The sequence below is a fragment of the Pinus tabuliformis genome, chromosome 8 (genome assembly GCF_031772625.1).
Source record: "Pinus tabuliformis cultivar Carrire ecotype Pingquan chromosome 8, CPIR1, whole genome shotgun sequence".
In the NCBI taxonomy this organism is placed as follows: Eukaryota; Viridiplantae; Streptophyta; class Pinopsida; order Pinales; family Pinaceae; genus Pinus; species Pinus tabuliformis.
In genome coordinates, this window is record NC_142294.1 from 1,517,648,064 (window position 1) to 1,517,792,242 (window position 144,179).

The 144,179-nt window shown below is 37.4% G+C and overlaps 1 pseudogene; it reads right to left on the reverse strand.

The window, feature by feature from the left end:
* Positions 1-46,456: 46,456 nt before the first annotated feature.
* Positions 46,457-106,232, reverse strand: LOC149241664 (endoglucanase 19 pseudogene; annotated as a pseudogene).
* Positions 106,233-144,179: the final 37,947 nt, after the last annotated feature.

The window sequence follows — 144,179 nt, forward strand, 5'->3', positions numbered from 1 at the left end:
CCACTACAACAACACTATGAAAACCATCGCCAGCAAAACCAACAATAATCCTTTCTAATTCTTCAAAAATAAGGAAATCATTGATAATTAACTACTTTAATATTTGTAATCTTAATGTGGCACATCCATAAAGAAACACAAAAAGATGGGTAATGGACGTGAAAATAAGAGCAATAAAGTGATGGAAATGGGTGTTTAGAATGGTGAAAAATGGGACAATTTGGTGGCCCAATATAAAATACGCACATTAAATGACTCAACTAACAATTAAATTATGTAGATGTTACTCCCCTAACAAAATAATTTATTGTATATTGCAATAAGAAACCAAGAACTATTAATGCAACTAGACTAAGAAACTTAAGCAAAAATACAAATTGACTCTACCATAAGACTTAACTTATGTGTAACTACCCCTCCCACATTTAACCACATTAAGTGGCCTGCCAGGGTAAAAATGAGTTGAGGCTACTATGACATGACTCAGCCTCCTAAGTAGAGTTACGGAAGTGGAATCGATAAACCGAAACTTTACTAACATTCCTCAGGAGCTACAGGACCCCTAAGATCTAAACAACCACTCCGGGTGCCAAAACCTTGAGCTAAATTTCATTTTGGTGATCTGATCTCCAAATTACTTGAATAACAAGGAAATATAGCAGTTGCAACCCTCCATTCACATGGATATCCTTGCCTCCTAGCCTCTGCAGTCCAGATTTCCCAGTTCTGAGCATGCGACCCAAGAATTTGAGCCACCTTTTCAGGGCTAGTATCCAGACCGCTGCCCAAAACTTGATAAGAATTTCCAGGATAATGAATGACACAAGTACAAAACCATTAATATAAAACTTGATCAAGGAGTTGACCTAACCAGGCCTAACAATGAAAGTTCTTTCGTCAAACATATAGTGAGCATGGAATCTATAGGTCATGAATGCATATCTGAGCATAGAGGTATTATACATATATGAGAATCATCAAGAATGTATAATTCATTCTCACAATAGTTTCAATAACATCTATTATGTCATGCATTCAATAACTATTCATTTACCAATCAAAACATGATAAGAGCCACAACTAGAATTTGTTACTAAACCATATTGATAACCAGCATATAACCAAAATAATAACAATGATAAAACAACCATCAAAGCCACATTAACAAGTACATTTACTCACAAAAATACACGGGTAAAATAATTTTTATTAACATATGCAAAATCCAACCAAGTCAGGGACTTCCATGTACCACCCAACCATAGATTGGGCTAAACCAAATCTTTCTTTCAGTGAATCACCCTCGTGCCATATTCCAAGAATGAATGTGGTATCTCATGGGATAATCCAATACATAAAAAATGAAGGGAACTAGAGGTTAAACCACCTCCACCCTCACACACCGTGATCTCACCTAAACTAGTCCCGATATCACAAAACCAAGCAAAGCTTTGATGGCTCAGAATTTCTTCACCATCCCTTGAGGAATTTCGATGTCTCCACCCACCTGTTGAGCGCTTCCTAGAGAAAACCATCTCCACCCCCAACCCTTGGAATTTTCCTAAGACCACCTCAGTTAAATCCAAAACCTTTCTGCAATGCAAAGCTCAACCAAGAATGAATCCCATCATACCATTACTATCCAGAAATGGTAAGGAAACATTGAAACAACTATTAAACTAGGAAAACCCATGCTAATGACAGAAAATGAACCAAATACACAAATGCATGTACCATGCATTCACAACCAAGCTAGGAAATCACATAAGCAACTTGATACTTGCAAGTCCTCTTGCTGAAGCTACTTGATCCAATCCTCCCTTTCCTGTCCTTTTCTTTCCTTATCCTTCCTTTACTTTTCCTTTCTTTCCTTTGCTTGCTTGGTTGCTTCCTCCTCTTGGTGCTCTTCTCCTCTCTAAAGTGGATTCCAAAACTAAACTGAAAAAATTCCCCAAATTTATGCTCTAATTCCTTATTATTATTGATGCCTCTAATTTCTTCATTTTTCCTCTATTTTCCTTCAATTTCCTCCTCATGCAAACTTATAACCTTTCATCTCCCTCTTCTCCTATTTTCCATTATTTTCATAAATAAATGCCAATTAATGCCTCTTTTCCTTTACCAATGTATTTTCCCATTTCCTTAGTCATAATAAATTGAAAGTGACATCCACTAGGATGTTCTATCCAACATTCATCTTGGAATAAGTGTCCCATGACTTTGGTCTTATTTTCATTTAATAATTTTATTACAGGAATGTCTTTTAAACTAGGTTTGTTACCAACTCTCCCCTTAGGGGAACATCGTCATCGTTGTTTAATGACACGTACAACCATCAAGACTGCAAAAACCAAAAGATAATGCTCATGGAGCTTTATAACTTAGCTCATTGTAATTTTTACATTGAACGACCTACTCAGAAGAAAAAACATCATGAAAAACATGAAAACATGACAACCATATCACCTATTGGGGCTTTATAACACAACCCATTATAGTATTTACAAGAACAATGATACATAAATTTGTACATATATAAAAAACGCATTTGTCTCCACCCAAAAATAATGAAGGATACATATCCTACATCTAATTAGCCATCTCTCATGTAGCTTCTTCTATTGCCCTTTAATTGCTCGATTTCTTGGTTACATATCACAAGTTGTTTCTGTTGCAATTTGCACTATTATGGATGGAATTCTCCTTCTAGATCCACTTACAATATAGACTAGCCAATCACATGATCAACATCCTTCACATATATTTTAAGCAATGAAACATGGAAAACATCATGGAAGTTCACTGTCAAAGGAATTACAAGTCTATAAGCCACTGGTCCAATCCTATCAAGGATCTAAAAAGGCCCAAAATACCGAGGTGCCAACTTGGCACACGATCCAATCCTCAAGGAGCTCTTTTTGGGATTAATGCGTAAGTACACATGCTCCCCAACCTGAAACTCCTTAAATTTCCTATGTTGATATGCATAAATCTTATGTTTGTCCTGTGTTGCCTTTAAATTTTTCTTTATAACTTACATTTCCTGTTCCATCTTTGCTAGCATATCTGATCCAATCAGTACCTTTTTCACTGGATCACTCTAGCTTATGGGAGTATTACACTGCTACCCATAGATTGCCTCAAACAGACTCATCCTCAGTGACTCCTGATAACCATTGTTGTAGGAAAACTCCACTAGTGGAAGATACTACTCCCACCTCCAGATACATCCTCATCATATCTTCTAGTATCCTGTTGACCCTCTCTACTTGTACATCTGTTTGTGGATGATAAGTTGTACTCAAGGCCACATTTCTACTCACACCTACAAATATCTCCTTCCAAAACCTCGAATTGAACTTGGAATCTTTATCTGATATGATATTCTTAGGAATACCATGCAATCTCACTATCTTCTTGATAAATATCTGAGCTACCTCGCTGGCTGAATTAATAGTCTCCACTGGAATGAAGTGAGCTACCTTTCTCAACCTATCAACCAAAACAATGATGGAATCATGCTACTTCAATGTCCTTAGCAAACCTATAATGAAAATCCATGGAAATGACCCCCCATTTCCTCTCAAGAATCAGAACAGGATGTATCAAACTAGTTGTGTTCTTACACTCAGCTTTCACCTGTTGATAGTCCATACATCTGGCAACAAATTCTATCACTTCCTTCTTCAAATTCGACCAATAGTAGAAATTCTTCACAACAGTCAATGTCTTCTTTTATCCTGGGTGACTTGATATGGCTTGACATGAAACTCCCTCAAGATAACGTTCTTGAGCTCACTGTCATCCGACACATAGATCCTGCCATCTTCTGTGAGATGATAGTCCACATCCTATTCACATGTACCTTTTTGTAACTTGTTCTTAAACTATTGATACCTTTCATCATGTTTCCTTTCCTGCAAGATCCACTCCTACATATTGTTCTCATAAGAGCTCATAACTACAACATGGTTTACTTGCACTCTCCTACTGAGAGCATATGTGACCCTGTTCTCCTTTCCTTTAATATATCTGATCTCAAAGTCAATCTCGCTAAGGGTATCCAACCATCCAGCTTGCCTAGAATTCAAATTAGGTTGTTCAAATAGATGCCTCAATGCACTATGATCACTCATCAAAATAAATCTCATACCAAGAAGATAATGCCTCCACATCTTCAAGGCATGAATAATAGATTCCAACTCAAGGTCATGCATCACATAATTCTGATCGTGCTCATTTAGTTTCCTTGACTTGTAGCATAACACTTGTCCCTTCTGCATCAGGAATCCACCAAGTCCACTCTTGCAAGCATTTTCACACACCACAAACTCTTTACTTGGATCTGTAATCTTTAGAACTGGATCATTTATAAGCAGCTACTTCAATTGCTCAAAAATGGTTACATATTCCTCTGTCCATTCAAGTTTATTTTCTTTCCTCTATAATGGTGTAATAGGGTAGGTAATCTATGATAATTTCCTGATAAACCTCTTGTAGTAACCTACTAACCCCATGAATGATATAACCTCATCCACATTCCTAGGAGCTGCCCATTCCATGATAGCTCTTATCTTTTCTGGATCCACTGCTATGCCTTCCATGGAAACAACATGTTCCAAGTAATGTACCTTTTTCTGAAATAAACTACATTTCCTAACATTGGCATAGAACTAATGCTCTATTATCAATCTCAATACTACTTCTAAGTTTTCGACATGCTCTTCCTCATTCTTATAATATATCAACACATAATCAATGAATACTATCACAAACTTGTCCAAGTAAGGACACAACACATTGTTCATCAAGAACATGGAAGTATCTGGAGGATTAGCCAAACTAAAATGAAATACAACAAAATCACAATTCCCATACTCGGTTTAGAAAGAATTCTTGTAGATATCCTCTTCTTTGATGCACACTTGATGGTATCCCAATCTCAAATCAATCCTTGAGAACATTGTTTCTCCCTTCAACAGATCAAACAAGTCATTAATCCTTGGCAATGGACACCTATTCTTAGTTGTCACCTTGTTCTACTATCTATACTCAATGCACAATCTAAGCGTACCATCCTTATTCTTCATAAACAATGTCGGTGCACCCCAAGATGGTACACTTGGTCTAATGTATCCCTTCGCAATAATTTCCTTCAACTGCAACTTCAACTCCACTAACTCTGGAGTGCTCATCCTGTAAGGTTCCTTTGATGCTTGTGCTACTCCTGGTACCAACTCAATAGAAAATTCCACTTCCCTATGGGGAGGAAAATCTGAAATCTCTACTCAAAATACATCTTGAAACTACTACAAGATAATGCACCTCTTGAGGACTTCTGCATCCTCAACATCCTTACCCTTGTCACTGGAAATATGAACTAAAAACAATACACACCCTTTCTTGCAACTACGCTAAGCTTGCATAGCTGTAATCATCCTTACTAATGTAGGGTTTTTCTTTCCCTGCAATATTCTCTTTTCCCCATTATCATCCAGTTACTCAATAGCATTTTCATAACAATTTACTTTAGTCATGTGGAGGTACAACCAATCCATACCAAAAAGCATAATGTATGATCCCAATGGAAGCACATTTGGATTTCTAACATAGGCATACCCTTCAGCACAAATCCACAATCACTTACCTAATTATGAACTCTCTTCTTAGTACCTGTAGTGAACTTCACCAACCAAGAATCTGTATGCACTTCTTTTCTCAAACTAAACTTATCCACCAGGTCAGGATTAACATAACTATAATTGGATCTAGGTTTAGTCAAAATTGAAACAACTCGATCATGGAGCTTACCTTCCATCTTAAGATGCCTAGTGATTTTCCCACCTTTTTTCCATAGTTGCATTAATCCGAGGAATGTTATGGCCAAAATCCCCAACTATCTGCCCCTCCTGAGAACTCTATATATGAGACCTACCACCGTAGTACAAAAAGAAATCCTTCTTGCAATAATCTTTGCCACAAATCCAATACTACAACAGTCCCCTACCATCACCTCTATTCTTCTACTCTCCAGGTTGAGGTCCATGGCCCTTCTTAATTGCATTATGCTTCTGGTAAGGAGAAACATTTTATTTCTCACCTGCATCCTGAGGTCTTCCCCACTTTAGTGGTCACTTCCCCTTAGCTTTCTCATTTCCCTTAAAATCATTCTTAGGCTCACCTTTATGCTTTTATTTCTCATAACAATGCTTCAGTATCCTGATGGCTTCCTTCAGCGATCGAGGCTCATCAAACTCAATATGGTCTCTATATGTTGTTGGAAACCCGCCTATGAATCTTTAAACATTTTCTTTCCAATCATTAAGGTAAGGAACATGCCTCAATAGCTCGAGGAACCTTCTAGTACACATCATCTATCATAAAACCATCTGCAACTAGAACTCCTTAGCTCTTTCATCGTAATATCTTTTAGATAGGTACTTATTCCTAAAGAGTCTCTCAAACTCATCCCAAACCAAATCTTCTTCTCGAATTCCTCTGCAATTATTCACATCTTCCCAATAGATATATGCTTTCCCTTTAAGACTGAATGTAGTTATTTTTTCTTTCATGCTCTCTAAATAGTTATGCAATTTGAATAATTTCTACTTCCCAAGGAACCATGCCTTTGCATCTTCTGACTTCTTCATCTCTCCATAAAATGTAAGAGGCTTGAATTTCTTGAAATCCTCTCGCAAGTACGAACTCCTACTATAAGGATGATGGTGGTGATGATGGTATTGTTGTCTCCTTGATGAGGAACTAGAATGAAACCCATACAAACTAGTCCTCCTATTAGGTGTATCCAATGATTTTCGACCTCTAATTGTGTCCCCTCTATCCAACAAATATCATGACTGAGACCTATTACAATATTCCCCATTCTTCTCTTCTTATTCTTAACTAATCCCCAATTTTCCTTGTCTCTAGAAGTCTGAAAAACTTTGAAGGATCACTACATTTACCTTTTCCTGATTTTCTTGAGCCCTTGGAAGTCTTTCCTGAGCATCAGCCAACCAGTGATTTCCCACCTTGCAAATTTTGATCTCTTCCCTCAAACTCCTCAATGTGTCTGCTATATCAAGAGAATACTCACCTCCTTGCTGCTTAATTGATATGTAGGGAGAGTCACATGAGATGTAGTCCACCATTTTGCTTGTCATCTCTGATCCTCTCCTTCTCGCAAACATGCCATGTTATATAAACCAAATATCAACATAATAAACATACATCGGTGAAGTTCAGGGGAGGTTATATAATCTGCAAAATTAGTCCAAATTAGCACGATACATGTATATACATGATCATATCAATATGCCGACATCATGCATGATGATACCAACTGCATACAATGACCTTGCGCATGATAACAAAAACCATGACAATGCATGTGTAATAGCATGCAACTAGCCCATCTGTTCCAATTGTTTGAACCATGATCTCATACCAATCGGTGGTATCATATATCTCCCAAAGAGAATGAAATCCCACTCTGATACCAATATGTAACCACCTATCCCCCAATCACCCACATTAACTAGCCTGTTAGGGTAAACATGATTTGAGAGATACAATGACATGACGCAACCTCCTAATTATAGTTAAGGAAGTGGAATCGACAAACGGAAACTTTACTGACCTTCCTAAGGAGATATAGGACCCCCCAGAGCTAAACAACCACTCCAAGTGCCCAAACACTCAGCTAACTTGCCTTTTTAGTGATTTGGTCTAACAGTCACATTCATAGCAAGGCAAGCCAATGGTTGTAACCCTCTAGTCACATGGATAACCCTACGTCCTAACAACTACAGTCCACATTCCCCAGTTCTAAGCATGTGACCCTATAATCAGAGCCACTTTTTTAGGGCTAGTCTCTAGGCCTCTACCCAAAACTTGATAATACTTTCTAGAATAATGAATGACATAAGGAAAAAACCATTAATGTAAAAATTGATCAACGAATTGAGCTAACCATGAGCAACCATGATAGTCATTCCGTCAAACACATAGTGAACATGGAATCTCCAGGTCATGAATGCATATATGAACATAGATGTTTGATACTTATATGAGAATCATCTAGAAGTTCTAATTCCCTCTCACAATAGTTGCACTAACATCTGTTAGGTCATGCATTCAATAAACATCCATTTACAAATAAAAACATGATAAGATCCATAACTTGAACTTGTCATAAAACCATGCTCATAACCAACATATAACCAAAATAATAACAATGATAGAACAACCATCAAATCCAAATCATAAGAAGTACATTTAATCAAAAAATATGAGGGGAGAATATGTCTTATGAACATATGCAAAATAAAACCAATTCAGGGACTTCCATATATCACCTAACCATAGATTGAGCTGAACCAAATATTTCTTTCATGCAATCACCCCCTGTGCCATATTCCAAGCATTAATATGACATCTCATGGGATAAACCAATACATAAACAACCAAGGGAATGTATAGGTTAAACTACCTCCACCTTCCCACTACCACGATCTCACCTAAATAGGTCCTAAGATCACAAAACCAAACCAAGCTTGGATGCCTCAGAATTCCTTCACCGTCCCTTAAGGAATCTTCATGTCTCCACCCACCTATTGAGGGCTTCCCAGATAAAACCGTATCCACCCCCAACCATTGGGATTTTCTAGAGACCACCTGACCTAAATCCAAAACCTTCAGCAATCCAAAGCTCAACCAAGAATGAATGCCACCACACTACGTCTATCCGAAAATGGCAAGGAGGGTGAAACCATTGCCAATTAGGAAAAACGCATGCCAATGACAACAAATGAACCAAATACACAAATGCATGTACCATGCACTCACTACCAAACTAGGAAATCACACAAGAAACTCAATACTTGCATATCCTCCTATTGAAGTTGCTTAATCCAATCCTCCCTTGCTTTACCTTTGCATTCCTTGTCCTTCCTTTGAGTATCCTTTCTTTCCTTTTCTTGCTCACTTTCTTCCTCCTCTTGGTTCTATTCTCCTCTCTGAAGCTGATTCCGAAACTAAATTGACAAAAGGCCCCAAACTGATGCTTTGAGGCCTTCTATTATTGATCCCTCTAATTTAATCATTTTCCCTTTATTTTCCTTCAATTTCCTTCTCATGAAAACATGTGACCTTTCATCTCCCTTTTCTCCTATTTTCCTTTATTTTCATAAATAAATGCCAATTAATGCCTCTATTCCTTTATCAATTCCTTTTTCAATTTCCTTAACTATAATAAACCAAAAGCGATATCCACTAGGATGTTCTGTCCAACATTCAACTTGGAATAAGTGTCCCATGACCTTCATCTTATTTTTCCTTTATTAACTTCATTCCATGAAATTTTAACTCGGGGTTGTTACATTATGCTCCCGATTAGAGAAACAAAAATAATATACACTTAGCGACCATAATAGGGATTCAAGCGAGCAATATTCACCCAACCAGGCATGACAATCCCATCAAGTTGTGTGATCTTAAAAACAATAGATTCCCTTATTTACGCAACTATGAAAGGTCCCAACCAGTGCATCTATACATTTTGGGGATGTTTTAAATACTTATTGTCATAAAGTAGAACCTAGTCTCCAACTGAAAAACACTTGTTCTTAATATGACAATAATGTCAAGCTTATTTCCTTTACTTCCCCATTCTTTGATGAAAATATAATAAAAACCTTGTTCATCAAGCTCCCATAGTTTCTAAAGTCTCTTTGCAATTGATTCATCATCTACCATCTTATTGGCTTACACAATATATAAATTGGCAAAAAAAATCAACGGGAACCATAAATTCTTTACTGTATACTAGCTGCAAATGTGTATACTTATGTATCCTCTTAGTAGTAGTCTGATAAGCCCATAAAGTAGCAAGAACCCTTTCATCCCAATCATCCTTGTTAGCAGAAAAATCCTTTCTCCAAAATTTTGTTCAATGCTTTTATTATCTTGTTTGCTTGTGGATGATAAGGACTTCTCTTGAAGTGTTGGATCGATAATCCTTGCATTATGGTTACAATGGTGTTGTTGATGAAGCAATATACCTGATTGCTTTTCAAACTCCTTAGACAACCAAATATTGTAATAATATTCTCAAATATAAACCTCGTTGTAGTTCTGGAATTACAATCTTTTATAGTAGCTTCTTCAGCCCATCTGGTGAGGTAGTTTGTTGTGGAAATGATATATTGAGCATATGAGTCTAGTGCAGGAGGATTTATGGGACCAAAAAAATCAAAAACCCATTTCTCAAAGGCTTGAAATTCTCTAATTCGGTGAAGAGGGAGCTCATTTTGATCATTAGACCTCCCAACCCTTTGGAAAACATCACAATTCTTATCAAATTCTTTCACATCCTTAAACAAAGTTGGCCAAAATAAACCTTCATGTAGTACCTTTCAGGTAGCTTCTTTGCCTCCTACATGGCCTCCAAAAACACCGCTATGACATTCTCACAAAACTCCATCCCTTCCACGACTCAAAATACACTTGCACAAGATACTATCAAGCCCCAAATTATATAACTGACTTGTGATCAACTAATAATTTTTTGCTTGTACCACAAGAAACCTCTTCTAAGTGGTAGAATAATCATCTAGACACTTACTAGTAGCTAAGAATAGTGATATATATTCAAGGTAATATGGAACAATTTCAACTCATAACAAGTCAACATCAGGAATTTGATCATCAACTGAACCTCCATACTCTCTTGACTCCAAGCGAGAAATATAATCTGGCCCTACATAGGTTCATCAACATTCTACAATAGCTTCAAGACAAAACTACTGAAACATCAATAACCATCAACACATCCTCCCTTCTAATACAGGCTTGTTGACTAAGTATTTAAGGGTTGAATGACCTGTGAAGAATTTAAAATGACCTCCCAACAAATAATGACAAATCTTTTGAAGTGAATAGACCATTACTAAAGCCTCACAATCATCATGGTGTATTTGTGCTCTGTAGTAGAGATTTTTTTACTAGTAAAGTATATCAAATGGTCTAGATTTCCTTCTCTTGGTTGTGCAAGGATAGCACCGAGAGAAATGCCAGACACGTGAATGTGCACATGGAATTCCTTATTCTAGTCAAGATGGACCAAAATTAAAGCACTTGATAACTTTTCCTTTGAAGTATCGAAAGAAATATCATACTCATAACTCCATATAAAAAGTTCAGACTTCTTCAATAATATCTCCATTGGTGTAGTAGTAAAAGCATAGTTGAGGATGAATCTACAATAATAACCTATATTCCCCAATGTAGATCTCAATTGCTTGATACCCATAGGAGGTGGCATATTGAAAATTACCACAACTTTGGAAGGATTCATTGAAACACCATATTTACATATGATATGTCCCTGCAAAGTCCCAAAAGGTATAATAAAGATACATTTATTCAAATTTAAATAGATCTACAACTGCCTGCATCAGTCAAACATTTCCCTCAAAAGGGTGGAGTGCTTTTTCAAAATATTGTGAAATCTCCAGTCATCCATATAGACCTCAACGAACTTATGTATATACTCGCAGAAGGCTGCAATAACTATTCTAGAAAATAAAAGAGGAGAATTCTTAAGGCCAAAAGGAATAACATGATAAGAATATTATTCCTATTCAGTGGTGAAAGTAGTGGTCTTATTATCTTCTTCCGCAAACCTAACTTTATGATATCCGAAGAACCCATCTAGGAAAGAGTAAGATTCCTATCCCACAACATTATCTAGCACTTCATTGCTGAAGGGAATAGGAAATGGATCATGAACACAAGAATTGTTGAGGCTGAAGTAGTCCACATATACCTCTATATCATTTGAATATTTATTTTCCTGAATAAACATGGGGATGATCCATTCAGGTTAGTCAACAGGAAAAATATGTCCAGCTACTAACATCTTGTCAATTTCCTTCTTAACCTTTTCTTTCACTCTTGGGTTCAAACAATAGGGTTGATTCTTCTATATTGGTATAACATCAGGGTTCAAAACAATCTTCATCTCTCCCATATCTCCTTTAATACCCTTTAGCTTTGAGACTGATGCACGAAACAAATCCTCATACTCCTTTAACAAGTAAAAAGAATCTTTAGTAGTCTATTCATCCCAATACTACTCCCGAATAGATGTTAGTCCTGGTTTATCCAGAGAACCAATATTATTCTTCCACAACTTCATAGGCTTCAAATGAGGGGCATCCTTCATAGGATCATCCTTAATGCCTATTTTCCCTTGAGATTCCTTAAAGTTTAAGTGCCTTAACTCTTCTAAATCATTTTCCTCAAGTTCCTTGTTTACTTTTCTCTAAGCAGCTGTCTCTTGGAATCATGATTCAGGTAGAATTCCACGACTTAAATTGCTAAAATATTCAGCAAGAAACTTCCCATTAGGGAATAATGCCCTCTTACCTTCCTTTACAGCTTCAATAAACTATCTGTCCTCTTTCAAAAAATTTAAATCAAGGTAGAATTGAGACACTAAGGCATCCCAATCTATTGTCTGTGTTTTCATTTCGTCCTTCAATAATCATGCTTGAGGAAGTGTTCCTAAAGTATGGATGAGTTGATGTACCCATAACTCTGTAGGGAGTTCAGCCTTATTCCAAACAACACTATAGGTTTGGATATGCTTCTGAGGACTAGTATGACATTGAAAAATAGGAATTACATTCATGCCCTTCTTAGGTATAGTGAATCAACACTACATAGCAGTTTTAACAAAATCCCAAAATTGGAACTGGTTGTGGTGATCTCACTAACAAGTAGGATTTGATTGTAAGGTAGAATCCATGAGAGGAAGCCTTTGATTTTTTTTCAATATTCAATTCAACTTCTTTGACAAAATCAACAACAAAATTAATACCATTAAAAGTAGGATAATACCTTACCTTATTATCGATCCATCTAGTACAACAAATAGTTACACATATAATATAGTATAACTCATGATATCCCTATTGCCACTCTTCCATCACAACTTCTAAACTAGCTTTAGTATGTTTAACACTTCTCCAACTGAGAGAACCATTTGTTGTAGTATTAATATAATCCTCCCTCTTCGCTATGATTAGTTGATATAGTTGATCTAAGACATTAGTATCCTCAACATCATCAATGGGCTTAGTGAATCTATTACCTTGACATGGATCCAGGGGCTGAATAACCCATATTCCATCTACCTCGAAGGTCATCATTTCCCTCTTTAGGTCAATGGTGGCATCGTTCTTAAAATTTGAATCAATTACTCCCAATAGTGTTAGATATGGGTCTTTATCCCCAATAATGTCAATGACTTCAAAGTTAGCATAACTCTTAACTCCAACAATCATGAATTCTACATATTCTAAATGACTAATATGGAGGATGTAATATTGATTGGTCATGTGTAACTAGATCAGAGAGAAAACCAACTTGGGTCTTCCTAGTGCCTCTGAATTCTTTCTTGGAAAAATGTTTACGTCAAATCCAAAATCTAGTATCTTCCAATCTGAGCATCGATGTGGAACTCACCCCTAGTTCTGTCTTTGTTACGAAAAACTCGTCTATTGTGTCATTCTTGAAATTTTATGGAAATAGAATGCTCTGAAATCTCCTCATATTTTAAAATACTTTTTAAATTTTTTTGCAATTGATCAAACAATTTCTCATCACTCAAAATATGCAAGAACAATTTTAACTACTCCACAATAGGTTGTTATGTCTTTTGAGAGAACTGAGGACTATTTTCTTATCTCTTATCCTACCATGTGGCTTTAGGACTATAATAAGAAATTAACTATTTAAAAATTTAAGCAACATCCTTATAATATTCTTTCTATTGGTGTGGGTCATATAGTATTTGGGGGGATGCAACTTTTGTTATAACAAGTTGTTCAGGTACATCTTTATCAACTCTATTCTGCTTACCTCCTTGGGTACTGATATTAATATGAGGCTGTGGGATTTATTATAGCTCTCGTGGCTTTGCATTGATCAAGTTAACTCCATTTTTCCTATTTCCCTTTTCCATTGAGTGATCAACTCTGAGTAGTCTTGAGTTGCATGAGCATTCACTTGGAAATGTAAACACCAATATCTCCTTGGTAATGGAAAATATCGAGAAATATGGCCTTCTTTTCCATAATTATAACATCAAAATGGACCTCCTCCTCTAGTCCTCCCTCCTCCACATCCTCCACTTCCTCTTCCTTGAGGGGACTCATTTACTCGAAATGCAGTCTGATCTAGTTGATCAACTAGAGCATCCAAGGCTCTGCAATGGTCTGTATGGTGAGTGGGAGACCAAAAAAACTCATTAAAAATATCATTAGGGACATTTAAATATTATTATAACATATGAAGAGTCAATTAGAATGGACATACATTGGAAAAATTTCACAATACTCGTTAGAAGACATACCTTGATGATTTAGAAATGCATGGTATTGAGTATATCCCTGAAAAAAACACTTATTGATACTTGCACAACTCCTCCAAAAGGTCCTAAATGTGGATGAGGCAGCCCTAATACTACATTAGAAGGTCTTGCACCTTGTATCTTTGGTAACTTTATAACATGATTCACCTCAATGTGACAAACTATACATCAGACATGTGGTCGACTAGGTTTGCACTACAACAAAACCCTGTGATTAGCATCCCTTTTTTCTTCCTTTTTTGCATATAGAGCCCAATTTTGTTGCTATTTGCATCCATTTATCAAATGTGGTGCAACACTTGATGCAAATTTTTCATCGAGTTTTTCGCCAAGTCTTACGCCAAGTTTATCACCATGTATTGTAATAGGTTTTGCACCAGGTTTTATGCCAAGTGTTGTGCCATCCTTTACACCAAGTTTTGTTCCAAGTTTTGCATCAAGTTTGGCACCTAATTTTGTTTTACCTACTTTTGCATCCTATATTTCATCCATTTTTTCTTCCTACAATTGCATCATCCTTTGCATCCTCTTTTGCATCCTTTGTTAAATCATTTTTTGCATCCATTTTTGCATCATTTATTGCCTCACCTTTGTACTAAGTTTTGCATTGAGGTTTGTGTGCAATTTTGCATCTACTTTTGCATCTTGTTTTGTATCCATATTTACATCCCCTTTTGCATCTATTATTGTGTCCACTATTTCATTCAATTTTTTTGTGCCACAATTTGTGCCTAGTTTGGCACCTCTCTTTGCACCCATTTTTGCTTCTAATTTTACATCCACATTTGCATCGTCATTTTCATCTGGGATTTCATCGTTTTTTACATCTATTTCTGCATCCCTTTTTGTATCCACTTTTGCATCAATTTTAGTGTCTCGTTTTGAATCTACTTTTGCATCGACTTCTGTTGCATCCACTTTTGCATCCAATTTTGCATCCACGGTTTCGCTGATGATTACGTCCACTTTTGATTTCTTTTTTGCATCCTCATTTGCATCAAAGTATGCTTATTTTTTTGCATATAAAACTACAAACACTTTTACATCCACTTTTGTTGTGCCACAATTTGCACCATGTTTTGCAGTTATTGTTGTACTGATGTTTGCTTCCAATTTTGCATGCATGTCCACATCCTCTTTTGCATCCTATATTTGCATCAAACATTGCATATATTTTTGCACCCACTTTTGTGTCAAGTTTATGGATTGGGTTTTGTGTATCATTTCATATCTACTATTGCATATACTTCCATTGCATCCAATTTTGTTTCACTTGTTGCACCAACAATGTAAACTTTGAAATGAGAATGGATACAATTACCCGTTTTTTTGAGGTAGCAAAAAAGTCATCCGATTTTGAAAAGTGCTGATTTAGAATACACTTTTTTTTTTGGTAGCATATTTTTGACACTTTAAATTTTCTTATGTATCAAGTATAATTTTTTTTTTAAATGTTTGTCATTTTCATGCTGATTTTGAAACATGTCGATGCAACATCAACCCCTTTTTTAGAGGGCTTATTTTTTACACTTTAAATTTTCTAATGTATTAAGTGTGGATAATGTTTTTTAAATGTAGGTGATTTTCATACAGATTTTGAAAAGCGTCAAACATTTTTTTAAGACATTTTTGACACTTTAAAATTTCTTATATCCTAAGTATACACAATTGTTTTTTAAATGTCAATTATTTAACAATTTTTCATGTTGTCTAACTTCTCTTCTTGTTTTTCGTCCTAGGATGTTAGTTCTTAAAGGGTTTTCCAAATATGTGTTTTTTTGTTTTTCTTTGTAATGCTTTTTTATAGTGGAATTTTTAAAAAATTTTACAAAAAAAAATAAAAATTATAAAATAATTATCATTTAAAGGATAACAAATTAAAAAAAAAAAAACAATTTTTTTTAAAAACTATCAAAAAAAAAATATCTAAAAAAAAATTACGAACAAACATTATTAAACAAAAAATTCAAAGATTATCCGAAAAAAATTGAAATAATTTTAAATAATTAAAAAACAAACCAAAAAAATAGAAATAAAAATATGAAAATTAAATTAAAACTATTAAAAAATAACAAAAACATTATAATAAAAAAAAAACATAAAAAAAATTAAATAAAACATTGAAACAAATATATAATAAAATAGAAATTAAATTAAAAAAAAAAGTCGGGGGGCCCTCGAACTTGCTCGACCGATTCCGAGAATCGCTCGGGCAAGGCCAGGGCCCCTAGTCGCTGGGTTGGTCAACCATGGAGTTAGGCACAACTCCATGGCTAGCCAACCCAGCGGCTGAGGGCTTTGGGCCTTGCTCAACCGATTCCAAGAATCGGCCAGACAAAGCCCACGGCCCCCGAGCATTTTTTTATTTTTATTTTTATTATTATTATATAATTTCTTAATGTTTTATTTAATTATGATTTTAATTTTTTTTTAATGTTTTATTTTTAGTTATAATATTTTTGTTACTTCTAAATGTTTTTAATTTAATTTTCATGTTTTTTTATTTATTTTTTGTTTTTTTATAAATTTTCTTTTAATTATTTAAAATTGTTTCATTTTTTAGCTTTTTTTTTGTTAATCTTCCAATTTTTATTTTTATTTTATTTATACTTATGTTTTTTTATATATATATATATATATATATATATATATATATATATTTAAATTTTTGTTTTGTTTTTTTTTTCCTTTTTTTTTTATTTGTTATCTTTTACATGATAATTATGTTTTTTTTACATTTTTTTTTTGTTTTTTTTGTCTTTTTTTTTTTATATATATATATATTTTTATATTAGTTTTTTTTGTATATTTAAATGTTTTTGTTATTCTTTTTGCAAATAAAATAAAAAAATCCATTATAAAAAAAACAATGCAAAGAAAAACAAAAAACGCGTCTGGAAAACCTTTAAAAACTAACATCCGAGAATGAAAAACAAGAAGAGAAATAAGACAACTTGAGAAAATGTTAACTTTGAAACTTTTTTACAATGTGTCAAGTTGTCTTAGCCTAAGATTTTAAATTCGTCATATTTTTAGCATTTAAAAAAGAAATAACTCTTAGTATAATGACTCTTCCATTCATGTGTTCATTTTTAAATCTTTTTTAGTCATAAAATCTTTCCATAATGTCATGGTTGAAAATTTGTCAGAATTTTAAGGTTTTCCAGCATTTCAGTATTCCAACATCAACATTTTTCGTTTTTAGATTGTTTTTTATGTTTTTTTTGGGTTTTTTAGCTAGAGTTCTCGTTTTGAGCTTATAGTTCCCATTTCAAAGTTTACATTATTCATCCATGTTTGCATCCACTATTAAATTCCTTTTTGCATCTTCTTTTGCATCTTTTTTTGTGTCTATCGTTACGTCTAGTTTTATTGCGCCATAATTTTTGTCATATCTTGCACCTACTATTGCAACCCACATTGTCTGCCACTTTTCCATCAACATTTGCGTCATCTTTTGTGTCCAAGTTTGCATTGAATATTGTGTATGTTTTTGTATCCCCTATTGAATCCACTTTTACATCAGGTTTTGCATCTCATTTTGCATTTTCTTTTGCATCTAATTTTGTGTCCATTGTTGCACCCATGTTTGTGTCCACGTTTACATCCATTTTTTGATCTTATTTTACATCTAAGTTTTCCTCATTTTTGCATCCAATTTTGTGTCCTTTTTTGCATTCCTTGTTGCATATGCATTTGTTTTGTAACAATTCGTGCCAAGTTTTACGTCTACTATTGCACCCATGTTTGCTTCCACTTTTGCATCCACGTTTGAATATTGTGTCCAAGTTTGCATTGACTATTACATCTTCTTTTGCATCCACTTTTGTGTCAAGTTTTGCGTCTTGTTTTGCATCTACTTATGTTGCATTCACTTTTCATCCAATTTTATGTCGATTATTTCCATCACTTTTGTGTTAGATTTTTCATCCATTTTCGAATAGTCATCATATTTTATGCATTGATGGTATTTGCTATGACATTGAAAATTATGAACAATTCATGAAAATGTCAATAATCATGATGATGATAATAATGAAGATGATGACGATGACATGAATTGTGATTATGATGATAATGATAATGGTGATAAAGAAGATGGTGGTCGCAATGGCACAAGACTCCCTTCCTAGCACACTTGGAACTCACTAACACTGCCTTTCACACACTTATTCATTCATTTCCATGCATTTTGACCTAGTTCTCCCTTGTGGTTCCCTGGCACTCCCTAATACTCCTTGGAACACATTAGAACACCATGGCACTTGGCACATCTTGGCATGATTCGCTAGCACTATAGCATGTCTTTCACTTACTAACATACATTGTCACTCCCTCCTTAACACACTTGTAACTCGCTCACACTCCCTACCACACACTCTTATTCATTCATTTCCATGCATTTGAAACTAGTCCTCCCTTGTGTTTCCCTGGCACTCCCTAACACTCCCTAGAATGCATTGGCACAACACCTTAGCACCTAGCACATCTTGGCATGCCTTAGCACTTGATATGTCTTGGCATGCCTAACATGCCTTGGAACTGTCTACAATGTGTTAGCAATTCCTATCATTGCTTGACATACCTTGGCACTCCCTAGCTGTCATGCCCTCATTTATAGCCTTACTTTTTTTGTGACTTGGGAACCGTACCAAGTCATTGGAAAAAAAATTTGTGCCCAGCCCAAAGTCTCCCTTTATCAGAAACTACTCTATCTAGCCACCTATTGCAACTATAGGCTTACTTCCTACAAGTCCTATTCTGAACTTGTCCTAACACACTTCATCCCTGGGACACCTAGAATCCACTGAGACTCCCCGCCACACATTCTTATTCATTCATTTCCATTCCCTTTGACCAATCCTCCCTTGTGATTCCATGGCACTCCAAAACACTCCTTGACATGCATTGACACTGTCTGGCATGTGTTAGCATGTCTTTTCATTCCTTGGCATGCCTTGACACTCCTTAGCTATTATGACCTTATAAGTACCCCTTACGTTTTTTGTGACTTAGGAACCCAACCAAACCCCGCCTTGATTACGACAGCTTGACCATGTTACAGTTACTACAACTAGGCTATGCCTTGTTCACCTAAGAACTGCCTATAACTCAACTTAGACTACCCATGTCGAATCTCAACTCATCCCACTTAATAAGTTATGAAGATAAGGCTCATGTCCAACCATGGTCGTAAAATAACTAAACAACATAGTTTACATCTTGACATGCCATAACAATGGGCACAGCTTAGAATCCCTTTCCACTATGTGGCACATATTAGCATCCCCTACATTCCTTGGCATGATTTGGCACTCCCTAGCACACCCTAACACTCTAGCATGCTTTTGAAATTTCCTAGCATATAACCTTGTCACCACCTCCTTAACACCCCTAGAACTCATTGAAACTCCCTATCACACAATCTTATTCATTCATTTCCATGCATTTTGACCTAGTTCTCCCTTATGTTTCCTTGTCATGCATTGGCACACCTTGGCACCTATTATATCTTGGCATGTTTCCTTGGCACTATCAAACATACCTTGTCACTATCAAACATACCTTGTCACTCCCTCCTTAGCACACGTAGAACTCATTGACACTCCTTGTGACACACTCTTATTCATTCATTTCCATGCATTTGAATCTAGTGTTCCCTTGTGTTTCCCTTACACTCCCTAACATGCTTTGGCACACCCTCACACCTAAAACATCTTGGCATTCCTAACATGCAACCTTAGAAATTTTTAGCATGTGCTAACACTTCCTCGCATTCCCTATCGTACCTTGGCACTCCATAATTGTCATGCCCTCATATATAACCTTACCTTTTTTGCAACTTGGGAAGCTAACCAAGTCATTGGAAAAATTGTTTTGCACCTAACATAAAGTCTCACTTTGTCTGAAACTTCTCTATCTAACCCCTTATTGAAATTGTAGCCTTTCCTCTTACAAATCCTATTATTAACTTCTTTTAACACACTTCATTCATTGCACCCTTGGAATTCATTGACACTCCCTAACACACACTCTTATTCATTCATTTCCATGCATTTTGATCTACTTATCCCATGTGATGTCCTTTCACTCCTTAAAACTCCTTGGCATGCATTAACACTATCTGAGATGTGTTAGTGCACCTTTTCATTCCTTGGCATGTCCTAGTACTCCCTAGCTATCATGCCATCAAAACTACCCTTACTTTTTTTGCAACTTGGGAACCAAACCAAGTCCTACCTCGACTAAAACAACTTGACCAAGTTACAATTACTACAACTAGACTATGTCTTATTCGCTTAACAACTTCCTAAAACTCATCTTAAACTACTAATGTCCAATATCAAGTCATCCACATAACAAGTTACCAAGAGAATGCTCACATCCAACTGTGGTTGTAACACAAATAAGAAACATAGTTTACATTTTTCATGCCATAACACTTGGCATGTATTAGAATACCTAAGAATTATGTCGCACATGTTAGCATCCCCTGCATTCCTTGGCATTTTTTGGCACTCTCTAGCACAGTTTAACACTCCCTAACATGCCTTGGCACTCTAGCATGCCTTGCCATTGCCTAGCCTATATAACCTTATCACTCCCTCCTTATCACACCTGGAACTCACTAACACGTCATGTAACACACTCTTATTCATTAATTTCGATGCATTTTGACCCAGTGCTCCCTTTTGTTTCCCTGGCACTCCCTAACACTCCCTTACACACATTGGAACACCCTATAACTTGGCACATCTTGGCATGTTGCCTTGGCACTCTAGTGTTCCTTGGCACTACCTAGCATACCTTGTCACTCCCTCCTTAGCACAACTAGAGTTTGTTGACACTCCCTATCACCAACTCTTATTTTTTCATTTCCGTACATTTTGACCTAATGTTCCCTTGTGTTTCCTTAGCACATGTTGGCACACCCTACCACCTAACACATCTTGGCATGACACCTTGACCTCTAGCATTCCTTATCACTTCCTAATACACCTTGTCACTTCCTCCTTAGCACACTTGGAATTCACTAACACTTCCTGTCACAAACACTTATTCGTTCATTTCCATACATTTTTACCTGGTTCTCCATTGTGTTTCCCTGGCACTCCTGAACACTTCCTAGTACATGCTAAATTTTAAGATAAATTTCACCCCCTTCTTGTTTTCTTCCATCACAATTTTTTTTCCCATTTAATGATTGGGCCTCCTTCGATTAAACATATGTTATCCCACTTTGCTCTCTAAAACGTGAAAGAAATTATCTCAAACAAATTTGCAAGTACTATTAATGGATCACCAAATGCTTTAGAGAGTTTTATAGTAGTTGGTTTGTGTCATTCATCCATTTTATATCTAAGATAAAGTCACTAAAGGCTTATATTGGTTTTGAAACATTTCAAAGAAAATTCGAGAAGTAACTTTAGAGCCACAATTCATAGGTGTTCATCTTGACAATATGATTATAAAAAGGATTCAAATTACATCTAGCACTAACTTTGTCTCATGGTTCTTATTTGGTTCCATTAAAGGATCTTCAAACCTATTTGTTGTGTATATAAAAAAAATTCCACTATTCTCTCTCTTTTTTTAATGATTTGCTTGTTATAGGAAAATTTATTGTTTACCATTGTTAGGTGTAGCAATCTTTTTATGTCATTCATCCATTTTATATCCAAGAGAGTATCACCAAAGTCTTACGTTGGATTGACATTTTTTGTAAAGTACATTTGTGAAGGAGCCTTAGATCAATAATTCCTAATAAGACCTTCGTCTTGACAATGCGACTCTAAAAAAGATACAAAATACATCTAGCCCCCTAGATTTGTCTTTTCATTTGTATTTAACCCCATTAAAGGATCTCCAATTTTATTTTTTGTGTATAAAATTTATTTTCCACTATTTTCTAATTTTTTAAATGATTGGCTTCTTATAGGAAATTTTCCTCTTTACCATTGCTAGGTGCAACAATCATTTTATATTGTTAGCAGTGAACTTATTTGTTTAAAAAATCATACACTACATGGCTATTTTTTATACTAGTTTGTTCTGGGTTGTAATTGGTTTGATAGTAGGTAAATCCAATGTTAATATGGTAGGCTGATGTTATGTCCTACTCATAGTATGGGTGTTTGAGATAAACATGGATGATTAAAAGGATCATATATATATATATATATATATATATAGCAAAATGTTCATTAATTTTATCTAACAAAATAAAAGTTAATTTATTTTAGATATGTCTCCATGATTCATTCATGCTATAATTTTTGAAGATCCAATGTATTTTGGGTGCAACATACATCCATCATCTAAAAGAGAAATACTCCAAAAGAATTATGTAGACATTGTCCACTTGTATAAGCCCCAACTAATGAATCAAATAATATACTTCAAGTTGGAGTTATAATATACACAATATTGAATGATAAAGACAACTTGCAAGGTCACATCCATCAAGTTTTAATTCTCATGGAAGAATGAATGAGTGATTGAAAATGATTGTGTTCTGTGGTTTATTTCTTTGATATTGCTTAACTCAATCCAATGTTAATATGGTAGGCTAATGTTATGTCCTACTCATAGTATGTGTGTTTGAGATAAATGTGGAAGATTAAAAGGATATATATATATATATATATATATATATATATATATATATATATATATATATGCATATATGCATAAATTTTATGTGGTGGTAGCAAAATGTTCATTAATTTTATCTAAAAATAAAAGGTAGTTTATTTTAGATATGTCTCCATGATGCGTTCATGTTTTAGTTTTTGAAGATCCAATGTATTTTGGGTGCAACATAGATCCATCATCTAAAATAGAAATAATCCAAAAGAATTATGTAGACATTGTTCACTTCTAAGCTCTAACTAATGAATCAAATAATATACTTCGAGCTGGAGCTATAATATACACAATATTGAACGATAAAGGCAACTTGTAGGGTCACATCCATCAAGTTTTAAGTCTCGTGGAAGAATGAATGAGTGATTGAAAATGATTGTGTTCAGTGGTTTATTTCTTTGCTATTTCTTAACTCACACATAATATTAACATATTGTTTAAAAAAACCATCAAAAATTTGTTATTTCATTGATCCGAGAGGCTCATTCTACAGCCCAATGTGAATACGATGTGTAAGTATGCGTGTATGTCTTAAAATAAGAATAAAATATTCTCTAAATAGAAAAGTAATGTCATCTATAATAAAAAAGAAAAAATATATATATTTAATTAGTTGTTCATATGACCTAATATAATTTCATGTAAAATATTTAGAAGTAAAAAAAAATGTGAGTAAGGTGTTTAAATCTTATACTTTTCAAAAATATTTTAACACGTGATATCAACTTCATATATATCTATCTATAAAAAAATGTGAAAAGAAAATATTTAATGTTGTATAGAATAAAATATTTAATATGAGGTATAAACAAAATATCTTAATATGAATTAATATTGATGTATATTTAAAAATATATTAATAACAAGAAAACCAATTTAATGTGTGCACATAAAATATCTCAATGCACATGTTATGTAATATTTATAACACTCAAAAATACAATTTAAGCAATAAAAAATTCCACATTGTTTGTTTGCACTTTAAAATAAGTTTTCACTTGAAGAAAATTGATCCCTCTCGACTCATGCTAGATCTGTGGTTAAGATGGATCTATGCTTGTAAATTTAGAATTGCGATTTTAGAGATTTGAACACATCACCTTGCAAATACAACCATGTAAACCATTAAATTTTAAAAAACTTATAGAAACACATTAGTCAATCTTAAAAATGGTGAGAGAAACCTCTAAAAATGTAGCCAATAAAGCCAATAAGAATGAAAAATGTAAGAAAGCATAAACCCATGAAAATCCTAAAAGTAAAATGCCAATAAATCCAATAAGAATGAAAAAATAAGAAGGCATAAAACTATGAAAATTTTAAAAGTAAAATTCCAAAACAAAAGAGAAACATTCCATAAAGAAAGTGACACAAAAGAGACCGACTTCATTACTCATTTTAAATCCTCCAAGGTTGCGAGTTGTTCTTTCTTTCAGTGCTAGTGAGGGTTTTGGTGGCTCTAGCTTGAATAGTGTTTCATTGAAGGAATTTGTGCCATTTTGGCTTCCAATACCCAACTGAAGCTCAACTACCCTTGAACTCTCGTTATTCCTAGCTCATTGACGGAAGCATTTTCGAGTTTGGTGGGTTTTTTCCAATTCATAATTTCCCCTTGAAAAAGAGTTAGCGGCCATAAATCACATCCATGCATGCTCCAGTTCTCTTTTTAAGTATCTTCGAAGTTTTTCTCATACCATCATTTTGTTTGAAAACAGTGATGTTTTTTTTGCCATTAACATTTATTTTGGGTTTTTTTGGTGTTGGTGGTGGTCATATAGGGAACTAATTTTCACAAACACTAGAAAATAGTAAATGCACATCACTTGCAATGCCATCGGTCAAATCATTGCAGACCATTTTTGTTTTTTAATATTAGGGTAAAACATTATTCCCACTTGATTGCAAGGTTAATATGAGCCACAATTGAGTAAGCATGCCTTTCAGATTAATCATATCAGTATTATTTGGTCGACATTTCGAGCCAGCCTCAATTATATATTATTTAGTGAAAACTTGTAAACTATTAGTGCATACTATGATACAATTAAGATTTAAAGGATGCATTTCCTTTACAAATAAGGGGCTTATGGTATCCATTTAGAATAATTTCCTGATCATTATTTGAAACTACCTTTCATAGTCGGTTTGGAAGAAATTGTTGTTTTTATTGCATTTTCAATTTTAGATCAATGTTTTGATATTTTACAAGAGATTACAGGGTCTATTTTTGAGTGGCATCCCATAAAACTAAAAAAAATAACAATTTCCTTTTCAAAAACCTTCTTGGAATCCTTGCAAAGCTCAAGGATCAAACATAGGTTCATGCTTACTAAGGCTCCCACTTTCACAGGCTTGGAAGGTTCACACCTGTGGCTTACTGTGTTGCACGTGCTCACGATTTCACTCATCTTTCGAAATCAAAAACCCATGCCTTGATCATTACATGAGACAAATTTCCATTGAATTCTCTCCATAAGCTCAATGTGCATTGATGTTAATTGATAATACTACTAGATCAACACATTTTCAATGAAACAATGGATCACATATTTCATGCTCCCTTTATCATACATCATATCCTCAAAAAGCGTTTTGGCTCATGGGCACTTAAATTTGCATAAATATCATAATTTATGAAACGTGGTCAACTCTAAATGGATTTTTGGTATTGATCAATACATATTTGCTCTAGTGTAAGCCAAATACAAAAAAAGGTGTGAATGTGAGTGTAATAATCTGGCATTGGCAACAATTTTGAGACAATGGTGGTTTACGAAACACCACTCTCATCAAAATATTTAGCTAATCTAGGAGTTGGCTATGGGGTGCAAGTCCCAATATCGATGTGAGGGCAGTGTCTTATTCTAGTGTTAACATTTCTTAGAGGTGCATGGGTGCTCTGTAGATCCCCTTCCTTATGATGCTCTTATAATTGCAAGCTCACCAAAGATAAAAGTGGCAAATTTCTCAGGGAGGTTTCATTTCACATTAACATGGTTGATTATGACCATCTAGGAATTTTGTGGAATATTTTCTTTCTTGCAGTTTGTATTGTCAATTATGATGAGATCAACTCAAGTTTCCCCTTAAAGCTGGCCACAGTTAACTTTTGAATTAATCTTTCTTGCATGGTTATGAAAGGAAATATTCACTTATTGGATTAAATTTATAAGTAACACATGTTTCATTAAATTTGGAATTAAATAGTGAATCTAGAATTTAAATGTAACTAAAAAACTCATTTCTAGTGATACCGTTGTAATAATTTTTTTCCAATTTTAATGAAATATGTGTTAAGTGCTTCTTCTTACATATAGGAAGTATCCAAGACTACCAAGTTACTAATTTAGCTAAAGTGTATAAGTGGCTACCATTTGGGTCCTTCTCCAACAATGATTTTATAGAGAAAAAATCTTTGATTTTTGTTGGAATTCTTAGGGCTTTGCAGATATGCAACTATTCCCCATATTGGAAAAAGCTTCTAAATCTGTCATGAAAAGTATTGTAGTTGGAATGAGATTCAGGGATTGCGATTACAAAATTTTGAATACCATTGAGAATTGGTTAACATGAGGGTTTGATATGTTGAGAAACCAAGTATAGAATAAATTAGGTTTGATTTATCTTCTTGATAATTACTTGTGAATGTTTGTTGGCTTATTATTAACTTTTATGTTCTCTTCATCAAGCAATTACCAAAACATAAAGATCACAAAGAGACAAAGAACACCATAAATTAGGCTCCAAGCCATGGAAAAACTCCACAAGGGGGAAAACCCAACCAATCCTTCTTTTATAAAATTAGATCAAAATGAGATATCTAAGACCCAAGACCAAGACCAAAAATGTCACAAATATTCCAAGTCAACCCTCCTCCAAGTCTCCTCCAATTAGGTCAAAGTCAACAAAAGTCAATGTTGGTCAAAACACTAAATTTTCAGCCCTTGAAATTTTGGGCCTATAGTACCACAGTGTGAGTTGGATTAGGGCAAAAAACTTTGATCTTATCTCTCCTTTTATTTGCTTCTCTCTCTTATGAATTTGACTCCTTTTCTTCTTAACCAATCATAGAAATAAATAGAAGATGATGTGATGAATGAATGAATCTCCAAGAGGTTGAGTTGACTTGTATATAGGAGGGTTGAATAGATGCCACATAGGCTGACTTGGTATTTGTTTGACTCTTTGACTAAAAATAATAATTATTTTGCATTTATTTCAAATGTCCAATTGGGACATGACTCAAATACAAATTCTTTTGACCCCTTTTGACTCTTTGAGCATGAAGAACGTGCTTAGACCAAAATAAAATAATAATAATAATAATGTTGATAAATCCTTAAGGAAACATAATTAGGGTTTCTCTAATTGATTTCTCTTTTACTTGACAACTTCTTGTGATATTATTATTACTTCTTCTTTTATTTTTAGATCATCAAGACAATTTCCAAAACAATAAAGATCACAAACACAACAAGAGAACACCAGAGATAGGCTCCAAGCTAGGGAAAAACCCCTCCAAAGGGGAAAACCCAGAGAACTATCTTCTTATAGAATCAATTTCAAAGGAGACTTCCAAGACCCAAGACTCAAACAAGGCCTCCCAAGATCAAGCCAACCACCAAAAACAACTTCTTCAATATAAGATAATGTCTCTAGTATCAACGAACCATATTTTTCCAAAGACAATAATTTCGGTCTTCCTTTAAGGTCTGCAAGCTCTCCTACAATTCATTAATATGAGGTAACCCTAAAGGGTATATGCATGTGTTAATTGTTTAAAGGATAAATTCCAAACATCAATAAATTTTCACTTCCTTTCTTCTTTGCTTGCCTTCTAGTCTTCATCCAAGACTTTCACACTTTCTTCTAGCTGCAGATCAAAAGAAGAGATGACATTTGAGTGTATGCTTCCAAGAGTGGTCGAAGTCCTCTTTATATAGTCTTTATTGGGGCTAGAATAGGCCTTTCTAGGCCGACTTCAACAAGGGCTAGTTGACTTGATCTTGGGGGCTTTTAAGATAATTCTAGAGACAAAATAATATTTATTTTTCTTGTTACATGTGCCCAATTGGGTCTTTTACAATATGACAAGGACCATGACTCAAGACATAAACCCTAGAGAACACAATGGGTTCTTTGACCTAGGATCAAAGACTCTAAGCATGAAACCCATGCTATAATAATAATTTTCTTTTACAAATTATTTTTCTTTATTTTTGAAAAATACAAAAGAATGATTACATCATGTTATGAGCCAAATACAATTACGAAGACCAATACTAGTTACAACTTTCAACACTCCCTCTTAACTAGGGAGGTATTCATAATTGACCAATGGTACAAGGACAATACTCACTTTGAAAAGTTCTCATCATAAGAGTATCAACATACATAATGTTAGGGATCTAGATACGATAGCTACCAAGGTATCCTCCCAATACATCAAAGATCTAAGTGTCAAGCCATTATTACAACGATTCAACTCAAGGATCTGTGCCATACACTCATATAATGATCTAAGACACTAACAAGGTCTAAGGTGCCATCTAGGAAACTGCCACTATAGGTACCATAAAGCTACAACCTTGGTATCAATATAGATACCATATAGGCCTCTATGCGTTGACTCAACCCTTACAGGGATCTAGGTATCTCAACAAAGTCAACACAAATGGAGCTCCACAAGACCAATATACCCTCCCTCAAAGGGATCCATATATCATAAATGCCAAACAACTGAGATCTCAATACTAACTAGGCCAATATGTCTTCTCAAGTACCATCATACAAGTAATTCATGGTACTCATCTCTCCCTCTCAACCAAATTAGAGATATCTACCAATCCAAGCATGCTTATCAAATATTCAAACTTCTTATGGAGAGATCCACACATCAACTACCTATTCAACCATTAGAACATCTAGTAGCCTTACAACCCCAACCAATACTAGTACTTCTCATCAATACAGTTGTTAAGGTAATCAAACATTATGATGTTTCTTTAGGTCATTATGATATCCAAACACATCTCAATGGAAGCTTCCTTTTCCAACTTCTTCAGCAGCACCAAACTCAGCTTCAACACTTCTTCAAAACATCCAAGATTTTTTCATGACATATCAATATCATTTACCGGCATGGCTTTAGCAGTTTTCCAAACTCATTCTTTCTTCACATTCTTCACTATAGCTATCACAATATGTCCTCCCTCTTAACTAGGGATACAATTTCCTTTATCCAAGATTCTTCGCAACTAGGGGAAAACTTTATTCTTCCAGCCACACAAGCTCATTTATTTCGCATCATCATCTCCTCAAAGAAACTTTGACCTTTTGAAAACTTCATTCCTTTAGGAACATCATTGTTTATCTTCATCTAGTAACAAGTTCATCTATCAATCATTAATGTAATCTTCAATGCCATTAGGGTTCTTCCCTCTTTCCATCATTCTCAACATCATCATCAAGTATGAGGTAGGTAAGGATACTCAACATCTTGAAGACTATGTACCTACAAATCTTATAATCAAGTATATCCAAGCACAAATATATAAGAGCATGAAGTTAATTTTATCAAATGAGGGTCACAGAGAGCTTATAGGGTTAACAAAACTTCAATTTTCGATATCTCAACATCTAAACTATGTTAGGGTTTCATTCACAATGGAAACATTTACACCTATGGTTTTACTTTCATGCCCTATGATCTTATACCAATCTCTACTAGGATTTCATCATAAACCCTACAAATTATCACCAAACCCTAAACAATTATGGTTTCATCAAAGTGAACCAATAGCAAAAGATAATACTTACAAAGGTTGTTTTAATATAGAAATAAACACACCCTAACAGTATATGAATCCTCATTATTCTACAGTAAAACCATAGACATGAGTGAGTTATTAACATAATGAAATTTCAAAGACAAATGATTGTACCTTCTATGATGACGAATTGTTATAAGTCTTGTGATATTAAACATACCATGAGTTTCTTCTTTCTACAAACCTTGAAAAGTTTCTTTTCCAAGAAGGCTTCTACTCAAGTATTTATTTGGAGGCTCCCTCTCAATCTATCCATGATCCCTTCTTTAGAATATTCTTGCAAACCTTCTTTTCAAGTAAAAAAACACAAAGTAAAGGATTATAATCAATTGACAAGAATAGATCTAGATACATAGAGGACATCATTAACAATTTAATGAAAGGAACAAAGAACAAAACACTTATCTTTTGTAAAAGTAGAGGTTCCCCCTTAACATTTTCATGGTCCGTCTCCATATTAATCTACTTTTATTAGAGTGCCCAAGGATCCAACTTGAATACCAAGTAACCATTCCTTTTATCCAACATGCTCTTTTATGATCATAGAGGTTGTTACAAGGCCTTGTTTTGGATGCCATGATCTTCTTACTGCTTTAAAAAATGACAGCTACATTAACTGCCTACAAAGTTATTGCAACCTTCATCGATGTCATCATTAAGCCTAGATTTTTTTCACAAAGATGACCAATTGTAGCTTCTCCTTAAGACAAAGATTTAAGTTGTTCTTTCACAGAGGTTTACATAGAATTCTATCAATAGGTCTATCACTTATGCTTGGATTCTTGAATCTGGATACACCTATAATTTGTAGTTTGATTCATTGAATTTTTCTTTAGTTTACATGTTTCATCTTCCTCTAGTAGAGATACTTCAAATCTTGCATACTTCAATGAATTAGATAGGTTGGCCTTTTTGATGCAATTCATCTTTCTTTTCTGTATAAGAAGGAAATCTTTGTAGCATTTCTTCTTCATACTTTTGTGCCATAGAGATGAACTTCCAACACCTTCCTATTTCTTCTCACAATCCTTACTAGAACTAGATATTTATGCTTGGAATTGGTAATACAATTCCTTTTTCAGAGGGTAGGATCCTCATGATCAGAGATAGACTTTAATATATCAATTTATTTCCATAGGGTTTACAAAATTTTAGTCCCTCCCACTAGATACCCCAGAGATTTTGTGATTTTCAAAAAAAAATGTCATATGTTTTACATTCACTATAACATGGTCAACTTCAGGGTCAACAAGCTTCTGTCTATAGCATATATTATGGCATAATGTCCCACAGTTATACTCATAGATTTCCACTAAATTTGTTTCCTTGAGATAGAAATTCATTATAAGTATTTCTAAATTTACTACTCAGAAAATTTCGTATGCCATGAATAATTCAGATCTTGGACAGGTGTTTTGTTTCTAGGTGTCATTAAATATGTCTTGAATTTGTCATAGATATACCTTCCATGCTCTGTCATAGTCCTTATCATAGGGAGATAAAACATTGTTTCCATGTTTCACACTTATTTTCATGTCTTTTAAATGAACTTGTTACATACTTCAGGAATTCCATAGGAGTATAGTTCTAGATTTCGCCTTTAGTACCTTTATATTTTAGACCTTTACTTTTTATTTTTCAAATTTTCTATAGCAAGTAACTTTAGGTGCATTTGTTTTGATAAGTTTCAAATATGTATTATTCTCATAAGAAAATATATGCTACTCCTCATGCTTCCAAAGGGATAGAAATTTTCTCATACTCTAGTTTGGATTGTTAAGGATTTTAAAGGCTTGTCTCAAATCAACGCCACAAAGTGTTCAAACTTCATGTCAAGCTCTGCTATGATGTTTCCAGAAGATGATTACCCAATCTGATTATATAAGTTTGTCTCTGTACTTCTGAACTTTGCATCAATATAGGAGACTAGCCCTCAAAATCTTGCATCATCATATACTTCAAACTAGCTTGCATTCTATAGAATGTGTATTTCCTCATTAGCTCACATAGGTTCCATATTATTACCGGAAAGTTTCCACAGGCACTTGCATCTTTTGTTACAAAAATTTGCATTATTTTCTACAGGAACTCGTATATACATGCAGATTTATGTAATTGCAGAGATGATATTAATATAGGGTCCTTCTTATGTATCTCAGAATTATTTTTCACAATGTTTTCTTGAGATTGGACTCCAAACAAACAATAATATTAAGCTAAGAGCAATTCGGATCACAAACAAATATAAGTATTAGAATTCCTAGATCGGATGTTGCAAACTTTGGATCAATCTACTTTAGAACAAAATCACGGGTTTTGAACCATGTTATAGCCTTCATCAAGCGAATTCCACATAATTCATACAAGATGAATTGAACTTGAGAGAGAGAAGTGAAGAGTCCTTACTTGAATAAAATTTTTGTTGCTCCTTGGATATGCTTTCTTCCAGAATTCTGGTACTTGCAATATTTTTAATAGTAGAGATCCTTGTGTGTCTTGAGAGGGAGATAACTATTGTCAGGATGTCTTTAAATATGCCAACAATATGTGATCTTCAAACTTCCTTCCTTTAACCTTAGCTCTAATTCCATGTTAAGAAACCAAGTATAAAATAAATTAGGTTTGACTTCTCTTCCCAATAATTACTTGTGAATGTTTTTTGGATTCTTATTAACTTTTATGTTCTCTTTATCAAGCAATTATCAAAACATAAAGATCACAAGGAGACAAAGAAAAATATAAATTCTTGAATGGAAAAAATACCAAGTAAGAAACATTTCTTGAATGGACATTTATTGCACAAAATGGCTCGAAGAGACTTTTGAGATTCCTAGCAATTCAATATTTCTATTGGAAAATTTACAATCTAGCTGGAGAAGTAGAAACCATACAAAGTTAAATTAGATGAAGAAACAATAAACCAACCAAAAAATTGAATTATTTCCAGATCAATAGGCTTGGATTTCTATCTAGTTCAAGGTGCATATTTACCAAAGTCAAATTCATCCCTATTAAACTACTGTAAAATACAAATAATTACCAAAGTAAAATAATTTCATTACTGCAAGGAAATATTGGGCAGTTTGTAGCAGAACTGATAACTGACACATTATCAATATCAAGCTCCTACAAATATCTTCATGGATCAAGTTCATCATAAAGAGAGAAAGGGATACCTGAGAGAAGCAAAACTTTCCCAAGAAAATGTCCAACATGTGTTAGTCTCAGGTGTACAGGACATGCATTGAACCATTAGAAAATACCTTCTGTGATTTGACTATTTTCCATTGTGAAGGAACCCATAAGAAGTATATAGGGATTTAATTTTAGCTTATGCAAAAATAGATGGAACTTAATAACTAAAAACATTTATAGATTATCTCCATGAAAAATTAATGTATCAAATATTCACATATATGTTCCATTGGACCTTGAACATGTATACATGCATAACATGGTACAAAAGCATGGGCCAGAGCCTTGTTCACTGACATAGATAAGAGATTCTTTGGTATTGAAAGTTGGCAGTTATTCCACCTCCCAATATCATTACATTAGTTCAAAAGTTGGAGGTTCCATATATGGACTTCCTAAACTACTTGACATGGAAATTTGTATTCCATTGTGCCCTTGTCATTGTTGTAGTTGTTGTTGTGACTGTGATTGTTGACTTTTCCATTGAGAACCCATTTTTGGTGACATCCCAACCCTTATTGTTGGATGGGCTCCCAAATTTTGACCATGAACTAGACTAAGTGGACTTACATACTATCGTTGAGATAGTCCTGTGATATCTGTCTCTGGAGACAGTATGCCAAAAGTAGTGGGTGTTGGAACTACAACAGTACCATTTAACAGGGTGTTAAATGTCCCTAATGAACTGGATGGAAATATATCAGTGCCTAAAACACTACTATGATTAGAAAATTTATATGGTACACTTGTTTGTGATATGCTCTACTGATGCAGGAGCATCCGACTAAAAAGGCGATAGCTGGAAATGGTTTTTTACTTTCTGTTGGAAAGGACGAAAAAATTACGAATTTTGTTTTATTTAAATTAAGGCTCATATAGCCATTGTCCTTTAAAAATTAAGCAAGCAAGTAAAATAGGATTAGTTAAGAGTATGTTTAAAGAAACTGTTAGATAATTGTAAGGTAACTGAAGGATAGTTTCTCAATTGTAAGGGACTGCTGGTAAGGCACAAAATCCAAAACAGATTGCCACTGTGAGGCACTGCCATCTACAGAGAAGAAAGAATATAGAAATTGAAATTACAATTTGTTTTCTTGAGTATATGTGAAAGAAAATGAATCTAAAATATTTGCCATAAAGAAATAAAGGCAATTTCTTTTTTCCTATGCATTAGTGCTTCAAATATTGTTTTAAGAAAAATAGTGAAGTATTTCATTAAAGAGGCCAAATGACATTGACAGAAATCTCATGACTAAAGGCATTTCAGACTAGAAACCAGACAAAGGCAAAGCCAGCAAAGATATCACATTCTTTCTCAAATACCCAGGTACATTTACATTCAATATTCAATCACACCTGTGCATTTGTTACATTTCAAAATTTAATAGTTCAATATACATTTATGAAACTAAAACAGTAGAGGGTTTTGAAACCCACAAGTGTCGAAAATAATGTTTTGCAATCTAAGACCAGTCTAACAGTGAGGGTTTGAAACCCATAAAACCATGCATAACATAACTAAGAAAATGAAACCCCAAGGGTTTATGCCTAACTAAGGATAACGTAAGCAAAAACAATAAGACAATCACAGAGGGATCCTGCCCTATTTCCCCAAGCTGTAAAGACTCCAAAGAATGAGGCCATGGAGCAACATTCTCCAGGTATGACCTACACATCACCATGAAAATGAGGTGGGTAGTCAAAAAACAGAAAGGCAAGTAAAATAAGGGGACAGAGAGCAGATAAAAGAAGGGAATAATAAGGGTTTACCTGGAAAAATCCTATCTCCAAGTCAGAGGATGAGAACCAAGTCCTTAGCTAGAGGGTTTCTCCCAACGAGAACGCCATTGGTAAGTTTACCTGCTCACCAAGGGGCCAGAGGGTTGGAATCACAAAAAATGAAATTCAGAAATGAAACCAGAACAAAAATTTACCTGAAATAGCGTTTGTTGAGCCGCCCATAGAAGTAGCAAGGGAAGAACCTGTGGATACACAGAGCCAGGTCAACACCAAAAATAACATCAGAAACCATTAGAAGCATAACAAAATGAAGCATAAGCCAGGAAGCAAAGAATAAGTGAAAACTTGTAGATTGAAATTCGATCTAAAGCCTTCATGGACCAGCAAATAAACCACCACAAGAAACAAGTGAAGGCACAGTGCATACACAGAGCCGAACCAGACCAACAGGGGATGCAAGAATGGAGGCCGACTCTTATTTTTCCCTTGGCAGATGTGAATTAGTTACATTTACGAAACTAATTCCAGTACAAAGGGGCAACCCAAAACAATTAAAAGTACATTAAACCCTCATACCTAAAACATTGATTTTTATTCAGAAGATCTACAAAGTTAAGTAGTTTGTTGACACATTTCCTTTCCTCGGTATTGCCGCCAATTTTTGGTATCAGAGCAGGTTAGTTCCTCTTCTCAGTAAAAATGGAGGTAGGTAGAAGAGGTTGAGGTAGATCCATTAGAAGAGTAGCATATGAAGGGTTATGAGAAGAGATTAGGAACTTAACTACATTTTTGGCAGTAGTGGAAGCAGGAAGGCACAAAGATCTAGAAGGTGGGGATGATAGTGAGAAAGAAAATGCAACCACGATGGATGGGTCAGATGAAGAGAGATCAAATATTAAACTGTTGAGATCAGTTTTGTTGGCTAGTAGCAAGCCAATACCGAAGCTTTCTAATTATGATGGTAGTTTGTCCACAGAAGCATTGTTGGACTGGATAAGTGAACTAGATAAATATCTTAAATATGAAGAAATCAATGAAGACAAGAAGATCAGGTTTGCTGTCACCAAATTGAAAGGACATGCAGCACTGTGGTGGGACAATGTGCAGGTAGAAAGGAGAATATTGAACAAACCATTGATAAAAAAAAATGGGATAGGATGATTGCTAAGATAAAGAGCAAATTTCTACCTAATGATTACCAAATTTCCCTTTATAGACAAGTATAGAACTTGAGACAAAGAATGATGACCGTAAAGGAATATACTAAAGAATTTTATAAAGCAAACCTGAGAGCTGGCTATGTTGAAGATACCCCTGAGAAAATAGTGAGGTTTGTAAATGGTCTACGGATGGAGATCCTAAAAAAAATTAGTATTCTTTCCCCTAGGACCATATAGGAAGCCTATCAGAGTGCTTTGAAGGTAGAGGCAAAGATCGCCAGGAAACAGAATGCTAGAAGGGGACGTGGTTCTAGCAGAGGTAGGGGACAGTCCTTTGGGAGAGGTAGGACTGCCAACAGCAATGAAGAGGGCAACAGTTTGAAAACTTTAGGACAGACTGAAAGGGAAGGTAACACTAGAGGAGGAAGTTCATACCAATGAGGAAGAGGTACTGGCAGAGGTAGAGGAAATGCCTATCAGTGTTACAAGTGTCACAAGTGGGGACACAGGTCCTTTGAATGTCCTAAATATGAATAAACTGGATAGAGGGGAGCATATGTTGCTCAGAACGATGAAGCAGAAGCACCACCATAGGACATGGAAAATATGCCTGAAACAGGGGAAGCCTTGGTGTTGAACAAGGTGCTATTGAAACCAGCTAAGGAAGTAGCTGATTAGACATAGAGGAAAGCATTGTTCCGAACTGTGTGCAAGTCGCATGGGAAATGCTGCAAATTAATCATAGACAGTGGAAGTACTGATAATCTAGTAGCTACTGAAATGGTGGGGAAATTGGGTTTGAAGAAGTTGAAGCACCCAACTCCATATAGGGTGTCTTGGTTGCAAAAGGGCACTGACTGCTGGTCAATGAGCAGTGTGAAGTAGAGTTTCATATTGCCAAGTACAAGGACAAGGTGACTTGGGATATCATGCCGATGGACATGTGCCATATTGTGCTGGGAAGACCATGGCAGTATGATAGGAATGTCATCCATGATGGGGAACAAATTGTTACAAGTTTGTTAAAGATGGGATAAAGCATACGCTAGTGCCCATGAAGGAAGAGGATGCTGTAAAAACTAGTGGAACAAAAGCATTCCTGTTAGGTGGAAAAGAGTTTCTGCGACAGATTAAGGATAATGAGGTAAAATATGTAGTTGTTCGAATGCCAAAAATAGTATTGATACATATTGAGATCACTGACTTGCCTGTAGAGATAGAGGACATGCTGCACGAATTTAGTGATATTGTGGTAGATGATCTACTAGACAAATTGCCACTAAAGCGGAGCATTAGTCACCATATCGATTTCATTCGAGGAGCCAGTTTGCCAAACAAAGCTTCTTACTAGATGATTCTGAAGGACAATGAGGAAATCACGAAGCAGGTGCAGGAGTTGTTGGATAAAGGGTTGATTCAGGAAAGTCTAAGCTCTTGTGCGGTTCCGACTGTTTTAGATCCCAAGAAAGGAGGTGAGTGGTGGATGTGCACTGATTCCTGGGCAATTAACAAGATCACTATCAGGTACATGTTTCCTTTACCTCGGATGGATGATATGATAGATCGTTTGAGTGGAGCAACATATTTTTCAAAGATAGACTTGAAAAGCGGCTACCACCAAATCAAGATTTGAGAAGGTGACGAGTGGAAGACAACTTTCAAGACTAATGAAGTCTTATATGAATGGTTAGTTATGCCATTTGGACTGAGCAATGCCCCCAACATGTTCATGAATTTGATGAACAAGATGCTGAAAGAATTCATTGGTAAATTTGTCATTGTATATCTGGATGATATACTTATATTCAACAAAATGAAGGAAGAGCATTTTCGACATGTCAAGTATGTATTAGAAAAATTGCAGCAAAATAGATTGTTGATAAATTTGAAGAAATATTTTTTTGTTCAAGAAAGAATTAATTTATTTGGGATTTGTGATTTCCAAGAATGAACTAAAAATGGATCTGGAGAAGGTTGCAGCCATAGTTAGCTAGTTGTCTCCCAAGAGTTTTTTTTGAGGTACAGAGTTTTCATGGATTGGCGAGTTTTTATCACAAATTTATTAAAAATTTTAGTGCAATTTGTGCATACATGGTGGACACTAGTAAGAAGGCAAATCAACCTTTTCATTGGACAGAATCGGCTGAGAATAGTTTTCAGCTGCTGAAAATGAAGATCACTGAAAAACCAATTTTAAGATTACTAGACTTTAACAAACTTTTTCAACTTCACTGTGATGCCAGTGGGACAACCATTGGTGTAGTACTCAGCCAAGAAGACAAGCCAGTAGCCTTCTTTAGTGAGAAATTAAATGAAAGTAGGCAGAAGTACACATCTTATGACAAAGAATTTTATGCAGTCGTCCAAGCACTAAAGCATTGGAGACATTATCTACTGGGCAATGAATTTGTCTTATTTTTAGATAATTCTGCATTACAGTATATTATGCAACAGTATAAGCTGAACCATAAACATGCGAAGTGGGTGGAGTACTTGCAAATTTTTACATTTATGTTGAAACACATGAGCGGTCAAGCCAACAAAATGGCAGATGCATTAAGCATGAGGAATTGGATCCTACAGGAAAGTACGATACAAGTATTAGGATTCAAACATCTTAAGGACTTGTATGAAATAGATGCAGATTTTAAGGAAGCCTATGAAGCTTGCCAAAATCCACTGTTGAGGAATAACAGTTCATGGCTAGACTATAATATGCAGGATGGGTTGCTATTCAAAGGAGGGCAGTTGTGTATCCCAGAATGTTCTATGAGAGAGAAATTAATCTTGGAAAAGCATAATGGAGGTTTAGCGGAGCATTTTGGCAAAGACAAGACTTTGCATCAGTTGAGCCACTTTTACTATTGACCAAAGATGCGTAGAGATGTACAGAGGTTTGTGACTATATGAAAAGTGTGTCAGCTTACAAAGGGATACATTCAGAACACGGGGTTGTATACACCCTTACCTATCCCAAACAAACCATGGGACTCAGTCAGTTTAGACTTTGTCTTAGGTCTTCCAAAGACACAGTGGGGATTCGATTCCATCATGGTGGTGGTGGATCGTTTCACCAAAATGGAACATTTCATTCTTTTTAGGAAAACCAGTGATGCCACACATGTAGTACACTTGTTTTTAACAGAGATAGTTAGATTACATGGCTTGCCAAAGTCTACTATTTTGGACTGAGGCGTAAAGTTACAAGTCATTTTTGGCGAACCTTATGGAAAATGTTAGACACCAAACTAAACTTCAGCTCAGCTTATCACCCACAGATTGATGGGAAAACCGAAGTGGTGAACCGAAGTCTGGGAAATCTACTAAGGAGTTTGGTTAGTGAAAATTCTCGACAGTGGGATCATGTACTTGCACAAGCGGAATTTTCTTATAAAGATTCACCCAATAGAAGCATGGGCAGTAGTCTTTTCCAAATCGTATACGGAATGCACCCACGTGGAGTACATGAGTTGCAGGATTTGGGTCAATTGGAGCGCAGGAGTGTTGATGGTGAATATTTCGCAAAGGGAATCAATGATCTTCATGAACAGGTAAAATTAAAATTACAAGACAGCAGCCAAAAATACAAACATAAAGTAGATTTGAAAAGGTGGGAGGTACAATTCAATGTAGGGGACCTGGTACTAGCACACCTACGTAAGGAGAGGTTTCCTAAAGCTGAATACAACAAGTTAAAAATGAAGAAAATTGGGCCTTGCAGGATTCTTCAAAAGAATTCTGTGAATGCTTATGAGTTGCAGTTACCTCCAAGTATAGGAATCTCATCCATTTTTAATGTGGCAAATATTTACCCATACATTGCTGCTAATGAAGAAGACAGTTCGGAAAGACAAACACGAGACACCCAAAATGAGAACAACTCGTGGATTAAATAGATGCCTCCAGCAAAGCCTTTAGAGATCGAACAGATCCTAGACACCCAGGTGGCCAGATGGAATCGAAGAAAATAATATTTGTAGTACTTGGTCAAGTGGAAGGACCATCCTATTGAGGATAGTTCTTGGTTAGATGATGGTCAGATTCAAAGTGTCGGGTACTTATTGAAGAGCTCATGGATAGGAGCCATGAGTTTAATTTACCTTGAGAGCCTGATGCAGGAGCATCCGACTGAAAAGGTGATAGATGGAAATGATTTTTTACTTTCTACTGCAAAGGAAGAAAAAATTACGAATTTTGTTTTATTTAAATTAAGGCTGATACAGCCATTATCCTTTTAAAATTAAGCAAGCAAGTAAAATAGGATTAGTTAAGACTATATTTAAAGAAACTGTTAGATAATTGTAAGGTTACAGAAGGACAATTTCTTAACAATAACAGACTGCTGGTAGGGCATAAAATCCTAACTAGATCCCCACTATGAGGGGCTTCCACCTAGAGAGAAGAAAGAATACAGAAATTGAAATTACAATTTGTTTTCTTGAGTATATGTGAAAGAAAATGAATCTAAAATCTCTATCATAAAGAAAGAAAGACAATTTATTTTTTCCTATGCATTAGTGCTTCAAATATTGTTTTAAGCAAAATAGTGAAGTATTTGATTAAAGAGTTTGAATGACATCGATGGAAATCTCATGACTGAAGACATTTTAGACCAAAAACCAGACAAAGGCAAAGCTAGCAGATATCACATTCCTTCTCAAAAACTCAGGTACATTTACATTCAGTAGTCAAGCACACCTATGCATTTGTTACATTTGAAAATTCCACAGTTCAATATACATTTATGAAACCAAAACAGTAGAGGGTTTACCTAGAAAAACAAGGGTTTACCTGGAAAAAGTCTGCCTCCGAGTCAGAGGATGAGAACCGAGTCCTTAGCTAGAGGGTTTCTCCCAGCAATAATACCATTGGTAGGTTTACCTACTCACCAAGGGGCCAAAGGGTTGGAATCACAAAAAATGAAATACAAAAATGAAACCAGAACAAAAATTTACCTGAAATAGAATTTTCTTAGCCGCCCACAGAAGTAGCAAGGGAAGAACCTGTGGATACATAGATCTAGGTCAACACCAGAACTGACATCAGAAACCACCACAAGCAGAACAAAATGAAGCATAAGCTAGACAACAAAGAATAAGTGAAAACTTGCAAATTGAAAGTCGACCTAAAGCCTCCATGGACTAGCAAACAAACCACCACAAGAAACAAGCGAAGTCACAACGCATACACAAAGCCAATCCAGACCAACAACGGATGCAAGAATGAAGGTTGACTCTTAGTTTTCCCTCAGTGGATGTGAATTAGCTACATTTGCGAAACCAAGGCTAGCACAAAGGGGTAGGCAAAAACAATTAAAAGTTCTTTAAACCCTCATACCTAAAACACTAATTTTTATTCGGAAGATATATGAAGTTAAGCAGTTTGTTGACACGTTTCCTTTCCTCGGTATTGTCACCATCTACCCTAATTTCCACTGTGTGGTATTTATAACAATGGTGTTTGAATTTATAATAGAAGCAAGGGGTACAACAAGACCGGGTGATACTATACTTAATAGGCTATGCACATTAAACCCAACTTAAAATGCTACATGTCATGTTCAGATGGAAGTTGAGAAGCAACATGATCCTATTGTTGCACATAGCCTTTGCTTAGTTGAGGGGATGGTTATATTCTAGCATCAAATCATGTTTAACGAGGCAGGAGCTTTTGGTGAGAAACCTGTTGGGATTGTATTGATTTCATTTGTTGTTGTGATGATGAATCTAATGGAATGATGGAAGAAGATGTTGCTTGTTGTGATATATGCACATGTTGATCTAGCTATACATTAGGTGGAAATGGCATTGATAATTGGTGGTTTTTTGTGGATAAAAAAACTTGAGACAGTTTCTTTACTTACGATTGTTGCAAAAATCCATTTTGATGCCGAAAAAAGGTTGAAGTCTAAGACATGAAACCTATTTCCTTCATAGGACCTTGTTCTTGTTGTCTTATCCTCTCTGACTATATCACTTGTTTCCCTGACTGCAAATAACTTGGACCAGTAAAAATTCTTTCTTTGGGCATTATTTGCACCATTTTCTTTCCTTTTTAAGCATGTTAGCTTCTAGGTATGGGCCCTTGAAACCCATTTCCTTGACCAATCTCTACAGATTGGTTATGCATTATCATGCTCCCCCTTTCCAAACCTTTTGATACTTGACTCTATTGTTTCTGATGACATTGTGGTTGGTGCTTGTGTTGTTGCGGTTTTGTTTGATTGTTTGGTTGTTGTTGCTGCCATTGTTGATGCAACTACTACACTTGGTTTAGTTGCAAGCTTAATTAGCCAGCACCTTGAGAACATATTCCAAGTGTTTGAGGGAGACTTAGGTGTCACTTTTGTGCATTTTGTGACATATATGGAGTAAGGGATGAAATAGCATATTGCTGGGGTGGTTGATGCTGCAAAGTTAGGGGTGACTAGGATTTGGACTACTAGGGACCACTAGCATGTTGGTGCTGAAGCACATGTGGCATTGAATGTTGTTGTGGATGAGAGTTATTAGGGAGAGGTGGCATTGTATGCAGTGTTTGAGAAAGTGGGTGTGGTTGGGACTGTGGCAGTGGGGATCCATTTGGAGGAAATTTTTATTGCTAGAGATACCATTGACCCTATTGTTGTTGTAGTTGTTGGTGAAGCATATAGGCTTATGGATTATGATTGGGAATTTTCAATTGAGAATGGTGCAAATTAATATGCAGCTATGGCATCTAGTGTTGTTGGTTTTGACTAGAAAATTTATGAGATGGAGAAACCATCTAATTAGAAAAAGAAGTATTCATATTATTGAAAGAAGGTGTAGCTTGACCATTGCCTAGTGTAGCATAGAGCTGAAAATATTGCATTAACATCCAATCATGATCAGTAGATTGTCTAGGCTATAAATTGGAATGAAAATAAAAAAGGTTGTAAATAAGATTGGTAATAAACAAATAAAAGAGAATACTTTCATGCTGAAAACCTAGAAGTTGCACTCTCTCAATATTACAAGGTTTACAACATTTTCTTAAAAAATATTGCAGCACTTATGACAAACATTGCCTGACACCACTGGATCAAGCATTCCAAAGAAAGGTAATACAATATATGATTAGTGAACAACTTCCGATTCTCTAGTTCGACTGTAAGAAAGCAACAACAATTTTAACTTCTCTAGAATGTTTTCCAAAGCATATAAATTCCTTCCATGATGGGAGATTACAGAAGATAATTTTGATTTCAATGCATTAGCATAATGGAGATCTTACTAAACTAAAATATACATTTCTAAAATTACATTATAGTATTATTTACATTATGGAATTATATTTACCACCAAAGGAAGTCTAGAATTTATGGACAAGGAGGAACAAACAATGGTGTTACGTTTTCTCCCCAGGCTTAGTCACTGACTTCATAAATGTTTTTTTTTAAATGCTTCTTATATCAACATAAAATATGATATACAAGTAATATACAAATGGGAATGAGACTACCTGAAGGCCAAGAAAACGTTCTTTAGATCAGCCTCTGACTTAACTGAATACTCTGACATTTCATTATAGAAGAATGCTTGGAAAAAATCAAAATATGGAAAGTTTCATGACCCAAAAATTAGTTTTGATTGCATTTGGTAAATTTATTCAATTCAATTCGGTGGATCAAGTTCAAATATATCATTTATAAAATTGAAATAAATTTAAATTTGTTCATAAAATTTAAATAAAAATCACTAGACAAAACGATATTATCATGTATGTCAATTGGGGTTATCTCAAGTGGTTGAGAAAAACAATTATTATTCATGTTACCCAGTTCAAATCCATGAAATTGACATGATTAGATTTGATGATATTATTGTAATGGCTTCGAGCCTGAGAAAATAAATTTTAAGTGAGTATAATTGTGGGTTGGGTTGGTACCAACAACCTCACTCTTGCCTTCAAGCTAAGAGGAAGCCTAATTTATTTCTTTGGAAAAAAAAAATGAATATTATCATGTATGATTTTAAAATTAGAATAATATTTTTTTTTTTTCTAAAACTTCATGAAAATTTTTATGCAGTTTCTTGGAGGAGCATAGTCTTCCTGAATTACTTGTTACCAAATTTCAATGCAAACATGAGCCAAATGACTAGGCTCCAAGATAGACCCTATTCTTCAACACCTAGTATTTCTAATTTTCCAATGGTGATTTCTAACAGCTACCAAAGCCAATTAATAAATATGGATTAAAAATGTCACTAAACTATTCCATAATTGAAAGCATATGACAGACCAACAACATCCACATATAATTTCTGGATCTATGGATCAAGTTTCCTTAGATGATTACAGCTTGAGAATTTATTGTGTTAGAAATAGGCAATCCAACACAACTATAAGGAAGTGTGTTATTCTCTAAGTTTCTTAATCTGATCTTCCTTTATCCTACAGGTTTGTAATAATGTTTGAAATAGGTCATTATACTCAAATCCATGGATTCTTCTTTCTTATTTTAGGTAGATAAACAAATATGTGTCAAATGTGTGATATTCAACATATTCCATTCTTGGTAGTTGCAAATGCATGTTAACGAAATGAATATAAATTCCATTTAAAATTTAGATTTGCATTTTTGTGTGATATAACATATTCTTCTTAGGTATGAAAATTTGGATCTTAATGACAATCTTTACTGAGCACATTGTTGAATTCCCTCTATTTAGAGTTGGATGGTTTGTAGGGGTAGAAATGGATGAAAAATTTCACCATATTTTATTATATATTCTTATCAAAATACCTTCATCGGATTACATATGTTGGCTCAAAACTTTAACCAGAGATACTTGACCTTATGGTAGGACTCCCAAATATATTTACCTATTTAAATCTTAGACAATAATATGATGAGAGATGCTAAACTCAGGAGATAATGTTATCTCAAATTGTATATATATGACAGACAACTAATAATGAAAACTGAACTACTACAATATATCACATCAACATAACTAATAGATAAAAATGGAAAACCAAGGAGTTGAAGGATGAGCACTAACACATTTCTATCTCTTCACTTCATTCTCCTTGCCAACCTTGAGTACACTAACAAAATTTTTATTAATCAACAAGAGTGCTTGCGGATTAGAGTACAATATGCTTGTGCAACACACTATATAGAAATGGGGGTTAGCTTTGTCTTCAAGGTTTGATGGAAATAAATGTACTAAAAAGGAAATTTAGTTGACTGGTTTTGGAAGGGGTATGGACAGGTGAATGGAGTAAAATATGTTTGTGTATCACACTCTACAAACTAGTTTTAATAGGGGTTAGCTATCTCTCTCCAAGGTTTGATGGAAATAAATGCACCCAAAGGAAAATTAGCAGGTTGATGGTGGAAGGGTCTTGATTTGTGTATGGAATGAAGGGACAAAAAAAACACATTTTTAATTAGGGATATTTTTGCTATAGGGTATTACAAAAAACCTCTAATATGTAATATAAATACAATATTTTCCTAACAAGAATTACATATTATATCAATTCATATCATAACTTTGAACAAAGATGATAGCATGAGGAGCTGCATTGAATGTATACAAAATCAAAGATTTGACCAGGAACAAGGGATTTCCATAAATTGTAAGAAGAGCCCCCTATTTTAGACAGGCCCTAAATAGGGCCATATAATATTTGAATTGGGATATTGATGCTCTTCATTGTTTGCTTGGACTCATTTGTTTTCAATGTAGAATATATCTGTAGTAAGTTTCACCCAGAGAACTCTAGGATTATGTCAGTGATTGTGATACAACAATTGGAGTGTAATATTTAGATTCCATTGGAGAAGAGGCCTATAATGGAGCAGGAGATGGTTTGGTCTTGCATGTGCAAGAAAAAAATTGGAAGAATCTTGTTCAAGCTACCGCCAGCTTGAAGCCTGACTAGGATACCAACAACAGGGCCATTATTGCAGGTAGTTGGTTTCGTCTATTCATAGTTGTCTCTCTCATCTGTAAAATTTTCATTTCGATCATGCCCTCCAAAAAGATCACCATGCAAAACATTGGGACCGATTCCCTTGCTTCTAAACCAAGTGGCATAGCCCCCTCTGCAAGGAATGAAGGATGGGTTTAATTTGTAAAATACGATAGATGAAGCTCTATGGTGTAATGGATGAGTTTAGTTTCTACCATAGCCAATTATGTAACTTGTAGCTCTCATATTGTCTCTAGGGATGTAATCTATCTGAGATTGAACAAAGTACAAAGGCTCTAAGTTTTTCATAGCTTCACCCAAGAACTCAAGGTTCTTGTGAGAAAAATTGAGGTAATCAGAGTAAACTATGAGGAGACAAACTAGATGTTGTTCTATTTCTGCCAAAACATTAGCCACCTAGAGTTTTCTGTATTTCCTTTCTATAAGCATGTACACATGAAAAGCTCTCTTTTTTCCTAATAGTTATAGAGAATAAAATTACTCTACCCACCTATGCCTTGCAAGAGGGACTTTGAGGCCAGGACCTGAACTCCAACATACATGAAATCCCAACTAAATTTAGTTATTTTCCATCCCATTCCACCTAAAGAAGTGGCATATGCATATCCGCTCTTGGGGGCATTATACTTTTGTGCAATAATAATGTTGTTGTCATATTTGCCTCTATACTTGTCAGAAAATGTGAAAATCTTATTAACATGATTGAGAAGCTCATTGGAGTATGCAGGATCAGAGTTCCTGAAAACAAGTGAAGCAACCATGATTTCAGCTACTATTTCTCCCACGAGGTCTGAGCTAGGATTATTTGCATCAATTCTATATGCCTAGCAAGATGTGGTCATGTCTTTTGGCATTTTCCAACAATAATTGTCTGAGTCACCATCACCCACCTCTCCATAAAGTACATAAGGATTTCTATGTGCCTTGAGGAAATAATCATTCCCCCATTTAAAATCCTCCATCGAATGACCCAACTCACCACTACTAGCCAATTGCTTGCCATATTCAATAACACTCCATGAGAGCATGGTGACTATGAATGCCATTCAGAGACCAAATTTAACATTGTCACAAACATTGGAGTATCCCATCCTACTAGATCTGTCCCATTGGACCATCCATCACGCAAACCAAAATCATCCCTCTAGGTGACTCTCTGATTGCTAGGAATCTTTCCAGATCTCTGAGCCTCGTAAAACATGACACTCTTGCTCAATGTTGCACCATAGTCATGACTAGTTGTTGCAGCTCCAATTTAGAGTGCCAAACTCAAAACATACAAATATGAATCCCTAGAGAAACTCAAATGAAATAAACTAGATGGACCCACATCAAAGAAGGCCCCTTTGTGAGAACCCTAAAGTGAGTTATTTCTGATAGGATAACATGCAATGGATGAGGAGGCGACAGTCACTGAAATAATAATGTAGCAAGCTAATTGAAAGTTGGGAATCAATCTCAATGTGAATCAAATACAAATATATGAAGACAAAATGTCTCATCTCAAATCAAGCATATGAGAAGCCGTACTCAAAACTAATATCTTAGAGGACTAATGTAGTTCACTACAACAAAAGAAAACCCAAATGACCAGATCTACCTGTAGGAAATATGAGAAATCTAAGCTTAACTTCTATCTATCAGGATTAAGATTAAAACAGTTCATCAGATATATCTATATGTCCCAACACATCATAATTACATTCATCAAAATTCCCCTCAATAGAAACAGATCTCAAGACTACCGCAACAAACACCCACAACAATGCACAATGTAGCTTCAGCAAAATAGGCACAACACCAAAAACCATGCCTACAACTAGAATAAATCAATACACAACTTATGCATTATAAATATTCATAACATTCTATAAAACCAAGTGAGAGCATTTGTTAATTCTCCAGCAACCTACACCAAAACATGAAACATTATCTTCTATCACTACTTAGAGATCACAGAGCCACAATGTCCATTGGCAAAAGCACTTGAGCAAGGTAGACATACACACAATGGCTATGGACTATGGGCTATTCTTCTTCACAAAATGAAGAAACAAGGAAAGAGGGATAGCAACAGCTAAGATTAGGAGTGAAGAAAGGCTAGAGTAGTGAAGACAATATATGCACAAAGTTGGAGGAAATTTCCCAATATCTGATAATTAACAAAATGTTATATTATTTTATGAAACTATAGTAACTATTTTTCTTTAATGTCATTGAAAAAATAGTTCAAAGTTCCCATTAATCTTCCTTCTAACATCTCTTCCCACTCAGTCGAGAAACCATCATGTTGCTTCCCGATAATGTTTTTTCAAGTCTAGAAGATTGAGCAATATCATGTTTAAAATTGAAAATATTTATGTGCCAATTAAACAAGACAAAACATTAATCGAGATAACTTGGCCCCTGCCCACTATATTAATACCAGCGAGAGAAAAAAAGAACCCACATCTTCAAATATAAAGGCGGGCCAGTGTGGCCTTGTGCTAATTATCACAGTCTTCAAGGGAAATGGGTTGTTGGGAACACTCTCTAGCCCTGTGCTTTCAGCATCCCTTGTGTCTTAGTTCCTTAAGGCCCTCTGGTGTCTTGGTTCTTTCTTTATATATCATTGAATTTTGATATTATTTTTGGGGGATTTGGAAGAATTACAATTTAGAGTTATGTATATCCATGGAGCCCATACAAGAACTATACATTGGATTTTGTGTTGGCTCCATCATGTCCAGTATCTTTTTTGAATTTCCTACTCTACATGATTTTGATTTTTAATCATCATAAGAGTGATAATGCCTATTTTTGTCAAATTTTACTATAACTTTATACAATTTTTAAGTTCTTCAATGATTTCTTTCATCTCCAATTGTATTAGAGGAGCCATAAAACATGGGGACATTGGGTTTATACTTTGGTTAGTCTCAAGTTTAAACAATCGTATTTAATGATATTTTTTTAGGTGGTTGAGTGTATCAACCATGTGAAATTTGTTTCCTTGTTCTAAAACACTTATGTTATGCATCTACTGGACAATGCATTGTGCCAAATGAGTCAATGAAATCTACAAGACTTTACAAATTTTTATAATTTAATTAAAGTTTTAGTATTTAGAATTTATAAAGTTTCAAGTTATAATTATTTGAATGGTGCTAGCTCAATGGAACATCACCTTCTTTATAAGCAAGTGGTTGGTGGTTTGATTCCATCGTGCCCTGATATTCATAGGTAATGGATGAAAATTGAGATGCAATGTTGGATGTAAACAGTGGTACAATAAAAAATGAAAAAGTGGATGAAAAACATGTTTCAAAATTGAATGTAACATTAGACACAAAATGGGATGCACAGGTGGACACAACACATGGATTAACATAGGATGCAAATCTAGATGCAAATTTGGATGCTCGAAAGGATGTTAAATTGGATTCAAGAAATGGTGTTAAAAAAGATGAAAAATTGGATGCAACAAATGATGTAAAATATGATGCAAAATTAGATGCAAAAAAGGGATACAAATCAAACGTAAAAGTAGACGTAAAAAATGGTCCAAAAAAAGATGTGAAAATGGGCACAAAAATGGATGCAAAATTTGGTGTTAAATTAAATTCAACATCTGGTGCAAATATAGGCATCCAATTTGTTGCAAAACTAGATTCAATAATAGGTAAAAAACTATAAGAAAAAATTAGTGTAAGACTAGATGCAAAAACCGACACAAAATGGATGCAAAAAAAGGCATTAAATTCGATGCAAAAGACAGTGTAAACTTGATATAAATGATGGTGGAAAAATGGAAGAAAAGAATGAGACAAAATAAGAAGAAAAAATAATGAAAAAAAGATGCAAAAAATGGCACAAATCTAGAAGCAAAACTTGTCATAAAATTAGAAGCAAATATTGGAGCAAAATTTGACATAAAAAGTGATGTATAATCTAGTGTAAAAAAGGATGCAAAATCTAGTGTGAAAAAGGCTACAAAATTAGGCGCAAAATAGGACGCTTTAAAAAATTTATAATAGAGCCAAACTTAGCACCAGGCTGCTCATCCCAATTGTAAAAAACATCCACTAAAATATGGCGCTAAATTCGATGCAAAAAAAGGTGCAAAACTAGAAGAAAAACTTGTCATCAAACTAGATACAAAACCTGATGCAAAATTGGAAGGAAAAATTTTCATAAAACATGGTGCAAAATTAGATGCAAAAAGTGGTGAAAAATTAGATGCAAAACATGGCAAAAAACTAGGTGCAAAATTTGATGCAAAAAGGGATGCAAAATCTAGTGGAAAAAAGGATGCAAAATCTGGCACAACATAAGATGCTTTAAAAATTATACAATAGAGCCAGATTTAGTGCTAGTCTACTCATCCCAACTGTAAAATAAATGCACTAAAATCTGGTGCTAAATATGGCACGAATCACCTATTTTGTTGTAGTGTTGGGAACATTCACGTCTTTAAAGTCTTTCAGTTAAATCAACAATTTGATGTTGTAGGCCAATTATAGTAGGACCACTAGAACTAGAACTTATTATGAAGTCATTAGGGTATCACGCCACTACTTCAATATTCATGGCTTGCTCCAATTCATCATGCATATTATCAATTTTTTGTTACATTAAAGGGATCCTGGTCATTGGTAACAATGCCTTTACGAAGTAGTATTTATGGTGGCGTGGATGAAAATCAAATAAGTTAGCTTCCAAACACCATATGTGAACTATTAAATACACTCACCTGCAGTTTATCCTTCTCACTACTTAATTTCCTACAACTCCTCCAATCCCTACTACTCGAACTGAGGAAATTTAACACCCTTGATGATTTTTTTCTTAACCATATCTAGAGTCAGATTTTGAGTTATCTCCAACCATTTAAAAAACCACTAAAGAGCTCTATGTCTCAATGTAGTTTGGAATTTCTTCAGTTTAGATTCTTCTAGAGTCTGTCTAGATCTCCAGATAGCTTTACACACGTACCAATGTTTTTCTGCATCCTCATCTCCTCGACCTAAAAATTCAGGATATTTAGTAAATGATCTAGCTACATTCCTAACCATTGAAGTATGACTAGGTAGAACTAAGATGAATCGTTTCAAACTAGGTTGTTAATAATTTGATAAATGTGATTTACTACTACTACCATAACTACTAGCTACATACACCTTATAAACACTATGGAATTTCAAAGCCTTGACTAACCTGGAAATGAAGCTTACAAGGTTTTGATAACATATAAGGGGAAGGGAAAGGAGAGATCCAACCATGTGATAAAAAATATTCTCATAACAAATTTCATCTCATCATCAACAAGAGTATTAGGGTCAAACATAATAATCCTATATCATGGTGTTTCTTGCATGCAGGTTCCATTTGGTTCCTAATGGGCTTCACTAATCCTAATATGATCTCCTAACCCATCTCCTCCATCTTTTCCTCTTGTACGAGAGTATTTTCCTTCTCCTACTACTTCATTTTGAAACCTCGGACTGTTCATCTCTCCTCTCCACAACTATGGACTACTAAACACCTCTCCTATCTACTACAACACTCTTTTCCTTCTCCTAGACTCACATAACTTGTGTTCCCTCCACTCATAAAATATGCATGCTCTTCTGATCACTACAAAGTCTTGTACTTTCTACAACCCCTCCCTATCCATCACAACTCTCTCTCAACTTCCACGAATGTTAAACATCTCCCACAAAGACCCTACCCCCAATACAATGGTTTTGAATTTCCATATCAGATTAAGGAAATGGTGGAAATATTTCTTCTACCATAATAACTTTAATGAAAACAGGGATATCCTTCATCAACCATCCTCTTAACCCATTTTTAAATATTACTTTTGGTTTGGAAAATGACTAGAAATTCTATACAACAAACTCAATGATATACCCTTCTAACTTTGCTTGAACCTAAAAATTGATAGCCCTTGTGAGTTCATGATTTAGATGATGTAAAGTAGCTAAATTAGTTGTGGTCCAAGTCTTAAATATTTTCCCAACACTTCCAACACCCAGGGAATCTTGCAACCTGCTTAACCAACGACGCAATTATTTAGGGAATTGACACCAAAAAATCTCATATTGATCACAAGTATACTTGGCAAATAAGATCTCATCAAGGACCCAATCAAAATTCTCTTCCCACCATTCTTGAACACTGATCTTGATGATCATATTCACCATTATCTAAGAACCTAGATTAATCTTTGCATCCCAATAATGAAACCATTTTTTGGCAAAAAAATTGGTTATAGAGACCCAAGTAATTGATGCCAAGGTCCTTCCATGTCTATATATAGCCTTTGGCCCATTTAACTTGTATGTGCTTACTTGATGTAGTCAACCCTAACCACCTTGAAAAGATCTATACCTGATTGGTGTACATTCACCTGATCTCTTCAACTTTAACTATTCGATCCTTCTTTTACAAATTAGACAAGTTCCATCATAATCACTTGGTCCTTTGCTTACCACTTTCTTATTTTATTCTTCTACTTTCCAACCATATTAACCTATGGAAGAGCCCCTCCTAGGGAAAATTCCACGCCCATAGCCTAATTGGCACACGATTTCCCGCCATCATTGCAACAGAAACTCTACCTATTCGTAGCTATATTCAGTAAAAAATTTCACAAAATTGAAGGACCCAACATGATCATTCTATGATAGAAATTATTTTTACTATTGCCTTTTAATAGAATTCAATAGAATGTTTTTAGAAATATGATTTCACAAAATGATGGAAATTACTATAATGTGCCACTAAAGGCATAAAGTTAGAATATTTGCCTCATGTGACTATTAACATACTCTAGATAAAAAATTGTAGGGTTTATATGGAATATATTAAATTTGAATGCTTGTTATCTAAAAGAGTCAATGTTTCTTGGTCAAACAATGGTGGTTTTGGGAACATGATTTTTGTTTCCCATGGTTATTTTCCCATGGATTGCACGTAATGAAGCTTTTAAAAGGATTGTTAATACTTGATTGTAATGTGCTAGGGATATGAAAAATAGAGGATCACTTAGCTGGCTTGGTCAGGTTTTGGCTAAGGGACTAACAGAATATTTTTTTTACCATGATATTATATATAGATTAACCTAGACTCTCCAAAGAGAGTGGTTCTATGTACGTTGTGAGGATAATAATTCGAAAATGGTTGGTGTTGGACAATTCATAAGTAGGAGATGCACCTACATAGTGAGTGCATTGAGGGTCTATGATTGCTAAAGTTATGAAGAGAATAATTTTGTGAATTTGTGTAGTAGTGGATGATAAATATTTTTCAAGAGGCTAGAAAATGAAGGTTCTATCCTTCCTGGTGGATGATGTTATTATAGTGGTGGCAACACCAAAGGAAGCATATTACCAAGTAATTGAGGCCAAGGATGGACACAAAACATTTGAAAAAATGTTTCAATGAGATTATTTATCATAGATACAAATAATGTTGTTTTACATGAGTGAGGAAATCATCAGGTGTGACAAATCAAGAAGATGACAACATAAGTAAATTGGGATAACAACAATAATTCAAAAAAAATTATAATGGGGTCAAAATATTTGTTAATTGCTTGTAAATGGGAATACAATTGTAATACTAACTAAGGCATGCATATTCTTGAGAAATTACCATTAAAGTCTAGAGTTAGACCTAAGTGATAAGGGGTGTGCCAAATTACCAAATACCATAGTTAAAAACATTGATGGGGATAGGGCCTAGTGGTGAGAAGTGATGGCTCACTTGACCAATTTGGCTGAATTTGGTCAAGGGAAACCCCAAATCAAGTTTTAACGATTTTTTTAGGCAAAACTTGATTTGGTGAAAGATTCAAAGTTCGTTGGTTAGAATATGGTGGTTTTGGGCACATTGCTTTAATTTCACATTGTTTTGTTCTTATGGGCTGCATGTAATGGAGCCTTTAAAAGTGTTGGAAATAGTTAATTGTAATGTTCTAGGGATGTACATGGTTATATTGGTCGGGTTTTTCCAAGGGACACCAATAAAATATTTTGTTAGTTGGTTTTTACCCTATATTAGGGTTTTCTAGGATAACAATTATATTTAACTGTGATTTTTGTTGCTAGTAAATTTCTCTCTCTTAGTTAATTTCTCTTAACAATTTTCAACAATACCTTGAATGTAGAGAAATGGGTTCCTATAGATTGAGAACCATAAATGGAAATCTAATTAATCACCAAATTTAATACCTATAGTGGAATTTTTGTTGATATAAGTACACCTTAATAATCAAGAGATTCATAGCCATAGATTTCTACCATTCTTCTAAATGAATCCAATCCACTAGGAACTACCCTAATAGGCATGCATGGGATTTGTATTATTGAAGAGACCAACAACATATCCAATTGAAAGATATAATATAACCAACAAATGGGCATTTCTTACCCATCTTAAAGATAAAAATGTAATCATATTAAAAATTACATTATATAGCTATTTATTGTAATTATGATTTTTTAGATAGGACATAAAGTAAGAACTTGTACATTGTAGTAATAGACTACAATCAGGGAGTAATTATAAGGTTTTCCAAAAAAAAATTGCACATATTATAGAATTTATAATGCATTTTTTTTTATGCTACATAATTCTTTCCAAATTGTAACGTGAATGAAAAAAATCTTGACCAGCTCTTAAATAAGTGGGAGATGGTTTTAGCTCATTCAAAGATTGCTTATCAACTAATTTGATTTATTTATTTTTTTATAAATAAAACTAACTGGATTTATTAACAACAAATTTAGTTTGATCCTAATTTTCCTTTAGAATTTAAGGTAATTTGTGTGTATAACTTCTCAAAAAAATAAAGCATATCATATACAAAATGAGTGGAAAATAGTTTTAGTTATTCACTTTGAAATAATAATACTATACCAATTATGCATTCCATATTATGTTTAATGAACTGATGAGGCCATGAATCCATATTATGTTTAATGAACTGATGAGGCCATGAAGGTCTCCTTTGAATGCAACAAGGAAGGGCCTTGCTCTTTGGATAAAGATGAGAGTTCCATGACATGTTAGAGCAACAGTATAATAAATGGTTTTTAGTTCATTTCTTTTCCATGTTGCAAAACTAAACCATATTTTAATATTTGTTGTGGATAGATGTAAATAACATATGCTATGGATGTTCATAGATGTTCGTAAATTGATAAATTTATGTGAATTTCATTCTTATATTAATAGTGTGAATTTTTGTTCATCCATAGTAATCAATAAAGCGATTTAAATTTAATTCATTTCCCTGAGCAATATTTAATAATAATATGAAATAGTAAAATACTTATCCCATTAAAAAATAGAAAACATAATACGAATATATAGAGTATCAACATGCCAAGTGGGGCACACTTCCACTTAAACAACCAATATTAATTTAAAGAAGAATTTATTCTCCTTAGTTAAGCACACTAAATAATTTCTCTCATCCCAGACAACGGCCCCCTTTACTAAGGTTAAATTATATTTTGTTCCAATAAAAATATAGCGTCACTTTAATGATCCATGAGATGAAACAACAAAAAATAAAGATGGCAAGAGTTTCTCTTTTAACATTGAGTCCCAGGGAAAAGTGTGTGACTCAACACTACTAAAACTTGTAGATATGAAAATATATCACAAAATAATGAGTGTAAGGAATAAGATTATAGTATATAACTTACCAAAAAAAGTGAAAATAGAATAAATGATAACGCAAAATAATTATGTAAAGGAAAATAAAGTGACTGTATTTCAAAATCCTTATCTCTTAGTCTTAATTCTTCATATGATATTAATTTCATTGAATAGATAAATATCATGTCAAATGCAATGGGAAGAAAAATTTCTCCAAAATATCTAAATAGTTGAAAATTTGCAGAAATAAAGTTGATGAAAAGATGAATTCCATGAATCCTTATAACTACTCATCGAGGGAATTCATGTAATTAATGAATTTTATATTCATTGAATATTTCAACATGTTGATGTTGTCAATTTTATAGGAATTGTTTTATATCATTGATTATTTCACCAAGAATATTAGGGAGAAATGATGGTATTATTAAAATGCAGAAAAATACTCTTAAAGTTATTTTCTTGAAATTTTATTAATGATAACCTAATTTAGACTCATTCTTCTCTATGGGTTTTATTCATACCAAGATGTAATTGATTGATGCATATGTCATTCATTTTGTACTTTATATTTGGATGTAAGATTTCTTTAGTCTTTGTTTGCTACATCAAGGTATGGATTTAAAAACAACAAGTCCAAATTTTTCAAGGAATAAAAGGTAAAATGTGGTAGGAATAAGATTCATCATACTTAATAACAACTTATTCTTGCTTACTAATTGACATGAAATATCTTGAATATTTGATAGGAATATACACTTGCATCATGTATGTATTACAATAATTATGAGTGGTTGATTAGTATAGGTTGTATTTGATTTTGTACTTTTAGTGAGAATTAGTAAATCATTAAATATTCTCTAAATTACAAGAACCTCCATCCACTCTTGAGATCATGTCTCACTAACATAAATAGTCATGTAATAGTGACACGTGTTTGAATACACTTCCTAAACACTTGAGGGAACCATCTCTCTATATAGGGTTGGAAGCTTGAACATAGCATTATCCCTTTTCTCTCCCTTTCAAATAATACGTGGGAAGTACAAACAAACATGAAAGAGCACTCTTATTCATTTTAATCATCTCCTAGATTACTTATGTATGGTTTCACTCATTTTTTAGTGAGCCAGAAACTAAAACTCATGTTATAATCTATCACTATTGAAAATGAAAGACAAAAGGTGTAAGAGAAGAGAGGTTGATATTCATTGTAATATAATACCAAACCTTGAACATATGACCATACAAATAAACAGGAAACCTCTCAGGACTATATAATTTAGCTCACATGAATCACAATGGTGTCCCTTGTGAGTATTGAAAAAGAAATAAAGAGTGAAAATTATTATTGGAAAGAAGTGATTATTGGAGATATTTATACTTTAAAAGTGAGGTGTGTCATTACCAAGTAGATATAAATAGGCATCTCCCATTAATTTGGCAAATACCTATGAGATTATTAAGCAATCATATTGGATATTCTTGAATCCTTTCGGCTTTAAGTTACTACTACAAGTGCAATGAAATTCATCATGGTCCTCATCTTGATCCATTTATGCAACTAATTGTTTATGTACTTTAGTAATATTAATAGATAAAATGGTCTCCCACTTGTGCTTTATTACAAGTTATTAGATCCTTAGTCATGAGAAAAAATAACTCTATAGCCATAGAGATAGAATTTGAGTAACATTTTTAGAAATGGTTATGTGTCAAAATGGGTATAAGATTTTATGGATTTGAGGTTGATACTTTAATTCTATAGTACATCTCTACGTGGTTTATTTTAAATAATATTAGAGGACCACATTTAATAGCATGCCTCAAGGGAATTGACTCTAAAGGTACCTCCTACTATCTATTTTCAATATTGGATGAGATCAATTACTATTGATGAACTTGACTCTACCACATGGATCCATGTCAACCAAATTCATTGATTTAGTAAAATTCAAATCTAGAAAAATCATATGCCATACCATATACAAAGTTAAGCCATAGTGCCAACTATGATTCCCAACCCATCCATGCTTGTTTTACTTATATTCCTCATGAATCCTTCACATTAATAGAAAATGCTAATTTTTATTGTGTCCACATGCCCTTTAAAGTCCTCATAGTTCTTTCTAAAGCCTATCAAATATAAACTCTTGACGTAGACCACTTCAAGATTGACCTCATTTTGGGCCTTGAAATTTTTGTAGCTTCATGCTTCATATTGAAGTTTCCATTCAATATAGTTTAAGAACCTAACACATGATTAAAGGTTAGGCTCACCTTGTGAAATTGGTCCTTTTAACTCATGTCCAAACACTACAAGATAACTATCATCAAACTCTAATATAATTCTTTAGAATACCAATAGGATTCAAATTCCAATGAATCATGAGTCCCATTAATTCAATTTCTCTAGAGAGACATGAGATGTATCTATGCATATTAAGCTACTCCTCGTTTATCACTTTTGGTAGTCCCATTTTGTGCATGAAGCCTTTATGTGAGATTGGCAATGCTCAAAAGTTTGAAAGGTGTATAAGATCTAAAAGTGTCCATATGAATACTATGATGTCACTATGACATCATCTGAAGCCTAGAAATTTTAAGAAATTAGAAGATGTGATGCTTATGTTATCCAAACATAAGATTTATGTGATGGGAGATGTTACCTAAGACCTTTAAATATTTCTCTAAGGAAAACTTTCTCTAACGAAAAGGTTGTTGGGTTTTCTATTTGACTTTATTTCTCTCATTAGGTTGTTTTGTAGATCTTGGTGCATGTTTTCAAATGTCATATTTTCCACATTATTGTGGGTGAAGGGTTTCTACTGTTGTGTTATGTTTGTGTCATGTCGGAAACCTATTTGTTCCCTAACACTTTTCAATTCAATTACTACCTTGCAAGCCTTTGATGGCCATACCATTGTGCCTCAAGTTATTCTCCCTTCGTTTTACATCGAGCTAGGTGGGAAAACACAACTATAGATGTTAAATTTGTTGATTCTCCCTTATATTATAATATTCTCCTTGGCTGTAACTGGTTATACACTATGGCCACCCTCATGTCTTCTTTTTTCCATGTGCTTTCATTTCCTCATGAAAGAAATATTTTCATGATTGATGAGTTAGATTATTGTGTTCCTTCAACCAAATATATTACTACAAGAAATCATATCCCATTTATTGGAGATAGCACTATGTATTATGAGAATTTTGATGCAATACTATTTAAGATTTCATCACTTATATATTTATTTCCTTTACCCCTGCTTGATGCACCTTTATCTTCTATTGATCCTATAAACATGATCTCTTTCATCACCAATGGACCTTATCAGTCTCTTAACCTTTGGTTGTACCTTCTCCTTTAGATGTAGACTTGTCATGGTGAGCATATGCTACCTTTAGCAGAAGAGATTGTATCTTTGATCATCCCATCAACACCTCATGATGCTCATTAGAAACTACATCCAGATGTGGAATCTGATCAGGATACATTTCCCACGTGGACCTTCAGTTCACCTATTCCACATGACTTCCTCGATGACGACAATCCTTATATAAAAATCATATTTGATTTCATGGATCCTCTTTCTAATCCTAATTATACTATGCCTTTTTATGCCTTTATTCTTCTAAACAAGAAGAGGTAGTGCTTGTAAAAATAAATCTTGAATCGATTTAGGGGGTATTTTCTAGGACATCATCGAAGTTCCACCCTTGGATTGAGTCGAGTATTTTCATTCTGATATTGAACCTACCAATAAATTTTCTAACCTAAATCCTCCCATATATGAGTGGCTTGTACCCTTTAATATCTTGATAGTCCTTGTCAAGGAATTGTACTAGCTCATGAGACGGCTCACCTTTTAAGTCATTGGGTCATCCCTAATAACGATATGGTTCTAAGATTTCCTCAGCATCATCAACCTTTAGGAATCAATAAATTCAACTCTTTATGTCATGGACCCATCATGGTATGCCATAATGTACCCACAACATCCTGCGATTTCATATATGATAATTTTTTCGTATGCTCGGTATGGGAACAAGTTGACATGACCTGTTAGATTATGTTGTGCCTTGTACATATGTATATTAGTTTTGGTTTAACATGTGATATGAGAATTTTTTTTTACCTCATATATGCCAAAAAATCCAAAATATGTGTTCATGTTTTTACCTAATCCATGTTTTATTTATTTCATTATGTGACTTAACTATGGATCTAGTATTTCTATATGGTTTTTATAAGATAGGGTGGTGTTTTTATTGCGAGATACACTGAATATTAGGTTTATTTATCTTGAACCTAGAATATAGGGTTAGGTCTCTCACTTCCATATTTGTTGCATCATTGACCTTCATTTCCATATTCTTCACCGGAACTCATTAGGTTATGATATTTCCCTATCACTTTTTACACATCAAAACTTGTGGTAAATATTTCTTGTACATGGATACCCTATATTAGCACCTCTATTCTGTGTTGGTGTCCTTTCAGTATTATTTTCCTTTCCCATAATTCCTCCTTTTTGAATTTCCATAACTTATAATATGAGCCTCATGTTGGATAAATGAAAGTTAACACTCATTGTGTGTTTCACGACATGTGCCTAATAACCTCTTGACGATCCATTAACTATAGTGATGAATCCATTTACTAACACCTGCAAGTTTTGTTGTAATGGAAATCATGATTCCAACAAGTGGTATCAAATCCAAAGATCTAAAGTTAAAAATTTACGAGGATCATGCTAGGGGGGAGATTATTGGATGAATGAATGTCAATTCTCCTCATTTGTTTTGTGACATGTTCTTAACATCTCTCGAGGATCCATTAACTTTGGTGATTCATATGTCTACTAACTATAGGTTTTGGTGTAATGGAAATCATGATCCCAACACCTCATTTACTCTTCTTCATCGTCTTCTGGCTTTAACCTAGGAGGATTCCACTCAATTTATACCCTATGATTGTTGTGACATTTTAGCCTTATTTCTTCATATTGATATGCCTTGGTCTCATTTCACCATTATCATCACATTATATTTGGACCATTGCTTTCTTTTACTTGGCGTTCTTACCTTTCCTAGAGGGGCCAATGTGATTAGTGGTCTCACTTGCTAACCTCTCTACTTCATTATGCTTAGGCTAGTTACATATGATTGAAACTAGTTTCTGCCCTTTATACCACTCATTCTTCTAGGAAGAGATTCTTTTGTGTCCTTCTCATGCTCGTTAAAAACTAAAATGAATCAAGTATCCATTTATCTCTCTTCCAGGCTCATGATTTTATCTATTCCTATGATTGGTTACTCTTTTAGTCACTATGGAGCATGCTTCAATGCTTCCTTTGTTGTTGCATGATATCATGCAATTCTCATTAGTCAATGCTATCAAGCCACTTTTGTGTCATGTTGTTATATGTTTAAGTGACATATCAACCTTAGTTAGCCATCTACAGTCCTTATTGAGTCTTCTGCTGGTCATCCCTATGTTATTTGTACTTCATGACTTCATTTCTTTCACATCATCTCTCCATCTATTCCATATCAATTGATGGGGGATACATTAATGGATCTTCTCTTGTTGACTTCAACTCATTATCTAGGATTTTGATCTAGGAACTAGTAGTACCTATGAGCTTGCACACATGAATAACAGGCATCCTCGTGATCGAAAATGGGTTTACCTCATTGAATCCTAATTGGTTGAGTCCAAAAATGTTCAATGTCAGACATTTATTCACACTTCATGGACTCTTCTAGGTATCTTCGGGTCCATTTTCATCATTAGTGGGTCCCCTCATGTTTGTTACCGGTTTACCTCAATGACTAGTAATAAGGTGGTTTCTACCCATTTGATAAATTTTGAGGTCTAAAATGGCCCTCCTAAGTAATATTATAAAATACTAATGGAAATGATAAAATAATATTAGGCTACCTCTTCAAATTTTGGAGGGAAAAAAGAAAAAGCTATTTTTTCAACTCCTATTTTCAACTTATGTCCCTACGTGTTTACTCAAATTTTGAGCAGGAGAAATAGTTGGATGCATAATTTAATTTTGAATCCAAGGAGTACCCATGTTTCATACTTTCGATGGACCCTATTAGACTAAAAATGTGAAATACATGAAAAAATGTTATTGCGATCATGTTTTTCATGTATTTCACATTTTTCATGTAGTAGGATCCATAAAAAGTATGAAACATGGGTACTTCTTCGATGAAAAATTAATTCCACATCCAATGAGTGCCCCCCCTCAAAATTTTAGTAATATAGTAGGGAGACAAGTTGAAAATATGAGTTGAAGAAGTATTTTTTATTATCTTTTTACCTTTTTACTCCAAAAATGGTGAATTATCGCACATGTTTTACATCATCATATTGAATCCTATTAGTTCTTATAAAGTTTATTTTTGTTGTACATTTTGTTTAGAGGCCAATTTTTTACCTCAAAATTTCTGTAATGATGCTCAACATCAGCACATCTATTTGCATGTTGTAGATTTGTACCATTAGGGTTGTGTAGAAGACCTTGGGTTAGGGACACATCATTGTTATATGGAACCATTTCCAAATTGAATTGGAGTTATGTATAATTTTATGTACTTCTAGGACTACTCTAGGGCACCTCTCTTCTATGTGTCCATACTCATATTGATGTATACTGTGACATAGACCCACATTGTATTTGTTTGAGGCTATGATCTTTTGGTTTGTCACATGGATCCACTTTGTATTCCTCATGGCCATGTCTTAACATTTCATGTCATTAATCCACAGTGTATAGTTGGCATCTACCTTCATCATGGTTGGGACTTTAATATTCAAGTTTCTCTAATTCATCTCTTCAATCCCAACTCCTTCCTTCCATTTGAGCTCTATATTTTTGTAATGCATATTTTCCATCAATTACTCTTCTAACCTCATGCATTAGGAGGCATATGTTATAACACTGTTTGGCACTCCACTATAGTGAGAGAGATCCATATTGAACATACATCAAATTTTGGCCATAATGTGTGAATTTTTCTAAATAGAAACCCAATTGCAGTGATTAATATTATTTCTTCTACTTATTAACTAAAAAATAAGTTATTCACAGTGTTTCTACTACAAATATCGAAATAAATTCTATTGCAGCCTTCACAATTAAAATACCACGGAAAGTGAATGTAAATAAAAACACTATCACAAGTATAACCACGATGACATGTATATTTTTGGACAATTGTCCCTGGAAAAACCCAATGTGGGAAAAACGGTGTAGCAGATGAGGGTTTCTTTATTATTATTTAGCAAACATCTCATGTACAAGATACAACTAATAGAGCAGAAGAGGGTTCTCTATGAGAAATGTTATAGACACTTCTCAACGAGTTTCTAATCCAGGAGAGGACTTGATGCCCCCTCTATGTCTCACTTCTTGAGAGCTGCGTTTTCCCAACATCACACTGTCTCTGCATTGTCCCTCCTCTATGTCACATCCTCTGTATTGTCCTCACTCTTCTCTGTGTCTTCTACTCTTGACCTCCAAACTGATGTTGAAACCCTCCCTTTTTCCTTCTCACTTACAACTCTCCCTCTGAATTGATTTTATCTCCCCAAACTTCGACCAGTGAGAAAATTGATCTTACTCAGGTAACTAAGTATCTACCTCTGGTGTATTTTCCAAATTTCCATCGATGTCCTTCTTATAATCTTCCAGTTGAGAACCAATGACCTAGATTAGATTCTAATCAATGGCTCAGATCATTTGGACTTGATATTCATCTTCTTCTAGAAGTTACACCCACAGTTTATATTAGTACGCATTCATTATTTTAATTACCTAAGTTTAGAATTAAGTCCCATTAAAAATAATTAATTATTTTAATAAAACTGTCTCTCGGTGGAATTTCCCAAAAATATTTATGGTTATCTTGGAATACATATGTCTAAGGCTCCTTGCAAAATTTGAGACTTAGAGCACATCTGATGCTACCATAAATCAACACTCCCTCTTAGCAAGGAATGTTCTCTAGTAATGTGACCTACCGAAGCATCACCCTCTTTTGTAACATCTCCATCTGCGTTGTTGATGTCTAACATCACTGCCCACCAACTACTCTGAAAATGCTACATCTGTATTGTTGCTGACATTACCACTGCCAACACTACATTTATACTGTAATTTTCTATCATTCCCTGCCTCTGTAACTGAGAATTTACCTATTTCTACTACTAAAACAGATTCTTTACCATACCCATCTTCTCTCTGAACTAAATAAACTTGGCTCTTCCTAGAGCCTTTGTGAGTACGTCTACTACTTGATCTCCTGTGGGGACATACTAAAGTTGTATTGTCCCACACTGAACATAGTCTGTGATAAAATGACATCTGATATTAATGTTTTTCAACCGATCATGAAATACTAGATTCTCAGAGAGCTTGATACAAATCTGATTATCGCAATAAATCTTGGTCGCTTCCATCCTTTTTTTGAACAAACTCACAATAAATTTTCTAATCCATATAGCTTCACATATAGTTGTGCTCGCTTCCATATATTTAGCTTCTGGTAAGCTTATAGCTACTGAATTTTTCTTCCTACTGCACCAAGAGATCATTCCTGATCCAACACTGAAGCAGTACTCAGAGGTACTTTTCCGGGCTACTGAACTACCTTCCTGATGAGCCCCAAAAATGGATAATTATTTGGGCTCATTCAACCTCCTAATTCGACTTAATCCACCATTATCATTAGTTTATTGCATGTTTTTTATTATATTTATGCTAATAGAGTGAATTGGGTTAGTCATTATGCCAACAAGTCTAATGTGTGCTTTGTGTAGCCTTTTTGGTCAATTTGGAGACAAAATTGAAGGTTTTAATGAGCACTTGGCAGCCAAATTCGTGGGAGAACAAGGGAGAGGATTTGTAGGAAGGTGTCCCCTTCATTTATGGGCCCTTACCTCGAATTCTCCACCATCAGCTCGGAGTTCAAGGGCCACCAAATCAATTAGCACAAGGGCAGCCAAGCAAGTCAAGTAGGACTGCTGTTAACTACAAGTCTTGGGCAGCCGAGTCCCTAAAGTTTAGGAGGACTGTTGGGGTCCTCAATTTGTATAAATAAGAGGGCTTAGAGCCTCATTTCAATTAGTCATTTTGGGGGAGCTAGTAGTTAGCCAATGGTTAGTCATTTTGTAGGCAGAAGTTAGCTAGTTTGTATTTCGATTTTGAGGCAATAGATTAGCTTTTCTTTCAGCTCATTTTCAAGTTCTCCTTGTGGACAGTTTTGATGTAACTCTTCTTTTATTTGTCAATAAAGATGAATCCAGCTTTGCACCAGCTCTAAATCTCTCTTAGGAGGTTGTAGCTCTTGGGGTTGGGCCCATCTCAAGTGCCCAGTACCTCCTTTGTTTATATTTATGTGTTTTTGCTGCATTCTTAGAATAAAATCTGCTATTTAGATTTAAATATTGTGTTGTTATTCAGGTTGCTTTCGATGATTAAAAAGGTTCTTCATGTTCAGATTTGCTTGATAGGTTAATCACATGGAATATATTCAAAAAAAGGCTACCAAGTACTTTGGATCTCACCTCCCCTTCAGTGGAATCATGAGCTGGGACCAATGTAACCTTGCTCCCCACAAAAACACATTCTTTGCTTCACCATGCAATTATTAGTGCTCGAATCTCATTTGCAGAACTTGATATCAGTTTTGGATGCATGTTTAGGTTTATGATTGCTTAGTTGCATAGTTGTTTCACATGGTTTCCTTGCAAATAAACTTTTGTTCATTTCCTTTTGCTGTTAGGTCAGATTAGAGTGAAGTAACTAGGTCATAGGTTTTATAAGTGTTTGTTTGTTTAGTTTGAAAAACCACTTGTAGAATACCTGTTATCCTTCCTTACCTGCCCATACTCCATACCTACCTGCTTCACCCTTCACTTAGAATGCTTACCTTACATTTGCCTCATCCGCTTACTTTGCCATGATTCTCATATTCTTGTGCAACATCATTTCATCCCTCCTTGAACAGATCTCACCATCTACGCCACTCCTCAACTCCACCCTCCAAGTCTTGAACTCCCCTACACCCCTATTTCATCTCCATACTCATTCCTCCACCTTTTTTCCTCCATCCATGCTTCAAAACCCTATTTCTGAACATCCTGTAGAAATCCTAAACATCCTGTAGAACCCCTGCAGACTTCTTATAGAAGCTCACGAATGAGGTTTCTTGATAGCCAAACTCTGTGAAACTCTCTGGAAGGGTGTTGGGGACTCCTTAGACCCTCTCTGAACCTTCCCGACCTCTTCCAAGCATTTCTCCTCCTTGATCCACCTCTGCACAGTCAAAAATAATTAAAAGCACATGCATGATAATTCCAACAACTTAATCAAAAATACAAAAAGACGTTTTCTTCAGATAGAGGTAGTCTAGACACATGTATTTTACCTTGATAGAAGTAATGGCATCTCTTTCAGTAGTTTGCATGCTCTCCTTTGCGTCAGTAGGACTAGCTGGTAGAATTAGGGTTTGCTAGGGTTTGCGTTTTTTTTGGCTTTCAGTTTCTTTCCGCAAGTAGATTAGCTTCCTTTGAGTTAGCTTTCATCCATCAGTTAAAAAGCTTCTTCTAAGAGCTCATAGAAGTTGGCTTAAGCTCCTAGCGGACTTGTGCCAGCTGACCAAGTGACAGCTGCGGCAAGAGCTAGTACTTGTGCATACAGCATCGTCGCTTCCAAGTTTGTTACGAACTACCGGGTTGATAAAATTAAAGAAGGGAGTTCTAGGAGTTGCAGCATTATTGCTGCAATACTAGGGCCCACCATATTTTTGGCGCCGTTGCTGGGGAAGCGTTAGAGTATTGGTGATTGCTGCTTTTCTTCTATTTTCCACTACAATCTTCTGCTAAGTAGTTTATTTCATTTCCATTATGCAATTTTGTTTATGCAAAAGTAGATTAGCATTTCCCGCTTTCATAGATTAGCATTTCAATTCTGCAATTTCATTTCTGCAAGCGTAGATTAGCATTTCAATTCCGCAAGCGTAGACTAACATTTCACTCCTGCAATTTCATTTGAGCAAAATAGATTAGTCCTTTCCTGCTTTCATTTCAATTCCGCATTTTCATTTTACCAAGATAGTTAGTTGCAGTTCAATCTATTTTAGTTTTGCAGGTAGAAGTAGAAAAAAGCAAAAATCAACCAAAAAGATTTCATTTCATGCCTTGTAGGAGTAGAGATAAGTTAGAAAAATGATTGCACAACGCCCCCACTGCTTCACACAGCCAACATTCTCTCTTCTTCGATGGCTGTGATTAAAGAGCCCTTAGGTGGACAGCAAGACACATTTGAAGAACCTCAAGGGAAGAAGAAGAAGAAACCATTCCTCTGGAGCAAATGGCTATAAGCAGAAATGTTGGGAGCAGCACCTTTTCCAAAGACGAATTTGAAGATCAGATGGAAGATTTCAAGAGTGAGATGAGGCAGTTTCTTTCCATGCAATTGGATACCCTATGGATCCAAAAGAAGCAAGAAGAAGCCAAGAGGGCTTTGGCCATTTTTTGCCCTAGGTGCACTAGAAAGCATCCTAGGAACGAATGTCCATTGTACTCCATAGAAGTGTGTTTTGTATGTGAAGAATACCATCCTACGAATCAGTGCCCTTCCTTGCCCGGAATTAAAGCTGCATATCAGAGAACCAAAGGAGCCACTGAATCACTCCGTTATATGAACCAAAGGAGGCCACATGGACCTAGATCTTACCAGCAGGAACTGCAAGGGGCATCTGAGACCTATTATGACCTCTATCAAGCCACTTTCATGCCTTCTTGGGTCCCCCTACTCATCCTTCCTGGTTCACACCTCCTCCTTGTTCCTTCATAGATCCACATTATGCCCAACCAGCTACTCATTCATTTCACTCTTATGCTCAGCCACAACCTCAATGGAATGCACCTCATCAGGGGTGGAGGCCCCAATACAACACTCCTCCTGCTTATTTTCCTCCACCACCTGCTCATCCACAACCATCACCTCCTACTCCACCAAGGCAGCCCCAAATGCCTGCCCAACCACAACCCCATCCACATCCATCTCAAATATACACCCCCACTCAGCTACCCATACCACCATTTCCAAAACCATACAATGGAGCAGCTCAACCCAATTGCAAAGCTGAGGCACAACATATCCAAATGACTCCTCTTGAGCTCAATGATCTTCACCATAGCTCAGGAAGAGTATTGCAAAAAAGAGACTATATTGAAAGCACTGAAGGATCACATCCAGCAAAAGAAGATTCAAGAGAGGAGATCAAAGAACCATGGGTTGCACTTGATGAAGAGAAGAGATCAGAATCAGAGATCGAGAGAGTTCCCTCATGGTTACTATCAAATCCTCCATGTACTCAAGAGAAAGATCAGCAAAAAGAGGAAGATGAGAAGGTCATGATAGAAGGTGACATGAAGAATGATCCAGATCAGCAAAAGGACCAAGGATATCAAAGCTATATTGAGACATGGTTCCAAACAGTCACTAAGTTGTAGCAGTACTCTCTTCCTCAGCTATGTTTGATCCCTTCAAAGTCAGATCATTTGGTCTTTGAAATCTGAATACCTGTCAAAGCATGAATTTCGAGCCTTCACATCATTTTGTCTCTAATCTCGATGTGCACATGGCTCCATTGGAAGTATTCTTATACTTGAGAATGATTTTGTTTTTCAAGTAGGGTAGGGTAGAAAAAAAAAGAAGAAAGAAAAAAGAAAAAAAAATGAAAATAAGAAGAGAATAAAAATCTAAGGTGAAAACCTCCTCGGAGGTGCCTTAGATTGGCTCATTGATTGAAAACCTCCATGAGGCGGTCAATGGGTTGGGAAAAAAGAGAAAAGAGAATAAGATCTCTGGGTGAAAACCTCCCTTGGAGGCGCCCAGGGCAGGAAATTAGGGTGAAAACCTCCATGAGGCGCCCTAGTTGTTTTTCAAAAAAAAAAAGGAGAAAAAGAAAAATAAAAATAAACCTAATTTCCGTTGGCTAATTGCAGGTTTCAAGAAGAACATTTTAGGTTAGGAGGATCACTCAAAACAAAGACAAAGGAGTTTTTGTGCCTTCTAGAGGAAGTTCTATATTTCTACAGGAAACATCCTGTAGAACCTTCAAGCGAGCCAAATTTGATTTTGGAAGGGGATCTAAAGCTTGGAATCCATTGGTTATTCCTGCAAGCATCCATGTTCCCATTCCTCACCCTTTTCCATCATCTTTTCCACCTCATCGTGCTTCTTCATTGTGCTTCTACAGGAAGTTCCTGTAGAAATTGTAGGAAGCTAGAAATGGATTTCAAAAAGGTGGTTTGGAGAAAATGGTAGCTTCCTCAAGGGTTCAGAAGTCCTCCTGCACTTTTCAAACTCCTCCTCCATCATCTCCATGCTTGCATCACAACCCAAGCTCAGTTTTTCATACCATGCAACAAAACTGCAAAATGCCTTGAAGCAAAAATACCTAGAACAGAATTTGTTTCTTCCATAACTTGAAAACCATGCGTCCATTTGAAAAACACTTTTTACGGGGAATTGTATAGGGGTGATGGCAACATGCCTAAGCAGTTTCATCCAATTCCGGTGCACGGTTTCTAAGAAATTAGCCTCCATCACCATCAGCCATTTTTGTATTTTCTCCATATCTGTGCATCCGTTTCAAAACCTGTTTCATGGGGAGATGCACATGGGTGATAGTAGCCTACCCAAGCAGTTTCAGCCAATTCTGATGCACGGTTTCCGAGAAATTGATCTCTAAAATATTCAGCCATTTTCCATTTTTCTCAAAATTTGTGCATCCATTGATCGGAATTTTGCTATGGGAGATGAATAATGATGATAGGAACGTGCTCAGAAAGTTTCAGATCGATCCGGTTTACCGTTTGGGAGCAATGTCGAAAACAAGTTTCTGTCCGGTGAAAATTCAGCAGCAGCAGCTTGAGGGTGCAGATCTGAGCATGGAAATGAACTCCTGCAGCATGCATCTGGCCAGGGGACACCTGCACAAGGAAACCAGCCATGAATCAGCAACCAAGCCATGATGCAACCACTGAATCAAATGCATGCAGCAATGACAGGCCACAGCAGCTCACGGCAGCCATTCGACTTCGAGGTATGTGACTGAAACTCGTTCTTCTATCGCATAAATCTAATTTAAAAACTGCATGAATGAATGGAATGGTGGGATTAAGCCACGAATATAGCAAGGTTTAGCCGATTTCCTTCTCTAGCACTCAACCGGAAGTCACGCAGTACACGTGGACAACTGACTTACGTGAAAATTAAAGCAACCAGGAGAGTTGGCTGTCTAAACTTCAGTTCAATTCACGGCATTGATTACAGGGGGAAAATACACAGTTCAGGAACAACACTTCCAGTTGCATGTGGCCACGTACACTTGGCCACTTCACTCTCTCACGTGAATCATGCTGCAGTTAAACGACGCTCGGTTGAAACTCTCACCACTCTTTATTCAACTGCGGTCAACTGAAGCACATGTCCACCACTTCCATATCAGTTAACCAGTGGTCCTCTACAAGATTTCTACCTAATGTCTTAGATTCTATCGTTTCTTAAAAAATTCCCGCCTGTTGCGCTCTATAGGCATTTCTACAGGAAGTCTTCTACAGGAAACACAGAAAACAACCTTCCAGAGCAGAAAACCTTGGATTTTTCTTCGACAAATTGGAATTCTCAAGGAGAGGTAGGCTCAAACATGCCATCCCCATGCTTAATTTTCGAAAGGTGGTGAATTATCTCGTTTGAAGTGAAAAAGATTGGAACCAATCTGCCTATGGGTCCAGACAGTGTTTTTCTTATATAATACACAGAATTTCTTTTGAATGGTGCTGCGTCATATTCACCTCCATGGTTCCTGCCTGAAAACTCTCCCCATTTTAATGACAAACCACTGTAACGCTCACCTGTGCACATATAAACTACTTTTTTTTTGTGACTGTTATATGGTTAGTGTGAAAAGTAGCTCTACACTTTGTCTGTGAGGCCTTAATTCCTTTTGAAAAGTTTATTTTTGGGCGGCAGCAGTATTATAACCAGAGAATTGGTGAAAGGGGAGATACAAACAACAGAGAAATATTGTCCTGAGAACCAAGGAGGAAAGCCACATCTGAATTTCCATTCTAACCAGAGCTCAAGCCGAAAACAGGGTATTCTCACCATGCCTGGAGGGTTTATCAGAAAGGAACCCTCGGATTCCAAGAAGTTGAGAGAAACTCCTGAGGTGGTAGACCTGTTTACCTGTGCAAAGTGGATGACCTTCTGTGATAAAATTCAAGGTCATGATGATGAAATCACAGAGGAGTTCCTTAAGTTCCTGCAGCCCAAATCAAAAACATTAGCAACTGTGGATTTCAGAGGGTTGACCCTAAAGCTTACCCCACCACTCATTAGAAGAGAAAGCCAGTGGAAAAGAAACACAAGAAAGACCACCACAGAAGGAACAAGAAGAGGAATGAGGAAAAGGACAGGATGCTGAGGCCAAAACAGTGGGTGGTAAAATAACACAAACATCCAGGGAGAAAAGACTGCAGAGCAGGATAGAGAGGACTGAGAAAGCCTAGGCCAGTGAAGGCACCCCTAAGGCAGCATCAGCCAAGCTAAAGGAAAAAGCACCCTCAGCCAAGCAGGCTAAGACAGTGCCAACTGCTTCTACAGGAAGCCAGAAACCAGCCACTACAGGCATTTCTACAGGAAGTCTGAAGAAAGGGCAGCAGAAGGAGAAATTGGCCGGGATTTTAGCTAGGAAGGTAGCAGTTGTGCTGGCCACCCTAAGCACATCCCCCAAGCAAAAGGAGAAGCAAAAGAGGGAGCCCTCACTGTATTTTAAGGCAAGAAGAAGTGTAAGAATTAAAACCGGCAGACCTCAACCACCGTCCAAAGAACCAATCACCATTGTTGACACCCCTACCACACCAAAGGAGGAGTCTCCTTCAAGGATGTCCATCACCTATGAATGAGGAAGCCAAAAACCTTCACTTGGAGAGAGAGAATTCAGATAATGGACTCAAAGACAGTTCTACAGGATGCTGAGACAGTTCTACAGGAAGTTGAGAATTCTCTAGGAAAAGAAGCACATGCAGTGGGAAGGAGCAGAGAGAAAAGCATGGTTTCATGACAGAGAAGAGGACATCACTTCAGAAGCTTGGCATGATAGGGAGGCCGCCAAGGCCATCAAAGATGGGGAGATAAATTGGATGCTCAGAGGATGAGCAACACTTTCAGTAGGGGGGTGATGATGAGCCCCAAAAATGGATAATTATTTGGGCTCATTCAACCTCCTAATTTGACTTAATCCACCATTCTCATTAGTTTATTGCATGTTTTTTATTATATTTATGCTAATAGAGTGAATTGGGTTAGTCATTATGCCAACAAGTCTAATGTGTGCTTTGTGTAGCCTTTTTGGTCAATTTGGAGACAAAATTGAAGGTTTTAATGAGCACTTGGCAGCCAAATTCGTGGGAGAACAGGGGAGAGGATTTGTAGGAAGGTGTCCCCTTCATTTATGGGCCCTTACCTCAAATTCTCCACCATCAGCTTGGAGTTCAAGGGCCACCAAATCAATTAGCACAAGGGCAGCCAAGCAAGTCAAGTAGGACTATTGTTAACTACAAGTCTTGGGCAGCCGAGTCCCTAAATTTTAGGAGGACTGTTGGGGTCCTCAATTTGTATAAATAAGAGGGCTTAGGGCCTCATTTCAGTTAGTCATTTTCGGGGAGCTAGTAGTTAGCCAATGGTTAGTCATTTTGTAGGCAGAAGTTAGCTAGGTTGTATTTCGATTTTGAGGCAATAGATTAGCTTTTCTTTCAGCTCATTTTCAAGTTCTCCTTGTGGACAGTTTTGATGTAACTCTTCTTTTCTTTCTCAATAAAGATGAATCCAGCTTTGCAACAGCTCTAAATCTCTCTTAGGAGGCTGTAGCTCTTGGGGTTGGGCCCATCTCAAGTGCCCAGTACCTCCTTTGTTTATATTTATGTGTTTTTGCTGCATTCTTAGAATAAAATCTGCTATTTAGATTTAAATATTGTGTTGTTATTTAGGTTGCTTTCGATGATTAAAAAGGTTCTTCATGTTCAGATTTACTTGATAGGTTAATCACATGGAATATATTCAGAAAAAGGCTACCAAGTACTTTGGATCTCACCTCCCCTTCAGTGGAATCATGAGCTGGGACTAATGTAACCTTGCTGCCCACAAAAACACATTCTTTGCTTCACCATGCAATTATTAGTGTTCGAATCTCATTTACAGAACTTGATATCATTTTTGGATGCATGTTTAGGTTTATGATTGCTTAGTTTCATAGTTGTTTCACATGGTTTCCTTGCAAATAAACTTCTGTTCATTTCCTTTTGCTGTTAGGTCAGATTAGAGTGAAGTAACTAGGTCATAGGTTTTATAAGTGTTTGTTTGTTTAGTTTGAAAAACCACTTGCAGAGTACCTGTTATCCTTCCTTTCCTGCCCATACTCCATCCAACCTACTTGCTTCACCCTTCACTTAGAACCCTTACCTTACATTTGCCTCATCCACTTACTTTGTCGTGATTCTCATATTCTTGTGCAACATCGTTTCATCCCTCCTTGAACAGATCTCACCATCTACGCCACTCATCAACTCCACCCTCCAAGTCTTGAACTCCCCTACACCCCTATTTCATCTCCATACTCATTCCTCCACCTTTTTTCCTCCATCCATGCTTCAAAACCCTATTTCTGAACATCCTGTAGAAAAATTACAGAACATCCTGTAGAAATCCTAAACATCCTGTAGAACCCCTGCAGACTTCCTGTAGAAGCTCACGAATGAGGTTTCTTGATAGCCAAACTCTGTGAAACTCTCTGGAAGGGTGTTGGGGACTCCTTAGACCCTATCTGAACCTTCCCTACCTCTTCCAAGCATTTCTCCTCCCTTATCCACCTCTGCACAGTCAAAAATAATTAAAAGCACATGCATGATAATTCCAACAACTTAATCAAAAATACAAAAAGATGTTTTCTTCAGATAGAGGTAGTCTAGACACATGTATTTTACCTTCATAGAAGTAATGGCATCTCTTTCAGTAGTTTGCATGCTCTCCTTTGCGTCAGTAGGACTAGCTGGTAGAATTAGGGTTTGCTAGGGTTTGCGTTTTTTTTGGCTTTCAGTTTCTTTCCGCAAGTAGATTAGCTTCCTTTGAGTTAGCTTTCATCCATCAGTTAAAAAGATTCTTCTAAGAGCTCATAGAAGTTGGCTTAAGCTCCTAGCGGACTTGTGCCAGCTGACCAAGTGACCGCTGCGGCAAGAGCTAGTACTTGTGCATACAACACTGTCGCTTCCAAGTTTGTTACGAACTACCGGGTTGATAAAATTAAAGAAGGGAGTTCCAGGAGTTGCAGCATTATTGCTGCAATACTGGGGCCCACCACTTCCCAATCTACATCTGTGAATCCATTCTAACTGACCTCATCCCCTTGGGATTATTTCAACCCATATCTGACTATTCCACACACATACCTCAGAATGTGCCTAGTTGCTACCCAATGCCTCCTTTTTGGTTCCACCAGGAACTGACTAAGGGTGTTGACAGCGAATCAAATTTCTAGCCTAGTGTTGACTAGATACATGAGTGACCTAATGATATATCTGTACAAGGTGGGGTCCACCTCCTTATCTCCTGATGCATCTATTTTCTTCCAATTGGTGATCATGGGAGTAGCCATGGGTCCACAATCTTGCATTTTGAATCTCTTCAGAATTTTTGTAGCATATCTTCCTTGCCCAAGGAATATCTCCCAATTCTTCTGCCAAATTTCAAACCCTAGAAAATAATGCATCAACCCCACATTATTTATGTCGAATTTTGCTTCAATATTCTTCTTGCAGTCCTATATGAGCCTAGATGACCCTGTTAAAAACAAGTCATCCACATACAATACTAGAATAAGTGGCTCATTCTCTACCATTAAATAGTACAGATTTGGATCAACATCACTCTTCACGAATCCCATTTTCTACAAACAACTATCAATCTAACCATACCATGCTCTAGGTGCCTGCTTGAACCCATACAGGGATTTCTTTAATCTACACACATGCGTTCTCTTTTCATGCATTTCAAAGCCTTCGGGATGTTCTATATACAGCTCTTCTTCTATCACCCCATTCAGAAATATTATCTTGACATCCATCTGGTGAATTTCCCATCCCATTTGAGTGGTTAGGGATATAATGGATTTGATAGAGCTATATCGGGCTACAAGGGCAAAGGTCTTTTCTTAGTCTATTCCTTCTTTTTGTGCATACCAATTTTCCACGAACCTAGCCTTGTACTTATCTATACTACCATCTATAGAATACTAGATCTCGTAGATCCACCTTGATCCTACAACTGATCTATCCTTTGGTCTAGGTACTACTTCCCAGACATCATTCATCATGATAGAACTATACTCTTTTACCATGGCATTCACCCAACTTGGTGTTGAATGACTTCCTGGAAGCTAGAGGGTTCTTCAACCTGTGCTACCAAGGCCTAGTATCTGTCAGGATGTCTACATTGCCTCTCCTCTATTCTAGGAGAACCAACAAACTCCTCTGCATCCCTCAACATCTATCTTACTTCCTTGTTGGTTATACCACTGATGGTGGGAGGCTCAATCAACTCCTCCTACTAGTCCTATCGTTCCATCTACTAAGAACTATCTGGATTCCCTTAATCTAAGGAAATGCTGGTACTGGTCACTGTACTCGATCCAGGTGTTTATCCTCCTGCCTGTCTTCCTTGTTGCCCTTACTACTGCTAGAATAATGGAACATCTACTGACTGAACTTATGTTGGAATCTATCGAGATTTCTTGAAAGATCTATCCTCCATGAACTTCACATCCTATCTCACTAAAATCTTCCTGTTGTTAGGAATGTAGATTCTATATGCCTTTGAGGTCTCACTATATCCTAAAACGTACCCCTTTTCTACAGTCTAATCCAATTTACTGCACTTTTCATCTGGAATGTGAAAATATGCCATGCTTCCAAATATCCTGAGATGACTTACTTCCAGCTTGTTCCTTGTGAAGGAACCTTCAGGCTTTCTCTTCCCCACCTCTCTCTGGGGAGTTCTATTCTAGATATATACCATTGTGTTGCAAGCCTCTACCCATAAGAATCTACGAAAGTCCTAATCATACAACATAGCTTTTATTGCCCCAACAATAGTTCTATTTTTATGCACTACTACTCCATTCTGGTCTGGATTATATGGAGTTGTCCATTCTCTTTTGATGCCCTCTTTTGCCTAGAAATTTGTGAAGTATTTGTTCGTATATTCTCCACCACTATCTGAATGCAATACCTTTATATTTTTCCCTGTCATGTTTTCAATGAGAGCCTTAAACTCTCTGAATCAGTCAAATACCTCATCCTTAGTATTTAAGAAATAGATCCAAGTTTTTCTAGAGTGATCATCAAGAAAGGTGATGAAGTATTAACCACCACTATGAGCTCTTGTGGACATTGTACCACAGATATCTAAGTGTATCAATCCCAATACACATTTTTCTCTAGTGTTGCTTATGCAAAAATTTTCTTTAGTGTGCTTCCATAGTACACATCATCTGCATAAATCATCATGCTCAGTACTAAGGACTGGAACTCATATAAGAGTCTCTCTAAGCATCCTTAGTGCTCCATGGTGTAAGTGTCCCATTCGCTTGTGCCATAATTCATTCAGTTCCTTTTCAACATTATGATTGCTACCTATCAGTGCCATTGGAGACTTGAGCTGCAACTTATACAGTCTATTGCTTCGAGGTCCATTTTGTCTCTTCTTCTTTGAGCTTGGATGTTTGACATATAATTTATTCCCAATATAGTATACATCATATCCCTTGTCCTATAACTGGGACACTAAAATTAGATTCATTCCTAACCTGAGCACATGCAAAACATTGGTGTCTCAGATGTTGGTTCCTGATTTTGTCTAAAATGTTATGCTGCCTCTCCCTACTGAATTACACTTCGTTCTCTTTCCCATAGTAATCTAGAAGTCCATTTTTTCTTCTTCATAGCTTGAGAAATATTCTCATACTCCATTCATATGGGCTGAAGCCCCACTATCAATGTACCAAAAATTTGCTATCATTGAACTTAGTAAGCATGTGAATTTTTCTTCTAATCTGGAAGATAATTTGGAGAAGTCTAGAGTTTCCATCTTTGTTCTATTTTTCTAACGATCTCTAACGCTATCCTACCTGAGCAATTGCCATAGGAAAAACTAAACCTTCTCCTGAAGACTTCTTTATGCTGAAGCTTTTGCACTGCTACCTTTATCACTAGCAAACTTCAAATTTTGAAATCTTCCTCTTTGTCGACTCCCTCAGAGAGAAATTTTCTCATGAGAATTTTTCCCTCCTAGGTTAGACTACGCAATTCTTCTCAGATTCTATTTTCTTCCCATGCAGTTGTTTTGAACTCCCTCCATCTCTTTAACGCTGGCTCTTCTAGTCTACACTCTTGCTTAACCTTGATCTGATACCATGTGAAAATTTCTAAATAGAAATCCAACTGTAGTGATTAATATTATTTCTTCTACTTATTAACTCAGAAATAAGTTATTCTTTGTGTTTCTACAACAAATATTGAAATAAATTCTACTATAACCTTCGCAATTAAAATACTGTAGAAATTGAATGCAAAGAAAAATACTAGCACAAGTATAACCATGATGAAACAGATATTTTTGGACAATTGACCCTGGAAAAACTCAGTGTGGGAAATCTAGTGTAGTAGATGAGGGTTTCTTTATTATTCTTCAACAAAAATCTCATGTACAAGATACAACCAGCAGAATAGAAGAGGATTCTCTGTGAGAAATTTTACAGACACTTCTCGATGATTTTCTAATCCAATAGAGGACCTTCTACCCCCTCTGCATCTCACTGCATCAACCTATCCATGAGAACGGTGTTATCCCAATGTCACACTGTCTCTGCACTGTCCCTCCTCTAGATCACAACCTCTACGATGTCTTGCCTTTGCTCTTCATCTTCTACTCCTGACCTCTAGACTGATGTTGATACCCTCTCTTTCTTCTTCTCACCTGCAACTCTCCCTCTAATTCGATTTTCTCTTGTTGAACATCGACCAGAGAGAAATTCGATCCTACTTGGGTAACTAAGTATCTGCCTCTGGTGTATTTTCCAAATGCCCCTCAATGTCCTTCTAATAATCTTCTAGTTGATAACCAACGACCAAGATTAGATTCTAATCAATGGCTTAGACAATTTGGGCTCGATCTTCGTCTTCTTCTAGAAGTTACACCCATTCTTTAGATTAATACCCAATAATTATTTTAATTTCCTATGTTTAGACTTAGGGTCCCATTAAAAATAATTAATTAATTTAATAAAACTGTCTCCAAGAGGAATTTTTGAAAATAATTTCTAGGTATCGTGGAATACATTTGTCTAAGACTCCCTGCAAAATTTGAGACTTAGAGCACATCCGATGCTATTAGAGATCAACATAATGCATCCCCTTTCCTGCTTTCTTTTACTTATATGGGTCTTACAAAGGGGTTATTACATGCTAAATTGGTGAAATTACATAATTGAGTAATTTCTCAAAATAATTTTGTCACAATTTCATAATTATGAAATAATAATTATTTTATAATTTAGAAAAAGCTCATAATTAAGGAAAAAAATTCATAGTTTATCATTCCCAAGGACATCAACTTGACCTACTTGTGTATGAGTTGGTTAGGGGTTCATTATTGTAGAATTTTCCTAACTTCTCATGGTCCTATGCGTCTAAATACATTCTCCTGTAGATTAGAATGAACCTATATGATTCAACCCTATTAAGGGGGAAGGGGATAGATCCATTTAGATTTAGTTATATTCAAATCCAGTTAGATCTAGATCCAATTAGTTGGAATTTGTGAGAGATATCTACCATACTATTTGAGTGCCTAGAGTTTATCTTTGATCTAAAGAGTTACCAAGATTGCAAGTTGAAGAGGAGGACTCTCATGCTATTGGTATATCATGTCTATTTATATTTATTAATGAAAGTTGATTCCTTTATTGACATATTGATCTATTTTGTCTCTTATATGTTATACATTGGACTTGAATCATGGTTATGCTAATGGGTTTTGCAAGGTATGTGGTTTGGTAGATTTGTTGGTTAAATGTGTGTAGGTACTTAACATTTGAAGGGTAGGAGTTAAATTGTTTATAGTGAATTCCTCAAGATGGTTGGACCAAATAATGACCTCTTCAATTAAGAGTTGCACTCCATTCTCTACCCTTTGAAATTTCTATGATTGTATGCATGTGTTAGGGATTGGTTTAATTTCACTTTCATCACACATGGTTTGGTTGGTTTTGGGAAAACCCATAGAGCAATAAATCCTTGTACTAGATTCATTGTGGTTATAAAAGTGGGCCCTATAAATTTACCCTTCTACGTCAATTTACTATCTACTACTATTTATTATGGATTTATTAAATAGGGATAGTCAGTTATAGAAATTTTCTAACTCCTACATAGCTTAAAGTAAGGATATTGGGGTAGGAACCAAGCACAAATATTAAAATAAATATAAAAATTACCCAATCTAGTCAAAGAGTGAATAAATAAGAAGCTTATTAAAATGAGGAATCTAATATTATAGTATATCAAATTCACAAATTAATACATGATAATTCAAATGAGTATCCTTGATGTATTTATAAGAAACAAGGATATATGGAAAGAAATAATGAAATGACATTGAATTAGAGCTATAGCTAGGGGATTAAATTTTTTTTCCATTAGAAATATTGTAGAGTAATCCAAAATCGGATTAGGGATCCTACTTTTGAATAATCTCTTTTAGCTCTCCCGTGCCAGGAGGATTCATCCAACATTTCACAGTTCAATTTTTAAAATGGTTGTCAAATATATTATGATTATTTTAGAACTATAATGTTAATAAATATCAACATCCACTAATGGAAAATTTCTTATTTATTTAATAACCCATATTTCACATTTGGACTTGGGATCATAGTTTGTTCAATAACTTCCTTCTATGGCGCTATTTTATAGATGATCACTCTGCAATAGTAATTATTTTTAGCATTTAATTTTAGTAGAATTCAATGACACTTTTAAAAAAACAATATTTCACAAAATTATGGAAATCACTACAAGGTTCCACTAAAGGAATAAACTTAGTATATATACCTCATGTGACTATTAACATACTTCAGGTAAAGCTTCGTAGGGCTTATATGGCATAAATTGAATGTCAATGCTTGTTAGGTAAAAGAGTCAATGTTTCTTGCTAAACAAATGGTGGTTTTGGACACATGATTTTTGTTTCCCATGGCTTTTTTCCTATGAATTGCATGTAATGAAGCCTTTAAAAGGATTGGGAACACTTCATTATAATGTGCCAAGGATATAAGAAATGAAGGATCATTTGGATGGCTTAGCCAGGGGACTAACAAAATATTTTATAACATGATATCATATATAGATTAACCTGGAATCTCCAAAGAGAGTGGTTATATATAGGTTGTGAGGATAGTCATTTGAATATTTTTTTATTGTTGGACATTTAATAAGGAGGATATGCACTTACACAGTGACTGCATTGAGGATCTATGATTGTTGAAGCTATGAGGAGATTAATTGTGTGAATTTGTGTAGAAGTGGCCAATAAATATTTTATAAGAGGCCAAAAGAAGAATATTCTACCCTCCCTAGTGTATGATGTCATAATAGTTGTTAGCGACAGCAAAGGAAGCATATTACCAAGTAATTTATTCCAAGGATGGACACAAAGTGTTTTGCAAGATGTTTCAATGAGATATTTTATCATGGATTCATGGAATGTGGTTGTACATGGGTGAGGAAATCATTAGGTGTGACAAATAAAGAAGATGACAAAATAAGTATTGAGACAAAAAAAAATTATTTATAAAAAATTATAGCGGATTCAAAAACTTTGTTAATTGCATGTAAATGGGAATATGATTGTATGACCTAGTAAGGCATGTGTATTCCTTAGAAATTAATCGTAGATTCTAGAGTTAGACCTAGGTGATAGGGGGCATGTTGAACTACTAAATATCCTAGATATAAACTTTGAACGGAATAAAGCCTAGAGGTCAGTAGTGATGATTCACTAGGCTGATTTGGTTGAATTTGGTCAAGTGAAACCCCAGATTAATTTTTAAGGGGGAATTTCTAGATAAAACATGATTTGGTGAAAGAGTCGAAGTTGCTTGGTTAGAAAATGGCAGTTCTGGGCACATGGTTTTAATTTCAAATGGTTTTTTTCATGTGAATTGCATGTAATGAAGCCTTTAAAAGTGTTGGGAATAGTCCATTACAATGAGTCGGGGATGTGAGCAATGAAGGATCATTTGGCTAGATTGGTCGGATTTGGCCAAGGGACAATAGTAGAATATTTTGTTAGTTGGTTTTTACCCCGAATTAGGGTTTTGTAGGATAAACAATGTGCTTATGTGTGTTTTTCATTGTTATTAAATTTATCTCTTAGTTAATTTCTCTTAATATTTTTCAGCAATGCCTTAGATGTAGAGAAATGTCTTTTTTTAGATTAAAAATGGAAATATATTTAACTACCAAGTCCAATATCCAATCCACTAGTAACTACCATAATAGGCATGCAATGGATTTGTATTATTGAAGAGAACAACAACACATTCAATTGAAATATATAATAGATCCAACAAATGAGCATTTCCTATCCCTGTCTTCAGGATAAACATGTTCTCATATCATAAATTTCATTATGTGACTATTTATTGTAATTATGATCCATTTTTTAGATATTGCATTTTTATGCAACCATATTACAAAAGAGAAGAAAATATTGATCAACAAATTAAAAATTAGCCTCTTTGAGGGGGCAACCTCCTTTACATCACATAAATGAACAATTCTTGGATGATACAAATGAGAAGACATCGGTTTATATAGGAGTCTAAGGGGTCGAAATATAATTAGAGCCTGTATAACAATAATAGTGTAAGGGCACACCAATAACAATATGGGGTATACATGGGCACAACAATAACAATATTGAGGTACACTAACAATAAAAATAAGGGGGCTACACTAATAGTATAATGACCTAAGCCCATGGGGCTTTGGATTGATGGTGAATGGGTGTGTTATTAAGCCACTCCTTGTGATAGGTCACCGGTTCAAATCCCTGTGGGTACTTAGGTTAGTCTTAATTAGAAAAAAAAAATAGTATAATGACCTAACATGCCTCTCTCATTCAAAAAATTATTGTCCTCAACGCTTGTGTAGATTTGGATGCTTCTATATAAAATTGTCATCCTCCCATGTGGAATCTTAAACAAGTACTTTCTTCCACTTAATGAGATACTCTGAAATTGATCGATTATGTAGTTGTCAGGCTCTTGTTTTGTGACTGCTTCAGGGTCTAATATGATTTTTCCTTCTTCTCCAAGTTCTGGCAACACTATTTGAACTAAGAGTTTTTCATCGATAACCTTCTCTAAGCATGGAAAATGGAAAAGTAGGTGTACTCAAGAAGATGCAGGCAACTCCAATTTGTATGCCATAGTACCAATATTTTGCAACATTTTGTAAGGACCATAATACTTGGATGATAATTTATTATCCTTAATAGACTTCTTGAGGGACATTTTTTTATATGATTGTAGCCTTAAAAATACCTAGTTGCCCACATTGAAACTTCTTTGATTGTGATGTTGATCTACCTCTTGTTTCATTCGATTTTGTGCTAGAGTGAGGCTAACCTTTAAGACTTGGAGAACTTGTTTTTTATGTCAATGTGATCTTCCACTGCTTGAACCTTAAAATTTTCTCTTAAAGATGATGTGATGGATGGTGGATTACATCCATAAAATTCCATAAATGGGGTCATTTTTGCTATAGTATGGAATAAAGTATTATACCACCATTCAACTAGAGGTAACCTCTTGACCCATTGTATTTGTTTATCATATATAAAGAAATGAAAATATCCTTCCAAACATTTGTTCACTATCTCAAATTCCCATAAGATTGAGGATGATAAGATGAGATATGAGCTAATTGATTACCGAGATAAGAAAATAATTTCGTCCAAAACTTTCTAGTGAAAATGGGATCTATGTCACTTACAATAATCTTTGGGTTTCCATCTAGTTTTTGAATTGTTTCCATAAATACAGTAGCAACTATGTTGGCTTTAAAAGGATGAGATAATGCACAAATGTGTGTATACTTGGTAAGTCTATCAAAACCACCATGATGACACTCTTTCCTTCAAAATTGGATAAAATTGTGATAAAATCCATTGAGACCTCCTCCTAATGCTGAATTGGAATGGCTAAAGGTTGTAACAAACACAAGGTCTTAATTGTATCAACTTTATTTTATTGTGCTGATGGTGTTGAACCCACCAAGGGATATCCCCGATATGAATTCCCAACTAGACCTAAAACCGTTTGGAGTAGGAGTCCCAACAGTGGGTGGTAGTGTCATGCCTTGACCACGATAGTGTGCAGAGGTAAGTAAGATAAATTTGGGTGAGAGCAAGTGTGTAACATTGCAGAGATTCAAGTACGATGCATGAAGTTTCTAACACACAGAGGGGAAAAGGACATGCACCCCTTAGAAGCCTATAATAGTACACATATTGAAAGGAACACACGATCGTAATGGCATCACAAGCTAAAATGTAGAATAATCCACAAATTAAAGTGATGAGTTAATCCATCAATACACATTCAACAATATTTGTACAATTTCATACAAACTAGTTCATAAGAAAATGTGTAAGTTAAAGAACATACATTGCCAAAGAAACCAGAATAATCCAACTACAATAAAAACATATGCATGAAAGCGTGTTGGCTATGATATTATTATTATAAGTGAAATTTCCATCTATACATACACCAATGACGACCACTAGCCCCAATAGTGGAACATTACAGTCAAGAACACATGCTCCTCCAAAGAAGTATACATGCTCTACATTGTGGAGAAGCCAAGAATCGTCACAATACTCCCAAGCCTTTCCTAAGCCTAATCTTATCCAAAATCTTGGCTCCCAAAAACATTCTCGATGAGTTATGAGGTTGTATTTATAACAAAGGGTTGGGTGACCCTTGAAATTCCCCTTTGTGGCTCTTTGACTCTCCTCATGACTCTTCAACTTCTTCACAAGTAACTCATTACATAACATGATGACCTTTCACATTCCACTAATGACACTTGGTATTTCATTTACAACATATTTACAAATAATATTACCTTTCCACATGTACCCATGTAAGACAAAATAGGCTAGAGACAACCTAACAAGACAAAACACTATGATTCTGAATTTTGGGGAAATACCAATTGGACAACCTCTACTTGGTTCTTCTCGGTCACATATTGATGTCTAGCCTGGTACTGTGTGATGATGTCCCCAAACTGCTTGATGGTGTCTTTCTGATAGCAGACTCTTGCCTCCATGGCATCCGTATATATGGTCTTGGAACCTATATGCAACTCGTTTTCAAGCATGTGCAACATGTTTTTGACCATGACAGGACCACCAATTTACTTCTGCATGTTATGTGTGCTCAGCTCCAAGTCTTCCCTTGTAGCCTCTTTCCTTAGCTGCTCCATGTACTCATCGATCTCTAGCTGGAATTAGTTCTTGGTTCTAGCCTCAGTGAGGGAACCGATTGATGGGATCCTGTGCATTTTCACCATTCCATCCAAACTATTGTGCAACCGTAAATATGAGGCTTGTATGTTGTTGACGAATGAGGTGAGTTTCTCGTAGTTCTAGATAAACATTCGAACCTTCGCTTTCTACAACTCTACATGTGGCTTCATCTTCTTGGCTAAGTAAAGTGGGACACTTTGTACTGCATTTCTCACTCTTGTACATGGGTGATGGCAGCATGTATGTTCCTGAGAGTTTGAACAAACCCTTTGCTCCGCTATTGTAGGCCATGCACACAAAAAATTGTTTTATGCATGATGAAAAATCCATCATAAAGCTTTCGCATGGTACTCTCAAGTGTTGATACTTCAGCAAGTATCACTTTCCTCATCTCCCCCATTGTGGAAACTAAATTTTGAAATGATGCTCAGAGTTCTTCTACCTCTTTCCTGGAAGCCTAAAAGTTCTTTGCCAATTGTTCATTCTTGGCCATCAGGTACTTATCATTTGAGCTTGTTGCTCCTTCATAGGCCAAGCTAGCTTTGGTAAGGACGATTGGATGCTACCTAGAGTCTAACAGTATCACCCTTTCCATGATGAATGTAGGTGATGTTTGATCATCCAGGAAGTGATTCCTAAGTGCCTGTAAGATATTCTTCTCCAACTCTTCAAATGATAGATTCTCCACATCCATGATTGGATCATAATCAAGGAGAACAACTTCTCCTTGCTCGCTCAGGACTTTTTCTAACACTGTTGGTGGAAGAGACTGAGAGATGACCTTTGGTGCTCTCGGAATTAGGCTAGTGTATCCATGTTGGGGCTTCTACTCCAAGTCCATGTTTGTCGCTTCGATCAGTTTCCCAATATATTGAGCAAGCCTCTGATCCTACATCTATTCACCCTCTTCTTCAGTTGTCAGTTGTTCCGTCTCATCAAACTATATGGGTAGTGTTTGCTCTATCATTGCACCTTGCCTTTGTTATTCCTCTTGTTTCTACTTCTCTTCTCTTTCTCTCTTCCTTTGCTTTAGTTTTTCTTCCTGAAGCCTCTTCTTTTCTCTCTTCCTTCGCTCTACTCTCTTTATCTGTTTCTCCCTTCTTTTTTCCACTGCCAAAACTTCTTTCTCTGTGATAGGATCTACTCTCTTATTGTAGCTTTTCTCTACCTCTGGATTCTCAACAATCTTTCTCTTTCCCTTATCCTACACTAGATTACTCCCTATTTCTATTGTTCTTGTTGCTTCCTCTGTTGCTACTGTCTTCAGAGTAGGTTTCCAAGTTGTTTCTATACTGATCGATTCATTATGTATGTAGGCATTATAACAGTACCTACAAGAGTCCTCCTTCGACTAATGAAATGTCCCATGGATCCATCGAAAGTACACTCTCACATAGTGGTCCTTGCAAATACCATGGGGATCATATGGATTAAAGTATTTGGTGTTGAACTTGAATCCCACTATCTCCTTAGCCTCGACATTTACAACCTTCAAGCTCTTAATCTTCTACAATCTAATCTGCAAAGTAAGAGCGGGCCATGGTGTCTTCTTACTCCTATGCAGTCCTACTAACAACCCTATGGAGAGGTGATATGAGACCTCTTGCATGATCAGCTTGTCAGTGGCATACCTTGCTAGAACACGTGGAGGCTTCTCTCCACCAAACACATTGATGAAGGTGCCACTTGGTGAGGCATACCAATCTACAATGTTTACTATTGCCTCTATTGCTTCTCGAAACATGCAAGGTGGGTCCTGCTCAAAGATAATCTTGTACAAGAGGATGATAAAATGGTTAGTGAGCTTTTCCATCACTCCTCAATAGCTTCAGTTGGAAAGAAGCTTGCAATAAATTTTGAAGACAGTCTCTTTTGGTGTCCATGTCTAGCTCATGCTAAGGAACTAATACTTGGCACATATTGCATCAAGTAAGTATGCACACATGTAACATATTTCTTTCTCATTCTTAGGTGGATTTCGATCATTAGTCACATGGATCTTCAACTAATGAGACAACAAATCTAATGAGTTTAATGTATTCCCATAATTCACCAACTGGTCTAGCACGACTACCCAACCTTCAGGAAAGGTTTTTGTGTTCTCTTGACCATATATTATGCAGGAAAAGATGATCAAGAATTGATAAGCCTTCCTAATATATTTTTTCTTGTAAACATGATTAGTCATCTATCTAAACTTTGATGACTCTTTCACCTAGGGCTTGATGATATCTCTAGTGTTCACAAAGCTATGGGCGGCATAGAAAAATGAATCCACGTGCTTCACCATCTGAGGTAAATGATACATCTGTTGAAAGTTCTCTGCCCTGAAGGTGACAAGCTCTATCCCACTGGCACTTCTCAATGTCATTGTCTGTTCATTTGTGTGCGAGACTATCCAGCTAATAATTTCCACACATGGGAAGTTTGGGCACCTTCATGCAACCTTGTATAAGCATGACCACTCAATGCTAAGGTAAACATGTCGGTCCTCTAAGTCTTCCTTGAAGTCCTCTTCAAAAGTATCTATAACAGTCCTAGTGAAAATTTCCGTGTAATAAAAGTAAATAAAGTTAAAAATAATAACCATGGATGATGGAACACTTTTTCCAAGCTGAATGTTGGGAAAAACCCTAGTGATGGGGATCACTTGTGAATTTTTATGGCTAAGGCTTTGGGAAGGAAAAACGGAATTTTTGGCACATTTATTTATGAAAACAATGAAAATTAGGAGAAAAAGGAGTTGAAAGGTCACAGGTTGCATGTGACAAGGAAATTGAATGAAAATAATGGAAAATGAAGAAAATAGAGGCCTCATTCTTAAAAAGGCTTATGAGGATCAGTTGGTAACCTTTCGTTAGTTCAGTTTTGGAGCTATCTCATTATTCTCTTTCTCTCTCTCGTACTCTTGGAGACATAGGCTTTTCTTGGAGCACTCTCAGAGGGTGTGGCATACTTGGATTATTGGAGAAAGAAGGCAAAGGAAGAGTAGGAAAGCACAAGAAGTCATCAGGATCAATAGGTACATCATACTTTCTTGCATGTACAGAGTTGCATGTATGATTTCTTCACTAGTTTTGGCATGCATGGCATATGCATGTGGATTCTTGGTCATGATCTGTCATTTCCATGGAGGATTTTCTAGATTGATAGTGGATTGTCTAGCCTTTCCATTTCCTGGATAGCCATGTTGATTGTTGGTTTACTTTTATTGTTTTTCTTTTGTTGCTTCTCATGTTTCCTTAGCTTGGGTTGAGTTATTAGTTCCTAGAAGACTTGGTTGGAAAAATGCTCTAGAATCCCTGTAATAGCTTGGCTTGAGTTACTAGTCTTGGAAGCCTTCATTGGACAAATTCTCTGGAATCCCTTAGTGGGTTGAGTTACTAGTCCTGGAAGCCTTGGTTCAAAAAACACTCTAGAAGCCCGATGACAGTTGTGGTATGTTGAGTTACTAGTCCTGGAAGCCCTGGAAGGCTCTGATGGAGACCAATCTGATGATGGTATTGTGATTTCCAGCCATGAGGTGGAATCACTATTTGATGGGTTGAGGTGGATGGCCTTTGGAATCCCTAGATGAGTTTTGATTGATGTGTTCTATGAGATCCCGAAAGCATGATTAGAATATGACACGGGGGTGAATGGCTGAAGAGAGATTTCTCTTAGCTATTCTATGGTCAGGTGGAACATGGAAGTCCCATCCCGAGTTTGGATTTTGCATCATTAATGAAAGGTTATTTCTCCTTTTATTTCTATGAGTATTTTTATGGATTATATGTGGTCTATATGGCTACACTTTCATGAGTATTTTTGTTGATATTATTCTAATTATGTATGTGTTTTATGACAATAGCTATGTATGCCTTTCATCATGTTTTTACTTGTAATTGAATGATCAATATATCTATGACCTAATGGATGGAATGGTAGTTGATGTGTTGAGGCATCAATGTTTATTAGTGATTCTCAGCTAAGTATGAGACCCCTATGCTCAGAACTATTATTTACACCTGTAGTTTACATGTTTGTGATATGTTTGACGAAATGCCTGTCATGGCTAGTAGGGGTCCAGTCAACATCTTAAACAAGTGTTTTCTTTAGTACTATCATTTCCATTTTATTTTACTATTTTGAAGAGATGGTTCATTTCTAGGCAATGAACTGGGCTCTGGGCCTGAAAAAATGGATCAAATCCCCAGGACATTAGCCTAGCACTGACTAAATGAGTCTTTGGATGTTGGGAGGTAAGCCTGTGAGAGTGACTCTGGGTTTCCGGACGTTGTCATGCCTATAGCATGAGAGTAAATGAGGCTTAACTTTTCCAAAATATTAGTGGGACCTAAGGACAAGATATCTAAAGTGTTGTATTGGCTCTTGAGGGTCCTGAAGCTAATGTTGAATATATGTATGGTGTTTTTTCATTGGTTCCACTTCCTTAACATGAATTAAGAGGTCGAATCGTATCATAGTTCCCTCTTGTCGCATGTTTACCCCAGTTGTTCGGTTTCTTGGGTAGAAGTGGGAGGATGGTGTTACAAAGTGGTATCATAGCATGATTCACCAATCGGACTTGATTGACTATGTGTTGGTCATGCATGCATGTCAGTTGAATTTGTGTCTCTCACAATTGCATTCTGTGTGCTTGTTTCATTTGCATGATGTTGTTCATGGTGGTAGTTATGTCATCATGTAGAGTTGATGTGTTTTACTATGGGATGCATCGCAATGAGTATATGACTGGTTGCCTGTCGATTTATGTCATTTACATGTATCGTTACAGTATGATTGGTTACATTCTAATTCAAATAGGAATCATGATCGTCATTATTATAATCCTTAAAATCCTCCTATAAGAGATGGAGAGAGGAAGAAACTGTAGGATGCAAAGGCATGGTTTCTTAGTATGAGGAAATTATTTAAGTTGCATGACTATTCAGAGAACATGAAAGCTACAGTGGCTACATTCAACCTCAAAGGTAAAGCATGCATATGGTGGGAAGATGTGAAGAATGTTAGATGTATCCATGAGGAGGATTTGGCTTGCGGTGTGTTTGAGCAACTATTCAAGAAGAATTACCTATGAGAGAGACACTTTGATGATAGGGAGAAAGAATTTTATGAGCTAAAGATGGGTTCCATGACAAATGATGAGAACACTAGCAAGTTCTTGGAGTTACTGAGGTATGTGCCTTATCTCACAGAGGAAAAGGCAAAGATTCAGAGGTTCATTAGTGGATTACGAGTTGCATTCAAAGATAGGATTGAGTTTGATGAGACTCGATCATTAGAGGTGGCCATCCAGAAGTTAAGGCATTTCTACGAACAATCGAAGCATAGAATTGAGATGAAGCCAGACTAGATAGTTAATGTAAAGAATAAAGGAAAATGGGACAGAAAGTGAGAAAGGCCTCAGGATACAGGTAACAAGAAGAATGTTGCACCATCTAATAAGTTTAATTATTTAGATAGAGGACAAGGATTTTGATCAGGAGAACAAAACAAGGAGATAGTTTGGAAGCCTATAGAGTGTTGGACTTGTGGCAAAGATCATCATAGGAGAGATTGTTTGCAGAATCAGGGTGGTATACCTCAAATATAAAATGCATAGGAGGCACAGACTATTGGGGATGTTGGTTAGATTATTCCGCGTATTTATGCAACATTAGATAACAAACAGGCAGAGCACCATGCATCTATCATTGATATAGATGGTAAGTTTGTGATCAAGTTATTTATATTTTGATTGACCCTAGATCGAACTATAGATATGTTAGTCTTGACATGGTGGATAGGTGTGGTTTGAGTAACGAATTACATATAGAATATTGGTTAGTGCAATTGGCTATAGATATGAATAAGCGAGTTCATCATTGGGTAAGAGCTTCTACATTTGATTTCAATAGTATGCATACTGCAACACATTTGAATGTATTACCATTGGGTTCATACAATATATTGTTGGGCATGGATTGGTTGTATCTTCATAGAACCAAGGTGGATTGCTATGACAAATCCATTGTGTGTGTTGATGAAAATGGGGAACTAAAAGTCTTATAGGGTAAGAAGAAAGCTACATCGATTAGGATGGTGACGGCTATGCAAGAAAAGTGTAGTTGCAGAAAAGGGTGTAGGCTATTTGTAGTGCACATTTCTAGTGATAAGGGTAAGGAAATTAAGGATATAGATGTGTTGAGAAGGTACCTAGTTTTGCAACATTTAAAGGAGGTATTTCCTAAGGACATTATAGAGTTTCCACCTCACAAGGAGGTAGACTTTTTAATTGAGTTAGTGCCAGGGGCAGATCCAGCATCAAAATCACCTTACATGATGAGCACACCTGAGTTGGTTGAGTTAAAGTTGCAACTGAAGGGAATGGCTAACAAGGGATACATTAGGCCATGTGTATCACTGTGGGGTGCACCAGTGCTATTTATGAAGAAGAAATATGGTACACTCATATTATGCATTGACTATAAGAAGTTGAACAAAGTAACCATTAAGAATGGGTATCCTTTGTCAAGATTGATGACTTGTTTCATCAGATGAAGGGAGAAACAATGTTCTCAAAGATTGATCTGAAATCTAGATATCATCTTGTACACATCAAAGAGGAGGACATTTACAAGACTATGTGAAGGACCAGGTATGGGCATTATGAGTTTGTTGTAGTTCCATTTGGCTTAATTAATGCTCCAACTACATTTATGTGTTTGACGAATAGTGTGTTGCATCCGTACTTTGATATATTTGTTATTTTGTTCATTGATGACAAATTGGTATATTGTAAAAATGAGGAAGAGCGTGTCGAACATTTAGCAGTAGTGTTGAGGTTGTTGAGAGAGCATCAATTGTATGATAAGCTTAGAAAGTGTAGTTTCTTTTAAACTGAGGTACACTACTTGTAGCATGTTGCCTCCAAGGAAGGCATTGTATTAGATCGAGAAAAGATAAGATGAGGTGATATATTTCATGGTTTTGGTAGGATACTATAGGAGGTTAATCAAGAACTTCTCACAATTTGATTATCATATTATGTCATTGTAGAGAAAAGGTAATAAGTTCGAATTGATAGACAAGCGTGAGGTTAGTTTTGAGTAGCCTAATTAGTTGTTGACACATGCACTAGTGTTAAAGATTACAGATCCAGACAAAGAGTTTTAATATGCACATACGCTTGCAAGAGAAGACTTGGTGGATTCGTTAAGCAGGATGGGCAAGTGATATGCTATGAGTTGCAAAAGTTGAATGAGCACGAGCAGAACTATTCAATACATGACCTTGAATTGAAAACAATTATACATGCATTGAAGATGTGGAGACACTATCTTCTAAGTAGGAGGTTCACATTGATGAGTGATCATAATGCTTTTCGATATCTATTTGACCAACTGAATCTGAATGTTAGGCAAGCTTGGTGGTTGGCTACAATGAATGAGTTTGATTTTGAGATCATGTATATCAAAGGTAAATATAACATAGTGGTAGATTCTTGTAGCAGGTGGATATAGGTAAATCACTTAGCAACTATGAGCTCCTATTGGATAGATCTATAGGATAGGGTCTTGCAGGAAGGTTAGGAGGATGTCAGATATATGGATATTTTGCACAGATTGCAACAAAGAATAGGTACAGGTACAGGTACTTGTGATCGTACATGTATAGGTACAAGTACAGGTGATGGTACAGGTACAGGTAGTGGTACATGTGCAGTTCCATAGGATGTGGACTATTTCCTTACAATAGATGGATTGGTCAGGTTTTGAAACAAGATATATGTGTCGGATAGAAATGAGCTCAAGAAGGTGATCTTCAAGGAGTTTCATGTGAAACCTTATTAAGGTCACCTAGGTTATTAGGAGACATTGATTGCAGTGAAGAAATTTTACTATTGGCCAAATCTAAAGAGGGATGTAGCAGAGTTTGTGGCTAGGTGTTTTGATTGTCAGTGAGTGAAAGAAGAATGTAAGCATCCAAGTGGATTGTTATAGCCAATCTTGATTCCAGAGTGGAAATGGTAAGTCATTTCGATGGACTTCATCACAGGTTTTCTGAAGACAATGAGAAAACATGATTCCAACATGGTTTTGTAGACATCTTGACAAAGGTTGCACGCTTCATTCCAGTGAAGTCTACATTCTCAGCTAGAATTGTAGCATAGCTATTCACCAGACATGTGGTCAGATTTCATGGTGTTCCAAAGAATATTTTGTTAGACAAGGATGCAAAGTTCACTTCCAACTTTTGGAAGGACTTATTTGCAGGTTTGGGCACAGAGTTGGCCTTTAGTAAAACTTGTCATCCACAGACAGATGGACAGAAAGAGAGCGTCAACAGGATATTGGAGGACTTGTTGAGGATGTACGTGATGCATCAACAGTGGAAGTGGGAAGAGTGTCTTCCACTAGTAGAGTTTGCATACAATAATGGGTATCAGGAATCTTTGAAGATGAGCCCATTTGAGGCATTGTATGGGTGGAGGTGCAATACTCCTATCAGTTGGAGTGATCCAGTTAATAGGGTATTGATTAGACGAGACATGTTGAAAGACATGGAAAACAAGAAATGCAAGTTATAAAGAAGAATCTAAAGACAACACAGGATAGGTAGAAAATCTATGTAGATCAGAACAGGTTGTTCAAAGATTTCTAGGTTGGGGAACAAGTGTATTTGTGCATGAAGCCGAAGAAGAGCTCCTCGCGGATTGGATCATGTGCCAAGATGACACCACGGTTTTGTGGACCCTTCAGTATCATTGAGAGGATTGGGTTAGTAGCCTATCGACTTGCACTACCTCCGACAGTGAAAGTACACGATGTTTTACATGTGGCATTGCTTAAAAAATATGGTAAAGATGTTGATCATGTGATTGACTATTCTGTATTGTAGGTGGAACCATATGGAGAATTCCAGCTAGAGCCTCAATGCATATTGAAGAAAAAGGTGTTCATGCTCCAAAATTGAGTAATCAAGAAATTTAAGATGCATCGAAAGAAGTTTGGGCTCAATGAAGCTACATGGGAGATGGCAGATCAGATGCGGGCTATGTATCCTTCCTTGTTTTCTAGTTGAGGCAAAGTAGTTTTGGCTTGGTGTTTTGGTGTGATTTTGGTATATGCTTTGGTATATGTTTTGATATATGTTTTGGGGATGTTTGGTATGTGTACATATGTATATGGATGTAAATACTGCCATGACCTATGTTATGAAACTCTAATAAGCGGTATATGTGTCGTGTCATTATGATGTTATGTTGTTATGTTTTCATGTTGGTTACTTTTCAGTAGGTTGATCATGGTAAATACTGCATCGAGCTAAGTTATAAAGCTCCATTGCCAATATGTTTTTCTTACAACATTTTTGTGGTTATAGGTGTTTTTGAACACCGAGGATGGTGTTCCCCCAAGGGGTAGGGTTCTATAACATCCCTGGTGAAAATTCCATGTAATAAAAGCAAATAAAGTTAAAAATAATAACCACGGATCATGGGACACTTACTGCAAGATGATGGGGACCACTTGTGATTGTTTATGGCTAAGGAAATTGGCAAAGGAAATGGTTAAGGCTCTAGGAAGAGAAAATGGCATTTTTGGCACATTTATTTATGAAAATAATGGAAATTAGGAGAAAAAGGAGGTGAAAGGTTACATGTTGCATGTGAGGAGGAAATTGAAGGAAAATAATGGAAAATTAAGAAAATAGAGGCCTCATTCATAAAAAGGCTTCTGAGGATCAGTTGGTAACCTTTTGTCATTTCAGTTTTGGAGCTCTCTCATTATTCTCACCCTCTCGTACTCTTGGAGACTTAGAGTTTTCTTGGACCACTCTTGGAGGGTGTGGCATACTTGGATTCTTGGAGAAAGAAGGAAAACCAAGAGAAGGAAAGTGGAATAAGGCATCACGATTAGCAGCTACATCATATTTTCTTGTAGGTACCAAGTTGCATGTATGATTTCTTCACTAGTTTTGGCATACATGGCATATGCATGTGGATTCTTGGTCATGATTTGTCATTGGCATGGAGGATTAGTTGGATTGATAGTGGATTTCCAAGCCTTGCCATTTCATGGATAGCCATGGTGATTGTGGGTTTACTTTCATTGTTTTTTTTTGGTTGGTTCTCATGTTTCCTTAGCTTGGGATGACTTATTAGTTCCTAGAAGCCCTAGTTGGACAAACGCTTTGGAATCCTTATAATAGCTTGGATTGAGTTACTAGTCTTGGAAGCCTTGGTTGGAAAAATGCTCTGGAATCCCTTGGTGGTTTGAGTTACTAGTCTTGGAAACCTTGGTTGGAAAAACGCTCTGGAAGGCCATGGGCAGCTATGGGTTGAGTTACTAGTCCTGAAAGTCTTGGTTGGAACAAACACTCTTGAAGCCCTGGAAGGCTTGAATGGAGACCAATCTGATGATGGTTTTTTGATGTCCCACTATGAGGTGGAACCATTGTTTGATGGGTTGAGGTCGATGGCCTTTAGAATCCCTAGATCTGCTTTGATTGATGTATTCTATGAGATCCAACATTCATGCTTGGAATATGGCACTTGGCAGAATGGCTGAAGATAGATTTGGCCCATCCATTCTATGGTCAGGTGGAACGTGGAAGTCCCATCCTAGGTTTGTATTTTCCATCATTAATGAAAGGTTATTTCTCCTTGTATTTATATGAGTATTTTAATGGATTATATGTGGTATATATGGTTGTGATTTCATGAGTATTTATGTTGCTACTATGTGTGTTATGTATGTGTTTTATGACAACAACTATGTATGGATTTCATCATGTTTTTACTTATAATTGATGATCATTGTATATATGACCTAATGGATGGAATGGAAGTTGACGTGGTGAGGAATCAATGGTTCTTAGCGATTCTTAACTAAGTATGAGACCCTTATGCTCAGAACTGTTATTTACACATGTAGTTTACATATTCGTGATATGTTTGACGAAATGCATGGCATGGCTAGTAGCAGTCCAGGCAAGGTATTAAACAAGTATTTTATTTAGTACTATCATTTCCATGTTATTGTACTAATCTGAAGAGATGGTTCAATTGAGAGCAGTGACCTGGGCTCTCGGCATGAAAAAGTGGTCCAAATCTCGGGGACATTGGCATAACACTGATTAAATGAGTGTCTAGATGTTGGCCGGAAAGCCCATGAGATAGAACCTCGCTTTTTAGACATTTTCATTCCTATATCATGAGAGAGACTAAGGCTTAAGTTTTTGAAAAGCCCAGTGAGACCCGAGGGAAAGTTATCTAAAGTGTTGGATTGGTTCCTGAGGATCCTAAAACTGATGTTGAATGTTTGTATGGTGTATTTCAATTGGTTCCCCTTCCTTAACATGACTGAGGAGGTTGAATAATATCATAGTGGTCTCATGTCGCATGTTTACCCATGCTGGATAATTGCTTGGGTAGATGTGGGAGGAAGGTGCTATAGTATCTTTGATATGTTTCCATGTTAATGTTGTACCCTTCTCAATGAATAGTTGAGTGTTTTCATAATCTCATAAGTCAACTAATATATGTTGAACTGCTTCCCCGTTAATTCTCTTAGAGGTTTCCTTTGATGCAAATCTCTTGGGTGACATGTTAACTTTAACTGCTATAGAGATGCTCAAAAACCGTTGTACCTATGGGACAAAGAGAACAATCATGGCAAGAAAATGTCAGCTTAAAAACCAAAGAAACTTCAAGATAAGACCAAGCGACAAACCAGGCTAATGATGGGATGGATTACACAATTCTGGTTGAAAGAGGTCACTAGATGCTTGTGGGAACTGCACATTTCGTAGTCCCAACAGTCAGTAGGGAGGCTTGCTTACTGGATTTGTGCAACGAATAATTCAGTCTTGGGCCAAGATTGGGAGAGACTGCAGATTGTGCAGTCTTAGTGGCTAAGTAGGGCGGTTGGATCCTAGAACTACGGAGTGCGGAGTTGGATCCTCTTTAGGGCAACTTTTGTGAAATTACAAAAGCCAAGGAAGAGGCCTTTAGCTCCCAAAATACGGAGTGCATGCAGTGAAGTGTGAGATCCGGGAAAGGGGAGCCCAGATCTACCCAAGGGGAGTGTGAAATCAAGAAGATCTCAAGGATGGTGTGATGATGAGTGAAGATATGACTAAGTGATGATTCATGTAAGTGAAATAAGTGCAGGAACCAATTAAGTTGAAGGAAAACAAATCATTTAAAGAGAGTCACTGTAATGACGACCATTAGTGTAAGAATAGGGTAACACATATGACACTTGGGAAAGGCAAATGTAAAACTTGAAACAATGCTTCTACAAGCTAAAAAAAGTTAAGTAGACATCACTAATTCAAAGAAACAAGTGAAAAAACACTTTCACAAGCTAAACAACAAAAATAAATAGAAAAGGTGGCAAAAGACTAGAAAAAAAAAACTCACCCAGAAAAGAGACGACGATCGCACTGAAGGTTCCTTAATCTCCTCGGGAATGCCAAAGCTCCAATATCAAATGCGATAATAAGCTCTAGCAGTTTTGATTAAATAGTTTTGGTCAAATTATGGTTTATGACGTGTGTGCCACAAATCAAGAAAAAGTGACACTTGGCAGCAGTTTCCAAAATAATTCAAGTGCCTCCTTTGGGTTGCTAAAAATAGGTTTCTATTTTATAGGGATGCTTTTTCTATTTTTTTCTTCTTTTCTTTTTTGGGGAAAAATGCGATGCATTTCTCGGAGAGATTGCATAGTTCTGGGAAGAGCCACACAAGTCTCTGCCTCATGCATTGTGTAGTTTCTAAGCACAGTTGGTTCTGCTCAATTTTTGGGTTGAGTGGCTCTGGGATGCCTCTCATGTTTGCGCAATTCCTAGGCTTAAGGCCCACTGGCACTCATGACTATGCAATTCCAAAAAGCAAAGCTATTTTCCCTCAAGAATTGCACAGTTCTCTAAGGCAAGCCCATAATTATCGAAAGACCAAGTCAAGAGATTGGATTGTGGGTTAGAAAATGCACTAAGTGAGCAAACCCAAGCCAATATTGAAAAGAATAAATCTTAATCAAAACACAAGAACCTGGATTAGTTCGATATGAGTTGTTGTGATTTAAAAGGGAGGCTCCAAAATGAAGCATGGGAAAAAAATTGGAGGGTGATTGTAGCTACTACATCATTGGCGACACACAAGTAGAACTCCATCTCTTTGTATGGACCTTGTCATGCAAAGAGAGTCTAACTCTTCCAGAAGTATTGTTTAATTCTTCAATTGTCATAGCTTCTTCACTTAAATATGTAGTCCCTACCATTCTCTTTATCTATAGCACACATACCATGCCAAGTCAAACTGAGTTGTTTTGATTGGGGATGAGGGGTATATAGATGCACAAGTAAAATAGAATGTTAGAGTTTTCGTTTCCTCTCTAGTGTTTCTCTACTACCGCTAGGCCTGCAGAGTACCCCACTGGAGTCACTTCAAGAAAACAAGAATTTATCCTCTACCAGTGAACCTGGACAGTGCCCTAGGAGAGTTACTTACTTCACCTTTCAACATAGGAATCCATTTCTCTTCTTTCACCCTTTATTTTTTTTTTTTTTTTTTTTTAATTTTCAAAGAAATGTGCATAGGAACTTATTTATTTCATGAGACAGAAGAGGGACCCCGACTTATTGAGAGTAAAAGAGGTTGTCCATTAAGAGAAGGATATTTATACATACCTCTGACATACTTTTGAAGGTTTTACCCCTCTCCTTACTCTACTTTCCTGAGTTTACAAGGGTTAACCAAATATAAAAAACATATTAGAGTAGGTGGTACTAGTTAATACTACAAGCATCGTGATTTCACCATGACTCTCTCTGAAAGGAACATATTTTCCATCAGTGTATCATCAAATAAAATAAATGCAAGATTCAAACAAAGAGAGGGAATAGACAGATAACCTAGTGTCGATAGTTGTACAAGTTCCTCTTGGATTTCACCCTGCTTGTCTAAGAAGCTAAATACGGTTTCATGGGGAAACCAACCTACATATGAAAAATAAAATAAGCAGAGGAAAGAAGCAAGAAAACAAAAAACAAAGTAAGAAACTCGAGAAACAAGCAAGAAAAGAAAACTTTGCTCCTACTCCTAACCTATGAAGAGCATAGGCCAACTCATGTGAAGTGATACTTCCAATGTAGCCATCAGCACGTTGGTTGGCCCATGTAGGTGAGAGCATGATTGACAAGAAAGATATGCGAGAAAACCAAAAACAAGAAATATACAACAATGTAAACCAAAATGTTTGAATGTTGAATACATGCATAGAAAAATAAAGAAGGAAAGCACATGAAAGGAACTTTGCGGACGTATCATGGTGTCCTAACACATTGTGTGTGGAAGACAAGCATGTACACACCTTCAAACTTGAAAAATAAGAAAAAATAAACAAAGAAGAAAACTTTTGTTTCATAACAGTTCTTGCTATGCATGACTCCTCCAATGCTTGATCAATAGGATCATGTGATTCCAGTGGAGGATGCAAAAACTGTGAAATAGATTGATTTTCAGTGTAGACCATAAAGTGATGAGGATCATGGAAAAGTTAAACAAATTTTTGATCAGAAGCGGAACTAACCTCAAGGCTATGAGAACCTAACATAACCATCAACTCGAGCTAAAGTGTCTCGATAACTTGAGGAGTTTCCAATTCATTAGAAGATGGATCATCAAGGACCAGTGGCTTAGAGAATCAATAGTAGGAAAATCAGAATCATGATCAGATGAATGAATGAAAAGCTTATGAGAACCACAATCAGAAACTTCAAGATGATGGATAGCAGCATCCTCATGATCTAACAAATCATAAAGAGGGGATGGTGAGAAAAGATAAATTTCACCCTCTATGTTCCTGGAAAGGTAAGAGGAGAGATTGGGAGGATCCAGGAAGATAGATTTGTCCTCTCCATAATCCAATGAAAAACTAGCATTCCATGTGTTCTGTGCATGATCAGATATAGAAACACTAGGAAATGAATTTTCACAAGGTAGAACAGAAATGGAGGAATCGTGGAAGATGTCAAGATAAAGTGGATGAGGTGTGGATAAAAGGAGGTCATCCTTCACTGCATATTCTTGTTTAGACTCCCACACAAACTCATAAAAATTGATAGCGCAAGTTAGTTGTTCAACACCGAATTTTTCCAGTAATGATCCTCGTGACCATCACATATGATATCTGAGATGGATGAACACAACACAACAAAATCCCGAGGATCAAAGGGACCAAAGGATAGAGGCTGAGGAGATAAGACCACATGAAAACCATAGGGGTTACAATCCAAATCTGTGCAGAAATCCTGAGCAAGTGGGGCAGGAAGAGATGGTGATGGATCAACAGTTGGATTCTCAACTTCTCCCACCCTGACTTATAGAGTTAGAGTTGCTTGATCAGAAGGGGGTGGAGGGTCACTCGGGATAGCAACCTTTTCTGTCTCATATTTAGAAGCTCTAACACCAAGGTATGTTGGGAGAGGTTTGAAAGATTCTAACTCATATGGATTCTCAGAGATATGAAGAAGATTTTGAGATCTTTCCTCCAAAAATTCCCAGTCAACTTCATGTTCAGGAAATTCATAATAGTAGTGAAGAAAATGATCATGAAAATATTGAAGAGATTCATCAGGTGATTTCGCAATTTTAAATTTTTTTGATTAAGTGTTTTATGGTCATAAAGAACAAAAGCACGACATAATTCTCTAAAGATGTGATCAAAAGAGTGTATAGATCCTATGGGCAATGTGTGACACCATTTCTTTGGGTGCCCTTCGAATGTGAAAGTGAACAACCCACAAGAAATGTCATTTGAGGGGAGATCATGCCTATCACAAATGCCAACAAAAGAAACTGTGTGCCTGAACAAGGGTGTTCCATTGTCTCCAACAATGTAAACTTTGAAATGAGAACCCATATTGTTCCTCGTCTTTTTCAGATAGCAAAAAAGTGACCCGATTTTGAAAAGGGGTGATGGAGAACACACATGTGTTTTTTAGAGCTTAGTTTTTGGCACTATAAATTTTTTTATGTACATTGCGTTTTATAATGGTAGTGTTTTTTATGCTGATTTAAAAACGTGGTAATTCTACACCAGGCCCTTTTTTAAAAAGGTTTTTTTTTTTTTTTTTAATTTTCTATTGTATGAAATGTAAATAATTATTTTGTAAATTTAATAATTTTTTAAGTGGTCTTTTTCTTCATATTTTCTTGTTTTTATTTTAATTTTATTTTTTTTGTAATGAGGTTTTTATTGTTTCGCATATTTAAAGAAGAAGGTCGATATTTTGAATTTTCGATATTCTACATATTTATACATCATTAATTAATTTTTCAATCCACATGAAATGATTGTTTCTAAAAACAATACTTTTTAAAAATTGCCATAAAAATAGCCATTTTTAACATAAATATAATTAAAAAATACACATTTTGATAATTTTTTGCTACAATTGACATGCAAAAATCACTATTTTTATACGAAAATTTTAACTAAAAATAGTTAAATAATAATTAAAATAATCACTTTTTTTATGACTTTCATGTCAAAAAAATAATAATAATCACTTTTTTTTCAAAAAATAATGATTAACTTAAAAATTAATGTGAAAATCACATATTACAAATATTGAACGCATAACAACTTTAATTGAGTGTATATTCCTCTCATAAAATGTCAAATTCAAAACATTGCAAGTATAGCTACTTAATAGTTACAAAAAATGACCTTTATTTCCAAGCATAACTTAAATTTAATCAACAATGTCACGTAATCCAAACTCTTCGTCCTCTAGAGTTTCATCATTGTCTTCTTCCACAATATTTTTTGCTTCCTTTTGCTCATTTTCGTCTTCTAATGGATCTTTGATGTCTGCGAATCTCCTAATGTATGTCTTTCCAAACATCCCATGTAATGGTGGTTGAGGTTCCTTTGCCTTTTTTGCCACACGTGATTCACTAAAGTTCCCTTTCTTCAACCCAATTTCTTGCATTGCATCTGGAAGAAATTGAAGAGCATTAATGTTTTGCTGAATGAAATTGCACTGTAATGGATCTTTTTCAATTGCAAGGCAATTTATTCCTTTTTGAAGGTAGCATGCTAGTGTTGTACCTAATTATCAAGCACAAAGAAATAATGAAGTAAATTAGTACAATGACATATTAATTAAAAAAATAACACATTGAAATTCAATTTTATATAATAAAACTTACCTGAGTCAGAAAATAAATCCAGAACCCAATCTCCTTCATTTGAACATATGTCTATAAGATAGTTAATCAATAATTGTGGTGTTTGATAAATGTTAACTATCTCTCCTTTTGCTTCTTTGTCTTCATATGTTAGTTTTCTCATAACAGCATCATAAGTCAGTATTTGGCTATGACTCTTTCCATCCACCCGATTAAAAATCATAGACATATAGCTATCATCTTTTGCCCAACTATCAATATGAATGAACTCACAATCATTTATAAATACTTGATCGTCACGGTTAAGAAGATTTGACTTTTGCCTGTAACATGAAATAGTAAAAGTTCAATCAACTTGTACATAAATGAATTTTTCAACATTAATCAAATATACATTTTAAACGTCTTACCATGTAAGCTGCATCCTTGAATTTGTTTTCCCTTTGAAGCTTGACAATATCATTGCCAATTGTGTGTCTGAATGAAATGTCACAAATCTCCATAACAGTGATGACGTGTCTTCTACAAATCCCGCAACCACTTTACTAAGACCTTGATAAGTATAAGGGTCACTATCATAGTCAATGTTTGGAATATTGAAACCATGGGGAATATCTACAATAACTAGGGGATACTCCCTTTTAGGTATGAGTTTAGCAATGTCTTCATAATCGCCTTCAATTACTTGATATTGAACAATGTCTATCCCATTCCAAATAAAATAGTAAGAGTTGGATCAAGTTCAACATTCTTAACATGTTGCTTCCTCAGTCTTTCAGTCTTTATTTTTTCAATAAGGGTTCTGAAGATAGTTGGTGCTCCATTATCATTCTTCTTCATCTTTTATAAAATAAACAAATATATGTGTAAGTTATAAATTAAAAATAGTACACAGATGAATAAAAATGAATGTGTAAATCAAGATACCTTTTTAAATGCAAGATAAAAAGCTTTTAATGTTGATGTAGAACTTGAATCTGGATAGTTGCGTACAACATCATCCCAACTATCTTCATTCAACAATCTAACCATTTGTTCTTGAATTTTCATGTAAACTTTGTGACTGCATAGATAAAGTAACAAAAAGTCAATATAATGATATGTATAACAAATACTACCAAGAACAACATGTTTTATTTAAAAGAAAATTATAATCTAGAAATAAATAAAAATAATTCAACAAACTTACTTTTGAAATTCCTCAGACATTTCCTCCAATGATAATTCCCCTGACTTCACACGAGATAATATTATTTTGAAAAAATTTTCATCTTTCACTCCTTGCATTGCTCTCCAAGGTGTGATAGTCATATCTTCTGGAAGCTGCTTCAATACAGGACCTAATTTACTGCTACCAGATATCAATGGCTTAGACTTTTTGACCTTCTGGTTTTTAATGCCAATGTTTTCCCACATGCTAAAAATTTCATCAATCAACTTCCAAACATATCCAGTTCTAAATGCCAATTGGAAAATGTTATCAACACCTCTGAATATATCACTAGGAAGGTTTCATTTTCCACCTTTTGAATCGAGTTTATCTTCAATTTGATAGCCTATTTCCATACAACATTCCCTTTGGAAATCTGCAGTAACATTTATCCTATCCCCACCACATTTTTCTTGAAATTCACTATGAATAAATTTAACCCTTTGGATGAAAGTCATAGACATCCTATATTCATTATCTGAATTATGATCCCATGCCACTAACTTTGCTTCTGTATTTGATAAACCAGCATAAATGATACATTTCATTGTTTCAAAATGTGGCTTATTGGGATATTCCTCCATCAATTGTCTTTGAGCTTCTACAGAATGGTTCCCCCCAAGCAAATAATAATTGTATTCAAAACATTTTGACTTATCAAATGCTTCTTTGTTGGGAACTTGAACTGAATCAACAAGAAGCACATAATTAACCACATGAGCATATGGATTGTACCTCATTAATGTTTTCAAGTTGTGAACATGCAGATGGTGTGGCTTTTTGACTTGATATTGACATTGTCCTTCACTTGCCTTATAGGTTTGTTTGACATTAAGTTGAAATGTACGACCACCATCAATTAAGTTTTTCTTTGTCAAATTTTGTCGAATGGCATTTTTTTTTGTTTTGATAATGCCATCCTCTAAATAAGCTCCTGGTGTAATGATTTCTTTGCTTTCTTTTGAAGTTTCACTAGGTTCTTGACTGCTGGTAATGACTACTTCAAAATCTTCAACTTTACTTTTCTTCGTCATAACATTCTCAATAGATTTATTCTTTTGCATTGTTACTTTTGGTACATTACGGCTCTTCTCAGTTCCAATGTCATCTTTAGTAACAACAACATATGCTTCACTATTAGTTTCAAATTCATCGCCCTCAAAAGTAACTTGTCTACCCTTGCTAGATTTATCCACTAGAGGCCTTTTTTGTGATCCTTTGGATGTAGTTTTGTAGCATCATTAACTACTATATTTTTCTTGTTTTCCATATCTTCTTCTGATAACTTTCATGATATCATGCTCTATGAAATGAATACCTCCCAACCTAATTGAACAACTTTCAACAAAATTCTGCCAAATAAAATATCATATGTCAATAAAAACAAAATTAAAAAAATATAGCAAAACACTTTCAAGAAAGAAAAATACAAATATAAATAACAATACTTACGATGTTTTGTTTCATCTCATTTACAATTTGTTTACACAACTTTCTAGATACCTCTCTCGTGTCATACAATGAATATGTTAGTCGATATTTAATCCTTTCATGTGACTTGGGAGCTTTTGTAAGTATGTACACAACTTCAGTGTCCGATACTGAACACATATCTATGACTCTTCCCATCAGCTCAAAAATTGCATTTTCATTCAGTATATCAATATATAGATATATATTCACATTGTGGCTTTCTCTTTCTTTCACATACCAGATTCTTGATAGGAATTTCAACTCTTTTGAATTCTTCTAGTCTGAAATCATCTTCTTATCATTTGAGGCACTTGAAGGATTTGTAGCCATGAGCTCAGGTGGAGTTCGTTCACCAATGTTTTCTGAAGATGCACCTTTAAGAGTCTTTGGTCCAGACATATTCACAGAAATCTTCTTTGATGCCATTTTCGTCAAAAATAGAAACACATAAATCAGTAAATAACGAAAACATATTAACTTAAATCCACAATGAAACTATATCATAAATTTTTAATTTTTATAATCAGATAATTGAAATTAAAAAAATATTAACACTAAGAAATGGCAGAAGCCCACCAACACCACCCCGTCCATCCGTGGAGTGGTAGGCAATTTCCCCACCCCCTACCCCCCGTGCCCCCCCTTACCCTTCTTCCGCCCCAACTGACCCACGCCACGCCACCCCGCAATCGGACAGCCATGTAACCCCACCATTACCCCCCCTTTCACCCCTCCCCCTACCCCCACGCCACCCCACCCCCCAACAACTTCCCCCCCATGCCCCAACCCCCTACAGCCTACCCCCCCACGCCCCCCCACCACACTTCCCTGCTACCCACCACCCCCCAACCCCCATGCCACTCCACCCCCTTCCCCTCCACCCCCCAACCCCCAATAACCTACCCCCACATCCCCCCAACCGAGCCACCCCACCCTGCAATCAGACGACCACCCCAGCCCACCCTTATCCCCCCTCCACCCATTCCCCCTACCCTCCTTGCCCCTCCCCCCCAACCGAGCCACCCCTCCTTGCAATCAGACGACCACCCCATCCCACCCTTACCCCCCTTTCCCCTACCACCCCTTCCCTACCCCCCCTTCCCATCCCTCCTTCCTATCCCCCCTCCCATACCCCTACCCCCTCCCTTGGCCCTCCCTCCTACCCCCCTAACCCTCCCTTCCACCACCCTCTCCCCCAGCCCTCCTTACCACCCACCTCTACCCCTCTCCCTCGGCCCTCCCTCCTACCTCCCTTCCCTACCCCCCACCTCACCCTTCCCTTCCCCCCCAACCCCCTACCCCTCGGCACCCCCCCGTACACCCCCTACCAGGCCCCCTTACCCCCCTCACCCCTACCCAACCCCCACACGCCCCTCGGACCCCCCACTCCACCCGCCTTACCCAGCCTCCTGTCCCCACCCTGTTACCCCCATGACCTACATGGGCACCCTCCCTACCCCATTACCCGCCCCCCCACCGCACCCCCACCCTACCCCCTACCCGGCGGCCACCCCAACCCTACCCCCTACCCGACGCCCACGCCCACCGTCACCCTACGCGGCGCCCATCCCCACCCTCACCCTATCCCCCTACCCGGTCCCCCATTCCCTTCCCCCTACCACCCTACCTGGCCCACACCCACCTGCCCCCCTTCTCCCTACCCCATACTCGGCCCCCCTCCCTTGCCCCTCTCGCACCCTTCCCCCTCCCCCCTCGCGCACCCCATCCAGGCCCCTACCCCTCCCTTCCCCCTCCCCCTACCCTTCCCCCTCCCGTGTCGGCCCCCCCACCCAGCCCCTACCTGCCCCCCTACCCACTTACCCTCTCTTCCCCCTCCGCACCCAGCCCCCCCTCCCTTCCCCCTCCCCCACCCAGCCCTTACCTGCCCCGCCCTCCACTCCCTTGCCCCTTGCCCCACCCAGCCCCCCGTCCCTTGCCCCCTCCCCCACCTGCCCTCTGCCCCCGCCTCCCGCCCTCCGCCCCATCAGACGGCCACCTCGGGTGGGCCGACGGGCTGTCGAGGTGGCGCGGGGTGGGGCGCCGCCACCCACCCTGTGCCACCCCAACAGCCCACCCAGGTGGTGCTAGGTGGGTGGCGGCGCCCCACCCCACGCCACCCCGGCGGCCCACCCAGTGTCGCTATCTGATTCCAAAAATCAGACTGCCACCCCGGGCGGGCCGCCGGGGTGGCACAGGGTCGGGCACCGCTGCCCACCGCGTGCCACCTCGGGCGGGCCGACGGGGTGCCGCAGGGTGGGGCGCCGCTGCCCACCCCGCGCCACCCCGAGTGGGCTGGCGGCTCGCCGGGTGGCGCGCTGCACCACACCCCGCGCCGTTTGATTTCGAGAATTGGACTGCCACCCCCAACGGGCCGCCGGGGTGGTCGGGGTGGGTGACGGCGCCACACCCCGTGCCACCATGGTGGCCTGCGAGCCAGCCTGCGGTGGCCATTCGATGGGGCAGAGGGCGGGAGGCAAGGGGTGGAGGGTGGGTGGAGGTGGAGGGAGGGTGGAGAGGGGCGAGTGGGGGAGGAGGGAGGGAGGGAGGGGGAGGTGGGTGGGGGAGGGGGAAGCGAGTGGTGAGGGGTGAAGGTGGGGGAGCGGGGAGGGAGGGAGTTTAGGTGGGGGAGAGGTGGGCGGGGGAGGAAGGGTGGTGGGTGGAGGCCAGGTAGAAGGGCCAAGGGGGGAGGGGGCTGGGTAGGGGGGTTGGGTGGGGGGAGGTGGGGAAGGGGGAAGGGGTAGGAGGGCCGAGGGGGGAGGGGGGTGGGTAGGGGTGTCGGGTGGGGGAGGGGGAAGGGTAGGGGCGTAGGCAGGGGAGGGGGTATGGGGTCGGGTGGGGGAGGGGAAGGCCGAGTGGGGTGGGGAAGGATGAGGATGGGGGGTTATGGGGGTCAGGTCAGGGGGCGGTGGAGGGCATAGAGGGGGGGATGGGGGGGGGTGGGGAGGGCGGGTTAAGGGGGGTCGGGTAGGGGGGGGTATGGGGGTTGGGTGGGTAAGGGGGTATGGGTAGGGGGGTATGGGGGTCATGTGGGGAAGGGGGTACGGGGGTGGGGAAGGGGGGCATAAGGGGGTCGAGTGGGGAAGGGTGTAGGGGGCTAGGTAGGGGGGCGGTAAGGGAGGTTGGGTAGGGGGGGTAGGGAGATGGGGTGGCAGGGCCGAGGGTGTATGGGGAAGGGAGGTAGGCTGGGATAGGGGTTGAGCAGCGGGAGGTGAGGGAGTGGGGGGTTAGGCGGGTGGAGTGGGATGGGGCTAGGGCGGCAAGGTGAGGGTGGGGTGGTCGAGGGGACAGGGTGGGTGAGTTTGGGTAAGGGGGCGGTAGGGTGTGCAGAGGGAGTGGGTGGCCGGCCAATTGTAGGATGGGGGTGACCCGGGCCACCATGCTCACGGTGGAAATATTGGTTAATTTGGTTGACAAAAAATTTTAAGTTAAAAAAAAAATCTACTTTGTTAAACTAATTTAATATGAGAATTTTCAAGGAAAAAAATTTAACTAATCTTTCAATTGTGAGAATTCTTCGTTGAATATGTTGTTGATACCAATGTATCTACTCCACAAATTCGCTCCAAGTCTTTCAACGAACCTCGAAAAACCTTGATGTCATGTGATTAATAGTGATAATGGAGTATATAGGTGAAATTACACAGATGTTTTACCGTACGGCAAATGCGGGATTAATAAGTTTTAATAAATTTTAACATGTTAAATTTTTATGGCAATAAAGGAAAATATGATAAAGTGAATGTTATGAAATTATTTTATAGCAGGGTGAATGTGGGATTAATTTGTTTCACAATGTATTATAAAAAAAAAAAAAAAAAAAAAATTCAATTGTTTAGTACATATTATATACTTTGACTATCAAAATAATTTAGGTAGAAGTTGTAGTATACAATTTTAACTTTAATGATTTATTTCATAAAAAAAATTTAGTTTACATTTTTCATTAAATTGTAGAATAAAATAATCAAGATAAATAAATCGCACAAACTTTTAGGAGGGAAATATTTTCGTGAAATTTTTTGTGGGGGGGGATTTTTGCAGGGAAAATTTCATTCTCTAAGCTATATAATATCTTTAGGAGACTCTCCATCTGTATCATTCAACATCTTCTATTTGAAAGGGATGGATTGTCATGATAGTGAAGTTTCGATTTATATAGTATCAACATCTTCATCGCGTAACAAATCTATTCATATGGATGAATATAGCAGGAATTCTTCCACTATGAATAGAAAGTCAATTCTTCCACTTAGTCCTGATCCTAAGGACTATGAGAGAATTTCAAATAAATAAAGACTCACAGATTCCACTTAGTCCAAATTCGAAGGACTATGAAAGCAATAGTGATGATGAGCTTGATGACAAATTTCAAAAGAATGGAGTCTCACGGTGTCCACTTAGTCCTAATTCTAAGGACTATGAAAGCAACAATGATGAAGAGCATGATGGTGAAGTTCAAAAGAATGGAGTGTCATGGTGTCCACTTAGTCCTAATTCTAAGGACTATGAGAGCAGAAGTGTTGAAGAGCATGATGACGAATTTCAAAAGAATGGATTGTCATTGTTTCCACTTAGTCTTAATTCTAAGGACTATGAGAGCAGCAGTGATGAAAAGCATGATAACAAATTTGAAAAGAATGGAGTGTCAAAGTGTCCACTTAGTCCTAATTCTAAGGACTAAAAAGCAGCAGTGATGAAGTGCATGATGATGAATTTCAAAAGTATGGAGTGTCATGGTGTACAATTAGTCCTAATTCTAAGGACTATGAGAGCAGGTTTGATGAAGAGCAGGATGACGAATTTCAGAAGTATGGAGTGCCATGATGTCCAGTTAGTCCTAATTCTAAGGACTATGAGAGCAAGTTTGATGAAGAGTGGGATGATGAATTTCAAAAGTATGGAGTGCCACGATGTCCAGTTAGTCCCAATTCTAAGGACTATGACAGCAGCAGTGATGAAGAGTGGGATGATGAATTTCAAAAGAATGGAGTGTCACAGTGTGGACACTTAGTCATAATTCTAAGGACTATGAGAGCAATAGTGATGAAGAGCGTGATGATGAATTTCAAAAGAATGGAGTGTCACAATGTCCACTTAGTCCTAATTCTAAGGACTATGAGAGCAACAATGATGAAGGACAGGATGATACACTTAGTCCTAATTCTAATGAGTATAAAGGTAGCAATGATGAAGGACAGGATGATGCACTTACTCCTAATTCTAAGGACTCTGAGAGCAGCACTGAAAATTCACATGAGGAAGAATATCCAATAAACATCGAGTCAAATTTTCCATTGAGTCTGAATTCTAAGGACTGCGACAGTAGCACTGAAGAAGGGGAAGATGAAGAAAATCCTCCAAGTCAGTGTTTGAAAAGCACAATTGATCATAGTGTGGATAACATTCCTCTTAATGATGATGAAAATCCTTACACAAATGATGATCCAATGATGGAGATGTTGCCAAGCAATATTGTATCAAGGAGTAGGAGCAGACCTTTTCGTATCAATGCAAGATGTGCTAGTTATATAAGGGGTAGAGCAGAATATCTGACGAGAAGAAGTTCTATCAGCGCACTCATTTCAAGTGAATGTTGCCAAAAAGATTGCTTGAAACATATGGATTTCAAATTTGCATTAGAGAGCACGAAGAGATATTTGTCAATGAATAAAAGCATGCAAAATTCATATTTAGTTGGGTGCATGCAATTTACATTGTTAGGTTATGATTATCATATTAGGACTTTATTTATCTATAGAAAATCTTTCAAAATGTTTCATTCGATTGGGAATTTTCGTCTCTCGAGAATTCAAGAAAATTTGGAAAAGGATCCCACATTTTATTCTGAAGTACATCATAAAAGAAAGTTTGGGCCATTATCAAATACTGCAATGTCATGGATGAAAAATTTATTTTCAAAGCATGGAGAGTGTATGCCAAATAGAGAGACAATATATATTCCAGATAACTTTTCAAGACGAGAAATCTACAACTTATATAAAGAATATGTAGAAGGTGCTGAGGGACAGGGTCGGTTTATTACATATCAATATTTTGCGAAGGTATGGAAGAAAGAATTCAACAATGTCTGTATTCCTAAGAAGACACGGATGGGGATTCGTAGTACATGTGCTTCTCTTAAATCAAAAAGGGACAATTGTGAAGGGTCAAAAAGAGGTAGGCATTCATAACTTTAACTTTTAAAATTGTATATTCATCAAGTATGAAAACATATTTCTTAATGGCTTTCTTTTATGTTGTGTAGATTCAATTGTCAAAAGACTTCAGGAGCATCACAAACAACAAACAAATGAAAGGGAAAAGTTTTACAAGCATCAAAAGAAGTGTTATGACAATCCGAATAAATATTTGGGTTTGATAATTGATGGTATGGACGAGAAGAAAACACTTTTACCACATTTTGTTCGCACACGCAAAAATTTACAGGAGGAAATTTTTATTCAATATCACTTGGTTGGTTGTATGGTATTCAATGGAAAAATGGTGCCAAAGGTGTACTTCACAGCTCCAAATATTCATAATGATGCAAATCTAACCATAACCATAATTCATGATGTTCTTTCTCATTGGTCTGGTAATCTTCCTGAAGTTTTGTATCTACAATTGGACAACACTTGCCGTGAAAACAAAAATCAGCTTGTTTTTGGATATCTAAACATGCATGTTGAATTAAGAATTTTTCAGAAGGTAAAGGTGGGTTTCCTTCTTGTTGGGCACACTCATGACCATATTGATCAGATGTTCAGTCGTTTTTCAATCAAATTGATGACGAAGGAAGTTGGGAGCTTGCCATCATTAAATGAATGTATTAAGAAATTGTACATGCCAGAGCCTACTTTTGATGTGTTGGAAGAAACTATTGACACGCGAAGGTTTATTATGGGATCATATGGTGAGGGGAAATGCATTGAACAACTTAATGACATTAGCTTCCAACATCAATTTCGTATCAAAAAAATTGATGGGAAAACACTAATATGGGGCAAGAAGTATTCAACTACCACAGAATGGGCACCATCATTAGGTTTGCAATTTTTGAAGTTTATTCCAGATCATCCAATATTTACATCAAAAATATTGTTATTACAATCAGTTGGTGAAGTTCATAATGCACACAGACAAAATAGAGATATAAATTATTCTGATTACCTACAAGAAATTAAAAAATGTATTAGATATACATATGAGTACTTTGATGTTGTTGATTCAGTTTGGTGGGAGTCATTTTTCAATAATCAAAGTTATATCATTTCAACAACAACAAATGAAGATATACCTTTGAAAAATCCATTTATTTGGCCACAAAATGTGTCAAATGTACATGAGGAAATAAACATTGTTGAACAACAACAATCTCAAGGTATTATTAATTCTTCACAGGCAGAGGAAAGAGAGATGTATATTGGTTCCAGAAGATCTCGTGCACAACGTGAAGCCATGGAAGACCTTTACAGGGGTTCAGTATAGGATATTAAGGAGGGTTGCATGATCACAATTCTAGCAGATGGAGATCCCAATGGCTATCCATTATGGGTTGCTAAAGTTATAAAGGTCTTTACAGAAAATGAGGATGTTACAAGTGTTGAAGTACATTGGTATGCCACAAATACACACCCATTCAATGGTGTGTATAAGCTAGAGATGGTAGCTGACAAAAAAAATGGCAGAAAGAGAAAAAGAAAGGGCACGAATATAAATCGTCGCTGCACAGACATATTGAAATTGGAGGATGTTGACATACTTGTTTATGACTTCAATTTAACAAAGAGAGGAACTCTTCGCTTCAAGATGATAAAGATTTTGAAAAGGTTGTTACCAGAAGGAACAATGTTGAGATGGGAGTCTGCTGAAACCAGTGGTAGATCTAGAAGAATTTTGAAACTTGAAATGATGGGCATGCATGTGGACTCAGATGGGGCACTAGTTGATGAAAGAGAAGAATATGGAACATCTTTGTCAGCATTCAGTCACTCATCTGAAGATGTGAATTCTAATGGTGTGCAAGAAAATATGAGTGATTTTGAATAATTGTTTAAGATAGTTTATCTAACTGATCTATGCATCGTATCTTGAAATAAAAATTTTGATTTCCATATGGTTTTAAATGAGATGTTATGAGTCATTCTTATGTTGTTGGATCATTTTACTAGCATTTTTTTTAAATTTTGAAGATTGACCCTCAAAAAAAAATCATCGTTCCAGTATAATCACTTTTTCGTTTTCAAGTTGTATTTTGCACGAAAATTTTGTTTTCACTGCCATTTTTAAAACATGTTCAAAATTGTAACTAAAAAAAAAAATTATCGTTCCATTATACACACTTTTCATTTTTAGCACTATTTTTGATGTTTTTTTGGCATTTTTTGGCCAAAGTTCCCATTTTGAGTTTATAGTTCCCATTTCAAAGTTTACATTATTCTCCGTTGAAATTATATCTGGACAAGTCATCTATAATTCTCGTCGGCACTTGAAAATCAAAAGTGTGATAAAGACATGTTGGGGTTATGATTTCAATAGAAGTCATGAAATATGTGTAGAAATTCAAAATAGACTTCAAGGGCTGAACTTATCATCTGACCCTTCTTTTAGAGCTAGAAATGTTGATGGTGTTGGACCTACCAACATTCATGGGATCTCATTGATATGAAGTCCCAACAAGACCTCAAACTGTTTCAAGTAGGAGTCCCAGTAGTGGGTGGTAGTGTAATGCCTTGATGATCCGGACTTAAATAGGAATGCAACAAATTACAGAGATAACCATAAACACAGATATGCAGTGGAAATAATACTTCATTTCATTAATGTAAAATATTGAAATATGCTTACAAACGGTAATGGAAATAAACTAGCTAGGGCGATGGTAGCTTATCTCTGAGGAGAGATGTGGTGGCTACATGCCTCTGAACTGTGTTACAATGAGGTTCGAAGGCCTATTTATTGTTGAGAAACAATGGAAAACCCTTAACATTCCAAAACCTAACCCTAGAAGATGAAACGTCAAACTGTGGGCCCCGTTTGGGTAAATTGGTACACCAACTTCCCGGGGTCGTAACTTTGGCATATGATCTTCGTTTGACGCGTACAATAGCTCATTAGAAAGATCTATCCGAGCACTACCACTTTGGGAGGCAACATCGGTCCATGGACCCATGTTGCCCCAAATTTCCCAAAAAACATCGTTTAGGGCCTCAAAATGGCTCCGGAAGTTCAGGACCCGAAAAACTGCTAAAAATAGTAAGTTGTGCTACAATTAAGGAAACTGAAATGCTGAGAGAAACAATGGTGGGGGTCCAGGTGGACTTGGCAGGTGGCCACCAATATCCACCTGGATCATTCCTCCCCCCTTAGGAAGCAATGGTCCCCATTGCGTTGAGTTCCTCCATGAGATGAGGAAACTTTTGTTGAACTTGTTCCCTGGTGAGCCACTTGCCCTGGTGAAGGAGTTGGCCTACCTTGACAACTCGATACAGTTGGATATTCTGTTGGCGAGTGTTCTTGATCTGTGTATCCATGATCCGATCAGTTGTAGCTTGTTCCATGCAATCTGGATTTAATTCTGTGGGTGTGAGCTGTTCTGCAATGTCGGATGTGTATAGCAATGGTGGAAAGTATGGCCGAAGGTGGTCCACATTGAACACTGGGTGCAGGCCAAGGAATGGGGGAATGCTGAGCTCAAATGCATTGCCTCCCATAGCCTTAGTAATGGTGTAAGGACCATATCAGAGTGGTCTCAGTTTCCGATAGGCTCCAGTAAGGCGTTCCTTTTGCAAATGCAACCAGACTTTGTCGCCCACCTGAAACTTGTGTTGCACCCGATGTTGATCATGTCGCTACTTGTACTTGGCATTTGATTTCTCTAGAATTTCATGGACCTGCTGGCGAATATGTTGGATGCGCTCAATGAAGTTGGTGGCCTTATCTGTTTCGGACTGGACATGAGCTGAATTTATGTGAGTAGCTGTAAGTGGCATGGCCACATCAATGGGGCATAGTGGCTGGAATCCCAAACCCACCTGAAAAGGGCTATGGCCAGTGGAGCTGTGAAGAGCTCGATTGTAGCTGTGCTAAACATAAGGGAGGCTCTCGTCCCATGTGCGTGGATGCTTTGAGTTATACATGCGCAAAATGTGCAAAATCATCCTATTGACAACCTCTGTCTGGCCATCAGTTTGAGGATGGAAGGCCGTGGACTTCGTGAGTTTGGTGTCCAGCATTGACCAGAGACTGGACCAAAATGTGCTGAGGAACCGACTGTCTCAATCTGAGATGATAGACTGTGGGATCCCAAAGTGCACCCACACTCGTTCAAAGAAGAGTTTAGCAGTGGCTTCTGCTATGATATTCTTCTTACAGGCCGCCATAATGGCCATCTTCGAGACCTTGTCGACGACCACAAAAACACAGTCATTTCCATGCTTAGTGGAAGGAAGGCCTGACATGTAATCCATGGAGATGGATTCCCAAGGTTGACTAGGGGTAGACAACGGGGTATAGAGGTCGTGCTTCTTGATGGTCGGTTTGGCAATGGCACAGGCAGTACATGATCTGATGTACTTCCCAACATCCTGTCGAAGATTCGGCCAATAGAAATAATTTTGCAGTACTGCCACTGTTTTCTCGACCCCGAAATGCCCAGCAGCCCGACTGTAGTGTGCTTCCCAAATCATCTTGGCACGCTCGCTTGAAGGAACACAAAGGTGACCCAGGTGGCATAACAGGGCATCTTGGAGGTGAAAATCTGGAACATGCCGACCCTCCAAGAGTGTCTGGTATGTGTGGCCGAATTCTGGGTCACTTTTGTAGAGAAGTGGCCAATCAGAAGTCTCGTGCCCACAAGAGTTGAGCACGGTGTTTAACGCCATGATCGGTGGTTGACTGAGGCAATCTGCAACATTATTGGTGCTGCCCTTCTTATACTTGATATTCAAGTGGAACTGTTGCAGGTATGTAGACCACCTCTGATGGCGATCATTCTGTAATTTCCCTTGGGTCTGTATGAACTGCAGGGGTCGGTGGTCTGTGTGGATGACCGTTTCCTTCCCCAAAATGTAATGCTTCCATTGTCGGCAGGCCTGTACAATGGAATACATCTCTTTATCATAAGTGGGGTACTTCCGGACTGTGTCTGAAAGTGTTTCACTGTGATATGCCACTGGATGTCCATGTTGAGTAAGGACTGCCCCAATACCATAGTCAGAGGCATCTGTCTCAACCTCAAATGGTTGTTGTAAATCTGGTAATGCGAGCACTGGTGCCGTGCAGAGGCGATCCTTCAACTCTATGAATGCCTTCTGTTGAGATTCAGACCAAAAGAATTTTTCTTTTGCCCCTCCCTTGGTGACTTGACTCAAGGGCCAAGTAATATGAGAAAACCCCAACACGATCCTGCGGTAGAAGTTGGCAAGACCTAGAAAGCTGCAGAGCTCTGTTAGAGTGGTTGGAGATGGCCAATCCCGAATGACTTGGATCTTGGTTGGATCGACATGCACCCCCTGTTCATCAATGATGTATCCCAGATACTGAACCTGGGTCATGCCAAAAGTGCATTTCTCCAAATTGGCACATAGCTTGTGTTGCTGCAGTGTTTGGAGAACCTGTCGGATGTGGTGGAGGTGCTCTTCCCAACTCTGGCTGAAGATCAGAAAGTCATCCAAGTATACTGCTACAATGGAGTTGGTGAATGGCCGCAAGATGTCATCCATTAGCCTCATGAAGGTTGCAGGAGCATTCGTCAATCCGAAAGGCATAACCAACCATTCGAAAAGGCCCTCCTTGGATTTCAAGGCAGTCTTCCACACATCAGAGGGTTCGACTGGTACCTGGTGATATCCTGACTTCATATCGATCTTGCTGAAATATTTCGCCCCCTTTAGCTGGTCCAGGAGGTCATCAATCCGCGGGATCAGGTACCTATTACGGACAATGATCTTGTTCAGCGCTCGATAGTCAATACAGAGTCTCCACGTCCCATCCTTCTTCTGTACCAACACGATCGGGCTCCCACAAGGCGATGAACTCGGACGGATGTGACCTTTCTGCAGGAGCTCCTGAATCTGCCTCTTGATTTCATTGTTCTCCAGAATGGAGCGCCGATAAATTGGTCCATTGGGTAGCGGCGCACTTGGGGTCAGATCGATGGAGTGCTTGACCTGACAGTGCAGAGGAACCCCTGCAGGGGAGGTGAAGATGTCCTCGTACTCCTCCACAACCTTGTCCATCTGTAGTTGTCGTGCAGAGGGACCTCGTCTGGAGGCCGCGGCCACCATCTTCTTCTTTCCTTGAGGGCGTATCATCAGGAAAACAAATTTCCTGGTTTTGGAAATGATCTTACTGCATTGTTTTGCAGTAATCAAAGAGATGGCGGTAGGTGGTGCTACCTCTGGTATCCTGTACAACTTATTTCCCAATGTAATAATAACAGCACGGGCCTTGATTCGTACACAGCATGTCGCTTCCACAAGTATGGTGTCCTAATAATACATCACAAACTTCAAGGGGAGCAATTTCACACAATACCTCATCTGTGAAGGGCTTGATGTTGTATGGAAGGCGACACTGCTGGCTCACGCAAAGATCTCGTCCTTGGTGAAGCCACCCAATGGTGTATGGTTGTGGATGTGCTGTGGTCGGTAAGCCCAAATGCTTCATGACCTCTGTCGAAATGAGGTTCTTTTGACTCCCGCTATCAACAATGAACTGTATCGGGGAGCCCTTTACCCACATCTGGGAGTGGAAGAGACGCTCCTCCTCCTCTGGATCTTTCGGTTCATTTTTCTGGATCTTGGCGGTAGCAACAGTGGCGTTGGGATCTGCATCAATGATCTGCTTCCCTTTGTCATTCCCCTTATCGGGTTCTGACTCAGCATCGGAACATGCATCTAATTCTGAAACCTTTTGCTCAACCACCAGTGACTGCTTGGCCCGACACTCACTTGCGTTGTGAGTGGAGCTCTTATGGAACTCACACCATTTTCCCATGTCCTTTTTAGGCTTCGTGGCACTGTTCTTTGCTTGCAGCTTCGGCGGGTTGTTTTGGGTTGTCCCGCCTTGGCTTTGTCCTTTGTTCTGTGGTTCAGGGGCACCTTTCCCCTGCTTTGGATTCGCAGATCCAAAGTCTCGCTTCTTTTGTTTAAACTTCTGCTCGACCTTGACGGCATATCGGTATGCTGCGCCGAGCAAGGAGATGTTCAGGAATTGTATTTCTTCCTGGATGTACTTGTGCAGGCAGCCACGGTATTTGAGTATCAAATGTTGCTCTGAATCCTTGATACCAAGCTTTGTGTGAAGGGTATGGAAAAGATTTGTGAACTCCGGCACGTCTTGGTCCCTTCCTTGCCGCAGCGTGGTCCACTTTATGTATTCATCCTCATAGCTTCCGACAGGTAGTACTGCTCCTTGATGGCATCACGGAATGAATTCCAGGTGGGTGCGGCTGAAAATAGTGAGCCAGTACTATCATCCTTCTGCTCACAGTAGGTTCCCCACCAGTCCTTGACGTGGGGGGCTGCTTTGAGAAGAGCGAAAACAATCTTTTCCCAACTCGAAAATTCATGAACAGAAAAATAACCCTCTAGCAGATTTAACCATTTATCTACGGCATCTACATCTATCTGACCCTCGAATATGGGGATTTCAAAATTAACTTGTACCTTAAAGGGCGTGGCGTTTCCAGAGTAGCTGCTGGAAGCCGATGCGTCACTTCTGGGTAGCCGCTGAAGGATCTGGGCAAAGCTATCCATCATCGCGTTCCATTGTCGCTCGAGGGCTTCTTCGAGCAAGATTTTGATGGGATCTCCTGCCCACTCGTCTTTCTTCTCATCCACCATGGGAGGCCGTCGGGATTTGCGAGGCTGGTATTGCAAAGGTTTGACCAGTTCAAGCCCTAACTCCTTATATCCCGACCTTGTTGGGGACATGCAAAGAAAAACAGAGAAAAAGCAGACCGCTCTGATACCACTGATACGGACTTAAACAGGAACGCAACAAATTACAGAGATAACCATAAACACAGATATGTAGCGGAAATAATACTTTATTTCATTAATGTAAAATACTGAAATATGCTTACAAACGATAATGGAAATAAACTATCTAGGGCGATGGTAGCTTATCTCTGAGGAGAGATGTGGTGGCTACATGCCTCTGAACTGTGTTACAATGAGGCTTGAAGGCCTATTTATTGTTGAGAAACAATGGAAAACCCTTAACATTCCAAAACCTAACCCTAGAAGATGAAACGCCAAACTGTGGGCCCCGTTTGGGTAAATTGGTACACCAACTTCCCAGGGTCGTAACTATGGCATACGATCTTCGTTTGACACGTACAATAGCTCGTTAGAAAGATCTATCCGAGCACTGCCACTTTGGGAGGCAACATGGGTCCATGGACCCATGTTCCCCAGATTTCCAAAAAAACATCATTTATGGCCTCAAAACGGCTCCGGAAGTTCAGGACCCGAAAAACTGCTAAAAATAGTAAGTTGTGCTACAATTAAGGAAACTGAAAACACTGAGAGAAACAATGGTGGGGGTCCAGGTGGACTTGGCAGGTGGCCACCAATATCGACCTAGATCACTTGACCGTGGTAACGTGCAAAGGTAGGTAAGATAACTTTGGGTGAGAACATGTGTGTGATCTGCAAAGAGTCAAGTTCGATGCATGAAGGTTCTAACACATGGAGGGGAAAAGGAAGTGTGCCCCTTAGAATCTTGTCATATTATGCAGCTTGAAAGGAACACATGAGTGAAATGACATCACAAGATAAAATACAGAATAGTCCACAAATTAAAGTGATGAGTTAATCCAACAACACACATTCAACATGATTCGTACAATTGCATACAAAGTAGTTTAGAAGAAAATGTGTAAGTTAAACAACATACATTGCTAAAGCAACCAAAATAGTCCAACTACAATAACAACATATGCATGAAGGCGTGTTGGCTCTGATATTATTATTATAAGTGAAAATTCCATCCATACATACATCATTGATGACCACTAGCCCGAATAGTGGAACGTTACAGTCAAGAACACTTGATCCTCCAAAGAAGTATACTCCCTCTACATTGTAGAGAATCAAACGCTCATCAAAATACTCCCAAGCCTTTTCTAAGCCTAAGAATAGCCAAAAGCTTGTCTCCCAAAAGCCCGCTCTATGAGTTATGAGGTTGTATTTATAACACAGGGTGGGCTGATCCTTGACATTCCCCTTTGTGACTCTCTGACTCTCCTCGTGACTCTTCAACTTCTTTACAAGAAACTCATTAAATAACATGATGGCCTATCAAATTCCACTAATGACACATGGAATTTCACTTAAAACATATTTACAAATAATATTACATTTCTAGATGTACCCATGTAAGGCAAAATAGGCTAGAGGCAACCTAACAAGAAAAAAACACTATGATTCCAAAGTTTTGGGAAAGATTGACTCGACAACGTCCACTTGGTCTTTCTCAGTCACATATGATGCCAATATTGGTACTGTGTGATGATGTCCTTGAATTTCTTGATGGTGTCTTTCAAATAGCAAACTCTTGCCTCCATGGCATCTGGGTATAAGGTCTTGGAACCTGTATCCAACTCATTTTGAAGCATGTGAAACATGGTGTTGACCATGACAAGACCACTAATGTACTTCTGCATTTTATGTGTGCTTAGCTGCCTATCGCCCCTGGTGGCCTCTTGCCTTAGCTGCTTCATGTACTCATTGATCTCTAGCTGAACTTGGTTCTTGGGTCTAACCTCGGTGAGGGAACTGGTTGATGGGATCGTGTGCGTTCTCGCCATTACATCCAAAATATTATGCAACCATGCATACGAGGCATGTATTTTGTTTATGAATGGGGCGAGATGCCCATAGTTCTGGATTAACATCTGAACCTTTTCTTTCTCCATATTTGCCGATGGCTTCATCTTCTTGGCTATGTGAAGTGGGCCCCTTTGTATTGCATTGTCCACTCTTGCACATGGGCGATGGAAGCATGTATGTTCCATAGAGTTTGAACAAACTCTTTGCTTCGTTGTTGTAGGCCATGCAAATGGACAACTTCTTTATGTATGGTGACAAATCCATCATAGAGCTTCCACATGGTACTCTCAAGTGTTGATACTTCAGCAAGTATCGCTTTCCTCATCTTCCCCATTGCGGAAACTACATTCTGCAATGATGCTCAAAGTTTTTCTACCTCTTACCTGGAATCCTGCAAGTGCTTTAATAGTTTTTCATTCTCGGTTGGAAAGTACTTAAAATTTGAGTTTTTTTCTCTTGCATAGACCAAGCTAGCTTCAACAAGGGCGTTGAATGTTGCCTTGTGTCTAACACTATCATCCTTTCCTTTATGAATGCAAGTAATGTGTGATCATCTGGGAAGTGATTCCTCCATTCTTGTACAATCCTTTTCTGCAACTCGTCAAATGATAGATTGTACACATCCATGATCAAATCATCTTCAATGAGAAAAAATTCTCCTTGCTCGCTTGGGACTGGTTCTAACACTTAAGGTGGCAGAGACTAAGAGACGACCTTTGGTGCTCTCGACATTAGGTCAGTATCTTCATTATATTTCTCTTTCTCCAACTCCATGTCTTTCACTTGGATCAATTTCTCAATCTGCTGAGCAAGCTCCTGGTCCTGCATCTATTCACATTCTTCTTTAGCTCACAGTTGTTCTGACTCATCAACCTGTATGGGTAGTGTTTTCTTTATCATCATGCCTTGCCTTTGTTCTTATTCTTATTTTTTATTTTGTTATCTTTCCCTCCTCCTCAGCTTTAGTTCTGCTTCCTACAACCTCTGCTTTTCTCTCTTCCTTCACTCTGCTGAATTTCTCCACTACTCCCTCTTTACATCTGCTACCAAAGTTGGTTTCTCCTTAATAGGGTTTTCCCTCATCTTGCAGCTTTGCTCTGCCTTTGGGTTCTTAGAAATCTTCCTCTTCCCTTGTCCTGCACTAGATTGTTGCCTATTGTTGTTATTGTTGTTGCTTCCTATGTTGTTGTTGTCTTTAGAGAATCTTTCCAAATTGCTGCTATACTAACCAATTCATTGACTCTAGAGTTAATATAACAGTTCCTCCAAGGGTCCTCCTCCAACCAATGAAATTTCCCATGGATCCATGGAAAGTACAATCTCGCACAATGGTCCTTGCAAATACCATGGGGATCATAAATATTAAAGTATTTGGTGTCTAAATCAAATCACACTATCTCCTTAGCGTCAGCATCTACATCATTCAAGCTCTTAATATCATACAATCTAATCCATAAAGGAAGAGCTAGACATGGTGCCTTATTCTTCCTATGTAGCCCTGCTGAAAACCCTATGGATAGGTGATATGAAACCTCTTGCATGATCATCTTGTCAGTGGCATACCTTGGTAGAACATGCAGAGGCTTCTCTCCGCCAAACACTCTAATGAAGGTGCCACTAGGTGAGGCATACCAATATGCAATGTTTATTATTTCCTCCATTGCTTATTGGGACATGCAAGGTGGATCCTACTCAAAGATAAGATTGTACAATGGGATGATAAAATGGTCAGTTACATTTTGCATCACTCCTCAATAGCTGCAGTTGGAAAGAAACTTGCAATAAATGTTGACGACAGTCTCCTTTGGTTTCCATGTCCAGATCATGCCAGGGAACTATTTTTGTGCACAAATTCCATCAAGTAAGTATGTGGACATGTAACATCTTTCCTGCTCATTCTTGGATGGATTCTGAGAATTAGTCACATAGATCTTCAGCTGATGAGACAAAAAATATGACGAGCTGAATGGATTCCCATCATTCACCATCTAGTCCAACACGACTACCCAGCCTTCAGGAAAGTTTTATGTATTCTATTAACCATATATTCTACAGGAAAATATGATCAAGAATTGATAAGCCTTCCTGAGAGATTTTTTCTTGTAAACATGATTGGGTGTCTATCCAAAATTTGACGACTCTTTCACCCAGCGCTTGATGATACCTCTAGTGTTCACAAAGCTATGGGTGGCATAAAAAAATGAATCCATGCACTTCACCGACTGAGCTAAATGATACATCTACTTAAAGTTCTCTGCCCTAAAGGTGGCAAGCTCTATCTAGCTAGCACTACTCAATGTCATTGTTTGTTCATCTATGTGTGAGACTATCTTATTAATAATGTCCGCACATGGGAAGATGTGGTACCTACATGAAACCTTGTATAAGCTTGACCGCAGATTCTAAGGTAAAATTTTTAGTCCTCTAAGTCTTCCTTGAAGTCCTCGGCAAAAGTATCTTTGATCTACTGCCATGGTAATGTTGTACCATTCTCAATAAATAGTTGAGTGTCTACATAAACTAGTAAGCCAACCGATATCTTCTCAACTACTTCCCTAGTACTTCTCTCAGCGGTTTCCTTTGATGCATCTCTCTAAGGTGTCATGTTAACTGTAACTTCTAGAGAGATGCTCAACAATTTTTGTACCTATGGGACAGAGATAACACTCATGACAAGCAAATGTTAGCTGAAAAATCAAAATCAACTTCAAGACAAGACCAAGCAACAAATCGAGCTCATGGTGGGACAAATTTCATAATTATGGTTAACAGAGGTCACTGGCTACATGTGGCAACTGTGCATTATATAGTCCTAGTAGTCAGTCAGGAAGCTTGCTGACAGAAACTATGCAATTCGTTGTTCATTCTAGGGCCAAGGGTAGGAGAGACTACGCATTGCGTAGTCTCAATGGCCAAGCTAGGAGGTTGGATCCTAGAACTACACAATGTGCAATTAGAGCCACGCTAGGACAACCTCTGTGAAATTCCAAAAGCCAAGGCAGAGGCCTTGAGCTCCCAGAATGTGCAATGCATGTAGTGAAGTGTGAGATACGAGCAAGGGGAGCCCAAATCTACCCAAGGGGAGTGTAAAATCAAGAAGATCTGAAGGATGGTGTGATGTTGAGAGCAAATGTGACTAAGTGATGATGCATGTAAGTGAAATAAGTATAGGAAATAGGGTAACACATACAACACTTGGGAAATGCAATATAAAATTTGAAACAACACTTCTACAAGCTAAATCAACTTGAAACACCAGCATTCGTTCAAAGAATTAAGTGAAACAACACTCTTAGAGGATAAACAACAAAAAAGCAACAAAAAAAGTGGTAGAAGACTAGAAAAGCAAAACTCACCTGGAAAAGTGATGACGATCGCATCGAAGTTTCCTTGATCTCCTCAAGAATTGCAGGGCTCCAATATTGAATGTTCTAATGAGCTCTAGCAACATCAATTAAAAAGTTTTTGTCAAATTAGTGTTTATGATGCACATGCCAAAAATCTAGGAAAAAGAGACACTTGGCGGTAGTTTCCAAAATAAACCAAGTGCCTCCTTCGGGTTTCTAAAAATAGATTACTATTTTTTAGGGAAATTTTTTTCTTTTCAGGGAAAAACTACCATGCATTGCTCGAAGAGATTGTGCAGTTCTAGGAAGAACTAGGCAAATCTCTGGCTCATGCATTGCATAGTTTCCGAGCACAGTTGCTTCTATGCAATTTCTGGGTTGAATGTCTCTGGGATGCCTATCGTGTCTGCGCAATTCGTAGGATCGAGGCCCATTGGCACTCATTAATGTGTAATTCCCAAGAGAAAGGCCATTTTCCCTCAAGAATTGCATAGTTCTTTAAGGCAAACCTGGAACTGTTGAAAGACCAAGTCAATAGATTGGCTTGTGGGTTAGAAAATGCATTATGTGAGCAAACACAAGCCAATATTGAATAGAATGGAGCTTAGTTGAAACACAGGTACCTAGCTTAGTGCAAGATGAGCTATTGGGATTTAGAAGGGATTCTCCAAAACAAAGCATGGGAAAAATTTTGGAAGGTGGTTATAGCTGCTACAACATGTTGGAAAACCAAACACTCTACCACAAACTTTTGAATATCGTATGTAAGGCCATCAAAAAAACATTCTTTCTTGACCTTGTGGTAAGTTCTTAAAAATATTGAGGGCCCTCTTAATGGGGAGGTGTGCAATTCCAATAGAATCTCTTATTTTATATGGGAATTCTTACAGAGATATAAGAAATCTTTGTACCATAGTGAATCATTTTTCCAGGTAAATTTATCCTATGTATTGCGATCTTGTTGAAACTTTTTCATGAGTTTCCACACCTCTTCATCATTATTCCATTCATCCCTTACTTCAGTTATCCAATAAAGTTGGATAATAGAAATGACACAGAGAAATGCTTCCACATCCTCATCTCTTCTTGAGAGTGCATCTCCAACAACATTTGGCTTCCCTTTTTTGTATATGATTTCAAAGTCATAACCCAATATATTTGTGACCCAATTTTGTTTCTCTTCTGAAGATAATATTTGTTCCAAAACGTATTTAAGACTATCATGATATGTTTTTATCTTGAAGTGTCTTCCCATTAGGTAAGGTTGCCATTGATTTATTGCATACACTATTACCAACATTTCCTTCTCATAAATAGGTTTGTGTAAATATTTTCCCTTGTTGTACGACTTTCAAAAGAAATGGATCTTCCTTCTTTCATCAAAATGGCACCAATTCCATTTCTTGAGGCCTCACATTCACAATAAAGGTTTTTTTGAATTTTGGTGTAGCTAAGACTAACGCTTGGCACATTGCCTTTTTACAATGTTCAAAGGCCTTAATTTCTTCTAGAGTCCAAGAAAATGAATATTTTTTCAGTAATATTATTAGAGGTGCTGCTATTCTCCCATTATTCTTAATAAACTTGTGATAGCATCCTTTCAACCCAAGAAATCATGAAAGATTCTCTAGAGTTGTGGGAGTTTTCCATTCCCAAATGGCTTTAATTTTGTTAGGGTTTATGTTAACACCCTCATGAGATACAATATGACCCAAATATTCCACCTCTTGTACTCAAAGAAACATTTACAGGTTCTTTCATATAATTGTTTCTCCTTCAATAGTTTGAGAACCCTGTCAACATGTTGAACATGATCCTTCTAAGACTTGTTGTATATTAGTATGTCATCAAAACATATAAACAAAAAATTTATAAGGAAGGGTTTGAAAATGGAATTCATAAAACCTTGAAATGTGGAAGGTGCATTAGTAAGGCCAAAAGGCATGACCAAAAATTCATAATGACCTTCATGAGTTATGAATTTTTTTTTCAGAATGTCTTCAGTATTCATTCTAATTTGATGATATCCTAAACGAAGGTCCAACTTGGTGAAGTAATTTGCTCCATGTAATTCATGCAACAATTCATCAATGAAAAGAATGGGAAATTTATATTTAATAGTGATCTTGTTTAGCTCCCTATAATCTAGGCACATATGCCATGATCCATCCTTCTTGTGCACCAATACTACTAGAGTAGAGAAATAAATTTTACTAGGTCAAATTATACCGGCCTCTAGCATTTCTCCAACCATACATTCAATTTCACTCTTTTACACGTATGGATATATGTAAGGCCTCATGTTTGGAGGAACACTTCATGTAATAAAGGGAATGGCATAATCATAATCACAAATAGGTGGGAAGCCATTGGGAGTCTCAAGTACCTTTGAATGATTGCCTAATACTTTTTGGAGATCTGGAGAAATAAATGATTTTGATGTTTGAACCTCTAGTGAGCATAATTGTGCAACTACGCCCCATTGTTATTTCTTAAAAGGATTTTTCATGCCATTTTAATTTATTATCTTCCTTGGTTTCCCTCCAATACCCCTTAATTCAATATGCTTTCCTTCTGAACAAAAATTCAAGAAAATTTCTTGAAAATTAAAGTTATCACCGCCAAAGATTGTAACCTTTGGACTGATAGTAGAACATAAACACCACCCATTGGAATATTCAGTAGATATTCCCATATGGTTAGATTGATATTATGGCACTTTCCAAAGAGATTTATAGTTCCTCCATTTACAACCATTAGTTGACACACTAGTGCTCGATATAGAAAGTAGTTATATTCCTTGGCTATCTTACAATGAATAAAATTATGGATACTACCCGAATCAATCAATAATATTACCTTTTTCTTCTTGATATATCCTTCTATCTTCAAAGTTTGAGGAGTGGTAATTCCTTCCAATGCATTACAAGATATGGTTGGATTCATTTCTTCTTTTTATAGGGTTGGTTCTTGTGTATATCCTCTTCTTTTGATGTTTCTTGTTCCTTTTTTTCCTCCTCTTCACAATATATGTAAAATATTTTTTTCTCAGCACACTTATGACCTTTAGTGTATTTTCTATCACAACTGTAACAAAGCCCTTTTTCTCTTTTTTTCCTCCAATTGTTGTGTTCTCAACCTTGTAGGTTGTGGAAGGCTAGGAGTAGCAAAAATTCCATCTTTATAGTTGTGGGAGGTAGACTTCCTTGTTTCCATAATTTTTATTTCAACTTTTCATGCCACCTTGAATGATTTTTCCAATGAATCATGTTCGTAAAGGTGAACCTCATGTCCAATGTTATCCTTTAAAGTCACTATGAAGACATTAGTCCTATGCTCTTCTAGAATATCAATTACCATGATATTCAATTTTTGAAATCCTCAATGTGCTCCACCATTGAACCCTTTTGTTTAAGATTTATCAAATTTCTAATGAAGGTGTTTCTCTTTGTATCCTCATAATGTGCTATCATTTCTTCTGTAAAAATTGACCAAGTCATGAGTGGTTTATGAGAACAAACCTAGCAATACCATATAAGTTGATTGGGTTCTAAATATAAATATGCAATGCATACATTTTGTGTGTGTTGCACATCATGTAGATAAAAATATTGCTCCATCTATAGTATCCATGTTACCAGATCCTTTTCATCAAACTTCCTCATATCTATCATTGGAATGTGATTGGTCTTAAATATAAAGTTATAGTCTCTAAAATCATGATTAACATTCCTTTCGTTCTCGTCATGATTTTCATGGAATACATTTCCTCCATTAGGAAGCATTTCTTGTAGCAAATTTGTCAAACCTTCTTTCAAACATTTAATGTCTTCTTTTAAACCATTATTCAAGCTGTCCATCTTAACTTCCATGTATTTTTTCAATCCATCCTTCAAACCTTCCATGGACGCTTTTAAACCATTCTTCAAACCATCCATATTAGCTTCCATTTCCTTTTTGGTTACTCTTTGCGAGAGTGAAACCTGTTGCATTTGGTCATGTAATTTTGATATATCATGTTTCATTTCTTCCTCTTATTCATGTGTCATAGTAGAGATTTCCGATTTCTTATTATGATTATCCATTTTTTTGGTTCAAGGCATATTGGAACCAAATAATGATATCTATGCTTTACTATGCCCTTTCAAGTACTTCCAACTACTTTTTCAAACAAAACTTATGCAAATTTAAATAACTGCACATATCTTTCTTACTTTTAGGAGTTTGATCTTGAAATTGTTTTATCTCTCTAATTTTGACTCTTCAAGGTCTGAAATTTTGTCTTTTAGTAGCCCACTAAATTTTCTTTCCAATGCCACAAGTCAAACCAATATTGGATTATTCAAGGTAAACTTATCCCCAATCTCCCACAATAACCGGATTATGGATTGGTTCAGTAGAGAAACCTTTTACGAAATGCCAGATGTCACGGTTTCAACCTTTGGTCCTGAAATTGATACAAGACAAACTACAATTCATGCAATTTTAGTCACTTTTAAAAAAATTCAAATGTGATTCATGTAGAGAAATTTATGATAATTTTTCCTAGGTCACCTGTTTGAGACTAAATTCTAGAGCATGCGGAAAACCTAACTTCTTCATACCATATCTCAAAAAAAATAGCAAACCAATATATAAAATTTATACATGAAGTTCACCAAAATTTCAGTTCCATTTGGTCGAAATTTTAGCTTCTGAATATTTGTATAAAAAAAATTATCGCGAAAATTCTAATATGACTTTTTTAAAGCAATGAAACCCTAGAATCCAAAGCTCCAATTCCAAATGTTATGCAACCAAATCACAAAAGAAAAGAAAATATAGATCAATGACTTAAAAGTTATCCTCTTCAAGGGGGAAACCTCCTTTACATCACATAAATGAACAATTCTTGGATGATACAAATGATAAGACCTCCTTGGTATATATAGGTGTTTCTGGGAAAACTAGTGTCTATTCAGAGCTACTAGTCCCACTAAGATGGGTAGCTATCTTAGAAACAAACAATTCAAAGTAACTTTTGTTTTCCTTTATGAGAGATAGATGAAAGAGAAGCAGAGAGTACCAACCTCAGTCTTTCGCTTGGCTCCTTACTTGTTTCCTCTCTCCTTTGATAGAACTTCGCCACTCCTTTCTCACTTGTCCCGCTTCAAAGAACACCTGTAGAGTCAAAGCAGAAAAATACCATCAAAGAATAGAGATCTATAACCATAAAAAATGTAGAATCAAATGTACATTAACCATACCAATGCATACACAAATACAAGAGTCAGAAATATACAAGTATATGGAGGAAAACTCAAATAGCTTTATTGAAAGAAGTAGTAGAAGAGAGGATTACAACCCAGCTGTCTGATCGAGCACCATCCTCCTAGCATGAAAGCCTTCTTCACCTCATGAAAATCTAGATCACCCAACAATACAATGTCTCAAAGAGAAACCAACAACACTTCCTTACAAATTACAAAATTCCAGCCTCTAGATCTCTAGGATGAGGGATCCATATATAGATGTTTGCAGGGGAGTGAGTCAGATTCTAGGATTTTGATTAGTGTCATTTCATTGATAGTTCCTGGTTCCACTTGGAGATTTCATGATCTCTTAAACATCCCTGGGTGAATTCAAAGAGGCAAGTGTCATATGAGTAGTTTCTAGAAGATTCTCTGATTTTCCACCTAGCAAACTACCTCTGCGATTTGTTTTCTCTCACTCATCGCACCCTACAGAAGGGATTTTCAGTATGCATCGCACCCTTTGTGTATAGCAGGTGAGATGCATCGCATCCTCAGTATGGAGTAGTCTGTATGGTCCAGTTTTGACCAGTTCTAAGCAGTTTTTAAGGAGAACTTCCAGGAAATGATGTAATCAGTTGACCTTGATCCTTTAGGATATGAAACAACACTTTTAGGGGTTTGAGAGCCCTTGGTTTGTTGACATATGTGATTGGGGTTGCAGTGCCCAAATATGTCTATAATAGTTGCCCCCTAAAGCATGAGGTTGTAAATATTCTAATGTTGGGTGAAATGCTTTATCAATAGGATCCGAGGTTTTTCGAACTGGAAGGTGACCTATATAAAATAGAATACAATACATTATATTCATATTATTTTCATGATATAGCTAAGGCGGGCATTCCCATGCTCAACTTTATAAATTCATTTTCATGTACATAGGACAGACAATCGTTTATGTGGTAGACTGATGATTCTGGTAGAGCCATCATCCCTTAGCTTGGGTGATTATCTGTGCAGCCATGGAGTACATTTGATGTTTTTTATTTTCCCGAATGTATCGTAGCCTAGATGGATGAAACTAGATCTGAGGTCTTCAAACTAGTTCAATCTTCACCCGATGTACAAGTCTATCCATGTGAAAAGATGTTCTGGTGTTGAACATGGAAAGACATCGCCTCATTACCAGCCAATGATGTAAGCTATTAACAGGCGCGAGAGGAATCACCAATAATGATAATGACCCTCAAGGTACTGCAGTACAATTCACGTGGCGTGAATACATGAGTCAATGTCGAACACCACATAAAATCTTTCTATCGAAGGCCATTGATGTAAACCTGTCACCAAAAGTGAGAAACTTACCATTGAGGCATGCAAGCTTCAAAGTACTGAAAGGGTTGTTCCTAAGTCGACTTCTTGGATAATGAGCTGATCTCAACAAGAAGTGACCCGTCATAGGAGGGCCTTAATGAATCCCACATCTATGACACAGAAAGGAGAAAATGATTTTGTGGAGGTGAAAATGATCTGATAACACAAGGTTCAGGGTGGCGGTCATGAAAATGGAGCGCGAAGGTATTGCAGCGGATGAGGTGTTAGCTGGGTTGGTGAATTCTCTAAGTGACTTCTCTTGAACATATCGATGAAAATGGAATGGATTGGTAGTGTTAACCCCAAAATGGATGGTACAAAGGACCAATGGTGATATTACCGGTGAAGGGAATAACCCAACCCGACTCAATCATGGTGATGGAGTGAAAGTGTCATGTTCAACAACAACCTGCTACCAATGAAGTTCTTCAAGTTTTCTTCCCTTTTCCCCAGTCATTGTTGACCAGTACCTCTTTATTTTTGTCAAGCTTGAGGAGGATAACATATGCTTGTTCTATAATTTTCCCTTCGAGCAAACCTGTTGCTATATTTTAGCGAGCCTAGCGACGGTGAAACTCGCTCTTGTCTGTATGGAAAAGTTTGTCACTATTGTTTTAACGAGTTTAACAACAAAGATAACTCGGTCCCTTTCAGTTTTAGAGAGTCTAAAAAGAGACAGAAAGGAAACTCCGGTAGTCCTTTTTTGTTGTATAATCCCGTAAGTCCAAAAAAGTATAAAATAATACAAAAGGGATGACTTTTCCAAACACTTTAGTGAGCTAAAAAAGACAAGCACTCGATCTTTTTATGTAATGACCCCTTAGGTCCAAAAATACTAAAATATAGAGGAGGGATGGCACTTCTAATCACTTTAATGAGCTGGAGAGGCCAATTGCTCGGCAATATTTTCATATTTTACGAGTCTAAAAAGATCTTAAAGGAGACTCGTTTTTTAGGAACGAGTGATGTTTTTGGATAGCAACTAGTTCCAAGTAAGTTTGGAACTTTTCAATCATGGCAGTGTAAAGAAGGTGGCTAATAGAATCACTCATTGCAGTTGTTCCTCAAAAGGGTAAACAATCAAGTGGAGGCATATGATCAGCTAAAAAAGGTGGAGGTGATGGTAAGAACACGACCAAGGCTCAAAAGCTGATAGCAATGCGATCACAAAGGTTATTTACTGAAGGTGGGTTCATTTTTTAATGAGCTTGAACTCTGGGGGAACATATGCTCATTGTTGGGTTTATTTTTTAACAAGCTTGAACTTTGCGGAAACATTGCTCATGCTAGTCGTCTATTAAGGATGTCTCTCATCAGTAGGTTCATTTTTTAGGGAGCTTGCCCCATGCAAAAATTTTCTTCGGAGCCTTTTGTATGCAGGATAGGAATGACCAACTACTATCCTAAGGGTTAATGAACTACCGAGTTTAGGTAGGATAGTTTCGTACAAAACTTTTCCTTTGATTTGCCATCACCGCCGGTCCCGGCAAAGATGAATGGTGGATCAGACCAATCACCTAACTTAAGTAGTTGTAGTTAGTAAAAATTACGGGGTTAGAGTTACGCTGGTCGCTTTTCACTTGCGTACAAAAGGTTTGCATGCCCCCAGGTATAAAGAAAAATAAAGTTTCCAGGTTACCATATGGAAGTTCTTGCATTAAAGCAAGGTTGTTTTGTCCACGTTGTAGACAAAACACTTCTTTGGCTCTGTCCATCGAAAGACAAAGGTGAAAGCTATGGATCCGCTGCCAATCACATAACCTTCAATGAGGAAGTCCTATTCCAGACTGATCCCATATCCTAAACGGACGGGTGTGTCAGACTAGTCATATATCCTATGGGGAAGCCTACCTTATATTTGGGGTTTTCCTACCAGAGCAGACCAGGGCACATGCCCCCTGGGTTCGTCACATTCACCAAATCACTCGCGATCATCAGGTGGATGGAATGGAGGTTGATGAGACATTCCTTGTGCAAAAAGACCATTTAGGGATGGCATTTGACTAGTAGCTGTGTTTGAACCGAGGAATGAAAGCTGGTCAACAAGCTGGACCATTCTGGCTTCATACAGGAAACACGTCACCGAAAGAGTGAGGAAATAATATCTCCCATGTTGTAAATGTAGTCACGCCCAAGGAGTAGATTGTAATCTAGAGGCCCTTGGACTACCATCACGTTTAGACGAATGGTTTTCCTTCTCAAAGTTATAGGCAAATTTGGAAGGATCCCTAACAGTCGACTGGTTCCTTTATTGAAGCCTGACAGATGTCGAATCTCAGGTAGAATCGATGGCGAACCAAGTGCTTTCCAAGCAGTTGAGGAAATGATACTCACATAAGCCCCTTCATCTATGATAGTACCAACCATGATCATTCTGTAAGCTTGTACTATGATTCAGAATGGTACATTAGATGGTAGGCGGGGTCTCGCTAGTAGATTCCAATCAAAGGAAACAACTAGATTTCTTGGAGGAGAAACCAAATAAATGGCCAGATGAATCTCTTGAACTGAGGAACTTCCCTTATGTGGTAGAGAAACGGAAAAATTGCCCCCATGTTCATCAGATTCTGTGTTAACAAAAGGAATTTGAACGGTGTCATTCTCATTCTCTTTGGAGACTATATCATCTGAAGCTGGACCTTCTGAAGACAAAACTGGGTCGACTGCCATGTCGACCTGTTGACTTTGGTTTGGTGTGGACTCAGAGGGTTTATCTTCAATGGTAGGCATTTCGACCGACAAAAAGGTGTGTCAATCAGATTTTCAACTAGCGATGGACTTGGCAAGAGTTTCTTGTATCCAGGAGGAAGTCACTGTGGTAAAGCAAGATTATTATCCAAGACTCTTTTAGCTTCATCCATGAAAGGGCAATGGTGGAGGGCATGATCACCTTCACACAACCTACAAGGAAACTTAGATCTTCCTTTTTCCCCATTGACTTCATTTTCACTAGTTGACGGTGTACTCTCAACATGATCGACAGAGGTTGAACACACCGGATTGTGCAAGTGGGGAGACCAGCCTCTCAAGATCCGCGAGATGCAGGGATAATCTAAATGATAGTGGTCTCATTTGCAAATGACACATGGAGATTTGGGCTTGGATGGTGCAGTGTGTGGGTTTTCACCAGACGATAAATGGTTGCCCCCTTTCACCATTGGCTTCTTCTTCTTCTTCTCTTTCCCTTTCTTCTTCCTCTCAGTTACTTGGTTTTTAGTGTTACTAGTTTCACCAAGCGAAGAAGAAGAAGGAGAAGGAGAAACAAACGAAGCAGAAGGTGGGGGAGAAACTTCAGTATCCTCTGGTTGCTGATTTGATTACTGACAAATTACGATGTTTTGAACGACAGAGGTTGAGAATAGCCATACTGGCAGGCTAATTGTGAGTCCTGGAAGGGACAATGTAGCCATGTGTGGAGCACCAATATCTCCCCAAGAGGAGAAAGGACTAGGATTCCCCCCAAGGGGAAATCCTTGATTGGTGGACTCCATTTTCTCAACCTAATACCAATGAGGGAACAATGATGTTATTCCGAATAAAATAAATTTTATGACGCTTTGACACAACTTGCTTTATCAATTTTTAAGAGTCGAGAAAAAGCTAAAGATGACTCTAGTCGCCTTCGATTTTTAATGAGCCTAAAGTGACAAGTGCTCAGATGGACCTTTTCTTTTAAGGAGTTTGAAAAGGAACAAAAGTGACTACTCTGGAAGTCTAGAGAAATTATAGAGAAATACACCTTGGTGGTAAATTATAGAGAAATTACCGAGGACTTTACATACGACAGTCAATCTTCCTGAATGCTGTGTTCAGTGCATTATGATCAAATAGGGCGGTAGACACAGCTTCCTAAGGATAAAGGATATCAACCTATTGTGGTATCCCAATATATACTCGACGGTACGTGGGAGCACAAGTCTGTACTAGCACTTGTCGTATCAAAGAGGAGGAATCACCCTACCTATGATCAAAATGATAGTTACCATGCTTTATGACGCCAGAATATGTCTCTAGCCTAGACTTCTAGATGTTGTGCGTTAGGTTCCAAAGCATTTTTATGTTCATTGAGGTTTATTTTATAGTTGATCTTTCTTAAGAAGTTTTCCTTTCAAGGTTCACTGCGTGATGTAGATGTATAACTCCTAAATATGCAATCTAAAATGATAAACAGTCGTTTATTTTCTTTTAGCAATGAAAAAACTAGCTACTAAGGAAAGAAAAATATGATTCTTTCAACATAGAACAGAGAGCACACACTAAATTCACTTTTCCTACATCAATTTCCGCATGCATTCTAAATTCAAATGCACATGCATGTATTTGTTTTTCAGTTCCCTTAATGTGAGAATGACAAAAAGAAAACTAAGTACAAATCTGAACTACTTTTCCTCGAAGCCACACTTTAACAATTTCTTTCCAAAAAAAATGAAAGGAAGACTAAGATGACACTTTCTCTTTCGAATGGAAAACTATTTTCAAATTCAAAGAATTGATAATTCAAATCAAATATAATGGAAAAAATGTAATCATCTATCTAAAAGAGGAAGACTTTACGACACTCTTTTTCTTGACTGAAAATGACAATTGCGACACTTTCGAATCAAAAGACGATAGTTCGATTAAGCTACTGTTTGCAAAGGAGGACTGTAAATGATGAAAAATACATAAAAACAATTCATAATTCCTTATCAATGGAAGCTGAATAAGGTGAAGGAATAAGGCTTCAATAGTGATATACTGATCATAGACAGTAAAACTACTGAATAGAGATTAAAACAATGAAGAAAAAACCAAAATCTGGAAGCAGAAACAGTCTCATTCAATCATCGCACCTGTCCTTAAGGAAAACAGGGATGCATCTCACCTGCAACACACAGGAGGTGTGATGCATCCAGACTACCAATGAGTGATAATGCGATGGTCCAGGGACGAGACTGAGATTGGTTTTCACCCACAGTTTGTAGCTAAGTTCAGGGATTTAGGCTAAGCTTATGATAGACAGTAAACACAAAGTATAGGGGCTGATCTAATGAGGTTATCGAGCTACCACCAAGGCACTTAGGATGTTTTCAAGTCAGATGTTTAGTTCATAAACCAACCTGGAGATTGATTGAAGCAGCGTTGATCTACTTTGTAGTTGCATAGCAAAAGCAGTTTGAAGGCTAGTTGGCTTAGTTTCAGGCTCCGTCTATAGTTTATAAAGTAAACAACAGTAACAAACAAACTATTCATTCCCCAGTGGAGTCACCATTTTGTTTCCAAGAAAACTAGTGTCCATTCAGAGATGCTAGTCCCACTAAGACGGGTAGCTATCTTAGAAACAAACAATTCAAAGTAACTTGTGTTTTCCTTTATGAGAGATAGATGAGAGAGAAGCAGAGAGTACCAACCTCAGTCTTTCGCTTGGCTCCTTACTTGTTTCCTCTCTCCTTTGATAGAGCTTTGCCACTCCTTTCTCACTTGTCCCGCTTCAAAGAACACTTGTAAAGTCAAAGCAACAAAATACCATCAAAGCATAGAGATATATAACCATAAACAATGTAGAATCAAATGTACATTAACCATACAAATGCATACACAAATACAAGATTAAGAAATATACTAGTATATGGAGGAAAACTCAAATAGCTTTATTGATAAAAGTAGTAGAAGAGAGGATTACAACCCAGATGTCTGATCCAACGCTTTCCTCCCAGCATGAAAGCCCTCTTCACCTCATGAAAAGCTAGATCACCCAACAATACAATGTTCCAAAGAGAAACCAACAACACTTCCTTACAAATTACAAAATTCCAGCCTCTAGATCTCTAGGATGAGGGATCCATATATAGATGTTTGCAAGGGAGTGAGTCAGCTTTTGGGATTTTGATTAGTGTCATTTCACTAATAGTTCTTGGTTCCACTTGGAGATTTCATGATCTCTTACACATCCCTGGGTGAATTCAGAGAGGCAAGTGTCATATGAGTAGTTTCTAGAAGATTCTCTGTGTTTCCAACTAGAAAACTACCTCTGCCATTTGTCTGCTCTCACTCATCACACCCTACAGAAGGGCTTTTAAGTATGCATCGCACCCTTTATGTGTAGCAGGTGAGATGCATCACACCCTCAGCATGGAGCAGTGTGTATAGTATAGTTTTGACCAATTCTGAGCAGTTTTTCAGGGAAAACTTCTCGGAAATGATGTAATCAATTGACCTTGATCCTTTAGGGTATGAAACAAAACTTTTAGGGGTTTGAGAGCCCTTGGTTTATTGACATATGTGATTGAGGTTGCAGTGCCCAAATATGTCGATAACAATATGAGTCTAAGGGGTCACAATATAATTAGAGTCTACATAACAATAATAATGTAAGGGCGCAACAGCAAAAATAGTGGGCTTCTATGAGGCACAAAAATAAAAATATTGGGTCTACATGGGCACAAGAATAGCAATAGGGGGCTACACTAACATTAACAATAAGGTGGCTACACTAATAATGACAACAAGATGGATACACTAGTATTATAGGGACCTAACACTAGTATTATTAGTCAGGTTTGGCAAAGGGACACTAATAGAATATTTTGTTAATTGGTGTGTACCCTGGATTGGGGTTTTGTAGGATAAACAAAGTGTCTATGTGTGTTTTTCATTGCTAGTAAATTTCTCTCTTAGTTAATTTCTCTTAATAATTTTCAACAATGCCTTGAATGTAGAGAAATGTGTTATGTTAGATTGAAAACCATAAATGGAAATATAATTAACTACCAAGTTCAATATCTATAGTGGAAATTTTGTTATGCATGTGCACCTTAATATATGCATGGAAATGGATTTCTAGCATTAATATTCATAATGAATCCAATCCACTAGGAACTACCATAATAGGCATGCAATGGAGTTGTATTAATTAAGAGACCAACAACATACTCAATTGAAAGATATAATATATCCAACAAATGAACATTTCATATCCCCATCTTAAGGATAAAAATGTACTCATATCATAAATTTCATTATGTGACTTGTAGTGGCTACAACCACCATCCAAAATTTTTCCTTGGCTTTGTTTTGGAGCCTCCCTACCAACATTTCACAGCAGCATGTCTTGCTTCGTCAAGTACATAAGCTTCAGTAATTTCTTGAAGAAAGGCAGCCTGTCTATCAGAGCTTGATGCATTCCCCTCACAGGCTATTCCTCCATACTTGGTCCAGCTGTAGGCTTAGTTCCCTCAAGAAATTGCGCAATTCTGGAGGGAAACCAGCCTTCCCTCCATAAATTGTGCAATTCAGTCTGAAAACCTTCTAGGCTCTAGAATTGCTCAATTTTGACAGTCAAGCTTCATCCAGAAAATTGCGCAATTCTTCCCAGCAGGGCTGCTCAGCCTAGGAATTGTGCAATCTTAGGCAACAGTCGACTGCTCTACCCAAAAATTATGCAAATATCCTATGCAATTAGCCCAGCTCCCATCCAGAAATGTGTATTTTTCTCCCAGTAGTTGAGCAGCCTCTTGCATGTGCAGTCGGGTTGACCAATTCCACCCGGGACCAAGGAAACTTGACTTGCATGTATGGCTTGCTTTTCCCAGACTAGAAAAAGAAAACATGCAAAAATCATCCCTTGATTCAGGGAGCTATTTTTAGTAGCTAGAGTTTACATGCAAAGGTCGTTTTAGAATCTTTCCTCCAAGTGTCGTTTTTCATAGATTTGTGGCATGTGTGTCATGAGCCCAAACCTATTTATTCGACGCATCATAGCTCATTCTACGAGATCTATATTGAAGCTCTGACATCCCACAACACATCCAAGACTCTTTAACATATATGACTCAGCTATTCATGAGTAAGTGATCTCAACTTCTCTTTTTCAACATTTCTGTCGCTTTTTGTGTTTTCTCTTGTGTGAGTGTTGTTTTCTTGATTTGTTTGAACATTTTTTGTCGTTTACATGCATACTATCTTGTACTAGCGCCGTTTCAGTTTTTCTTTCTATCGCATGCATGAAACTGTTTTGCATGAACGATAGTTGATTGGGAGACTCGCTTCACCCACATGCATGTTGTTATCTTTTATGAATATTTCATTCATTGTTTGCATGTATGATCATTTGCTTCTACATACACTCAATATCGCCATGCATTCACTTTCACATTTGCATTTAGTTTCCCAACGGAGGGTCTGGCAGCGTTTGCCTAGACTCTGCCTCACCAAGACAACATTGGATAATCCTGAGAGGGAAGGCTCTGCCCTCCGCCCGAGAAATGTGAATTTTTTTCCCAGTAGCTATTCCACAAGCTTGCTTTGTGCAATCCTGAGGAACAATGACTACTAGCCCAGAAAATTGAGCAATGCAGTCATTGAGCCTACAGTCATTGCTAGTTGGAATTGTTCATTGTGTAATTCCAACAGTCAGCCTGGATAGCACATTGCACAATTCTTGCAGACGGTATTGCCTCCTAGATAACCCAGACTTCCTTTTGCACAATTCTTGCAGGTAGTCACTCAGCCTCCCAGGAGAAATTGTACAATCTTTGCCTATCAATCCCCAGGTATGTTTTATGTTGTTCCCTGAATTTGCTTTGTTTTACGCTAACAAATTTCTTACCATGTGTGTCGCTTTGTCTCCAGATCCTTTAGGTGTTCACCCACATCTTAGCAGTTCAGGATCAATGGCCACCAAGAGAGCATGATCAAAGGACACTAACGGAAGTGCAACTAGAGTAGCAGCTGAGCAAGTGTCTGCAAGACTACCAATCTATAAATATACCAAGCTGATTCTAGACAAGGACATCAAACTGAAACGGCAAGAGGTCAATGATGCATTTATAGGCACATTTGGGGAAGACCTCGAAGACCGCCAGGTGTTAGTGAACATTCACAAGTCCGGCTTGTACTAGATTGTATGCAGATACCCCGTGCTCCCATGCGCGAACATGATACAATGGATCGTCTCACACACTAATCTTGAGATGATGATCTTGAGTAGTGTCAATGTGACAAAGATTGCAACCTTTAGGGCTGACGATTATGATGAGATGTATTAGATTTTAGGACCCATGACTATCATGGAGACTTATTGGCTTGAGGGGGCATGACCGAGGTTCAACGTTAATTAACCAAACAAATCCCTACACTACTTGTCGTTTCGGCATCAGCCCATGGAGCGTGGACCAAAGTCTCACCCGATGCTGGAACCAAGTTTTTGCACCCTGAGATGGTTGTGATGTCATTTGATTCTTTCTATCCCTGCCTTTGCACAGGCCACTTCGCTTTAGGTCTTGCTGGACAAACCCTCTAGTTTGGCCTTCAATACCTTCACGAAAGTATACGATCAACCTTCATGTAGCCCTAGCCTACTGCTCGGGTACTTTCACGCTGTTAGAGCAACGTACCGTACAAGTTCCCTAATTAATCTAAGTGACTTGCTTATCTTATCAAACAGTTATAGTTAACATCGTGTAACCAAATATTTATAAATGCATTCAAGTATTTAATGTAATTACGATCTTTCATGCATCATATAAGCACAATAAAGTAAATTCATACGTAAAATATCCAGATGTATCAACATATCAAAGACAAAGAAAGTGCAAAATATCTCTCTTTATTAATATCCTCCAAGTGTTACAGACTTTGTCCACCCTGCTGACTCAGCTGCAGGGGTCTGCACACTCAGTTGTGGACTTCTACCCTAGGCCTCTACGCACTCATCTGCAGAGCCTCTACATATGCTATGACCCAAGACTTAGACTTCTTGCTCCAAAGCTATGAATCTATTACATCGTCTGTCCTTCTCTCTTTTCTTCAACTACTTAGAGCTAAGCTCTTTTTTATACAATCCCATGGTCCACGGACCATGGGTAGGTCTCTTACTGCTGACTTTACTATACAAAACTAAGGGAAGACTACCTTTTTTGACCCTTAATACCTTCACGCTCCGCAACCATAAAATATAGAGTATTTAGAATTATTTTACAAAAATTGACTTAAACATGGGCTTTTAGCCCCAAAACTGCCCTTGGGGGATCCCACTCCCAACAATCCCCCAACACAAACATCATGACTCACCCTCGAGTCACTTTGTAGGCACAAAGATCTTTGTACGAAGCCCGTCCAGCTCGACCTGGATGACCGCAACTTTGGCTATGCATTAAGCTGCTACCTGCTTCACATCTTCAACTGTCTTCTCGGTTACTACTCTCGCGCTATCAGCCTAAAGATTTTGTTGCATCACTTGAAAATTCATAAGCTTGCCTTTAATGTTTTATGTGCCCTCTTAATCTTCCTCCAACTAGAGCTTTAGTCGCACCTTCGGCACTACTTCCTTGTGCGGCACTGCATCCACCTATTCCTTTAGCTGCTTGGCATCCTGTAGCTTGTCTAACCTCTGTGTCAGTGCAATGGTTCACATTGTGCCTTTAACTTCGTCATAGCACTGTTGGAGTTCGTGCACTTCTATCTCTAGCCTCTAAATGACTAGGTCCTCCTGCAAGCTAGTCAGGACCTCAAATGATTGCTCGAACAACTACGTGCAGTCTGCTACTGCACTCTCCACTACCGCAACTGCTTCTGTGACAACGATCATCTGCTATTCCTTTATCTTTGGCATTGTTGAAGGTTGGGCCTTCAAATGGAGCTTTGTAATCTATAGGTTCAGCTCTAACTGAACCCGTGTCATCTCTATCCGAGTGTTGCGCACCCCTATGGTCAATTTGCAGATGTTGACCTCGACTGGATCCTCCTCTAAAATGACCAACTCTGGGACCATTCTACATGCCTCCTCCATGACCTGCATAATCTTCTTGTTCTGGTTGGTCACCTCGATCTTAGCGGCGATGGAAACATTTCTTTGTAGGGTCATTTGTTCATTTTTAATCTATTGTTCATTGATTACCTGGAGGGTGCGATGCTCATGGGCCCTCATCACTGAAATTACTCCATCCTTCAAGAGGTGGAGTGCTTCGCATGGAAGCACTGCTAGGTTTAGTCCAACTCCCTTCAAGGCGCTGACAGTGGGCCTGTCAACCTCATTTTCCATGGTCACTGCCCCATCTAGTAGCACTATTACACTACAAGCATTCGTGTGTAGCAAATCGACAGCCTCTGAAGTGTCGATAGCGAAGCTGTTAGACATCATACCAACTTGCGACGCACGGGTCTGCAACTCCTACAAACCAATTTGGATGGCCCTTTGGATGATCTACTGCTACTTTTCAAATTGCTACAGGGCCTCTGCAGTGACATCTCTGACTATGCCACCGATGTCATATAAGTTTCCCTTCGTCAATGTGATAGGTTCCAGTGAGGTCTTGGTCGCCTTGGATTTCTTTTTGGACCCTCCCTTCTCTAGCTCTCTCAGGCACTTAATGCGGGCAGACGTCTCCTGGGGGTCCGCATCGTGCTGCTCTGTGTCCTCCTCTTCGATCTCAGGTGAAGACAACCACGTGCCTTGGTCAGAGCCCTACTCTGTGCCACCTGTCTATTTTCCTGCTTCCTTTCCAATATGTTTCGCCTGGGCCTTCTTAGTGGCCTCCTTTTTCCTCTTTTCGATGAGGTACGCCATCTTCATCCTGGCCTCTTCCTTCTTCTTCTATGCGGCAGACTTGCTTCCACCCATCACCAAGTCCATGGTAGTGTGCCACTCCGTTGGCTATTTATCAAGCATTGCATTGATGGCATCATCTATGGCCAAGTATGGCAAGTCGTACCACTTCTGTGTAGGGTCCTTCAGGGCCCTAATAGATACACGATGGAAATCAACTTTGAACTCAGCATAACTTTGCAGGTTAGCATATACCATGGGCAACAATCGCAACTTGTGATTGATGGCAATCCTAATATTCATTTCCATCGAGATCCAAAAGATCTTGCTATCCTGAACTCGCTTCGTGTCCTTGAAGGGAACTGGCTCTCCTCTAGTAGCTCCCACGCAACCAACACATCGAAAATAAGGTCCTGTTTGATCGAAGGGAACTGGCTCTCCTCTAGTAGCTCCCACGCAACCAACACATCGAAAATAAGAGCCACACATAGTGGAAGGTCTTGCTTTTCTCTTGTGCTTCGCGGAAGTTCACCAGGAACTCTCCGTGAAGGTATTCCAACCAATTAAACTGGACTCCTTCAGTGCATTTTTGTGCGAGTGCGACGACAGGTGCTGGAAACTCATCGGCACAACACTTTTGCATCACCTTCCCTTGCAAGGATCTGCATTTCTATCTTCACAGTGGGGTTACAAATACTGGAGATAGCGTACCCGAACGGCTTCTTCACCACCTTGAGTTTCTCCTTCATTGATTCTACAAGTGCCTAATCACCACCCTTTCTACCAAAGATCATAGCTAGATTTTTTCCTATATATAGCAGGTGCGTTATTCTGTGAATCAACATATCGGTGATGGGTATCGGCTCCTCCAGCCATAGACACCCATCATGCACCAAGCACAATGGCTTCTTGATGACCAAAACTGTCAACGGCATGTGGTTATAGTGCGGCACCCAGAGCAGGTTCAGTTATCCTACCTTCCCTACCCCCTTGATCCACCTCCGCGGCTCCAACGTGGTCATTCCTGTGTTTCTGTCTATGATGTGGTGCATCAACTGCTCAGTTTCTAGTTGCGGGAAATTCTCGTGGTCTGCCAAGTCCTAGTCTTTAAGCTTCAGTATTGGCACTCAGGCTAAGCACAGACGATCGAAAGTAATTTCATCCAGTAGCAAAGGGGTTTGCATGGGAGTCTTACTCTCATCAATGTCCTTTGGGACCTTAGACTTAGGCTTGTGCAGAGGGACATACTTCGGCAACCATGTAATAGGTTTTGCACCCTGGGTTTCAACCTCCTCTACTTCAATCCCCACATCCTCATTATCCATTTGGATGTCTTCGATGTCCTCTTCCTCTACCTCTAGGTTTATGGCCTTTCCCTTCTCTTGTGCAGTGGGATTTGGTGGGTTTCTCCTTAGTGACGCGTGCAATGGTATGGCATGCTGCTTTCCATTCTTGTCCTTCACGGTCTCCTTGGTTGGGGTTGGCTTTGGTCTCAGTGTTATCAGTGATTTAGGGAACTCCGCCAATACTTTGGCCACTTCCGAAGTAGCTACTTCTGCCTCTCTCTCCATTTCCTGTGCCGGCTCCTCTACTACTTGATGTGTATTGATAACTTCCGGGGGCACTGACATGATCTTCCACAAGAATTCTTGTGTATCCGTCAGTAAAGTTCCAAATACCCTAGAAACTATCAGAAGCTCATATTGCTCATGATTCATAAGCGCTTGAGAGCTCAACAGCTGAATACTCAAAATGCTAAGTGTTTTTTGTTGGGAAACTACTTGTAATTTATAGGGCATTTCAAATTCAAATCTAACCATTTCCCGCAAAATAGGTTCATTAACGCCGGATTGGTAGGAGATTTTCAGGGATCTAAGCCATATATTTCATCTTAAATGCTAGTTACCTGCTCCATTTGGCCTCACTTCTGTCGTCTTTTCATGAATATTGACTTTAACGGTCACTTTCTGGCTAACCTGCGTGATTTCTCCCTGGGTAGCGAAGCTCCCTCTGCATTGTCGCGAACCCAGTGACACGTCCTTTCTTTGCACCATTTTCCAATCACGCAACTCCCCAACCCAGGCAGTGTATTTTATAGTCCCGCGCCTCCTTTTAGCTGCCAGGAGTGCTAAGATTGTGCCACCTTCATTTCGTCACATGGTCGGACCACTGGTGTATGGCTTCAAGCGACTGCCATTCACCTTTCCTGGGAAGGGATCGTCATTCAATTTGACCAGCTATACCGCTCCTCCATCAGTAATCTCCTTAATAACATAAGGCCCTAACTAGTGCATCCTGACCTTCCCTGGAAACTTATCAAACTTACTATCATATAGCAGAACCAAGTCATTTACCTTAAATGTGTGCAACTTGATATGTCGATCATGACATGCCTTTCCACACTACTTTTGGACGTGTTGGTGAAATCCAGCCAAAAATCTTTCTTCCTCCAGTTCATCTAGCTATGCGAGCCTCTCCTCCAGGGCTCCATGATCCATCATTCCTATGAGTGCTACTATGTGCAGACTAGGTATGATGTATACCATAGGCATTACCGCTTCCACACCATAGACAAGCCTAAAAGGGGTTTTTCTAGTCAACTTCTTGCATGTCGTTC